Source organism: Mustela nigripes, chromosome 10 (genome assembly GCF_022355385.1).
Source record: "Mustela nigripes isolate SB6536 chromosome 10, MUSNIG.SB6536, whole genome shotgun sequence".
In the NCBI taxonomy this organism is placed as follows: domain Eukaryota; kingdom Metazoa; phylum Chordata; class Mammalia; order Carnivora; family Mustelidae; genus Mustela; species Mustela nigripes.
The window spans coordinates 58,075,838-58,196,101 of NC_081566.1; the positions used below are offsets into that span (position 1 = coordinate 58,075,838).

The window sequence follows — 120,264 nt, forward strand, 5'->3', positions numbered from 1 at the left end:
CGCCACACAGAGCAGAGATAAGCCATCCCCGCCAGCCCTCTTAGACTAGCCAGCCCCAGGCAGCTCTGCAGATTCTCACATATGTATGAGACACCCGGTATATAAATATATAAATGGGTTATGACATGGGGGAGAAATGCACATTTATGATGTGAAGCTACTGAGATGTTCATGTTTTTACAGCTGTTACACCACAGAGACACCGTGCCATAGTATGAATCAAGGCCAGTTTGACAACAAGCCTGTAGTCCCAAAGGGCGCAGAGCATGATTGAAAACAGATCCTACCTCCTAGCCCAGATTCCCCAAATTTCACCTGGCTGCAGAGAAAACCATCCCTAAAATCCCATCACACACGATTCAGTACTAGACTCCAGGAGAACTCTTAGGAAAATATCGTGGAGCTTTTGCTACATAACAAAGCACTTCAACACCAAGTGGTTTACAGAAACAATGAAAAGAAAAAAACAAAGAAATACGTAACGGCAGCTCACAGTTTGGAGAGTGTGCAGTGTGGGGCCTCTCACAGCTGAATGGTTCTTCCAATCTGGGCCAGACTCTGTTAATATCGGCTGGGCACGCATGCGTCTGTCTTCAGCTGCAGAGTGGCGCTGCAGCTGGCAAGTCCGTCGTGGCTTGGGCAAAATGGCTTACCTCTCCTCCATGCAGTGTCTCTTCCTCCAGCAGGCTAACCTGAGCTCAACGAGGTGGTGGCAGCAGCCAAGGTCACAAGAGCAGCAAGAGGAGAAACCTCAGCACACAGGTATTTCCAGTCAAATCAGGACACGTGGCTATGCCAACAGTGGCGTGGGAGAGCATTAGCTAATGCTTGGATACAGGAAGTGGGAGCTAATGTGGTCATCGTCACCATTGATCTACCCCAAGAGCCAAGGATCACTGTTTGGGGACCAGAGCACAAAACAACTGTGTCACCGACTCTCCAGCCCTGACCTCCAAACCTCCACCAATAGTAATACAATCTGGGTGAGGGGGAGGGGGCAGGCAACAACATCAGTTGGCTTTTTTTTTTGGAGTTTACTGGAAACCAAGCTTGGGAGGAAATGACCAAGTCATTGTTCCTGTGGTTGATTTGGCAGAATTCTGGAAGCAGAGAGTCGTCTCCATCTGACAGAAGGATGGTTCCACTGGGTGTGAGATATCTTCTTCCTGTAAAAAGTGAGTCATGGTAAGAATAGAGTGCCAGACCTCCCTCGTACTCGTCAGCGTGGCAAAGGAGAATGTGACCAAATCCATGACGAGTGCGCTCCCTTTCCTGGGAGGCAAGGAATACAAGAACCTGGCAGGAGAAAGAAGTGCTCCTGGGGCGGCTGCCCCAATCTGCTCTCTGCTAGCGTTTCCTTTTGTCTTGATTTCTATGTTCCAAATCTTCTCCTTGTGCCTTGCTGTTGTTTCTCTAAAAATGTCTTTTACTTGGCAACATCCTAACCAAGAAAAGGAAAATATCTAACAAGAAAAAAACACAGCTTGCCTGTCATTTCAGGGACTTAGGGACAGAACAATAATTCGTTATTGAGTTATTACGGGTTGAATTGTGGCCCCTCAAAATTCACGTGTTCAAGTTTGAACTCCCAGGACCTCAGAATGTGACCAATTTGCAAATAGGGTCATTGCAAATGCCATTACTGAAGATGGGGTCATGCACACAGAAAGAACAGACTTGAGATGATGAAGCAGAGATCGTGGTGATGCAGCAGGAGCTAAGGACCCCAACGATTGCCAGGCCACCATCAGTAGTTAGAAGAGGGGCATGGAACAGCCTTCTGAAGAGCAAACTCCACCAATGCCTTGATCTCAGACTTCTGACCTCCAGAACCAAGATGATACATTTCTGTTGCCTAAGCCACTCAGTCTGTGTGCTAATTTTTGTTACAGTAGCCCTAGCAAAACAACACAGGTGTGAGTAACTACCTATGTCATGGGCCATTTCCACTCATTTTCTGTCCCACTTCCTTGCCCCCAAGACTGTTGGCTCCACTTCCAGATGAGAACACTGAGGCTGAGCCAGCATGGTCAAAAGCCAGGCTCAAGCCCGGGGGTCCTGACCCTGTCCATGCATTTTCTTTTACACAATGTTGCTGCCTACTGGTTGCTGGCAAAAGGCCGATGGCAAGCAATTCTAAAGGTAGCTAACACCCCCATTGTGCCACAGAATGGTTGCTGAAAAAATTAGTTCTTAATTGATTCTTCATAAACTTGATGATATTTTAAGTATTTCCAGGAGTTCCCTATTGAAAGGAGCCCTATGGGAGAACCTTTTGTATTGCAAAGGGTCCTTCTGGGTTGTGAATGATAACTTTGCTTCCCTCTTGATTCATTTGCTTTGCAAGTGTAATTCGTTCTCATAAGAGAGGTTTTTGAGAAAGCAAGACTGCCTTCGGTTCTGCACCTCTGCCTTGGCTGGCGGGGGCTCAGTATATGCTTGCATTTGCCATTGTGGTGATAGCAGTGACGGGCATCCACCGGTGGCACTGCCTTTTAAATACAGGGCCTGTCTGCAGTGATTTCCTCCCATTTCAAGCCGTTTTCAGCATCCTCAACTTAAAATCATTGCTTGGGTAGAAAAAGGAAAAAACATCATTTTGCTAAATGCCAACATTTACCTATTAATTACTCCCTAACTATTAGTGAGCTTTGTGTTAATTACTATTCCAAATTCCTAGGTGCTGGTAAATTAACAGGTGCTTCATTTCCTTTCCTGGGTCTGTCTTCAGGCTGCCAGGGCAGAAAGATTCCCCTCAGGAGATGCATATGACCCATCGGAGAGGGGCTGGTGGTCGCTAGAGTGGCTACAATCCTCCTACTTTAATGACAACCTCTATTTGGGAAATATAGTTTGCCAATGTTTTAGATAACTTTCAAGGTTCTTTCCTGCAATCACTTTCATTATTAGTTAGTTAATTCACAAGCATCAAGGGAGTATCTACTAAGTGCCAGGCACTGTCCTTGGCCCTGAAGATGCAGAGTTGAGCAGAGGAACTCCAGCCCTGCCGCTCACTCCTCACCATCTAGCAGGAAGCCACGTGGGTAAGTCAGAACCACAGCAATGTGGTGAGTGCTCTGTCAGAAGGCTAGAGAGCACAGAAAAGAAGCGCTACACGTTGCTGGAAATGGCAAAAACCATTTCCCAAAGTTGGCGGCATCCTCACTAAATCCGAAGGCTCAGTAGGAGTATGCCCAACGCATAATGTGACAAAGGACATTTCAAGAAGAGAGAGGAGCGCGTGTCAGAGGCAGCTCTGAGCACCTGGTGTTTGGAGACTGGTGGGTGGCTAGACACAGGAGCTGATGAGGGAGGAGCAGGAAGTGAGTTTAAACCAGTTTCCCAGGGGGCAAGATCGCAAGGGAGCTTGGACGTTAGTCCACTAGTCATAAGGAGCCACCGAAGGGTTTTATCCTAGAAGGGGGGACTTGATTAAATTTGGTGGCATGGAAGGTGGTCTGCAAAGTGAAGGGGCTGGAGGCAGGGAACTGAATGGGGAGACAAATACAGTAGACAAAGGTCCAATCCAGGGGAGCAGCGGGACAGACGGAAAGAAGTGCTTTTGAAGGTCTAATTAGCCTTATTAAGCAATTCATCAACAGGGCAGCATCCCACCCAAAAGGCAGAGAGATACTCCAAGGAGTTGTATGAAATGGAAGGTGTTAATAGGCAGGAAGGTGAGGCAGGGAAGTTATTAGGGGAAAAAAAGACAAAACAAAATGAGAGAGAGAGAGAGAAAGGTTTGTTTCAGATCATGACATCTTCTTTTCAGGGAAGGAAACAGTTTCCTTTTTTTCTTTTTCTTTCTTTCTTTCTTTTTTTTTTTTTTTGCTATGGATAAAAATATGATTTTTAAAATATGTATTTTTTTTATTGAAGTATAGTTGACACACAACAGTGGGGGTTTTCTATTTTTTTTTTCATGCAGGTTACCTCACGAGTGCTGATTGGGAAATTTCTGATTAACTTTTAAAAGGTCACAATTAAAACTGTAATTAAGTCTTAGTTTGCTACTATCGGGGCAAACAACACCATTCTGAGCTTGTTTCTTTTTCTTTCTTTCCATTCTTCTTCCCTCTCTTCCTCTTTCTCTTTCTTTCTTTCTTTTCTTTCCATCAAATGTACTCAGCTGCATTTTGTTTTTAACAGTATGTTTAGAGTGCAGATGTCACAAGGAAGCTTCCAGAAATGACATTTGTGCTCACTGCTTGCAGGGCGGGTTAGGGTCTGCTCACTCATTCTGACCCAGCCACCGTGAGGAAGTCACACCTGAGTCACAGAACAAGTGAGTCCCGTTTGCGTTCGCATGAGCAGGAAACGCTGGCCCGAGGTTTTTCAGTCAGGTTTCCAGGCACACATCACGGAACCCCCTTGGGCCACCATAAGCAGGAAACGAATTTATTAAAGGATACTGGGTAACTCAGAAAATGTCCAGGAGTGCGGGAGGGTTAGGCCTGGGAGCCACAAGACTGGGGTGGGCCTGGGACCACACTCCGGATGGCTTCTGAGGAGACCCCATTGGGTGGGGGGCTGACAGCACACAGTTCACACTCCTGACCCTGGAAGCCCCAAATTCTCCTGCCTCCAGCAGCCCAGTGCTCCCTAGTTTCCCTCAGCAGAATGCAGTTTCCAGCACCTGCTTCCTCAGTCCATTGTTTTCCTAATCGAAGTCTCCAGGCAGCATATCTGACCATCGGAACTTGGGTCTGTGAGTAAACCCCAGCTATAAGGAAGGCTGGAAGCCTTTCTCCTTGAGGAGGGGAGGCTTGTGTTGCACAAAATACCCCAAACATAAGAGGGGTTTTAGAGCACGTGATTAGGAAACAAATATTAGCTCCAGGAGGCAGCATGTGAAGAAGACGCTGGAATTAAGTGGTCTCTTCCTCCTGGGCTTCGTGAATCACTGCTTTTGTAGATATTGCAACTTTTTACTTTATAGGATAGTTCTTTTCCCCAGACTGGGAAACTCCCCGTGGCAGGTGCGGTGTCATTTTTGGCTTTGTGTGCCACTTTGCTGATGCCGTACCCCAGGAGCAGCTCCTAAATGCATGTCTCCAAGCCCACGACGACCATAGAGCCTCAGGGCTTGCTCATTCAGGGAGGCCCCACCACGTACCTTCCGTGTCCTGACCTGTGTGGGTCACCGCAGCTGACTCAGCACCTGGACGGGGCACAGGTGGGCTCGCACCCTGCAGTCACCTTCTGAGCAAGTGCACAGGGATGGCACCCGGCATGGGTCATCACAGTGATCACCCGTCATCCTTATAGGAATAATGAGTTTGCACTGGGAGAGCGGCCTTCCTTCATCATTCAGGGAGGTCAGAGACACCTTTGGCAGGCCACCCCAGCAGCCCCTACTTGGCACTACTTTCCAAGGATGCTGTCTCAATAAAAAGAAACCCAGAAGGAAGAAGTACTGAATTCCAAGGCCATGTAAGGAAAGGACCTCATAGGCCATCTTGTCTTTGAAATGAGGACTCTAGGCCTGGGGGAGAGGCTTAACCCACTGGTAACTCTGTTCCCATCTGTCTTTCTGAGAGGGAATGCTCAGGGATGCTCAGCGTCCATGCCACTGATTCTCCTGCAGCCCAGGGTGTTGCCCAACTCTTACTCCTCCTCCCAGCAGAGCCGCTGCCCCCAGGAGATCGGAGTCACTGCAGGGAAAGAAAGCCATTCATCACAACTCTGCCACAGACTTAATCATGATCCCAGAGGGGAGAAGTGAGGCCTTGGGCAGATGGCTTCACTTCGCAGTCTTGAGTTTTAGTGTTGAGGGTTAGGACTCCCCATGGGGTTCTGACCAGTTTCCCTGGAAACACAGGCAGAAAGAGTCTTCGAGGAAGCCAAGCAAATCTACTGCAACCAGGAACCCAGGCCCAACACCACCCGCAGACTTCAGCAACTTCCAGCGGATTGAGGTAAGTGGGTTCACTAGAATTCAGGGTGAGTCAATGCCCCAGGTCCCAGTGATAATGGGGGCTTCTATGTCTTGCTTTAGTTAAGCTTTCAGAAGAGTACAGTGTGGACTTCTGATCTGCCTCAGTGTAGAACCGAAGACACAGATTTTAGGCATATTGAGATTAGTCTCTTGCTCCTTACCCCAATCCCGGTGTCCATGCTCTAGGTTTTCCTGATCATGGCCCCATTCTTTTGAATCTGAGGTTTCTTAAAAACCAAGCCTTTAAGCAATCTCATTTTAAGTTATTTTATGTCTACTTCCACCCAAACAAGATGAGGTCCACTCATCTTGAAGTTACTCTCCCTCCTTAAACAGCTGAAAAGCTGGACAAAAGGTATGAACAATGGGTTTCAGACACCGGACAACAGGCAGTAAAGGACAAAGCTCCCTGAGAAAGGAAGAACAAGGGAAGCCCAGCGGTGTCCCAAAATGATGTCAGGGAAGAGTTTCCAGGACACAGAACAGGGAGGAGGAGACCCAGGCAAAGTCTCCCAGAGTTGGGAGATGCCGTTGGAAGATTCAGGAACCCAAGGCAGCTCCAGTTCACAGAGCCAGATGTCAGTGAACACAGACCTGTGCAGAGAGAGAAAACTGCAGACGTCTTCAGAGGGTTCCCTTGGAATCTTTGGCCGAATACCGATTAGTGATTGCGTGTGAGGAAACTAGCTGAGACAAGAGAAAGACCCACCAGAAAAGAGCAGGAGAAACAACTTCCAAAGCCCACACAGAGCTGGGTATCATCTGCAACAGTTAGAGTGGAGAAACCTGAAGTATGTAGGGTATTAGAAAGACATCTGAAAGACTACTGTGGGATGAGATTGTCTGGTATCACTCAACAAAGGTCAACAGCAAGCCTCAAAAGGGCCCCACTGTTTTTTTCTTAACTGCATCCCAGGACAAAGCACAAAAGCATGTAAAGGAGTACCAAACATTCAGCACCCAAAAACAGAGAATGTAAAGTGCTTAGCATCCAATGAAAAACGGTCAGGCATACGAACAAGAAAATATGTATGATCTCTTGTGAGGAGTCATACATATGTGTAATCGGTGGTCCTCGTGTAAGAAGAAGGAAATAATGCTAACAGTTGAAATCAATAAAATCTTAGAAAGAATAGCAATAGAAAAAGGAAACCAAAAGCCAATTCTTTGAGAATGTCGATGAAATCTATAAACCACTACACACACTGATCATGAATAAAAAAGAGAGAACCCAAATGGCCCACATCAGAATGAGAAAGTGGACATCACAATAGATCCTATAGAATTAAAAGGATAACAAGGGGTATGATAAACAACTTTATGACAGTAAGTTCAGTGATTTCAATGACATGGTACAAATTTCTTAAAAGGCATAATCTACAATACTCTACCAAAAAGAAGTAGTAACCTGAATTGTCTTAAAGCTATGAAAGACTTTTTTTTTTTTTTTTTTTTTTTTTTTTTTTACTAAAAATTTTTGGATGAAGAAATTGCAGGCCAAGAAAACTTCTCTGGCAAGTTCTACCAAACATTTAAGGAAGAAATGATACCAAATCTACACAAACTCTCCCCTCAAATTGAAGAAGAGTATGGTAGGCAGAATAGTGGTTTCTACAGATGTCCATGTCCTAATCCCTGAAACCAATGGATGAGTTGCCTCACATGCCAAAAGGGGCTTTATAGATGTGACCAAACTATGGATCTTGAGATGGAGAGATTACCCTGCATTATCCTGGTGGGCCCAGGGTAAGCACAGGAGCACTTGCAAGTGAAAGACAGAGGCAGGAGAATTGAAATTAGAGATCAGATGATGCTACACTGTTAGCTTTGAAGAAGGAAGACAGGGCTGTGAGCCAAGGAATGCAACAGTCTCTGGAAGCCAGAAAAGGCAAGGAAATTGACTCTCCTAGAGCCCCAAGAAGGAAGTCAGCCCTGCCAACACCTTGATTTTAGCCCAGTAAGATTCACTGTGGACTTCTGACCTCCAGGACTGTGAGATAATAAATTTTGTTGTTTCAAGCCACTAAATCTGTGTTCATTAGTTCAGCAGCAATAGAAAAATAATACAAAGAGGGAACACTTCCAACTCTTCCTATGAAGCCTGCATTATCTTGATACCAAAACCAGACAATGGCATTACAATAAACCACAGAAGAACAACATTAGATGTCATCAGCAAATTTAAGCAAATCTACTCTACCAATATATAACAAAGATAATTCCTCATGCCCAGATAGGGTGTAACCCAGGAAAGCTATTATGATTCAATATTCCATTGCTTTTCCAACCTGCTCCAAATCCCTTTAATAGCCCTGGCCTCCAGCAACCCACCCTATCCCATCTTCCACCTTTCCCATTCCACTCTTCACTCAGAATTTATCTGCCTCAGCCTTCTCAGCATTTCCTAAATATATAACATATCTCTGTATGCTCATGCCTTTGCTCATGCTCTTCCCCCGCAAACAGTGTCCTCTCTAGCTTTCTCACTAGGGACACTTATTCACTCTTCATATCCTAGAACAGATCTCTTCTGGTGCTCTGAGAAGCCTTCTGCTTTTAGTCTCAGGCTCTTCCTCCCCATCTTCTGTCTCTCTCCACAGCACTCCAATGGGACCCATCTTATAGGACTTCACCTTCTGTTACAATTCTTTCTTCCCAGACTGTGAGTTCCATCAGAGCAAGAATGGTGTCGAATTCATCTCGGAATCCTCAATGCCTAGTACAGTGCCTGTCACGTGGGAGACTCTTCATAAATTACTGATCAATAGATACTGCACTAGAGAATAGTTGACAGTCACTTGAGATAGAGTCTAGTGTTCTGTGGCACAGAGGGAACTAATCCACAAGGAAGAAATGAGCCTCAGAGACTGGAAGGGTTCCAAAAAGAAACACATCATCTTTCCACTCAAAATTACATCATCTAATTGACATGCGTTTGAAGCCCCACCACGCTGAACCATTTATACATATGATATACCTTTTGAGGGTAATAAGGAGGATGTAATTAATACCATTTTTTAAGGAGGAAACTGGAGCTGAGGAAGGATAAAGTGTTCACCCAAGATTGTGGAATGAGATAATGGCAGAGCAGTGATATCCGCTCCCAGGTGGCTCACGGTACCCTCCGCTGCCTGTTCCTCTCAGCATATGCCACAATTTCCCACCTCGACCTGAAGGAAGTGAAAATTAGATGCAGGCATCCCCTTTGCAGTTCTGAACCACATGCCCTCTCGATGATTTTCACTGTAGGCTAAGGTACTGGAGGTCTCCCCAGCCTGGTAGAAACCCTGGCTGCCCTTTGACCACTACATCTTCTGGCTAGCAGAAGGTCTTATCTCTGGCAAAGCACTTAGAACACTAATAAAAATGAAAAAGAGAACATGTTTGAATGGAAGACAAGTAGGTACAGCCAATAGCCCAGTGAGCCTTCCCATTTTACATCTTAGAAATCATGGACTCACCCAGACACAGTCAGCCATCCCCACAGTCATGGCATCTTCACCTTGGGGTGTTGGGGGTCACTGGCCAGTCTGACACACCTGAGATTGGTCCCTTTATTCTTGTTTGACAGGTATCTTCTCACGCTAATCTCTCTAGTTGGTCTTTTGGTTTTTACCATGTCTGCTCATCTATCTTCAACTTCACCTATTCTGCCCAGCTGTGTCCCCATCCCTGCGAAACTTGGGTAACGTAGATAAAATCTCTTACTTTTGTCTCTACTCCTTCCTCACCTTGGGAATTTCTTTTCCATTCCCCCTTTTCAGATCCCATCACTCTTTATGTAGAAAAGGAGCTGAATTCTTTCCCCTTGATCATTTTTTTCATCTGTATAATGTAGTATTTTAATCTCTTCCTGTATGGGAAGAACATGCTTAGTCTCCTTTTACCTCTCCAGAATTATTTCGTTTGCATTCATTTTATTTTTTTAAGATTTTATTTATTTATTTATTTATGGGAGAGAGGGAGTGCAAACACAAGCATGAGCTGGGGGAGAAGGAAGAGACGAAGAGAAGTAGACTCCCCACTGAGTTGGGAACCCAATGCAGGACTCAATCCCAGGACCTTAAGACCATGATCTGAGCCGAAGGCAGATGCTTAACCAACTGAGCCACCCAGGTGCCCCTGTTTTGCATTCATTTTAGCTACTACCATAGCATGCTTAGAAAGATGTTCTTCCTAAGGGGGTGGCTCTTGATCTTTGACAACCAAGAAGAACAGACAATAATCCTTGTGTAATGCTTTCTAGATTGAACACTGAGGTGCAAAGTTCAGGGACACAAGCAGAGACAGATTTAGGTCCCTATGACAGTAGTAGTGGTAACAATACCTGACATTGGTAAAGCTTTTCACCTGATGAAAAATGAAAAAACATTTCTCTGATGGCATTCCTCAACCCTTAACAACCATTTAAGGTGAGCAGGGCAGGGCAGTTTCCATCAGTAATAAAAACAGTTGCTTATTCCAGGGGTAAATACTCACAAAGACTTCTGCCCTTGTGTTGTGTTTTTGCATGTGACCTGGCTTTCTCAGGTCCTCCTTCTTGAGAAAGAAAGACTGGATTAGCTCAAATGCTTAACCCATACCCTCAGAAAGCTCATTTGCTTTTGCAAGATTTCTGCAGTTCCAAGAGGCTGATGTCCTCAAAGCATCCTCTGACTCTGACTTCATGCCACTTTTCAGCTCCTGCTCTCATCCAGTTGTCTTATGGAACTCAGCATTACTTTTTAATTTACATAGACACCACACACACACACACATACACACACACACACACAGAGAGAGAGAGAGAGAGAGAGAGAGTCTTCATAAATAAGAAAGACTCTGTTAAAGGTTTGGGGACAAGAAGAGTGAGTCTTTTACATGAAAAAAAAATTAATACAGACCTTTTAAAACTGGACATCAGATTTCCCTGATGTCTCCCTACCCATCTTAGCAGGCCATCCACTCTTTCCTTCCCTGTCTTCTCTTTATCCCTCAAATTCACGTTCATTTCTGTGGGAGAACCAAGAACCCACCAACATCTTTCTACCAGGTCTCAAGTTCCTTGTCATGGAATTCTCACCTTCTGCCCCAAACATTTTATCAAGGTGTTTCCCAGAACAAATAGGAAATCTGAAGATATCCACGAAGATCATCTTTTTGAATTCCTAATATAAGCAAGGAAGCTGAGTCTCAAAGGCTTTATGTGACCTGCCCACGGTCAGGGAGTTGGTATCACTTCTAATCTTCCATTAACTTCAGGACACAAAGCCTGAGACATAACTTTCCAATAAAACTCCCTGTGCAAGGCTGTGAGCTTATTTTAAGATACAGCCAATTGTACTTTGAACATTTTAAGTTAACAGTATGGTCCTCTTCACCCAGCTTCATGGAGCAGGGGCAGGGGGCTGTGAAATGAAATTGTGATGTGTGGCCTGCTGGATGCTTGTCTCGTGTTGCTACAGTATTGTGGGTGTTGCCAGCTGCCTCAGGAAGTGTAAACACTAATGTTACTTCTTCCACTGCGAGTGGTACTAACTGAGTGATACAGATAGAGTTAGTTTCTATTCCAGTAAACACAATGCCCAATTTAAAGAGATTCTCAGGTTTTCTCCTTCCTTTCTGTATTGTTTTCCTCCTATATTGCTCATTCCCTTTATTATAATGTGATCTGGACTCGCTTCCATTCATAAATCAATATGTTCCAGCAGTAGTAAATGTAAGTACTCATTCCAGGGGTAAATGCTCTGAGAGATTTGTACCCTCGTGTGTGTGTGTGTGTGTGTGTTTATTTAGCCTGGACTGAGGCTCAGGCTGAATTTTCCGAGTAAAGACCACACACACTAGAGTTCCTGCCACAGTCAGTCCCTGGGGACCCTCACACCAGCGCCTCAGGTGCTCCTGCTTTATCTCAGATACATGCCCGCACCACAGATCGGATGCGGCAATCCAGGAAGGGTGCGACATGGAGCTTGACAGGAAAATCCCAAAGCAGGTACTGAGAGAAACGCGTCTGGTCCCCCAGGTACAGCATGATGTCAGGAAAGCCAGACCTCGGCGCCAGAGCTGCTTCTGGAGTGACACATGCGTCCTGGCGGGGGAAAAAAAGCCAGGGCAACTCCAGGAGCAGTGACAAGGCAGGCAGCAAGATGGAAGTCAGTGAGCGAGGGTCGGATCCATTCTCTCTCCCACCGCGGGACCGAGGGACTGCTCAGGGGAGAGAGGGCAGCAACTCTAGAAGGACGGGGAGAGTGGGCAGCTTAGCAAGATGAGACCCCCCACTCACTCCGCAGAGATCTGTGTACAAACATATATGTATGGGACATTGCTCTGACGCCTAGGGAAACAGCCATAAAAAAATTAAACATAGTTCCCACACTTGTGCAGCTTATCATGCAAAGGAAGAGAGATCATAATTAAATAATCACAGAAGTGGTTAAGTAATTCCTATGGTGATAAGGGCTGTGAGGAAGAGGTAGAGGGGCTGTGTAAATGCGCGCTAGTGAACCCGCGCTGGGTCCGGGTGGTCAAAAGCACCGCCAAGGGGGTTGAACATGTAGGTGGAGCCCCAAGTTGCCTACGTGAATGGCACCCATGAGAGAGAAAAGGTAAGTGCTGAGCACTTATGCATTCGATAAATATTTATTAGGTGCCTACTGTATACCGGGCACACGCAAAAGCATTTGGGATGCATTAGTGAACAAAAAGGCAAAGCTCCCCGCCCTCACGGAGCTGGCGTGCCTGTGGAATGAGAAGATGAAAAGCCAAAATTGTGCGGGCCTCAGTGTGGCTTCTGCGAGTGAGGGGGAGAGCCGGAGATGATGCTATGCAGTAGGAAAGGGCCAGATGACAAAGTCGTCTTCATCGCCGGGAGGGGCATAAGATCCTGGTACTTTGTATCTCCCGTGTATATATGTCACCACCACGATATGGGAACATTCATTAATACCAGATACATCAAAATAGAAATTTGGGGGCACCTGGGTGGCTCACTGGTTTGAGCGTCCAACCTTTGACTTCAGCTCAGGTCTTGACCTCAGAGTCGTGAGATCGATCCCCACATCTGCTCTGCACCCAGAGCAGAGTCTGCTTGTCCCTTTCCCTCTGCTCCTCCCCCACTCCTACTTTCTCTTTCTCAAATAAACGAATAAATAAGATCTTTTTGAAATATAGAAAGGGGTCCTCCCACTTGGGGATGCTATGAAGCCAATACACAGCCTATCCCCTCCAGTAATGACACCAAAACAGAAACTGGAGAGGCTATGGCCAGGAGCCCATCCACACCGATGACCCTTCCACTCTGGAAGCCCCCGCAGGCAGGGATCGAGATTTACCCTGTGCCCAGGTTGATGCTGGCATCCTCTAGAATGGGGCAAATGCTCACCAGCATTTACTGAACACCTACCATGCCCTAGGCATTGCAGGAGGAGATGGACATTTAATGAATGGTCGCGGCAGCCCCACAAAGTAGACGTCGTGTTCTCCCTATTCCTATTTGATAGAGAAAAGGAAGCTAAGGACCACCGAAATTGCACAGCTCGTTCTTGTCTAAACTGAGATCAGAACCCAGGTATGTCCGAATTCAACAGCGTTAATGTTTCACTCTGTCTCCCTCTGCCTCATGGAGACCCAGGGAGCTGCAGGCCCTGGTCCCAGCTCCTTGTTTTGGCTTCCTTGATCCCCACGCCTCCTTCCCCACATGCTATGTCCAGCCGCCTCCTACACACCAACCTCTCCACCAGGCATCGTGAACTTGGATCCAATGCTGAGGGTCATCAGATCCCATTCTGAGGACAGAGCTCACAAGGACTTAGAGACTCACCACAGAAGCAGAGCCTCAGGCCCACCCAGACCTACAGAATCAGAATCTGCATTATATCAAGCTCATCAGGGGTTCTATATGTATAATTTGAGGAGCACAGGTCTCAGCCCAAAATGCCCTTTCTCCTGCTCCTCACCAGGCTATGCTTGACTCAACATCACCTGAGTATTCACAACACACAAGACTGTGCTTACAACTGAGGACACAAAGTTGAATTAAATATGAGACACAAACTCAAGATGATGATCATGTAGTCCTGAGAGAGACATGTAAATAAATGATATTTTTTAAAGTATGAGTGCTAGGAACAAAGTAAGAACAGGAGAGAGTATTTCATATGCCTCACTGTCTCTAAGCAGCATCATAATACCAGGCACGAAGAAAAGGCTTGGTGATATTTCTGGAAGAAAGTGGAGAGAAGGTAATGCAGAGAAAGGGCAGGAGGGAGAAATGAGAGGAGGAAGGAATAGCACTAAGCTGTCGTTTCTAAAATGACAGCTCAAGCAAGATGGGTCCATCAGTGATTTCCCCAGTCAAACTCTTGGATGCCCTGATATCAAGGTCACTATAGTCCCTAACCCACCAGCCTCTCCCCTTCACCTCTGCTCATGTGATTTACTTGGAAAGAGGCCTTATCATTCTCAGCAATTAGTCTAAACATCTTAGATTTGTCTTTGAATCTTCCTTCTCCTTTGGTCTTTCTCAAAGCTATTATAAAATCTTCCTCTTCTGCTCATTCATGTGTGAGTTACTCAGCGTCCAGTGTGTGTTCTGTGCAGGAGTTCAGGGGTAAAAAAGATCATTTCTGGCTGAAATGCTCACAGTTTCTAGGAGTCAGAGGGTCACAGTGTGGGGGCAGACAGGGAACTGAATCTTGGCCCAGCCACTTACCAGTTTGACCTGGGGCAGTCCTTTCCTTGCTTTGCACCGTTATCCATAACGGAGGATAACTGTACCACCTCACGGACTCACATAAAGACTCAGTGAGACACACACGGTCGCCATCATTATCATCGTCAGGGAGCAGGGTGGGCTTTGAACATGCAGCCGGGGACTGAGCTTACAGAAGGACAGAGAAGTGGAAAGGCTGGAGCCCTGTGGAGGGGATGGCGGGTCGTCTGCTCAGGGTGAGGCCCAGGGTATGCCGGAAGCAGAGGCTAAGAAGGCTCAAAAGCCTGCTTGGGGCCCCGTCCTGGAGCACTGCAACAACCCATGAGCTCTGTGGCGAATCTGCGACAAGAAGACACTGCAAGTTTCTACAAAAAGAAGGATCGTGACCAAAACTTGTTTTCACTGGATGTGTTGGCGGACAGTGGCAAAGATGGGGAGGGAAGAGCCTCCGGCCAGAAGTGGGATAGTCAGGAGGAGACACTGCCTTGCAGCGAGAGAGGTGCCAGTTCACTGACAGGAAGAAGACGGCAGGACCTCTGAATGGTAACATCTAGAAGGCAGGTGAACGTGCTAGCCTTGAACTGAGGAAATGTTTGGGCTGGAGGGACCAACTTGGAAGACATCCATGGAAAATAATAATTAAAACCAGTAGCATGGGGACATGCCCTGAAGGAGTTCAGGTAGGGAGGAGAGATCCTTGGGCACACTCTGCGGGAGACGGGGAAGCAAAAGGAGTCAGAGAAGCCAGGAGGAGAATAGTGATTTGCAGAATCATGGGTTTAAAAGAAGAGAATTAAACCCTATGGAGAAGGACCTAGAAAAGGACTCGAATATGGCAGAGACAGGCATGAGTGACCTTCAACAGGACAGCTGAGCAACTAGGGCATCCTTTTTCACAGTCTCTGCAGCCTAAGGTAATATGAGGCTGGTGGGAAAGGCTTGATACATACAGGCTACGTGAAGCAGCTGCCACATCTTGGGCCAAATGCCTTCTGCGAAGAGTCCATGGCCACGGTCCACTTCCTATTGAGCTTAGCCTGATTACTCTGACTTGACGTGGTGGGAGGGGAGTTCACACCAAAAAGTCAAGTTGTTTCTTTAACCCTGAACTCTTGGACCTTGAGGATTCATTTGCTCTCTTGCTTGTCTTCAGGACATCCAAGCTAGGTAGAAATCCATCTCCGTTTTTAACAGCTCCAGAGGCAAAAAACTCATGGTAATCTGTTCTCCAGTTTCTGAATACCCTTGCCAAGGTTAACTAGAAAATAGGCCCTTGTAACCGAGAGTTTCTAAAAAGCACACTTGACAAATTGAGTAATGAGTCAACCAGTAGGAAAAATAAAGTCAGAGATCACCCTGCTTCTGGAAAGACTGAGCATGGGGTCATCGGAGGCTGAGGGAGTGGACTGTAAAGGAGGTGCAAAGGCCAGAATCCCGGAGAGTGTGCTCTGGGGCTCTACTTGGGGAACTGAGGGTCTCTGTCATGCCCAAGACCATCAAAAGCACGACATACAAAGGAACATTTGTGCTGTGCCCTGAGAATAAACTCGAATGAGGTTATTCACAAGGAATGATTGTCATCAATGTCTCGTCATTGAAGTCTTTCCCTTTCTTGGTGCCTAGAGTGGATGACCCTTGAGATGGCATATGGTGCTCAGAGACAAAGGGCATCACTTACCATCAAGAAGGCATGTCGTGAGGGAAGAGTGGGAGGACAAAGAAGTACCGTGCAGAAAGAACTAGAATAAAAATATAGTCTTGCTGTAGGTAAGGAGACAAAGCTTCTAGTTAGGCTATGGGAAATAATATTTTATCATATTAAAAAATAACTTTAATCATTTTAACATTTACTGAGCAGCTCCTAGGCGGGGAGCCCAGCTCAGGGCAACAAGACACGATGCCACATTCCCTGGAGGTGTGAACAGCTCACTGAAGGAGACCCGCGTGAGCATTCTACGGTGACACAGCACGAAAGGCGCTAAGAGAGGTGAGTAGGTGAGGCTCACGGGGCAGGGACACTTACTACTCCAAGAGAGAAAGAGGAGCTTATAGAAGAACAGCACAGAGAGATCGTGCCACGTCTGAGGACTTTCATGCGTGCTACATGGATTTAGCAGTCCACTGGCATTTGCAGACTGAATATTCATGGATGAACACCGTCTCCATTGCATGATCTGAAAGGTCTCCGCCATGAGGTAATTGCTGAGACACAAATCTGAATGGCTTGCCAGGATGCTAGAGCGGACTCACCAGCTACTTAGCTGGTGAATGGACCACACCCGATAGCTAGCATTCATGTCCCCCCACGGCTCAGCTCTTCTCTTTGACATCTATGAAGTCACGCTCCTACTGTAGCTAAGATTTTTTTTTTTTAATTTGATTTGCAGAGCCAGGGAAACATGGAGTTAATAAGGTACAGATGTCATGAAGTAAGGAGTTTATTTTAGTGGAAAAATTTATTTAAGTCACTTTATAAACCACCTTGGTAAAAAAAAAAAAAAAAAAAAGAAAAAAAAAAAGAAATCACCTTGGTCCCCTCTTTATAGAACCATTAAGAGTTTAAAAGGATCCCTTACATTTTTCACACTTTACTGCTTTTTATAGTGGAAATGATATGTCATGGTGACATTCATGATTTTGGAGGCTCATGAAGGTCATGGATGAACCCTCTGAGAATGTCAAGGGTCCAGGTCTGTGAATAATGAGTTATATTTCATTGGTACTCTACTAGATATAACGAGGCCTCATTTTAATTTTGGAAAGTAGGTATATTCTCCTTTATATGCTTTATCTATCGCTTGGAGAAGGCTGCCATTGCTCTGCCTGGTTTACCAAGGCTTAATATGTGCTACCAGAAGCTCAAGGATGATATTTATCCCTGACACTGAAGCCTGACAACAATTAACTACATTCCGCCCCTTGAGTGCTTTTCTCTCCATCTACTTCCTGGAACCTCATAACCGCTGGGACTCAAACTCTGGCCCCGCCCCCCAAATACCCTCCCCGTACTTCAAACTTAGCATGACAACCCACAATCTCAATCTGCTTCCAATTCTGTCTCTTTGTTTTGACTATTACTAAATCAAATGTATTTATTGCTGAAGCCAGGAAATTCAGAGTTGGCCAGACTCTTTCCCCAACATCTAATCAGTTACCAAGTAAATCGATTTTACCTCTTAAATGACTCTCAAATGCAGCCAGGCCTCTCCAGCTCCATGGCACTGCCCTAGCTCTGGGCCAAATCATCTATCATCACAATACCCTGAGCCCCTGCATTGAAACCATCCTTGCTCTATCCTCCAAAAGGATACTAGGTAATTTTTCTCAAACTGCAAACCTTGCACTCATTGGCTTCCAGTGAAGATCAAGATAGCGTCCTATCGATAACTGGTTCCTGGCCAGTGACTCAGATGCCCTCGGTCTGCATCCAACACTGAGGAGCGCCTTGGCTGTGAGCTCTTTATCTCCCTGAGCACGCTGTATTCTTGCAGACCTCCATGCACTCTGCATTTGCCCAGCTCTTGTCCTACACTGCCTGAAAACTCTCGTGTTCTCCGAGAGCCTCTCACAGTACCTTCAGGATCCAATTCAAATGTCACTACTCCAAGAGAGCCACGGTTCTATCTCGTAGGGGCTGGCCCATCTGGCCCCCCACAGTACTGGACACACACCACTATTGTGTATATGTCACAGCACACGCTAACATCTTGTTAACACGTCTATCTCCAGTGATCCGTGAGCCCCCGTTCATCTCTGAATCCTAGCGTGTAGCACAATGCTCGGCCCCTGCCAGGAAGTCCGTGAGCATCTCCTGAATGAAAGGACTGAATGATTGAGATCTGGAGCAAGGCGGTAAAATGACCGAAGCGTGTTATCAAAAGGCAAAAACGGCTTTTTTTTAACTACAAAGTGAATCAAGGTGCCAGAAAAGTTAAAACAAGGATGAAGAATGCTTTTATCTCAACCGACTTTTAAATTACTCATCGCATCTGTCCTAGCTAAAGACTAACCGTAGTCAACCCCCTGCCGCCTGGGAGTCACTGTTTCACACTTGGGCACCAGATCCTGCAACATGTTCAACGATCAGAGAAGAAATACTTAAAGAAATGCTATTGGGCTTTTAAATGTAAAAAGATGCCCAGAAAGAGCCTTTGCTAAATATCATTTCCCATCTGGTACCTGGGACCACAATATCCCAGGCATGGCTTGGGTCATACTGCACACAACGTCCAACACCTACAGCGGCAGTTACTGTAGGGCCATGACAGTGAGGTTGCTCTTTCTTTAGTCCCTCATTCATTCACAGACGACAAGCGGGTCAGCCCCTACGTGCTGTGCTCTGGAGAAGCTAGGACAAGGGTGGGCCCCTGAGATTCCAGCCTTACTACAGACCCGTGTCCTGGACTCGTATCATTAAGCCGTTGCTATTTAAATCCAGCCTGGTTCCAAAAATGTTAAGTTCCCCTTGTTCTTAGCAAGTCACAGGCTACCCTGGGTAACCTCAAGAAGGCTGCTCAGCGTTCTAATCCAGCTAGATGGCCCTGCGGGGCACGACCCGGCTCCAGGACACAGGGACGATCAAAACGCCGTGTTTAGGGTGAGTCCACCGCTGTTCTAATGCCCCAGTGTGGGGGGGGTTGTTGAAAGAGCATTTTCGGAGAAAGAAAAGATTTCGATGAAGGCAGGAGATGAGTAAAAGCTGAGCTCATGCTAGAACCCAAACTCTTGGCATCTGGGTGACGGGGTGTTAGGGCTCGGGGGTGGGGGAGGCGGATCCCTGGGTGCCCTCCCCACGTCTGGTGGCGGAGAGAAAAGCTTCCAGAGCAAATCCAGTCGGGGAAAGGCGTAAACCCACCGCAGTCGGAGCCGCTCCCGGAGGCTTCCTCAAGGTAGGGTACTGGGGAGCTCAAGCCCAACTCCAACCTGACAAACCACATGACAATAACCCACCCGCCGAAGACGGCCGCTCCCCCAGCCCCCGCGGCCCCAGACGGGCTCCCACCGGACTCGGGAGCGCCGCGCCCACCGCGACCCCACCCGGGCCCGGCCGGGGACCCCCGCCCCAACCCGCACGCCCACCCCGGCACCACCCACCGCAGCCCCGCCCCGCGCCGGCCCCACGTGCAGGGCCCCCCCCCCCCCCCCCCGGCCCCCTTTACCCCCCCCCCCCCCCCCCCGTGTACACCACCACCCCCCGCCTGCCACCCGGACGGCAGCCGGAGAGGGACAAAACTCGTGGCGTACAGCCAGGCTCCTCCGCGGATCACGTCCCGGGCAGCCCGGGCAGCCCGGCCCGAGGGGCCCTCCACCCCCGGCCGCAGCCCCCCGGCGCCCCCCAGCCCCCAGCGGCCGGGCCGGGGAGTGCGGGGCGGGGCCGGCGCCCGCGCGGGTCTCCGCCGCCGCCCTCGCCGCCGCCGCCTCCGCCTGCCGCTCGGGCCGCCCGCTCGCCCGCCGCTGGGTGCGCTGCACGCGGGGGGCAGCCGCGGTGCAGAGGTTCATGCAGCGGCGGCGGCGGCGGCGGCTGCTGCTGCTGCTGCTGCTGCCGCCGCGGAGGCAGACAGACCGGGCGCTGCCGCCGCCGCCGCCCTTCCCCCGGCTCCATGCCGCCGCCGCCGCCGCCTCCTCCTCCTCCTCCTCCTCTCCGGCGAGGGGCGGGGGGCTCCGGCCCCGGGTGGGCACCGCTCCGCGCAGCGCCGCTCCCCCCTCTGCCCTCGGCGGGGGCGCCCGCCGCCTCCTAGGAGCGCACGCTCCGCGCGCCCTGCCGGAGAGAGGGGGCGGGCGTGGGCGGGGGCCGGCGGGCGGGCGTCGGGGCGGCGGGGACCCCGCGCGGCGGCCGGAGGAGGGGGCTTCCCCGGAGGATGCCCGGCGGCGGCTACCCGCTCCCGGGCGCGAGCTGAGCCGGACCCGGAGCGGGCGGCGCGTCGCCATGCCGGCGTGACGGGCGCCCCCGGCTGCCCGCGCGGGCCCCCGCGCTGCCCCACGCCGCGCCGCGCCGGCGCCGGGCGGCAGGATGGGCTGTATCCAAAGCATCACCTGCAAGGCGCGGATCCGGCGCGAGAACATCGTGGTGTACGATGTGTGCGCCACCATCGACCAGTGCCCCACGCGCATCGAGGAGACCTCGCCCATCGTCCTGCGCTACAAGACCCCCTACTTCAAAGCCTCGGCCCGCGTGGTCATGCCCCCCATCCCCCGCCACGAGACCTGGGTGGTGGGCTGGATCCAGGCGTGCAACCAGATGGAGTTCTTCAACACCTACAGCGACCTGGGCATGTAAGCGACCGGCGGCGCGGAGCCGGAGCGGGGTCCCTGGCCCCGTCTCTGCTCCCCACCCCGACCCTCCTCAGCTCCTTCTTAACGCTCTCCCCATCCTCTTTCTAAACCTTCCTCCCGCCTCCTCTCCCACCTCCCTCCTCCCTGCGCTTTTGTTTCAGTGACAGGGCGGGTGTAGGGAGGCTCCTCGCGAAGGCATTTTCTCGTGGTTTGCTTCTGACTCCCCGTGAACGCCAGGAGGACGGTGCGGGGTGGCGAGAACGCGACGAGGAGGGTTCGAGAGACGGGCGTGGGGGTGGCTGGCGAGTGCCCTGGGAGTTTCGGGCCGCCGTCTCGGCTTGATGGGGCTTCCCGGGAAGAGTTTGGGGGGAACCTGTGGAGAGAGGAGTGGCGTGGAGTGCCGGGGGCGCACGGGCTGTGCCGCGCGCCCTTCGGAAAAGCCCGAGAGGGCTTGGAGGAGAAGGTCCCGGGCGTCCGAACCGGACTCGCTGGTTGTGCCCTTGTTCCCTCGGCTGTTGAAGTCGAGCCCTTGTGGCCCAGGCCGGGAAGCCTGCAGGCGTCTCCCTTCGGAGCCGCAAACCCGGCAGAGCCTCCTGTCTGGCTCGGCGCCCTCTGGACGAGTTGTGCGGCGGTGGGGAGCGGGAAGGCACCTTGTGCGAGCAGCCTGGGGCTGGCGCGGCGCAGGGTTTTCCTTGGGCTCCGGAAAGTACACGTCTGCTGGCTGTCCAGGGTCCTTACTTGCTCCAGAACTTTGCTAATTGCGGCGCCGGGAAGGATTTCCCAGCGCCCACCGGCGAATCCAGTCGGCGAGCTGGGAGCTCTCCAACTTCGTTCAGCAGCGCCGCTCGGTGCGCGCCGAAGTGGGCGGCTGCGGGCGGACCCCGCACGGCGGCGACTCCGCGGCCGCCGCCGGGAGCCCGCAGCCTGCCCCAGAACCGCAGGCTGCGGGCTGTCGCATCCAGGACTTGTTAGTTACTCACTTGCTGAACTCCCTGCGGGTCTCCTTGCGGAAGCCGGCTCTGAGCAGTTGGCGACCACAGTGGCTAAAAGCTTTGGGGCCTGCATTGTACCTGTGTTAACGGTGTTGGTCTAGAGCACGCTAATTAGCCTGCAGCCTCTAGAGAAACCCTTTTCTGGAAACCCAGCCTCATTTCATGTATTAGCCGAAGACTCTGGAGCTCCCAAGGTTCATGCGTTGAATATATGGGGCAAGAGAGTTTCTATGTTGAAACACCAAACTATCTTTTGTAATGGCATTTCGTAGGCTTTGTACTGCACTCTGAGAGCCTGGAAGTTAACACTAGTCATAGGTGCTGAAAGAAATTTTGGCGGGTTGTTTTGTTCCCCCTGCCTTCCCCACAAAGAGTTTGAACTTTTCTCTTTAAGCATAAAATCTCAGTGCTGGAGGAAGCGCATTCCCTGTGAAGATGGGCGAGAGCCTGGTTTCTTCCTATATGCCTCTGTTCACTCTGTTCTTATCTTTCTGGAAGACAGCCGGATGTAAGCAATGGGGGACATATTATTTTGGGTGATTCATGCCATTTAAAAACAGACACACCCTCCAAAGGATGATTATATCAAAACACAGGGGTCTCTTAAAGCTGTTCTTTTAGAAACCCATTATTTCCAGCCAAGCCAGAGAAAGGCCTTCCCTTTTGTCCTGGCCCTGATGGCAGTGTGCACCTTGCGGGGGCGGGGGGGGGGGGGGGGGGGGGGGGGAGCAGTCAGTAATTGCAGTCTGGGGCCCCTGCAGAGAAGGCCAGGAAGGACTGAGCCAAAACAGCCTCACTTTTCCCCAAACTGCACAGCAAGGCCTCTCTGCTGCTTTGTATCTGTTGTGAATCAGTAAAGCAAAAGCAAACAAATGAATAATTTCTTTCCGTAAAAGAAAATATATTTTACCTCAGGAAAAGCAGAGCTGAGTTATAAACACAGTAGTTGAACTTCTTGAATCTGGGGGAGCGTGTATCCACAGGGGAACCAGCTTTATCGGGGATGAACCGGTGTTAGGTCTGAGGGGCACTTACTCCCTGACCTTCCCTTGCTGAATTCTTGCCTCTGGGGCTAGGAAAAGAGCTTTGCTTTTAAACTGCCACTGCCGGTATTTTAAGAATCTTGGTGTTCATATCGATGGAAGCAAAACAAAACCCAAGAAATTGTGAAGCATATTATTGGAGATCCGGATCCAGAGCCCACCTATTTTCACACTTGCAATAATTGCTCTGCTTAAGCATACTTTACAGGCCAAATTTGACTGAACCCACAAAATATTTATGCCCTGAAAACTTAGCCAGTGCAGACTCTTTCATAGGATCTCATACTGCATGAAAGTCTGCACAGTCTGTTATTACACACTTTAGCCGGTATCTTGAGTGGGGGAAAAAAACACCAGAGGCTGAATTTTCACCTCGTGCAATGCTCTTGTTACATGAAGCATGATATGATCAGAGGGTATAGGTTAGAAAGCTGCCTTTTCAACATTTTAAAAGGCACTGCCAGAGGAAATCCAAAATTTAAAATGGCAAGAAACTTCTGGGGACAGACTTAAAAGAAAACATGAGCTTTTGTGGTTTAAAGTTTCTGCATTTCCAAGAAGGAGTAGGTTTCTGAAGGAGCATTTGAAATAGTTGATGATCATGATGCTGGAGCTTAATTTGAACTTGAACTCAAGTGATTTGGAACTTCCTCGCATGATTGCATAGAAGCCAGGCTGGTGGATACTCACGTCCTCTTATCCAGCTCTCCTTTGGCCCTGGTGAACCCCGCAAGTGCAGCCCTGATCCAAGGCTTCATCTTTTGGGAAGGAGGGGCTCTGGTTTTTTGTCAATCGTCCCATCAATAAACAAATATCCATCAGGCACCTCTCAGAAAGCAAAGGACGGAGGAGGCAGCTTCATCGTTCCTCATGCAGGAGGGAGGGAGGGGCACGTGCAGAACAAGGCTTTGCTCCCAAGTGCTGTAGCAGAAATGCTGGGAAGAGGGGCAGGAGGCCAGGCAAGGTCTTCTAGAGGCAGAAGGACTGGAGCTGGGTGTGCGCAATGGTTAAGATTCAGCTGGACAAGGAGGGGCTCGTTCTAGAAGGGAGGAACAGCAAATACATGGGGACAGGAAAGTCTCAGGTGTCTTAGGAGAGCATAAGGAGGCCAGGGTGGGGCTTTCGAGTAGGAGAGCAGTGGGAGGTGAGGTCCGGAGGCAGGCCAGGGTCTGCTGGGAAAGGCCAGGGTCTGCTGGGAAAGGCAGGCCAGGGTCTGCTGGGAATGACCTGGAAGAGAGAAGGCTGAGGTGCAGTGCAGAGAGGCTCTTCATACTTTCTTCCTACCTCCACAGCATGCAGGGACTTTCAACAGAGACGTAAAACCTTTGTGATGAAACAATTTAGAAAGCTAAAGTATGCCACCTAAGAGGTTTCCAGAGTGAGGTGTGGACAGAGAATGGGGTTCATGTGTCAAGGATGAAGGAGGTGAATCTGAGGTCAAGGGGAGAACAGACAATGGCTAAAGGCGCTCCCCACTCTGAGCCCATGTGCGTCATCTTCTAGAGCGGTAAAGGAATTGTGGTCAGCCTGGGGCTGGGAGACCCTTGGCCTGGGTGAAACCTGCAGAGCTCGTAACTTACTCCTGCCCATCTCTACTCCTCCGTCAGAGCCAATGTTGATGAGACTTGGACTCGACCTGCCCATCTTTGCTGCCAAACCAGTCCAAACCAAGCTGGTTTCTATCCATTCCAGAATCGTTTGGGTGCAGTTTGTGATTTCCGTGTTACCAAGCCAGCAGGTGGTTTTGAGAGACTCACTTTTTCAGCAATATTCTGCATAGTTGACAGATCCCTCCATCTTGAATCACTCCCATCTGTTAGCTTTATGCTGTTCTTCTAGCATTTTCTCTGTCTTACCTCAGAGTACAACTCATGAGGATATTCCCCATCTGATCCTTTCCCAGGGGAATTGTATCCATCCCAATGGCGGTAGATGGCCTGTGTAATACGCGGTCACCTGCAGTACAGGTGTGTGTGTCGATGGACCTTTTCCACTTGTCTGTCTCCAAGGCATCTCAGGCTTCATGTATCCAAACCGGAACTCTTGATTGCCGCCATCGCTCCCCCCCAGATCTGCCTCTCCACTGATCTACCCCCAGCTTGGTATAAAGAACACCTCCAGGGCGCCTGGGTGGCTCAGTGGGTTAAGAACACCTCCAGCCCCTGAGCTGCTCAGGCTAAAACCTCTGTGTGTCATCCTAGAATATTTTCCCACACATCCAGTCTGTCATCAAAGCCCGCTGGTCCCGTCTGTGGCGTAGCTCTGTAATCCGGCCACCGCTCAAATATCCTCACAGGGCAGGTCACCTGCTTCCGCAGACGATTTCCCACCTTCATTCTTGCCCTCCCTCCAAGTGAGATTTTCAAAATGTAAATGTCATCACTTTCCTGCTTTAACTCGTTTACTGACTTTCCATTGTAATCGGGAGGCTCTGTGAAGGCCTCTTCCCAGTCCCTGAATTTCTGTTCTTAAGCTATGTCAGTCTGCTTCCGTTTCCAAAATAAATCACTACTTCATCCCAGTTCAGAACTTCTCCTTGTGTTGATCTCTGTCTGAAATGCTCTTCTTGCCCACCTTTTTCGAGCACATTCCTACTTCTCATTCAGGTCTGAAACCTGACCTCGTCAGAGGCCACCCAGATTTCACAGTTTAAATGAAGATTCTTCTGTTCTCTTGAATGAGACACTCTTCTTTTACTTGTTACAGTTTGTAAGAACGTAACTGTACGTTTACTTAACACCTGACCCTTCTGCTAGAATGTAAGCCCCGTGAGAGCAGGTATCACATCCGTTTTATGCTCTCTGAATGGTGTTGAGCTCCTAGCAGATACTCCATAAACATTTGAAAAATAAATGAGCCATTTTTTCCCACCTCAAGTACTCTGTGTCATCTTCAACAAATTGTCTCTCTCTTCAAAATCAGCTTTTTTTTTTTAAGCCTTATTATTTTTTTTAATTAGAGAGAGCGAGAACACAGCAGGGAGGGGCAGGCCAGAGGGAGAACCCAGAGCAAACTCAGCGCTGAGCGCAGAGCCCAACGCAGGGCTCGATCTCATGACCCTGAGATCACAACCTGAGCTGAAACCAAGAGTCAGATGCTTAACTGAGGCCCCTGGGCCCCCCTCAGAATCAGCTTTCCCGGTCACACCCAAGGCTAACCCGATCAAGCTCTTGAACTCTAGACACCCCAGCCGTGGCTTAGCGTACACACAGTTTCACGCCTCTCTGCTTTCGTGTCGTTGCGTTCTGCGTCGTCCCCAGCAGGTCCGCTGCTGCTCAGCATGGGTTTCCCTCTGTCACGTCCTCTGCCTCCATGCAGATCTGTGCACCAGGAGTGGGGAGCACCAAACACCGAAGCCTCACTTTCACGTCACCTGTGATCAAGTGGCATTCGGTGTCTGCCCACAGAGACGTAACCTGGAGACGGTGTCATAGCACCGTTCGCCCGCGTCACTGCCTCGTGGCCGGAATCGCAGGACTCTGGGTGCTTTAGTACCTCACCCCTTTGGGTCATTTCCCTCAAAGCTAACACTTCCCTTCTTGTCCGTGGCTGCACGCGGCCTGCGCGTGCGGTGTGGCTTTGAGTTTGGCCCGCGCCAGTCATAGAGATGGCTCCTTCGGGCATCTGATGAGCCCCCCAGGCCACTTGCACCAATACCCACCCTGTCCCATTCCTGTTACATCCGCAGAGGGCAGAGCTCATGACCTGGAAGGGGCTAGAGCTGCTCTTCCCCAGAAATGTCAGGGGCTCCCAGTCTAGAGCATCAGATGGGAAACAGGATCCCATTCCCTTCTGAGAGTCCTGAGTGCCCTTGAAGGGGAGCTGGCCTCACCCTTTGCCTCTAATCTTCTCCATCTCGCAGAAGAGGAGCAGGGAGGATTAGCAGGTCTGATGAGGAAGCATTAAGCTCACTGGAGATAAAGCAGGACTCCGGGGCTGGAGGGGGTGGGAGGGACCGGAGGAGACGTCGGACTTGGGTTAGGAGGGGAGGTGAAAATGAAATATGGCTGGTGTCACCCAGATGCTACAGCGCAGCCAGGCACTGGGTGGGCAGGGACAGCAGGGCGTCGGTGACCTTCTGCCGGGCAGCAAAGACAAGGGCTGTCTTTGGGGCCATGTCTGCAGATGCTCCATGTTCCAGGCGAAGAGAAAGGTGGGCGATAGGATAGGGAACTGCAGATGCCGGTGTGGGGCACAAGATGCCAAATACCCCTTACCCCCCGATTTGTACAGTGCTCTGATCTCGGCTGCCCCTCCTGGAGCTCGATGCTGTCAGTGTGCCCATCTTTCTGAGGGGAAGACTGAGGCCCAGGGAGGTTAGAGGACTCAAGGGCACAAGCCTAGCAAGTGGCGGCACGGCAACTGACTTCTGACCCTGTACCCTGCCTATCTGTTTGCTGCCATGCTTGGCCCGGCGAGGTGGGGACCAGCCAGCACCCCGTCCCCGTCAGCGCTAGGAAGCCTGGCGGTTACGGCTGCTAAGGCCTGGGGCCTCACTCCTGCTTCATCGCTCCTCGAGGAGAGGCTCTGGTTTCCCAGAGGCCCCGGTTGAGTGATTCTGTAGTTCCCTTTTCATGCGGCCACTTGGGTCACGGATTCCAGAGGCGCCGCCGTTTCTGACGTGTTCACATACCCAGGCCATGGGAAGTGGCCACCGTTTATGAATGGCTGTCCTGAGAAGAGCCAGAACAGGAAGTGAGCAGCAGCAGGGCATTCTGGTAGCTACTCCCAGACAGGCAGGGCCCGCGTGGTGCCGGGGTCCCTGGGAGGGGTTGGGGCGCACACACCAGCCGCAGAGAAACCCCCACAAGGTATTGGGGGAGCTGCCTGCTATTCTCACTGGGTCTCCCAAATCAGCGAGATACCCTGGAGTCGTTGCAGTGGGTTTTAGAAAGAAGGGCGCGTGTGTCCAGGTGGCGGGAGACTCGTTTGCACCCAGGAAAGCCTCCCGAGAATGGGAGATGCGCTACTGAAAGGCCGCGAAGGGAGAGGGAGAAGCCACGGAAGGTCTCTGTGCCGAGCGCTTTCCGCGCACGGCCCCCACCCGGGAAATCTCAGCAGCCAGGGGTCCCTCCTGTGGCAGCGAGGTTCAGTAGCTGATCCAAGCGGCCCCGCCAGGAGCCCAGGCCCCAGCCACCACTGGCCCCCCTCTCTTTCTAACCCACTGCCTTCACTGCTACGAAGGAGGCGCTCAGAGCTCGCTCTGCAAAATATCGTTGTCCTGCTACAGTTCCCTAGTCTCTTCCAAAAGCGTCCTGCTGTAGTACATTTCTCTGAATTGTGGGTTTTCTCACCTTTGGAAAAGGAGAGAATTGTTTTGAGGTCAGGGGTGCGGACATCTCAGAGCTCCCGCTGAGGGGGGCAGTAGATATTAGGAGTGAGAGCCAGTGCTTTCTGGGGGTGCAGGGGGCACAGAAGGCAGCCCCTAGCTCTCAGGGACCCTAAGCCGGCTAGTCTGGGCCGCAGATTGTGGCTCTGGGCTGCCTTATCAGGACCTTCCTTGATGGTCCCGTGTCAGCCCCGATGGGCAGCATGGCAGTCACCAGCCGACGACTGTCTCCCAGACCACTCAGTTCCTGGGCTTCAGAGTCTGCTTGTCCCCTAGACTCTCCAGATCATCGCTGTTTGGACAGATGATCAGGAAGAGAAAGAAGACCCCCTTCTGGTGGCAAAAGGACCCTTGGCTCACCGGGCCGGCATCCCCTTGGCTCCTGGGAATTGTGGTACTACTGTTCCCCTCCCCAGGCCCCCTCAGGCTGCCATGTTAGCCCTGGGGACCCTTCTCCCTCGTTAGGTTCCAGGATGCTAGCCGGGGGGAACCAACAGCTCCCTGTACCCGCTGAGGATGGCGACTCCCCAGTGCCAGGGTTCGGGTCAGAAGGCCTGGGTTCGAGTGCCCGTCACGTGATCTGTGGCAGATGCCTTAACAATTCAGTGTCTGCTCTGCACACATGTCACTGGGCGATAAGATCTGCCCTGTCGCCGTCACTGGGGGTAAAACCATGAAAGAGCTCTCCAAACTGAAATGGGCTGTGCTTGCTTTACTGTTATCATTATGGAGCGTGACCCTTGTCACTAGAGGATGACTCTCAATCAGCCTCAAGGACCAGGGAGGTTGTGGCTGTGGCCCTTTGGCTTCCGGGCAGGAAAGCGTCCTGACTCTGAAGATGGGGGGTCCCAGACAGCTCAGCGGCTACTCCCGGGCCCCGCTCAGAGCCAGGGATTGGGGGAGGCTGCTGGCTTTGCTGGCTTCCCCTCATCCCACCCAGAAATCACCCGCTCAGAGAGGAACCTAGGACTTGGGGACGATTCTAGAGTGTATGAGCCATGCTGTTGCAGCTCCAAAAGGAGCTGTCACTGCAGATGTCCTAGCCCAGGTGAGCAGGTAGGACCAACACCTGAAATGATTCGCATCCAAATTATCATTAGTGTGTCTGCTGTCATTAATACACTTTATTCTCTCCATATAAAATGACTTTGTCTCTTTGTAAGACGACCTCCCATAATTAACCTGATGATAAACACGAAACATATTTAGGGCAACCATAATTCCCATTTCACACGTGGAAGAGGAAGCCCAGAGATGACAGAGTGCACTCAAGGTCACCCTGGCAGACATTGGGTGGGGCAGGCCCGGGGCCCAGGCCTCTCAGCTCCAGCCCTAGTGCCTCCCGGTGCCAAGTGCACAGTCAGCCAACCCTGGACAGGAGCTGGGAACAAAAGAAGTCACCCTTAGAGCCGTGCACATTGGGCACCTCTGGGCCAGTCTGCATTTGTGGCCTCTGAAGACAAGAGGGCAGAGAGAACACTTCAATGTATTCAACAGAAGGAAAGAGAAACGTGCGGGCTGTCAGATTAAAGTGAAATAAATTTAAGACCGTGGTGTCTGATGGCACCTTACTGGGGTTTCTGGGACAGGCCTGCCTCAGAAAGCCTCTGGCTGGTGCTCTCCTGGGGCCTGACCTTTCCAAGCTGGCTTTGGGCCTGTGTCAGGTGGGGGCACTCAGAAGCTGTCAGAGGCCCGGCGAATGGGAAGTAATAAACCAGCATCCGAGGTCAGCGTCTTGAAGGGCAGGTGGGCTGAGGAGGTCGGGGCTTCCGGGCATGAGTGGGGGCCTAGACACACCTTGGCAAGTTGGGAATGGCCAGAAATAGGCCAATGAGATGTTGCTTTGCTCTAGCCATGGGTAGGGGACCGGGGTCGGGCGCTGGGGTATGTGGGGACCATGAGGCTGGAGGGGACTCAGGCTGGTCTGGGACAGGATGCTGCCTTACTTCCTCCTCCTAAGGGCCACCAGCCAGGCCTCCATTCCCAATGGCAGCCTTCACACCAGAGGCTGGGGGGACTCCATTCAAGACCAGATTTTTCTTTCTTTCTTTCTTTCTTTTTTTTTTTTTTTACAGATTTTATTTATTTATTTGAGAGAGAGAGAGGGAGAGCAGAGAGGGAGAAGCAGAACCCCCCCACCGAGCAGACAGTCCAACGTGGGACTCGATCCCAGGACCCTCTGTCCACGACCCAAGCCGAAGGCAGGCGCCCAATTGACTGAGCCACCCAGGAACCCCTCAAGACCAGATTTTTTTAAAGCAACTCAGATAATTGAGACTCTGTTTCAAACGTTCATAAATAACCTTCACATTTTTTTAAGTAATTTGTGTCAGAAAACTAAGCCCACACTCCCAAAATTTCTTCGTGGCCTTTAGAGCCAGGGAGGCTGTCTAGTGCTGGGCCACACGTGGACTTTAAGGAAGGAGCCGGCGTTTGCCTATTGTCCGTCTCCCCGCGAGGCCATAAGCAGCTTACTCAACGACAGTCAGCCGCTTGTTGAAGACGTGTCTCTCGCTCAGGGCACCACGTGCGCATCTGTGAGTGAGGCTGTTACTTTCCCTGTATCAGAGATGAAGAAACCGAGGCCCAGAGAGGTTGACTAACTTGCCTGGCGTTACGCAGCTAATCAGTGACAGCCGGCATTAGAAACCAGGTTTCCAGAGACTCTGTGACAAGAGGCTGCCTCTATGAAGAACGAACTAATGAACGGATCGGGGGCATTCCGGAGACTGCCTGAGTGCTTGCCTTGGTCCTTCCTGAGCAAACCTGGGGAACAAAGGGTTTCATCATATCGGAAATAGCCAGCCTCCTCGCCTCCCAGCTGGCCTGCTCAGCTGGTCAGGACGTGACATTAATGAGGCTGGGGTCTGGGGGTTGGACCCAAGGGACCCGCTCAGCACCTGAGTTCACATTCTTTACCCTGCCAGCCACCTGGCAGGTGACCGCAACCTCCTACCAGTCAGAGCAGAGTCTAGATTCAAGGGAAACACCCCGAAGACTGCAGGTAGCAGGCCAGCAGAATCAGCCACGGGTCGGGAGTGTCAGGGCAACGTGGGGACTCCTCTCGCCCCCGGCTCATCTTCACAAATGGGGACCCTGAAGCCCAGAGACAGGTCGTGACACAGCCAGTGACCCGAGTCCTTCTGACCCTGGGCACCCCTAGTCCGTGAAGGAGGAACTGGGTCCCCACCCCCTATGATTTCATCCCTGCCCTCATCACCCTGCTCCCTGTTTGCTGAGGGTCCAAGTTTCTGGGCAGAGATCGCCAAGGGAGGGAGCAGCCCAGAGTTCAGGAAGGGCCTGGCCCTCGGCAGCCCAGGGAGGAACCCTCATCAGCCCAAGGGATGTGTGCACAGTTGCCGGAGTGGACAGACCAGCCGACTCCCACACTCCATAGACGGTCGTTAGCAAGCAGGAAAGGAGAGGGTCTCCCCAGAGATGCCCATCACAGATGGCAGGAAGGAGGAGGGTCTGGCAGCCTGAGCGGGGAGGGGTGTGTGGAGCATGCGGGATTCTGCCTGGGCGCCCAGCGACCCAGAATCCCTTTCCCCCACCTCCCACCCCCTCGCGCCCAGGGGCCGATGCCGTACATGGGCCCCCCGGCCCGCTGCCCACACGCAGGCAAGGTAGCTTCGTGGCCCCTGGCAGGTCCAGAAGAAACAAGATCCAAGTGGTGTCAAAGGTGACAGATTGGGGGGGGGGGGGCTCTCCCCTGACATCAGGGCTCAGCTGGGAGGCTCCTGGGGGTCAGAACAGCTGGGGCAGATTTGAGAGGAAAATCCTAGCAGCCGGGAGACTCTGTTCCTGTTGTGGCTCTTAGCTGGGTTTCTCTCCCCCCTTTTTTTTCCTCTTATTTTTGATCACTTGAGGCCTTTTAGCACGGGGGCATGATCTAAGCATGCAGCCGCTTACTCTCAAGAAGGGAAGGGTGGAGGGGAACGGAAGCCAGCCGGTCAAGGTCAGCACACCTTGCCCTTGGTGGGATCTAAGGGGGCATCTAGAGGAAGGCCGGCAGAGGGGGCCACGGGTGCCTCCAAGCAGCCTACCCCCTCGGCCCACCTGGTGGCTCCAAAGTTCTGTCTTCGTGCCACCGCAGCCTGGCCCTCATGATGCCTCGGGAAGGTCTGAGCCACTGTCAAGCGGTCTGCTTCCCCCTGGCACGCTCCTGTCCAGCCTGGACTTCCCTCTCAAAACTTGCACGGGGACCCACCTCCGGCCCTCCCTGGAGGACGAGGCAACCTCAGATCTCCTGGCCTCGTTGGGCCCCTCACGGTGGTCCTGTTGGCCTGCATGGCCTTTTCAAGTCCCGGTCCCTGTCCACCTCGTGCACCGTCTCTGTGTCCACGTCAGCATCTCCCTGCCTGGTTTCTGGCCCTCTTCTCCTCTCGGGCCAGTCACCCTGTCAGCCGGGCCTTAGCCAGGTGCCTGCCCCGGACCCCTGTCCTCCTGGGCCCTCTCTGTCAGACTCCCTTTCTCTCTCTGAGGTAGGACAGCTCAGAGGAGCCGTGCTGTCCTCTGCCCTGGGAGGCTGAGAGCCACCCCGTCCCCCTCCACGTGCCCTCTAAGCCGGCACTCTTCCTCTCTTGAGGATGGGTGTCAGGGTTTCAAAAGCCACGTAACAATCTTTTTGAAGAAAATTGTTTGTGCCCTACAGGGGCAGAACTAGAGTTCTGGAAGTCTGGCAAGGCAGCTGAAACTCAGGTCAGACCAGCAGGCCAGGGACATCGCAGAGAGGGTTGAGTAGGGAGGCGACGGACCGATGCTCCAGGCTCCAGGGCCAGGCCCCTCACAGAAATCTGCTGCAGAGGGAGGGGGTATGAAGGAAGTTGGAGAACATGGCTCACTGCCCTTGTCCTCTTAGTGGCCATCAGAAAGGCCTGGGTGTCGGGAGTAGACCCTAAGATGTAGGAAAGAGGACAACGGATGGGTGCGGACAGGGCCGAGGGAAGCCAGAGCCCAACTGCTCCTGCCCAGTGAGGCCCAGCTCCTGACCTTTTGTCCGGCCCTGCCTTCCTGGGGGTGAACTTGGGAGACCCAAGCCAGGCTTCCACTGATCTCAACCCACCCCAAGGCCAAAGACCAGCCCCCCACACTCTTCTCTGCTGAAAGGCCCTAGGGTAACTGTCTCCGGTCAGGTAGCTGAGCCGACCCTCCCGGACTAAGGGGTGCGTGAGATGGATGGGAAGGTTGGGGCTGGGCACCCCGAGAGGCACCTCCCTCCACAGCAAAGGTGCGTTCCTCCTGCACCGGCTGCCGTCTCTTTCAAATGACCCTGAGAGAGGACATCTTGTCAGAGCCCTGGTCCCCCAGAGCATCACAACACCAGGGGACCCCCATGGGGTTGCAGAAGACTCAGAGAGGGAACTGTTGCATGGAGAAACCAAGGGTCAGACCTGAAGGTTGCTGAGAAGGGGTCACTGTGCAGACTTGGAGCTAAGGGCCCCTCTCTCCTGCAGGAGCCTCCAGGCCCTCAGCCTAGAATGGAAGGGGAGATGCGGCATGGGTCCACCGGATAAGGTTTTTGCAGAAGACTTAGCTGTCAGCTTTTGACCTTGGGATCTGTGCAGACTGTTCCATTTAGCAGCCAATTCTCCTTAGCCAAATGGTCAAAGGGTCACACGGGCCCAGGACCTGAAGCCCGGACGCTTGGGCACAGCACCCTCGGGGATGGATGTGAGCACTTGGGGCCTCAGATGGTTTTCCCTCCGCTCACATCGCACCACCGTTTCTGTCGTGTGTGGTGGTGGCTTCAGACTCAGAATGGAGGAGTCCCAGGCCAGGGACCCCCACCCTGGAGAAACCATCACCCCTGAGCCGAGAAGACCTGGGATGCTTCTGGATCAGCGGACAGATGTGCTTAGGGCTTCAGGGCTTCACGAGGGAAATCCATCCTCCCTTGGTTGCCGATAGGGGTTATTCTAAGATTTACTCTCAGCATCTGGTGCTTCCTGAAACGTCTGGGCATCAGAATTAGGATATAGAATGTCACCTTAGTGTTTATGACTTGCCACACACAAAAAAAGGAAAAGTATCTTGGAATGCTTTCATGCTATTCCAAAAGAACAAATACATTGAAAAAATATTCTATTAGAAACATCTCTGATTAAATGGAAGCAGAGTGGCCGGAGAGACGGAAGTGGGTAGATGGTGAGGCTGTCTTCACTGAGACAGGTCAAGCACTAAGTAGAGCTAGAGTTCAAGAGCGCGGACCTGTTTACAGGGACGCATCGAACTCCTGAGCTGTTACGGCTCTCCCTGCAACCATTTCCAATCTCAGTGGTTCGGTTTCTTCTGTCCTGCCATCCCTGATTGTCAACATTTTGACGTATGCATGACCCAGGACGGAACTGAGATGGAGCGCCCTGACCCTGAGCTCCTTGGCGAAAATCAGCTCCCAGACAAGCTCAGAACCTCGGCTCTGGGTCCCTCCAACCGGCTTCTGAATATGCACTGTTTATGCCCCTGATATCAGACTTGTTCGTTGTGTTGTGCAGATGTTCTGTGTTCCCACCGAGTTTTATCTGCTCCCTCGGTTCGCTACCGAGAAGGTCCGTTGAAACTCCTCTCCAGGCGTGTTCACCCTGCGGGCTGCCCAAGTTTGCTTCATACACTTCAAGGCTGAGCCTGTTTGTTTCTTTGCTTTTGCTTCCTCTTCGTGTTGGAGCTCCGGGGAATCAGTTTTGTAAGTTCAGCCACAGATTCCATGAGAGATTTGCGATGGCGGGGTTTTCGAGATATTTACTTAACTACATTATGACTTCCCCACTAGGCTCTTCCATTCCTCAACTATAGGCAAAAGTAAGGCAAAAAAAAAAAAAAAAATACACTTTTAGAGGCTCCTTTTTCTGGTGGGAAGGAATATCTTTCAGAGCAAGCTGGTAGTCGAGGTGAGGCCCTTCAGTAAGAAGAGCTGAGGTTTCTCAGCTCCCCCAGCATTGGGAGCGGAGAAAGGAACCACGGCACGGTGAGGATCTTGGACTGAGGGAGTCTGGCAAGACCCGTACTGGGCACCGGCCTCAGCCGCCGGAGGCATACTGCTGCCTCAGTGACTCAGTTTCTCTGTGGTGCTGAGGTGACTCTGCCCAGTGGCTGTGGCATTGGTCCCCATCTGTACACACTTCAGGGTCCTAAGTCTACCTTGATGAGCCAGAATGTTCTTCTGGAGAGGAAGCTCTCAAGGCCCTGTCTGAGCACAGCCATCCCCAGGGTCCCTCCAGGGGATCAGAGACTCAGAAGGGTTTGCTGCTGCTTTCTTTGCTCTTCTTCCCTGGGCCTGACCCCGAGGCTCATTGTGCTCTGGCATTCGGCCCTTGGCAGGTGGTGAGCTTGTGTGCCTCCTTCTCTTCCAGATGGCTCCGAGAAGGACCAGCAGGAGGAGGGAGGGGGTAGGGAGGCAATGCTCTCTGCTGTTTGGAAGGCGTAACCAGGGGACCCCGAGAAGGCACCCGTGTCTGGTGCAGCCCAGGCACTCCTCGGGCTGACTCGCCCGGACGTGGGGACAGAGGTGTGGACTCCTGCACCGAGCTGCTCTGGGGTTGGGGGATCCCAAGGCAGTCGGGGGTCACATAAAACTAGAATCTGGTGACGCAAGGCTAGGCTGGAACTTTAGCATCTACCGAAGTGCTTTTCTCTAGGTACTTCCGCTGAGGCTCAGACTTACTCTTCGAGCTCGTGCTGTCATTGTCCCTATAACAAGGGAGAACACCCAGGCTCAGGAAACCTGAGCGATCTGGCAGGTTCACGCGGTTAGGAACGGGCCACACTTGCCACCTGATTCAAAATTGGTGGCTCCCTCTCAGTAGCTGATGGTAGAAAAAGAAAAGGCGATAGAACTTGAGAAGCTGGAAAGGAATCCCCAACCCGGAACTCCCCAACCCGACTGCCTTCTCGCGCGGGCCCAGCAACAGCACAGGTGCGAGAAGAGGTCAAGGCAATCATCCCAGGTTGTACAAACGGCTGAGCGGCAGATCGGCTGAGATCCTCCAAGGATGCAGTTTCTTGTAAAACATGTTGGTTTTTTTATAACAATTCAGTGAGTTTAATTTTTTTAAATATTTTATTTATTTATTTGACAGAGATCACAAGTAGGCAGAGGCAGGCAGAGAGAGAGGAGGAAGCAGGCTCCTTGCTGAGCAGAGAGCCTGATGTAGGACTCGATCCCAGGACCCTGAGATCACGACCTGAGCCAAAGACAAAGGCTTAACCCACTGAAGCACCCAAGCGCCCCGAGTTTAATTTTTTATACGGGCCTTGACCCTCCTCTGAGAAACACACAACAGTCTGCAGGAATGACCTCGCCCAGGTGGGCGCTGCACCGGGAACGCAGAGATGGTGCCTCCCCTCTCAGCTGGGTCTCCCGGCGGCTCCAAGGGGCAGAATGAGTCACCTCCTCCCTCAGGTGCAGGTGGTGCCCGTTGGAGAGCTGAGCTGCACCTCCTCCATCTGACTGGCATGCTGGCATCCGTTCGTTGCTGCCCGATAGACACCGGACGAACAGGGTATGCCAGAAGTTTCACCCAAATGTGTCTCGTTAATACTCGCTGAATTTCACATTGCCTCCGTTACACACACAAAGAAACCGAAGTTCTTCAAAGATCATCTGATTCGCCCAAACTTGTGGTGCCAGAGCCCTTGGCACTATGTGGGGTCCACTGTGGGCTTTGTAATCAGGGAGGCCTGCCTGGAGGAGGCAGAACCCGATAGACCGGTAGAGACCACTGAAAGACTGCCATAAGTTGCCTTTTCTCCAGGCAGAATTATACCAGTTCCTAAAGGGTCCTTACCAGGTTCTAACTTGCTCATCCTTGGGACTCTGTTCCCAGAGAAGGTCTTCACGAACGAGCAGCAGCCACGGGAGGACTTTCCATGTGGACCTTGTTATCCTGGCCTGTGCCTGCTTTGAGTCTCCAGAACCCCAGCATTCCAGTAAAAGAAGCCCCTAGGACTTTTCTGGCCATCCTCACTTCATACTAAGACCGTCTTCCCCATCCCGGCTGTCAGCAAATTTCCCTTACCTGTGTCCATTGCTGTACTGACTAGGCTGCACTCGGTTCTTTCCTGACCGCCTCTCCCAGGACTGATTTCCCTCTGCTCATCGCCTCCTGGATCTGCTCTCTCCTGAACCCCAGACCCAGAGCCCAAAGCCCCTGGATTTAATTATGAGCTCAGAATTTTTAGGAACCTTGATGGTTTTGTGCACGTGCTTGGCTGGGGACGAGACCCACAAAGACAGAGTCGAGGGTCCTTATCCAAAGTCATCAGCTGAGCCTGAGCACTGAATACAGAGGAAGGCAAAGGACCTACAGCTTCCAAGGGGAAGCTGAGGGTAACTGCAGGCCCTGTGAGCCAGAATGAAACACATGCTCACACTCACGAGCCTGTTTACCTGTGCCCAGGTGGACGGAGATGCCCCGAGACTCATTCTCCACCATTTGTCCAGTTTTCCGTCGTCCTGGCTTTCTGGGTTCTGAACTAAAATATCAGTTTAATGTGCCACCCTGAGCCAACAATCAGTAAGTTTAATTCAGACATAAAAAAGTGATTCAGACAGGGTCCTAAACAAACATAATGCTCTGTGGCCCCAGATGTCATAAAACCCACAGTGGAGAAGGTAGACATTGGCCCTTGAGGCCTCTTTAACAAAGTGGCCGTTGCAGTAGCTGTGAAATATCCGTCCGTTGAGCTCAAGGCCCAGAGCACTCCCATGAATTGTCCTCAGGGAAGATTCTGGGCCTTCCAGACCATGTTAATAATAACCATCCTTCATCTCGGTAACAGAAATTTACAAAGAGCTTTGGCTCGTAACATTTCCTCTGCTCCTCACCGTAGCTGTGAGGAAGGCGGGGAGGTATCATCTCTTTTTTGCAAATGAAGAAACCAAGACTCAGCAGAGTTATGTGATATGTCCAAGGCCTGAAGGCAAGGGATGCGACTAACAAGCTTCTTCTAACCCATGATACAACCTTCGCCCATTCTGCCCCCCCTTCCAGCCCTCGGGTTCTGCCTTTGCACGTCAGCTTGGTGAGCAGCCAACCAAGGAGAGCCAGTCACCTTTCATTTGGAAAACTTGCAGAGATGGGCTCGTTTTAGTGCCAGGAATGTGTCTGACTTGTGCTTGTCTTTGACAATATGCAGATCCATGGCGGGCATTTCGCTGACTTCTGCTAAGATCATGCTTTGTGGCCTCTCTGGAAGTCACAAAGCAGCTGAAAGGGAATTTGAGAAAACATCAGACTCATCTATCCCTCTCCCCCAGGAAACCCAGCAACAGGTGGGTGTCCGGTACGACATGGGCCCCTCTACACACACCCCACCACCACCGGCCTTTGCCCATTGAAAACACTCCTTTCCCTTTGAAAACCTGAGCGAAGTGCTGATGGCGTGATGGCCTCTGGACCCGACCTGCACAACGCCCTGGAAGGCAGGATGCCATACGCTCTCAGGGACAGTTGTTTGCCATTCAGACAGGTTAGTGAGACAGATGGAAATACATCCAAAATGTCAAGTCTCACCTCGGTTTAGTAGGAGGCGACCCCGATTTGGAAAAAAGAACATGCTGGAAACAGTCTTGATCCAAAATTTGAGAGTCTGAGGCAGGAATGGCAATTGCTGTGGTCCTTGGCCTCCTGAGTCTGGGGCCGTCAGACAGGGGTCACCTGTCCCTTTGTCCCAGGGCCCTCCAGGTGTCACCTCCTTTACCTCGATTAACAGATTTCCCCCCGGAGGGCCGCCTTCCACCTGTCTTCTCTGGCATCACTTGAGAATTGAGGAGCTGAAGTCTGCCAGGGGCCTTGGAAATGACAGTCCGGTGTCGCAGGTGGTTTTGAGTCCCCCCACTGCTCTCCCCATATCTGGCCTTTTCAAAGAAACTCAGAACTACTCCTTTTCATAGGTAGGGGGTTGGAAGAGAGGGTTGCTTTTTTTGGCGGGGGGCAGATGAATGAGTCACAGAGAAGCCCCTGGTTGAGGCCCCGTGGGGGAGAACACAGAGGAAGTTTCTTCCATAAGGAAATGGCAGACCCCGCCTTCGCCTGTGGGCTATCTTTGATAGATACCTTCAAGGGGTCTCTCCCCTTGAAGCTGAAGATTCCGCCTGGAGGAAAGTTAGTTTACACCTTGTTACTGAAGAAAATAGCTGAGGTTTGAGAGATAAACCTTTGCCCACTCCTGTCTGTCAAGAGCCTACACAATGGGGCGCCTGGGTGGCTCAGTGGGTTAAGCCTCTGCCTTCGGCTCAGGTCATGATTCCACGGTCCTGGGATCGAGCCCCGCATCAGGCTCTCTGCTCAGCAGGGAGCCTGCTTCCCTCTCTCTCTCTGTCTACTTGTGATCTCTCTCTCTCTCTGTTAGATAAATAAATAAAATCAAAATTTTAAATAAATAAATAAATAGATAAATAAATAAATAAAGAGCCTGCACGAGCTCTGAGGAATGGGAGTCCTCTCTCTGCTCCCCTCTTCTTGCCACTTCTGCTTGGTGCTGAGGACAGCCAGCTTCCTCCTCCCCAGGCCTGCCTCCCCGCTCTGGGAGCTGAGCTAATCCTTTAGGAGATATTTAATGTTCATAGGCCTCTCTTGCCTAGAAGCAGTTGAAGGGTTCTTGGGATCCCAAATTTAAATCCATCTCTTTCGTTTGCTACAAATTTATTGCCATCTGTTGATTTCATTCCTGTGACACCCACATCACGATCATTCATAAAGAGGAGCAGAACCGTTCCTAGACCCTTCCCTTACTCAGCACATTCCCGCATCGAAATGCCTGAGCCTGCCTGGGTCCGTGAAAACACCTTCACGCCCCGCCTTGGGGCTCTGGGTCGCTCTCTCCATGCACGCACACACGCACACACACGCACAGTGTGCACACCACACCTCTGAGGGACTGTCAGGCAGTTCTGAGTTTTGGTATTCGTTTCTTGAGTAAGGAGAAGTTGGCACTTGCCTGTCCCTTTACCTCGGGAAGCCTGGTTGCCGGCCCCACTAATTTGGGTTCAGGATGTCTCTGCTGCCTTTTGCCAGCTGTTTTGCCTCGTCCTTCTCGTTCCTTACTCTCATCCAAGGTAAGTTAGCAGATTGTGTCTTAGCTCCCGCAGCCCCTCCTCCCACCCACCGTACCCGTGGGAGGCTTGGAGGGTTTGGGGAGAGACGAATGAGGTGGCCCGAGCCCAGGGCTCAGCCCAGGGCCTGACTCCGGTTAAGGGCTCCCCACGAATTATCGTGGGTGTTGTTTTAGCGTCTGCCAGTCCTGTCCTTTAGCCTAAGCTCTGTCAGATCGGCTCACCCTCTTCTCCCCCCTTACAAGGCAGTGAGGTACTCTGGGCTTTTGTGTCCAGAGACCAGAGAGTAACAAAAGAGCCTGGACGAGCTGGGAAAATTTTGGTTATCCTGCTTGCTTTGTGATTCTGGAGCACCTTCAGAGGACATCCCGAGGTGGCAAAGGGTCTGGATATTCTTTAGGTAGTGTTCAAGGGACTGTAAAAGTTCAGCCGCAGGCAGAAGAGGGCACAGGTGTCTTGGATTATTTGAGGCACCATCCTACAGAAGGCAAAGTTGTAAACTCTTTTGAAAGACCTCAGAGGCTAGAAATAAAGCCAATTATTAATTCATTCAACAAGTATTTGTTGAGCACGGCCAGATAGCAAGAACTATTCTAGGCAAGGGGATGCAGTAATGAATAAAACAGACCAAAAATCCCCACCCTCACGGAGTTCATATTCTAGCAAGTGGAGACAATCGACAAATAAACGTGGTGGGTAGGTAGGAGCTTCTTGGAACCGCACAGCGGGCTGCCCGGAAGCCAGGAAGGCCTCTGCGTTCAGGGATACTTTTGGGACTTCTGTGGCTGCTGGTTAGACAAGATGACCTTGTGAGTACCTTCCAGCCCTACAATCCTGTAAGTCTCAAGCTAGTTAAGATGAGTGGCCTCTCTCTATTCCAGACCAAATGTGCCCTCCACCCTCCAGCAACTCCCACTCTATGAGCCATGTGGTGGATACAGTGACTGGTTTTACGTGTGGTACCGAAACCCACTGCTGAAACGTGTCGGGGGAGGGGCGGTGGTTGCCTTTCCTTGAGGTTGCTGTGCTACTGAGGCCGAAGAAAGAGGACCCCAGAGGGTGGGCGATGTGGTTGGACCGCGAGGGTGTCGGGAGGAGGGAGAGACGGGATTGCGAGCAACAAAAGGAAGGATGGAGGCTTCGACGGGGAGCGAGCAGCAGCAGGAGACAAAGGGGAGCTCCCAACTCAAAACACAGACCACACCCCCCCTGCCAGCCTCCCTCTCCACAGCCCCTACGGCCATCATCCTCTTCTCCAAGCAGCAGTGTCCCAGGTTGCAAGGGTGGGAGGGATACGAGAGCACACGGCTTCTGCCCCCAGCCATGTGCTCTCTCCTGCCACAGCCCTGGAACAAGCTGCCCCCCCCCCCGCCGGGAAGGGCTGGGGCTGCCTCCGTTGCCAGCCTGGGTTGTCTTCCATTCTCATTCTTCCTGAGCTCCTGCACGTGGGGCTGAGCGAGAAAGCCGGCAGGTGCGGAGCGGATGCAAGTGAAGCAGAATCTTGGGCTTCAGATGCTTCGTTTCCGTTCCACTGCGCTGCGCTCTCTGTGTCTTCACGTCTGTTGATAGCATCACGGTGCAGCAGCAGGAACACCGGCCTGCGAGCTCCGAGTTCTAGGATTCTGACATTTCATTTGATTGCCAGTAATTCCTTGAGATAGAGAAAACAGGAATGAGCCCTTTTAACCTGCAAAGTGAAAAAACGGAATCCGGGTAGAACTCATTCATCATCTGTGTTCGTGGAGCCATGACTGGTAGTAGGGCCAGGAGAGCATGACATAGTGAAAAAAGTCCTGGACTTGGGAGTTCAGAGTCCTGGATCCAAATTTCAGTTCTGCTATGGTCCGGCTGTGTCACATAGAATGAATTAATTTTCTAATAAACTTTATTAGCTACAAAATAAACAAGTACTATTATGCAAAATTAATAAGTTCTTGAAGAAGAAAATGTAGCCAATAGGTGACATCATGGTGACATCGTGGTCCCATTAGCCCTTTCTGTGCCTGGGGCAGACATAGCTAATCGATCATAGCACACTCTCCCACCGAGCAGCCCCAGGGACCCCCCGGCTCCTGGAGCCGGCAGCAGCTGCTGAAAATCGGAGCTGGCGCATAAAATGAAATTGTTTGCCATCCCTCCGCTAAATCTCCGCTAGGTTCTCTTCTCATCATCCTGAGCATAGAAATCTGTTCTCTTTTAGCCAGGTCAGCCTAGAACCTCCCTTTCCTGGACATACTAGAGTAACAGAATGAGAAGTTCCGGTTCCGGGGCCCTTCTCTTGCCCTTCGTTGCCTGTGTTGCTCTGGAGTGTAAGGGCCCCTCCCGTGTGCTGGTTGGGAGGAGTGAAGGGGAGAGAGTAAGCAAACACTTTTCTAAACCGTGGAATGCAGGACTAGTGTGTTCAAGGAGCTGACTCTCGGAGCATCTGCTCTGCGCCAGGCACTTCATTAACACGCAGGCGCCAGCCGTGTCTGTATTTGGGTAGGTAAGCATTGCGAGCCCTCCACCACCAGACATCCAGGTTCTCTTCCCATGTGGAAGCCGAGGGGGGAGCCAGGCCTCTGGATCTGGGGCAGACGTACTGCCCCAATTATAGGCAGGGTAGCCTGGAGCCCGGGATAGATGCTTCCTGACCTCATTCTTTTCTTCTCTTCAGCAGATCTGCCAGTGGCCCCTTTCCTCGCTTATCTGCTCTTTGAGACTTTTATGTGGGATTATTGCTTATCAGTAAAGCTAGGCTGCTGGGAAGAGAGAGAAGGAAGGGTCACGGTTGGTAGTAACACTGGCAGGGAGAGTTGGCAACAAGGGCGGCGGCAGCCAGAGCAGAAGGACGAGGCGCTGGGTTGCAGCTGTCCTGTCCCCCGCACCAGGATCAGCACAGGGGGAGCCGTCTGCCTCCTAGCCCCATGCCCGGCCCCACCTGGGCCTCGGCTTCCCACTCCTGGGCTCTGGCAGATTAACGTGCCCTCTGGAAAGCACGTGGGGCTTCTTGGAAAAGGCCACGCTGTGAACTCCGACAGTGGTAGAAGATTGAAGTTTCCTCAGATCTCTGCCTCCTTCCGAGCCTTAGGATCCTCACAGCCTCGTTCTGTTACACCCTCCCTGTTCTTTGCTAGTTCCCAGTGGGTCCCGTAGACAAAAGCCCATCAGTGGCAGAGTTTGTCGAAGACACGGTACTTTTCCTACCTAAAAATACTGGTGAATGGCAGGTCTCCCTCGGAGGGGCTGTTCGGGAAGACTGAGTGCTGATGCTTGCCCTGTTGCTGCGTTTTTCCTGCTCCGTCTTGTGAATGCAGGAACCCCTGCAGATTTCCATGGTGTGGGGGAGATGACATCTCTCCCTAAAGTATCAAAACCAACTTTTAGAAAATGAGTTTCGTATGTATTGAGTCTAAAATACCCCGGATGACTAACCTTTGCCTTACCTTTGCAGAAGGCACACAGAATGGGACCCTTCAGGGGAAAGAGAAACTCATTTAAGCACTGACCCCTCCCAGCCCCTAAGTGACAGCTGGCACGGCGTTAAGCGCCGTGTCAGGGCCTTGCTAGAGCTGATCCCAGAAGCCTGGGGCCATGATGGAAATTGTTCCCTTTGGAATTCTCCCTGGCTTGGGTGCCTCTCCATCTCTCTCCTCGCCTGCCACAGGAGACTCCGTGCCATCCATCTGCCCTTTCTTTGACTCTTCAAGGAGAATGGCCTCACCCAGCATGTCTCGTACGATTGGACTGAATAGAAAAGCAATGAAAGCTTATCCCTTATTGAGAGTGAAACAGACAAGGGCTGGTGCAGGCTTTCATTATAAATGAGGATCCAGAAGGATTCAGGTAATGTAACCCGAATCTCCATCAGGATGGTGTTTCCTGCTAGCCCATCTCCCAGCCTGAGCTGCTAGGCTCATTCCCAAGATACCCTTCGTTCAGAAAGGAATTGTCCTCAGAGTTTTGGACTTTGAGAACAAAAGAATGTATTTTGGAGATTTCATTGCTGTTACGCTGTCATTTAGAGATGATACATTCCTGCCCCACAAGGGACTTTTTGTGTGTGTTTCTTCTGGGGCAGCCCTCAATCGTGTCCACACGGGTGTCGAAAGAAAAATCCTACAACAAGTAGGTTCTACCTGGAAATCTTCTGGAAAGATAAGCCCCTGCACATGGACTGAACTCCTTCAGGGCGCTTGTAGGAACCTCAAAATTGGCCTAATTAATGTTTTTGCATAGTAATATACCTGTTTTCATTGTAGACTTAATTAGCTTCTTTAAAAATAATTCTTCAGGTGAAAGATGTTAATGACTTCTCGTCCTGCCCTGCTGAGCCAAGCCGGAGAGCTTGATAGTTTTAGGCCAAATAAAAGGAAGTAGTACTTTGCGCTGTAGGTAGTAAATGTGCAAAAATCGTTACTCCGAGAAACAGTATGGGCTGAAATTATAAATAGATTCCAGGAATGAACTCTCAGAGAGTCGTGGATGACAGATATAAATGGGGTTATTAAATGGAAGTTAGGGGACATTTCCAAAATACTTAAAGTTAACATTCTAGATGCATCTCCCATATTCTCCCATGACCCTCTGGGATTCCCCGGTCAGGGGTGCCTTGGAAGGTGGGGTGAATGCTGGTCTGACCTACTAAGGTGTTTTAAATTCTCAGTCTCCACTCTTGCTAAGCCCATTTCATCACTTTAATCTCTATTATTATGGTTATTTTTTGATGTTCTGGTCTCTTTCAATTGGCCGCTTCTCTAGAACTCTCTGATACGATTTCGAGAACGTCGGGCGGGGGGGGGGTGGTCCTACAGCCCTACCCTAAGAGGGAAAACCCCTGAGCTCAGCTCCAGCCTCTACCAACTCAGTGCCCCACCCTGGGCTGTCCCTGAACGTCTCTTGCCTTGTTTTTTCGTATCACAAAGAGAGGGAGTTGGATGAAAGCTCCGCTGAGGTCCATGAGTGGGAAAATTCTGGGAACCTATAAATAAATACAATCTGCACACTCATGTGGAGAGCGCCTGGAGTGGAAGAATGGGAGGGGGCCGGGGACTGCTTTGTCTTGGTTTTTTTTTTTTCCACTTTTTACTTAAATTCAATTAATTAGCATATAATGTATTATTGGTTTCAGAGATGGAGGTACATTAATATAATGTAAAATAATACAGTATATTCTTATGTATTAATAATACATAATGTTTCAATTAATACATGATTACAATATATTGATTAGTATTATTAATATTATATTAGTTAATACATACTTACAATATTATTATTAATACATAATAATATAATGTAGTATTGGTTTCAGGGATTCACCAGTCTTCTATAACACCCGGTGCTGGTTCCCTCACGTGCCCTCCCCAGTGTCCATCACGCACGTACCCCTCCCTCCATCTCCCTCCCTTCTAACAACCCTGTTTGTTTTCTGTCATTAAGTCTCTTATGGTTTTTCTCCCTTTCTGTTTTCGTCTTTTTTATTTTTTTCCTCTCTTCCCCTATGAACCTCTGTTTCATTTCTTAAATTCCGTAGGTCAATGAGATCATATAAATTGTCTTTCTCTGATGGACTTATTTTGCTCAGCATAATACTGTCTGGTTCCATCCAGGTCATTGCAAACGGCATGATTTCAATTATTTGGTGTCTGAGTAATACTCCATTGTATATAAACACCACATTTCCTCTATCCAGTCATCTGTCGATGGACATCTGGGCTCTTTCCATAGTTTGGCTGTTGTGGACGTTGCTGCTATAAACACTGGGGTGCATGTGCCCCTTCGGATCACTACATTGGTATCTTTGGGGTAAATACCCAGTAGTGCGATTGCTGGGTTGTAGGGTAGCTCTATTTTCAACTTTCTGAGGAACCTCCATGCTGTTTTCCAGAGTGGGTGCACGAACTTGCATTCCCACCAACAGTGTAGGAGGGTTCCCCTTCCTCCGCATCCTCGCCAGCATCTGTCGTTTCCTGACTTGTTGATTTTAGCCATTCTGACTGGTATGGGGTGGATCTCGTTGTGGTTTTGATTTGTATTTCCCTGATGCCGAGTGACGCTGAGCACTTTTTCATGTGTCCATTGGCCATTTGTGTATCTTGTTTGGAGAAATGTCTGTTCAAGTCTTCTGCCCATTTCTTAACTGATTTATGTGTTCTTTTGCTTTGCCTTATTTTTTCAGGAAGGATAAAGTAGAAGACTTCTCCCATCAGACAGGAAATGAACATTGTAGGGACATGTCAGGAAAGAACTGTCAGCATCAGGGGAAACCCCGGTATATTCCTTTTCTTCTAATCTGGCAAAGGCAGTGAGGGACATGCAGGATAGAGCCCATGTGTAAGGGTCTGGCAAGTCTGGGTTTGGATGTGGCTCTGTCACCAGCTGAGTCTGTCCCTCATTGGTAAGACAGGGATGATGATGCGGAGCCGTGGGACTGTGATGCGGTGGCAGTGAGCAGCGGGAAGTCTTGTCTGGTTCCTGGTATAAAGTGAGTACTCAGTACATCGTAGTGTTCACAGGAGGGAGGCAGCGGTTCCAAACCAGTGTGATTACGGTGGCAAGTTTCTCCTCGCCAGTGCCAGCAGAGAGAGAGCTGCCTGCAGCTGTACAAAACCCACTCCAGTTAGATAGGCGTGAGGTTTGCATCGGGAACCATCTCTAACCAGTAAAAATCAGATTCGGTGTTCCTTGTTACACCCAGGGTTCTTTTTGTTTGTTTGTTTGTTTGTTTAAGATTTCTCAGTTTGGCAGATTCATATTGCTTTCAAGTTATATTCTACTAAATCGACGTTCTACTAAATCCGCGGAAATAGTCGCACACCTGCGGAGTTTGGGGAACCATCCAGCAGGAGGAGGAAGGCGTCTGGGTCACATGGCTGCCACCTGCTGTCAGAACACACAAATTGCAGGTTCTTTTGTTTCATTAACAAAGTTCCTCTAAGGTGCATCTTTGGGAAAGTTCAGAAATCTCTAAACCTAGAATTCCAAAATAACAGGTATTCTCTCCCTAGAGTTCTCATAACCTGCCCTTGTGGAAAACCAAAGGGGGCCTTATTAGGGGTTTCAGGCACTGTGTGCAGCTTCTGGATCAGCAGAACTCTGCCCTTGCTCCCCGTGCATGAAGCCAAGAGAAGAGCACAGGTGCAGCCTCTAGCAGCTATCTACTCCCAAAGAGAAGAGGGCCACTTGGCCATCCCCAGAGTCAGCAATGCCTCCTGTCCTGCCAAGATCCCACCAGTTTAGCAAACGAACCATCTGTACCTTCCCTCCTTGTTGCAAGTGCAAGATCTCCAACAAATTCCTGGCAACGCTGGTGACCTGACCTGGCCCCAGAGATCGTTTCCATATCCCAGAAGGCTCAAGGAGTACTGTGGACAACCCACGAACTGCTCTTACAGCTTTCATCGTGGGTCGTGTTGGGAAGCCGGCAGATACCACGACGCACTGTTTGATCGCACTAATGAGCTGGCGTTGTGACTCAGGCCACTGCTTATCTCATGACACTTCTGGGCAGTTAGCAACAAAGCTGACGTTACGGGGTCATGTCGTTGATACAATACGTGTGTGTGTGTGTGTGTGTGTATACACACATATGTGTATATATATAATATGTATAATATGTAAAATAATATATATTGATATATATATATATTGATATATATTATTTTACATATTATACATATTATATATATACACATATGTGTGTATACACACACACACACACGTATTGTATCAACGACATGATATATCTATATATTGTATCAACGACATGTATATCTATATATTGATATACATATCAATATATATCAATATATATCCATATATTGGATGCTGACGTTACAGAGTCATGTCGTTGATGCACATGTGTGTGTGTGTGTGTATATATATAATATGTATAATAGGTAATATAATATATATTGATATGTATATCTATATATTGATATATATTATATTACCTGTTATTGATATGTATATCTATATATTGATATATAGATATACATATCAATATATATCCATATATTATAGTGGTTCTTTTATGGAAAGCGACTGGAAGCAAGACCTTGATGCCTTCATCCTAACAGGAGAGTCTCTGCCTAATTAGGGAGAATGGTTTGGCAAGGGGGCACAATGGTTGGGTGGAGAACCAGGCACCGGAGGGGTGGGGGAGCCTCCCGCAGCTGCTCCTTATGGTGGTACGAGGGGAAAGAGATGACATGTGGGAAAGCCCTTGTCATGAGGGCTGGCGTTCACCAGCCGCTCACCGTGCACATTCCCTGTTCCGTGCGCATTACAGATACCTCATTTCATCCGCAACGATTACCCTGTGACGGTAAGTAGTGGTGGTGGTAGTACTAGTAGTAGTACTGGTAGTACTAGTAGTAGTAGTAGTACTACTAGTAGTAGTAGTTATCCCCATTTGACCAATAAGGGAGCCGCAATGTTCAATTTCAATGACTTGGCCAAGGTCACACTTCAGTGGCAGTGCGAGATTTTGAATGTCGGTCAATGCCGGTGTCCCTGTCCTCACCCTATGTCGGGGGGAGAGGGGAGGTCTGGAATCTCCCCTCTAAGTAGCAAAGTGGGAACAGAAAAGCCAGGCCCTCCCCAGTTCGGTGTGTGAACTGCGCCCACCCCGCCATGTAACACGGTAGGAACGGTACCACCCAACGTACCGTATTCGTTTTGTGAGTTTTGTTTCCTGGCGACCGCTACTCCGTGCCCCGTCTTCATGGCCTGTTGCTCTCGCTGTAGAGACATCTGCTAACAAATTTTTAAAAATTGGAGAAACCCATACTTAGAGGATTTTTTTGGGCCTTCCTGACTTTCAGCCTTGGATCAAGCAGAAACCTTCTAAACTGCAGGCAACGGCTCTGATCCGAGCAAAAGCGATGCCTGTGTGTCCCTGTCACTGTTGAGACGGAGGTCTTCTGCGTCCCGCTGAGCATCTCCTGCTATGCAGGGCTGGGCTTTTTCAGGTCACGTCTCCCGCCCGGGGCAGCTGTGCTGCCGAGGCCCCGGGCTCAGAACCTACAGTTAACACCTAGCCGCCCCACTGTGTTCTCCTTCAGCAAACATTCAGGATTTGGGGGGCATCCCGTTCGGAGCTCCCTCAACACACCCAGACCACGCCACTTACCCTGGGTCCCGGTGACTTGGAACTTTATGTTATTTTATACAGTTGTCCCTTTTCTTCCTCACAATGTGCCCAAATCTGCCAACTGTCGCCTTCTCCATGAATCTCAGTTCCACCCCAGAGCCCCCGAGAGCATCTTTTCGCATGGCCGCCCCATACACACTAGCGGAAGTGCCCGCCCCCCCCCCCCCCCCCAATGCCCTCTGCCCGTCCGTCTTCTTCAGGCTTTTTCTCTCCCGCAGATGGCAGGTTCCAGGACATGGGCCCAGATACTCCAAAGTGGCCTCTGCGTCTCTCGGGCCCCTCCCCACTCTGTGCCAGCCAGCTGCCCTCCTGCTCTCTGGAGTCCAGGAATCCAGTAACCGAGGCGCCCTGTCGGGTTTCCCAGCACGGCTCACCTTGGGCTGCTTCCCAAGCTGCTTCAGGGCACTTGGAGCTGAAAAAACCAGCCTTGTACTCTGGGGCCTCAGCAAAGCCACCATGTCCCCGAGGGCTTAGTTATCCATGGACGGGAGGGGGACGTGTTTTCCTTTCCCTGCATGGCCCCGGGGCATTGCTGGACCCGCCAAAGGGGATGAGGGTTCCCTGGTTTTGCTTCCCGCTGGCTTGTTTAATTTGGAGGGACTCTAGGAAAGCATCCCAGCTCAGGAGAGTGGCCGGAAGACCAAATTATTTTACCTTGGCCCACGCCCTTGTGGTCACGTGAACGTCCACCAGGCTTGTTAACAACGATCTCGGCCGGTCTGCTGTTTTGAATTTCTGCCATGCTGGGCGTCTATGCAGGTGGACAGGCACGCTAGGAGAAGGGACGCAGCTGGGAACCAGGGAACCTGGGGGTTGGCCTGTTCCTGCCACAGACGTAGCTGTGCTGTCTGGGGAGAGTCACCCGACTTGTCGGTGCCTTGGTTTTCTCTGGCTCAGTCACAGGGTTAATTGTGCCGATTTTACAGTAATTCGGGGCTTCTCTGCAGGAGAATTATTGACACTTTGGCTTGAACAATTCTTTGTGGTGGGGGCTGTCCTGTGAATTGTAAGACGGTTAGCAGCACCCCAGGCCTCTACCCACTAAGAGCTAGCAGCACCTCCCCATCACAACTGAAAGTGTCTCCAAACATTGCCAAGTGTTCCCTGGGGGGCAAAATTGCCCCCCAGCTGGGAGCCACGGCATCAATCCCCAGGATGACAAGGAAACACAGGATTACCATGTGAGCCCCTGCAGAACACGCCATGGGTGCCACCATCAGCATCCTTCAGCATTTTGGTCTTTTCCAATCTGACCAGAATTATGCCGAAGCAGAAAGAAGGAACAGCATATTCTAAGCCAGAGCCCTCTGAGATACAGCAGGAACCGTGATATGTCTGTGCTTTCCTTTCGCGCCATTCAAGTGTCTTTCTTCTAAGGTTTAATATCTACTGTGTGTAAGGGAGAGCCAGAAAGATGAGTAGCAGTACCTGTTTTCATGGGTGATAACCTCTAGTGGGAGGAATTTTCCATCACCGAAAGGACTGGAATGCAGAGCGTGCATGCCTGAGACCGCCAGGAGGTGGTCAGATGGCCATTGGCCAGGAGGAAACTTCCTGGAAAAGCGGATGTTGGGGAGGGGCTCCAAAGGTTGAGGAGGGTTTCAGCCATGGGAGCTAGACAGCAGGGCCTGCACCGGTCTGAGCAGAGGGAGCAGTGTGATGGCGGGCAGGGGTACCCACAGCTTGAGAGGACAAGGTAGCCGGACATAAGACCCGATGGCCAGTCTCTGAAAGGCTGGGCCAGTCGTTCTCAAGGTTGGCAATGGGGAGCCATGGGAGGTGTGTGAGCAGGAGAGTGCATGGTCAGAGCTGTGTTTAAAGGGTTGTTTGGTGGCAGTGTCTGGAGTGGACTGGAGTGAGGGACACAAGGTGTGTGGGGGCCTGAAGGAGAGTGGTGGCCGCGGGACCGGGGAGCACAGGGCGAATGAAGAGGGGCCAAGAGGCAGCAGGACTGGTGAGGGGTGAGGGGGGCGGGGAGGAGGCGGAGGGACAAAAATGTGGAATCTGGATTCCTGAAAAAGACACGGCCATTAATGGAACAGGAGGAGCCGAGGAGAGTCTGGGAATCAGAAACCCTGGGCCCTGGAGGGGGACCCAGGAAAAGCATTAAACGTGCGGGTTTCCCAGAGGCGGCCGCGCCCATGCCTGGACAGGCCTCCCACACTTCCTGTGGGAAAAGACACCCGCGTGTTTGCTCAATGCTTTGTTTTTCCAGAGCGGACGGGCTTCTCAGATCTATTTACAATTTTTTTTAGGCATGATGTATGTGACCCTCAAAAAAATAACATTCAGTGAGCAAAGAGAGAAGCAGCTCAGTCTGGGGCCTTGGTCCCTGGGCAAAGCACTTTTTTATAAGCAGAGAGAATCCGAGTTTGGAATGAACTAAGTTAACAGCAGGAGCAGAACCGCACACGGCGCATAGGCCATATGCTATTTTTTCTGAATATTCTAACAATACACCAGGACGCTTTGAGTCTATGTACACTGGCGTGTATGCGCGGCGGGAGCTCTGAGCCTGCTCTGGTACCGCTGGGCTTCCTGCCGTGGCTCACACCCCCAGCAGGAAAACAGAGCCGGGACGCTGGGAGCGGGAGCCGGTATCCCCTCCAAAGGCTTCTGCCCTCCCAGGGCCGCCAGTCACATTGGCCTCGTGTCCTCTCAGCAGACGACCCAGTGGCTTTCTTTTTCCTCCTTGGACCTTGCTTTACCTCCCCCCAGGCTTTTTATTCTTTCGTTCCAGCTCTCTGCAATTATCACGTTGAGATCCTTAAATGCATCCAAGAAGGGACAATGAAAGCAATGGCTCCCGGGACACCCATCCATCGTCCGTCCTACGTACATATTAAGTCATCAGTATTTATCTGCTAACCAGCCAGAGGGATGCTGCGTGCCTCTGTGGGGCCACCGCAGGACAAAGGAGGCGGTCCTGCCTCGGCCACTCTGGCTGACAGCCCCGTGCCTGGTTTGCTCCCGGTGGAACAGCGGGAGGAGAGGCCCAGGGACCAGGCCCCCCAGGCTCTGGCTTGTGGGTGTGGACAGTGAGATCCAGCTTGAAACCTTGTCCGCTCTCTTCTCCAGCTGATGCCTGAAAATAGCGGCTTCCGGGTGTAGAGCTTTTCACAAACGATCCGGCTGGGTCACGCATAGTAGCCCCAGCAGTGGCCATGACTGGAAACTACGTGTTTCTATAGAAGTAGGAAGTTTCCAGTAGGAATATTAAGCCCATATTACAGGGAAGATTGGGCTGCACAGCGGGGCATGACTTGTCCAATACATTCTTGGTGGCAGCAAATGCCATTGTACTGTTAGTCACAACAGGGCTAACTGTTTATCGAGCCCCTAATGTGTGTCTAATGCTTTAAGTGGAGCTCTGAGCCCCTCCAGTGGGGCCCCAGCCATTGAAAGAGGAACTGTAGAGCCTCAAGGTTGGGGATGCCCGGGGTACCAGATCCTGGCCCCCTGCATGGAAAGTGGACTTGCCGTGTGTGGGGACAGATGAGGGAGTGATGCTCTACAGTCCCGGGAAAATCCCCAGTCTCCCCCAGATTGGTGGTGATCAGGGGCAACGTACTGATCCGCATCCGGTGCCCATCATGGGGCAGGACTGAGCTCAGAGAGGCTTGTCAGTGACTGTGGCTCCAAGAAGCTGGGGAAGGAGGCAGGACAGGAAAGAGGAACTGTCAGTACTTGTCGGGAATTTCTGAGTCTTGGTCCCATCAGATCTAACTTGGTTGACATGGGCGGATATCAGGAAGCTTTGGTGTGGAGCTCCTGGGGGGGCTCAGTCGGTTAAGTGTCCGACTCTTGATTTCAGCTCAGTCATGATCTCAGGGTCATCAGGCTCCGTGCTCAGGAAGGAGACAGATGAGGATTCTCTCCCTCCGCACCACCCCCCACTCAAGTGCACACTCACGCACTCTCTTTCTCAAATAAATAAATCTTAAAAAAAAAAAAAAAAAGGTGACAGCTTTGGTTTGCCGTGTGTAGGGGGAGGGGCATCCAACCTCAGGATGTACACCTGGGCTCTGCTGTAGACCCCCTGGGCTCAGTCCCGGCTCTGATACTTCCTACCTGCAGGTCATGTCACCGTGGGTATCACCTTGCTCTGCCTCAGTTTCCTCTTCTGTAAAGTGATTTGTATCGTGACCTGCAAGGGCCTGTGAGATATTAGCCCCTCACTGCCCCCTCACTGCCTCTCCCGCTCGTCTTCTCTGGCCTCACACCAGCCTCTCGTGCCTCCTCACCGTTCCCCGAGCACCCCTGGCACGGTCCCACCTTGAGGTCGGTCCCACTGGCCATTCCCTCTGCCTAGAATGATCTTCTCCTGGATATCCCGAGGGCCGACTCCCTCATTTCTGACACATTTTTGCTCAAATAGCATCTTCTCGACGGGGCCCACCTAGACCAGGCCCCCAGCGCTCGCAGCCACTCTCCACTGCTCTACTGTTCGGTCCGTCTTGTCCCTAGCCTGCTCTGTAGTTAACCTCGTGGTGTGCTTGTGTGTTACGTCTGCTGCTTGCTGTCTGTAGACAAGTCAAAGATCTCGGTCTTTGACTCTGTCCACTGCCGCGTCCCAGGGACCCACTCCAGAAAGAGTCTGCCGTAAACAGGTGCTCGTCACACCGTCAAAAGGATTGGCACAGATTTATGAGGATTAAATTAGATAGGAGTTGTTAATAGTGTAGCTCAAAGGCTGACCCATAGGAAGGACTCAGTAAAAGGCTGTCTCATCGTATCTGAGTTTAACATTGATTAATTCGCTGCTGGGGTGTAATTTGGGTTCAGGTCCCTACTGGAAGGAAACTTGGGCCATGTTTAACTTGCCTTCCTTCTAGAAACAAGTAGTCCCTTCTGTTGAGCTCCGTGGCCCACTGAGGCCGGTTGTTGAAGTCAGCTTCAATACACAGCGAGAGAAATCAAGTCAGGGGACGTGTGATAGCTTCTTTAGGAAAGCCGCTGGGTCAGAGGCCTGCCCGTTGCTGGGCCAGCAGCCGAGGGAAAGCAAAGCTAGACCGAGGAATGCCACAACTCTAGGTGAAATGCGTCCCAGCGCTGCACACCCCAACGCTGGCTGTATCACGTTATGCTGACAAAAACTGCGTCTCAGCTCAGTGTAGAAGCCTCCTCTTGTGCCACGAGGCAAGACGTCGTTACCCACAGAGAAAGCCAAGTACACTTCAAGGATACGGAGACAAGTTGCAGAGGAAAAAGTGTGGCTGAGTCAGCCAGAGGCATTTCGCAGAAAGGGCTGGTGGGCAGCAGAGCTCTGGCCGGCTCATGTGATCTGCCAGGGCCCCGGCAGCTCGGCCTCGGACCCACAGGTCTGCAAAGTCCAGCTCAAGGAGCCTTTTCTCCTGCCCTCTCCTCCTGCCGCCCCTGGAGAAAGTTCGATTCGATTCTGTCAGACAGTATTTGGTGAGTGCGGGCTCTGTCATCGCCTGGAGTGTGAGGGTGACTGTCACTGTCCCCGCCGTTGACGGCTCACAGCCCAGCAGGGCAGACTGCGGCCCTTCGAGCCGGCTCTAGACACAGGGGTTAGGACCACAGACTCAGAGCCGTGAGTGCAGGGTTTGAACGCGGCTCTGCTGATTGCTAGCTCTGGGGTCTGGCTTCTGTACCTCGGCTTCTTTGCTTCGTAAAATGGGGACTAGTAATACACCTACACTAGTAATACCCCTGGTAATACACCTAGGGTCGGGGTGAGAGGCAAATGACTTCAGGTGGGGCTGCTGCCTAGAACAGTGCCTGGCACACGGTAAACGTTGTATGTGTTTGTCTTCATTGCCGTCATTACGACTTGTGGGGGGACGTCGTTCCTGGGAAGTACTGTAAAGATGCCCAGGCGGGCTTGGTGCCAGAAAGGGACATCCGATCTGATCCAAAGCTCTAGGAAGCGTTCCTGGAAGAGGGAACAAGAACTGAATCTAGCAGGATGGGCAGGCCTGACCCAAGCAACTAAGGTATAGACGTCCCAGGAAACGGGTATTGAAGATATGAGCAAGACAAAATGGCATGTGCTGGGAAGTGCAAGGGGACTGGGGCTCCTGGGAGGGAAGGTTCCAGGCAGGACACCGAGTAGTGAGGTGCTAAGTGGACTATGAAATCAGATCATGGGGGGCTTTTGTGTTTACCCTTCTGACTTTAACCCCAATCCCACTTGTCTCCCCACTTTAGTATGCCCTGCGGTGGAGCTCAAGGACCAGTCACCTCCCCCCATTCCACGGGCCACAGAGTGAGCGAGGAATGGGCATGTGACCCACGCCAGCCAATCACATGAGCCCTGGGATCCCCACTGAGCTGGGAGAAGCCAGCTCACCACCCCCCCCCCCCCCCCCCCCCCCTCCCCGTGCTTTGTGTGGCGGAGACATGTGGTTCCGGGAGCCTGAAGGACCCACCCTGTGGAGGGGTCCTCAGTCCTGGCCCGAGATCCCAGGAACTGCCCAGGTTACTGTAGTTCCTGCTTCTGCATTGTGAACTTCCCAGGGTGCTGCCAGTAAAAAAAAAAAACAAGCTTTCTCAAGCTGGTCTGTGACATTTGCAAATGAAACGGGCCTAATAGGCCCTGCTAAAGAGCTGGGATTTCAGCGAGGGAGCCATTGGAGGTGTTAAAGTGGGGTTGGCTATGCATTTGAGACACACAGACACGCTGTGGAAGACAGCTTAGAAAGAGTAGAGAGGGGACACCCGTTAGGAGCCGCCAGAGTTCAGGAGAGAAGCCCGGGGCCTGGCTGGCTCAGTCAGAAGAGCACGTGGCTCTTGACCTTGGGGTCATGAGTTCGAGTCCCACATTGGACATAGAGATGTCTTGAAGTAGGAACAGAGAAGGCAGACTGATGCCAGAAATACTGAGGTGACCGAGAGCAGCCTGTCCATTGTGTCTCTGCACGGAGAGACAGAGGTCTCCTGGGGTCCCTGGACCAGCCTGGGTTATGTGAGAGGCCCGGCCTCGAATGTCAAGGCCTGAAAGTAGGAAGTGGGCAGCCAGCAGAGACAGTGAGAGGCCCTGTGTCCCGCCCCTCCCCCTCCCTGTGCAGCAGACCCTTTGGGCTGTGCTCGCTGTCCCCGTGGTGCTGGGCACCATCCCTGCGGCTCTGCCGTCATGGCCATGGAGGGATTTCTTTTCAGAGTGTCTGTCTGGTCTCCAACCTTCCTTTAGAGCGGCTCCTGTGGAAAGCAGACCCGGGCCTCTGCTACTTCTGTCTGTGCCCCAGAATCCTGCACGTAGCAGGGGACAGAGGCACCCAGGATGGCCTCAAGGGGGAAATGGCATTTTGCCCAAGTACCTTCTATGTCCCAGAGGCCTTACCCGTCCGTGTTAGTTCACTGTGTTCTCACAGTAATCCCGGAAAGTCCTTTGTCACCGTTTTACAGAGGGGAGAATGCCAGGGTTCAGGCAGACGACACACACGACAGCACATAGCCACTACGGGAGAGAAGGAGGATTTGAGCCCAGATCCGTGATGATTCTCTCTTCTGGATTGATATTTTGACCATCCGTCAGTGGGTCCCAGCTGTGTCTGTTCTGCTGTCCGTTACCGCCTCAGACAGGAGCCTGCCGACATCATGCGGGACAACACGCTTTACAAACATCTGTAAATACCACACTCCTGGGTTTTTCCTTCCCCTTCATTAACCGACTCGGGTAGAGGTGAGTTGGGCTTCTAAGATGCAGTACAGTAGCTTCCTCTCTGGACCTCCCCCAGTACAAGGGCAGCTGCCGTCACCGCGCGTCAACCTCGCTCATGCACGAGCCTCTCTGGCGCTTCAGGTAGATCTGGGTCCCCGGCCCAGCGGCCTTCTGCCAGTTATCAGCTACGGCATCAGCCCACACGTGCCCTCGGACTGGGCTTCTCCTCTCCCTCAGGGAGGATTTCTTTCCTTCTTCCTGGCTGAGGCGCACACACAAACCCAGCCCCTAACTCACTTCCCGTGTTTCGCAATGACGCCTCAGCAAACCTACCCCCCAGGTCTGGGGATGAATCTGTGATTCAGCAAAGCGGTCAGAGAGAAGAGGTTGCGATAGAGTCGTCCCAAATATTGTGGCTGGGAGCATATAGCAGGCTCTCTATCGTGCCCGACTGGGAGTTGCCTTGAGGGCTCTGGGTCTCTCTAGGGGGCTGCCGTGTGAGCCTTACGTGTGCCACAGGTGAACTCGGCCACGCGAGGGCAGCCATACAGCCTGGCTCCATCCATCACTTGTCACCTCGGGCCCGTGGCTTCCGGCCCTGGGTCGCAGGTTCCTCAGTTGTGGAATGATGACAAGAAGCACCGGAGCAGAGGATTAAATAAATTAGCCCGTGCAAAATGCTTGGGACACCTGTTAGGAGATGGCACTCAGGGAGGGTCAGTGGAGATCATTACCACCCTGGGCCCCATGCTTTAAGAGGGCCCCGCGTGCCATGAAGCAGGAGTTCTGAATGGCCAAAGAGACATCTATGTCTGAACTCCTCCTTCTAGGCCATACTTCAGGGACCCAGGACCCCTGAATTCCCTGCTGAAACAGCCTCGAAAGGCTCCCAGGGCCCATGGGGAGCTTTTTGCCCCAGGTCAGCCTCCTGGGGGGGCCTCCACAGCCTTGGGAATCCTCAGAGGCCGCCGGTGCATCAAGGCAGAGCCTGGACCGTGGACTTCACTGTCCCACCACGTGGGTCTGGCCCCTCCCTGACCTTGAGGTACATGTCCATGGGTGTGTCACCCTTCGCCACCATGGGCCAACACAGAGCTCTGTGGAGTCTGAAAATTCTGGGTTGGAGTCTAATCTTCCAGATGGGAAGGTGTCCGGTAGCTGCGGTAGCAGAACAGCATCTTTCTTACCTAGCAGTTGGTGGGCTTGATTTATAACTTTCAAATATTTACTCCTGTGGCGTGTGGGCTTTTTTAAATTCTTGCCCAGATCCTGAACGTTTTTGCGGTGGGCCTCGTGGTGATGATTGTGGTGAGGCGTGAGACTGAGAGCAGTTACTCTGAGCTGAAGCTCTGGGATGTGTCTGTCTCGCTGTATTGATTTCTGTCCACGATCGCTCCCTCCGCTAACTGTGCCCAAATGGATGGAAGGTAGAGGTACTGGGGACTTAGTTGTAAGGAACAAGATCAGAGATGTTTGCCGATGCGACCGGGGGGTCCGGAGCCAGGCTGACCCCTCTGCCTGGAGCGGGCATCCAGGTTACCTACTTGCTCCTGGGGGAGGCCCTCCACTCACCGCCCACCCCTCCTCTTGGAAACAGCCATCAGCCCCTGTTTTCACCTGCCTGCCTCACTCCAGGGGCTGCTGGAGTGTTACGCTTTCGCTGTCTTCAGCCACCCTTGCTGTGGCCCTCGGGGACGTCCCCTATTCATCCGGAGCCCCTGGGGCCTCAGCGAGCACAGTTGTCAGTATGTCAGGCACTTTGGCCAGCCAAGATCAATCGCAATAATTCACAGCAACATACACAATTGGATTTCCACACAAATCCCGTTAGTTGTTCCCTCGTTCCCCTCATCTGCCTCTCCTCTCCCAGTGACCTTCGCCAGTCCAGCCTCTCCTTGCTTCCACTCGATATGCAGCCTACCCAAGGCACCTGCGGGTTCCTGCAGCCGCTGGGCTCAGTTGAGGCACCGTGGGCCAGCAGCCGCCGTGAAAGGCAGCCCCCAGACTGGGGAGGTGGCTCGGTGTGATGGAGGACACCGGGACACACGTGAGTTCAGAGCCCAGCTCTCTCACTTCCTTCCCGTGCGTGTCTGGACCAGTTGCTTAGCTTCCCGGAGCTGGGGATGCTGCGTGTGTACAACGCAGATAAGAATGGTGACCTTTTCATTTGGGTGAGGATTTAAATAGGCGGCACAGGCAAAGCCCCAGCACAGTTCTCAAAACATGTAGAGACGAGGACCTTCTCCGTCTCTGATTGCCAGCCCCACCCCTGCTGTCTGACATGGTACATGTCAGCTGTGGTCTTCGGTAAGCGGGGAGGAGCTGAGGCCACTGAGAAGGGCAGGCTGAGCTCGGAGCCAGGAGTAACAGGGTTAGCCCCACGCAAAGCTGCCTCTGGTCCCGGGCTTTCCTCCCTTGGCTGGGAAAAGTCACCCTTGAAATTCAAGCTTGTGTCTGCGCTAGCCAGGAGCTCTTGGGTCCAGGGAACCATGCCCGTGTGAAATGTATGGCCTTGGCCAGGCCTGGGGGGGGGGTGGGGGGGGGGAGTCTCTCAGGGACCCAGCATGCACTTTAGTCTCTTAACCACTTGCGTTGGGAATGCTGATGCTCTTTAATCTCTCCCGTGAATATTCATCGCTCTCTGTCCAGGAGAGATGTGTGATAGAAGCGGCAATGCAGAAACCGTAAAGGCTTGTACATGGTAGGGAGGAGGAAAGCAGCCCTCTGAGGGGCCGCAGTGGGGAGAAGGGAGATGGGGAGGGTCTGCTTCCAACGGATACTCTCCTACACTAACGTAGATCCTTCGGGCCGTCTATTGATCTCGTAGGTCTGAGAAATCTCCCGCGCAGAACACAGAGGCCCAACGTGAGCCTCGGGCTGGCTGTCTGTTCTTTTAAATATGACTGTGAGCAGATAGGGTGGTTTTCCCCCGTGCATTCTCTCGTTTGGAATCTCTTATTTCAAAAGAAGGTAAATATCAGGTACTCGTGTGTTTTGCTATTCGTAGCCAATGCCACGGAAGGAACTGAAGGCAACTGGGTGTGTTAAAAATCATTTGAACCCATCAGGGCCTCTTGGAGTAATTTCCCTGGAAACCTGAGGAAAGGGTTTTCAAGTTGAACTCGAGACCGTTGTAAATGTGTCCTTTTGTTGGCTAACGGAAGGTGAATGCTAATGCTGAGAGGGGATCCAGGAGCCAGAGGAGTTCTTGTCTTAGAAGCTCTCTCTGCCCGCCAAGGCCTCTGCCTTCTTGGAACAGCCCCGTGAGATCAGAACTCAGGGTGTCAGCCCCGTCCCGCAGCCGGCTGGTGGGAGTGGCCCTGGGCCCATCCGTTCACCTCCGCCCTCGGCCTTGTGTCTGTGAAGCGAGCACATGGCTTGATGTCATGGTTCTTGTCCCCTCTCAGCCACCAGTGCGTTCAGCCTGAAGGAGGTCCCCAGACTCTGTCAGCCTCCGTCTTCCTACCTCTCAACGGGGGGATGGGACTAGAGAGAAGGGTAGCACACTTCTTCTCTAACGAGCCAGATCATAAATACGTTGAGCTCCACAGGCCATATGGTTGCCATCATAACTAGTCAAGTCGACCGCTGCGGCACGACAACAGCCAAAGAGGATGTGTAAGTAAATAGGTGTGGCTGTTCCAATAAAACTTTATTTGTAAAAACAGGCCACAGGCCCTAGGTCTCCTGGATGAGAGAACTAATAAGGTTCTTCTTTTTCTTTTTTTAAATTCACAATATTTTTTTTCTTAAACTAACAGCTTTATTGAGATATAACTGATAATGTGAATAACTGCACACGTTCAATCTTTCATTCGACGAGTCTGGGCATCTGCAGGCCCTCATGAAAACAAACCACCGCCACAGTCAAGGCAGTACACAGATCCAATAAGCTTTTTCCTAACTTAATAAAGTTATGTGTTTTATCTAATGAAGGCATAAAACCCATTAGGAGATGAAATTGTTGCTTCTTTTACTTGCTGTGTGATTAACTGAAATTATATATTAGATGACTATCTTGGGATATACTTGATAAAAATTTCATAGAATGTCAGACTCCTAGAGTTCCAAGGGATGTTCGGGATTACGGAGTGCCCCCGCCCCGCATGCTGGAAGCACCTCTCCCCCTTCCTGAAGCCCTGGTGATCCGCAGCCTGCCAAGGGCCTGTCACCGCAGACAGCAGCCCCCTCTACCCAGGCCCCTCCAGTGGTGAAGGCAGACTCCACATCCTCGAGGCTTCACCCACTAGTCCCACTGGTGTGTGCTCCCTCCTTCTGCCTCCTCTTTCTCCCCTCCTCCCCAAGATGAGCTGCAGAGCCCAGCACACTTACCTCGGAGAACCCAGTCAGCTCTGCCTCCTTCCCTCCAGTGCATTCCTGGCCTGGCATCCCTGGGCCCCACAGCCCTCCCTAGCTGTCTCGGTCCAGTCTGCTCAGCCCGGCCAACCTTTGGGAGTAAGTGCTCCCCAGCCTTTAGGAGTGAGTGCTCCCCAGCTTTTGGGAGTGAGTGCTCCCCAGCCTTTGGGAGTGGGTGCTCCCCAGCTTTTGGGAGTGAATGCTCCCCAGCTTTTGGGAGTGGGTGCTCCCCAGCTTTGGGGAGTGAGTGCTCCCCAGCCTTTGGGAGTGGGTGCTCCCGTGGGCTGTCTGCCTAGCTTTCTAAGCCGGCTGCAGTCCCGACTCTCTCAACCCCTGTGCCCTTCCCAGACATCCAGAAACCCTGCCCCCATCCAGCCCTTAGGCCCCCATTCATCGAGGAAGAAGCTTTAGAACATAGGAGAACCCTTGAGGTATTTAAAATTCTTTTCCAGACCAGTCAGACCCCCAGAGCCTTCGACCTACCTATTTCCCTACAGTTCAGCCATAAAACCACTAACCACCTTCTCAACAGAAATCTGGGCTCACGAAAGCAGGTATCCACAGAAAAATCAGTGCCATTAAGACTGGGAGGAAACAGGCCCTCGGAACTACGCTTCTCAGGTGGGAGTAAATGGCCACCTCTGTTATTAGTACACGGGACAAGCCCCCACTTGACCGACCAGGACATGTGGTGCCGGGGGTGCTGAGACCACAGGGGCCGACCATCTAAAGGAACGAGGGCCAACTTGAGGTTCAGAGTCTGTCATTGTGCTTGTACTAGGGGCCCCAGGAGCAAGCTGCAAGCTTCAGAAAATGCAAAATTAGGCAGTAATCCTACCCAGGGACATGCGTCTTCCCCTAAACTGGAGAGGGAAGCAGAAGGAGACATGGAAAGGCAGAAGTCAAGATACAATCCAAGGGACACAGTAGAGCCTCGGCCAGGAGCGATGACAGGGCGAGTCCCTTAGAAACGAAGGGTCATGGGACCTTGGGGTCCACTGTTCTCACCCCCCCTTCCTCGAGATAGTCTTAAGGCTCAAGGGGTGCTCAGGGTAATAGAACAAAAGCAGTATTGGACTCCGAAGTCAGGTGTGGGTGAGCCGGAGAGGAGGGAGCTTCCCGGAGGACAACTCGGCAGAAACACACACCGGGGATGACGGACATCCAGCTGTGGGCTTAGTGAAAGGGCACTCCTCTTCCTCAAGGGACCTGGACACGAGGAGCTCTTTAACTGGGGAACAGGGCATGTGGCATGCACTTCATTCTGCCTTCATTGACGGTTTTCCAAGCATGTCCGCAGTTGGGACCATGTTTTCTCTGTAGAGGAGGGGTATTGTTTCCGCTTTCTGCCTGAGGAAGTGGAGGCTTGGAGAGGTCAGGGGACCTGACTGAGGTGGGGCGGGGACACAGCTGCTCCCGCTATAGCTCTGGCGTCCTCTCCTCTGGAAGGCGTCCGTGTCCCCACTGCCCCCCTCTCCCCAGCACTGACCGCAGGGTCCTGGGCTCCTCTCTCTCCCCACCCGCACCCTGTTGTAATGCAGGATGGACTAGGTTTTTTCCAAGTCCTGCTGGAAATCTCCTGGCTGGACAGCTTCCCAGATACCCAATTTTCTTGCTTGAAGTGCATTTCTTTTCTCCTTGAAAATTAGTGCAGGAGAATTTGTCTCTGTTAGAAACCCCATCCTGGTGGGAAGTGCAGAGGGCTCCCGCTGCACACAGAGACTGGCCGAGGCTTGGTGTGTGCAGAGCACCAGCTGGAGCTGGGGGCTCCGAGGCAGGGCGTGTGAGGGACTGGGGGGAGGGGCACTTCATAGAGAACTTTCCGGGGACGCTGCACTCAGAGGACACATGAACTGACTCCTGTCTGTCAAGAGGTTCTCCTCAGGGAACAGAGGGGCCGGAGCTGCCTCCCATTCCGTGATACCCTCCTCTTCTCCCCCTCACTGACCAAGATTACAGGGAGCTCGGGCCCTTCCTGCCATGAGACCCAAGGGAAAGCAGAATGGGCCCTCTCTCTGGGGACAGTGACTCAGATCTCAGAAATGATTCTTTCTGTTATAATAAATTCCTCAGGCACCTCTTACAGGCCATGGATTTGAAGAACTGAGCTGGACACAGGCCCACCTTCTGGGTGCTTCCATCATGGAGGAGACAGGTGTATATGTAGGCAGAGTGGAAGAACTTTGTGGGCCTCCCGAGGAGCCCGTGCTTCCTTCTGTCAGTGATAGGAGCCGCCGAAAGATTTGGGGAAGAGGAGTGGTTTGGTTGCATTTCCATCTTCAAAAGGGGGTCATTAGGACGTCGCTTGGCTTGAACTTGTCACGGAGGTCCCGAGCCTCCCTCGACCCCCGTGCACCATGACCCCCTCCTCCCCCAGCTGGGCCAGGTGCGTCTCCCATGCGCTCACGCGCGTGAGGCACTCACACCCTACGGGGTGGGGATGCCCGCCCTCCTGTCCTGGTCCTCCCCTGCATGCCAGGCTCTGTGTCACACTCGTCATTCTTCCCCAGGGCCCAGCACAGAGCCCGGGTCACTGCTGGTGCCCATGAAATATACACATAGACGCATGTATTTTTAACAAATGTTGAAGGGAATGACGGCCGTATTGCATGAGAGAGAAAACTGGGGTCTCGGTGAGCCAGAGCACTGCCAGCAGGAACGTGAGCGGGAGGCAGAGGCTGGACGGTGGGCAGCCCCCGGAGATGGTGGGCAGAGCAATGGACACAGCAGGACCCAGCAGCCTCCTGTTCCTCTTCTGCTTTTGCCTTCCATGAGGTGGGAGGTGTCGGTGCCTATATGAGACTATAACACGGCAGCTCGCTGCCAGGGGGACTGACAGCTGCCAGGCTGCCTCAGTTTCCCTGGGGCCCTTGTGGTCAGGCCCCAGACTACTAGCTGCAGAGCAGAAGGGAGCAGAACCATTGGAAGGAGGTGAAAGTCCCCTTTTCTACCTTCTGCATCTCCTCCTGTCGAAGGAGCCACTTTCCTGGGGGGCCCACACCTCTCTCAGGCCCTAGACCCTCTGGCCTCAAGGGCCAGACTTTTCTGAAAGGTGGCAGATCTATACCAAAATCAGTTCCAAAAAGTCCCAACCACTGTGTGACTGACTGACCGACCGACCGACGGACCAGAGGCTCGTCACCCTTGCTGGGCCGTCGACACCTTTCCTCCCCGAACTTCACGTTCCCGAGCACTGGTGGGCACGAGACCATGTTTGGTACAGGTCCGTTTCACGAATCCGGTTCAATCGTGCTGCTGGGAGCGCCTCTCAAATTCTGCTGTGCAACAGAAATGCCCTTTTGTCAGCATACGTGGTCCCCCCAAAGATGCCCAGCGTAGAATGTGCACAGAGGAGGCCTGTGGCTAACGTGGAAAGGACGAAAGGGGTCTGTCTGATTTCGTCATCGTCCCATAGCTTGTTCTAGAAAGAATTCGTGTGCCAGCAGGTACGCATGGGTTGGTGGATCCCATCGTGGGCACCGTGTGGCCAGCTCCGCTCATGACCCCCTTTTGGCCACCATTTGGCCTTCGTGGTTTCACCCCAGTTTGGATCCAGACGCTGCTTCTGCTGGAGATGGCGCGTTCCTCCAGCTTCCCCAGCTCGCATGGCAGAGCTGACAGAGGCCTGGCGTGAGGTTTCAGACCTGTGCCCACCTGTACACCGGCCCATCTCCACATCCCCCATGCAGCAGCCCCCTGTGCCAGGAAACAGCCCCTTCCCATGTCAGGCTATTGAGGGGAAAGCGCCCAAGCGAGCGTGCCAGGGAGACCAGCTAGAAAGGCAAGACAGGGCCAGAGCCTCTGGGGGCTGGGGTGGGGGCTGAGTCCAGTCCCCCACCTGCTGGAAGGAGTTTCTGATGCCACATCAACAAGCCACTCATTTGAGTGCCATTTGTTTTGATCAAATTCCTCTTTTATAAAATGCAGGAGGTGGGGCACCTGCGTGGCTCAGTGGGTTAAAGCCTCTGCCTTCAGCTCAGGTCATGATCCCAGGGTCCTGGGATCGAGCCCCGCATCGGGCTCTGCTCAGAAGGGAGCCTGCTTCCTCCTCACTCTCTGCCTGCCTCTCTGCCTCCTTGTGATCCCTGTCTGTCAAATAAATAAATAAAATCTAAAAAAAAAAAAGAAAGAAAGAAAGAAAATGCAGGAGGGTAGGGACGCCTGGTTGGCTCAGTCGGTTAGGTGTCTGACTCTTTGGCTCAGGTCATGATCTCAGGGTCTCGGGATGGAGCCCGGCCCACACTCATTGGGGCGTCTGAGACTCCCTCTCCCTCTCCCCTGGCCCCCACTCAAGCTCTCACTGTCTCTTTCTCAGATAAATATGTAAATTTTTTTCTTTTTTAATGCAGAAGAGTAAATCCTAATGGTCCTTCACACCCTGATGAAAATAAATTTAGTTACATACTTAATTGCCAGTGTGTATAAAGCTTGAACACAGCTTTTGTCATCACACATTTAATTTCATCTTCATAACTCTGCGATGTGGTTTCTAGGCCTGTCTCACACTGTGTCGTCATTGGACGTACAGTGACAATATGGAGGTCTGTTCCCTTGCAGACCAGGTCTCCCTTGGCTGCCCCACATGGTCTCCCGGGAAGGCTGTGGGGGCAGGACCCTGCTGGGGGAGGACTGTGAACTCAGGGCCCACGGTGGGGGCATCCCGCAGCCAAGAGCAAAGCAGGGGGAGGGCTACGGTGACAGCCAGCCTGCTCCCCGTGGCTCCCACGCCTGCACCTTCCTCCCGACCGTGGCGGGGACAAGGCACTCAGGTCTGGGGCCGCAGACTGGGCACAGCTGAGCCTGGTTCGCTACAGGTCGTTTCTGTAGTGTTACTTTTTTAACTAGGAAACATTTTTTTTAAATCTCTCATCTCTGTAACTTAGCCAGGTTAACAATGCACTTTAAATGGATTTCCAAGGGGCGCCTGGGTGACTCCGTCGGTTGAGTGTCTGACTCTTGGTTTCAGCTCAGGTCAGGATCTCAGGGTCCTGGGATCGAGCCCCGCATCGGGCTCCCTGCTCAGTGGGGAGTCTGCTTGAGATTCTCTCCCCCTTCTTCTGCCCCTCCCCACGCTTGCATGCACTCTTTCTCTTTTTCAAATAAATAAATCTTAAAGTAAATAAATGAGTGATTAAATAAATAAATGTATTTCCCAAGAATACAGACGTGGAGTGCAGTGACTTGGGTTCGTATCTGAGCTCTGGCGCCTCCTAGTGATAGGACTGTGGGCCAACAACAGAGCCGCTCTTGGCCTCATCTGTGAAGTGGGAGTAACCCCAGTACTTCTTGATAGGGTCGCTGCGAAGGGAAGCGAGCTTGGCGCCTGGCGTGTGGAAAGCACTCGCGGAACCGAGGGCAGGCCAGGGCCTCCGTGCCGCGTCCCTATCCTACTGGGTTTGAGGGCAGGAGCTGGGGGACGCCCGCCTCTTCGGGGACAGGGAAGCTGGTCTCTTGTAGCCACCCTCGAGGAGGGGGGCATCTGCGGCAGGCAGTGCAGACTAGGGGGTTAGCCGGCACCCTGCTCTGCATCAGCGAGCTCCAGGGCGTACGGTCCCCCTCACAGTCCTTTCTCAGCTCCCTCAGAGGAGGCGATGCCATGAGGGCCCCGAGATGGGTCCCGCAGCAGCGGGAGAGCTCTCAGGGAAAAGGGCCCCTTCCAGCTCCATAGTTTCTCTCCTCGGCTAATTCAGACCCTGGGCCAGGAAAACCAGATTCATGCTTTTTAAAAAACCGGGTGAAGTGAGGTGAGGAGGAGAAGCCGAGCCAGAACGCGGCTCTGGGCTCTTGCCTGTATTTTTTCCCTCGTCCTGCCTCTGTTTTGTGTCTGTCTGGGGCCCAGGGTTGTCAATGCCATTATAATAGAAACGTGATCCGTGACTAAGAAAACCAGTCCCTTGTAAATGCATTCTGAAGATGGGAATGACTCAGCTCAAAGGGGATTGCAGAGGCAGTGGAGAGAGTCACCCAAGAAGTGAGACAGAAGGAACAGAGCCAGGACGGCCCGGCCACCTCCAGAGACGGAATGGCAGACTTACAGCCGGGGAAGGCCAGGCCGCTGAGCCCTGGCTCTCGATGTTAATCAAGTCCATGAGAACCTGGATTGTGCAACTTCCCAAACTCAATTTATATTCTCTTAGGCAAGATCTCTAGAACCTGAGTGGAAATTTAGCCAGAGAGCAATAAAGAACGGTAAGCCACAGGTAATGAACCAGCCTCTGGCGGGCCAGGAGCCCTACTCTCTCGGTTCTATTTTAAATATAAGAGGAAATTAGATAATATTGAACATCCACCGAGTACAGATTAGGTGGGCTCCAAACTTGAATGACGTGCATTCACAGGGCACACCCCAAAGCTCTGTGCAGGAGGTTTCCCAGACCAGTGCAGACCAGTACAGGCATCGTCCTAGACCTTGTGAATATGAATTTTCCCCCAACGTAGGTGGCCAAAAAGAAGTGAGAGTCCCCGTTACCCGTAAGGAAAGCAAGAGACTTTGTACTTTTCCAGAACAGACGATGGGTACCGCAGGCACCCTGCACATGACTCACGAACCTCCCAGTCAGCCGCCCTTGCTGGCCACCAGCCATTCGGGCCTCTGTCGCAGGGAGCCCTGGACACGTCTGAGACTTCTGGCCTTCTCGCTGCATGGGTGAGACCATTCTCATCAGTGTCTTGATGACAGCCAATGTCTAAAAGCAGATGCCCATGTATTGGGGTGCAGAGAGCAAATGTGAGCCTATTATAAACCTCTCCTTCCTATCCCTGCCCATCCGTCGTGGAGAGAGTCCTACTTCTGACAACTTTATAAATGTGCGACCACCTTGGTGCAGAGAACAGCAGGTGCCCCAAGCAGGGCCCTCCTTGGACAGATCCCAGCCACCTGGACCTCGCAGTTGCTTGATCCAAGGGACGTATGAAAGAGAAGGCTCAGGTCCAGGCCAGCGTCTTGTGGATGGTCAGGAGAACCCTGTCAACAACAACCTATAACAGGTCTTCCCACCTTTAACCTTCTGCCCTCCAGGTGTGGTCGTCAAAGAGCTCATGCCGGTCACTTTGTTTCTCTCCACTGCCGGAGAGACCTCTCCATTGCTCAGGGGGGTCCTTGCGGGTTTCTCTGTCATTCCTCACGTTTCAGGGGCACCGGACCTCCCAAAGCATGACTGCGTGGTGTCAGCGACACTCACCTTACAACCAACGCCCAGTGCTGCGCACAGAGGCCCTCCGACCTTGCGCCTGTCCCAGGATCGTGTCCCCCCGGCGGGTCGTCTCCGTGTTCCCGAGCCCTGCTCCGAGAGGTGCCCGAAGCCATGTCTCCCATAGTTGGGTCCCCAAACTTGCTTTTCCTGTGGGACTCGGTTCCAAGTACCATGGAGTCTGCGGTGACCGAGGCCCAGCCAGCCAGCGGCCCATGTGCTTGTGACATCCGCTGACGGCGTGAGTGACTGGCCACCCACAAGGGTGGGGACATTAATGCTGGCCCGACCTGCGAGTGCTCACCACTCGCCCCGGCCTCGGCCACAGGAAGAGAGAAAATGTGCAGAGTCCAGAGCAGCAGCAGGAAGAGAGCAGTCCCGACCCCCCCACCCCCGACTCTTCAGAGAGGCCCCGCTGTGCCGAAGGAGGAGGCGCAGTCAGGATTTCACAACCCCCGGGACCAGGGCCGGTGACCGAGCCCCGCTCGCTTCCTCTTGAAGACCGCTCTTCGTCTCCTCTGGATCCCAGGACGCTGGCCCGGTTTCCCCGGCAACTGGGCTGACCTCCCGTGGCACAGGTCGGCGTGCAGTGGGGTGCAGGCAGACCGCGCACGGTGGTCCTGGGGGGGCCCCGGGGCGAGGACAGGAGCGGGAGAACATGAAAGCGGGCCTCTCGGGCGACGTCAGGCTGGTCGGAAATATTCTCCTGAGTCCACATCTGAGATGAGGGAACGGGCCTAAAGCAGGGAAGTGAGCGCCCTGGGTCACGTGGTGCGGACACCTTAGAGCCAGGACTTAGGTCTGTGGTGGGGCGTGTCTCCTTCCTTCCAGAAACACTGCTGCCACTGACTAAGCATGGGGAAAGGTAGTGCTTGGAGCTCTTTTCCCTGGAGAGGGGACAGGTGCGCCGTGACCCGCGCGCAGGCCATTGGGGCCTCTGGCCCACAGGTGGGAGCAGGTGAGCCCGCCGCCCCTTCCAGAGACACTGCCCGTGTTCCGATGGTGGCCACCTGTCCCCAGCAGTGGCTCTGGGGTCACCTCGGAGACTCAGAGGCCCAAAGGGCGGCTGGAAGTCCGCACATGTGCTCCTTCCTACCGGGCGGAGCAACTCGGGAGGAAACCTTGCTGAGAGCAGCAGAGGCTCCCAGGACGACTGGCAATTTGAGCTTCTTAAGAGACAGACAATATGTTGGTACCAGATGTCATCTCAAGCTAAAAACCTATGGTTATGTTACTTAGATGATCTTCTTTATTTACTCTAACCCACAATCCAGAAGCCAGTCTCGGCTGAACGTGGGCCGCTGAGCATTCCGGCGAGAAGCGCGGCTCCGTATTTTTGGGTGTTGCCATTCCCAGCGGGGGACTCTCGTTCCGGTCTGCAGCCTCCTGCACTGAGGGTCTGACCATCTCTGTGGTCACTCTGTCACTGGTCCTCAGGAGTTCGTATCTTACTCCTCCCTGCTGGGGGAGTGTCACCCCCCAAAACGGTTCCTAACGTGCTCCCCTGCTCCGTCCCCAGAAACCGTCTCCTACCTGGGAGGGTCTGTGCGTCACTGACTGGGTCCCTCACTTGGGCACTTCCCTGCTCATTTCCCCATGCCCCCTTCTCAGCAGGTGAGGAGAGGCATGACTGAGGTGGGCGGAGCCGGGGGGTTTGTCCCTGGGTGTTCAGGAGTATGGGGCCAGGGGCAGGGCAGCCGAGACTGGGTGCCTGGGAGTCCAAGCTGTAGAGCTCTGCTGGAAGGCTGTGCAGTCCCTCTTCCTGGTGCAGCCCCTCCCACCCCTCCCCTGCTGGCTCCGGCAGCCCAGGCCGTAGCCCTAGGAAGCTAAGAAGAGTGCCCACACCCCCAGATGTGCCCACATCGCAGGCCAGCACCAGCCCCTGTGATGTCTGGGCATGCCTCTACCCATGTCCTTCCGGCTTGGTCACCCCAGCTGCCCTGGTGTGCCACCTCTTGTGGGACTGGGATAGTCGCAGTGCCTATCATGGAGTTGTTTGTGATCAAAGGAAAGGAAGCTGTCCCCGCCCCAGGAAGCCTCCCTGCCCATAGGGCCCGGGCAAGCACTTTGGGAAGGGGGCAGCGTGGCCGTCTTCAGCAGTGCGGGCCTGCCAGCTAGCTCCTGCAGGCCCCCAACGGCAGGTGCGTGAGGATGGAGAGTGCCGTGCCTAATGAGGATGGAGAGGAGGGTCTGGGGGGTCCGAGTGGCCTACCAGTGTGACCTCCTCTGAGCCGTCACGTCAGACAGGTAGTTTTAGCACTCACATTCTTATATATTAAACGGTTCTAATAATATCCACTGTGCAGAAAGGTGACTATGGGATTAAGAGTATCCAATGCCCTATACCCTAGGGCACGTCACAGCAGCTAGTACTGCTGCAGTCACTGCAACAGAAGCTTTGTCTCTCCCTGCACCCGCCGGCCTCTGCCGGCCTCGCCTGGCCTCTGCGACCCTCAGGGTTCCCTCCAGAACACGGAGCCACTTTGATTCACAGCAGCTTCCGTACGGAGCCAACACGTTCCGGGCACATTCTGTCCCCACGTCTACAGGACATGCCTGCACTGTCAGCCTTCTAAGGAAGGTACGGGCTGGAGCAGAGGGACATCTGTCCCAAGCGAACGGGCCAGCGTGGGGCCAGGCTCTAGCCCGGTGCAGCACCTCCGAGGGTTCCGCTGGGTCCACCTTGCCCAGAAGATGCCCAGCGCCACACTCTGTCAGGGAGCAGAAGCCCACAGCCACACGATCCTCCAGGTGGAGAGGCTCCCCCCGCCAAGAGCAGGATGGGGGACTTCTGCTTCTGTCCCCCAGCTCCTGGCTCCCATTGGGGCCCACATAACCCTAATTCCCAGCACTCCTGTTTCTGGCCTTCAGCGGCCACCGTTCTTCTCTTGGCAATGACCACGGGCAGCATCTTGGCACCGTCCCCCACTCTCAAAAGCAACCTCTCTGGGGCTGCATTCAGAGCCTTCTATGTGAGGTCAGCCCTGATCCCAACCTGCTCCTGTTCCCCAACCTCCACCTGAAGGTGAAGTGTGGCGTCAAGACAAACACACACACACACACACACCCCGAGGACCTCTCTTCCCAGGTCCCCTGCGCCCCCTCCTCTATTCCCTGCCCCCCCCCCGGAGCTGCCATTGTCCTCAGGACCAGGTGGTTTCCCTTCCCAGCAGCCCTGTCCTGGTAGCATCCCAGCCAATCAGGATGCACCCATTCTTCCCCAACAATCAATGCCCACCTCACCTCCAGCACCTCATCTAGTCAGCTAATTTCGTTGCTTTCTTTAACAAAATAATAAAGAACTCTTTCCTTGTGATCCTCTTGCCTGCCGACTCCCGGCCCCTGCAAAGTTTCTGCTGAGCAGGAGCAGGATCGCTCATTTCACAAAGAATTGCTCTGACGCACTCTCCTCTCCTCCTTGTCCTCCGCTCATTCAGCATAGGCTGGAGGTCTTAGAGCCTTTGCAAGTGACAAGGGACAGAAAGACATTTTATATAAAAGGAAGCAAGCCCTTTGCTTGAAAGTGGGGGGGTCTCATAGGGCCTGGCATCTCGTGATATTTTGGTCCCGAACAAAAGGGAACAATTGCACCACTTTTTTCCTAGGTAAAAGGAAAGGGAAGGGCGGGTGCTTGGAATCAATGCATGAAAATTAGAATTTGCGACCACCCGCATGTTTGCGCGGCCGTGCACGACAACCATGTACAACTAGACTTGAGCCGCCACCTGGCTGTGTGTTCCTACCAACCCTGTCCCACCCAATACCTCTTCTGGATCTTTCTTTATAAACTGACATGTCCCACTTTAAAAAAAAAACGGAGTATCTATTTTTTTTTTTAAGATTTTAAATGAAACAAGATGGGAATGGGAGGGAGACAAACCATAAGTGACTCTTAATCTCACAAAACAAACTGAGGGTTGCTGGGGGGAGGGGGTTTGGGAGAAGGTGGTGGGATTGTGGACATTGGGGAGGGTATGTGCTTTGGTGAGTGCTGTGAAGTGTGTAAACCTGGTGATTCGCAGACCTGTACCCCTGTTCCCCAACCCCTTGTTTATAAAAAATTTAAAAAAAAAAGATTTTATTTATTTTTTTGTCAGAGAGATGGAGAGAGAGAACACACAAACAGGCAGAGAGGCAGAGAGAGAAGCAGGTTCCCTGCTGAGCAAGGAGACCAATGCGGGACTCGATCCTAGGACTCTGGGATCATCACCTGAACCAAAAGCAGTGGCTTAACCCACTGAGCCACCCAGGCATCCCTTTGGAGTATCTATTTTTAAAGAAACTTGTAAAATAGGAAAAATGCATTGGTCCTCATGTATATGTCACAGCAAGAGTTTTTGGTTCCAAAATGCTTCTCTGCAAGACTCCTTTAGTGAGTATCTGCCCCCGTGTATTTGTTCCTCATCATACCCTTAACTCAGGCTGAAGTTTGCAAGTGGACTTGAAGAAGGATAGGTTTGAGGCTCGGAGAGGCCTGGCTTTAATCCTAGCCTGGATGCTTAGCGGCAGGTCTGAGATCCAGTGTACTCCTCCGTGACCTGGGCATCGTTGGAAGATTAAAGTTACTTGTTCCTTCATTAGTCAAAATGACGGATTAGAATGACATTTCTTGGGGCCTCTTCACTCTCACTTTAGCACGCAAGTCATCAGACAGACGCACCACATTTACGGGAGCATGTTCGGGACGGTTGAGCCTATCATCAAAGCTAGTCTGCAGACACAAAACTCCCTTTGGGGAGCCCGCTCCCCAGGGGCTCCAAGGGCCAGGACTGGATGTCTAGAGGAGCAAGGCTGGCTTGCAGCCGAGGAGCACGGAGTAAAGGAACACTGAGGCCTGTGTCCTGGATGAGAGGCTTAAGGAAGCTTGAAGCTCGAAGACCAGCAGGAAGCAAATGGGCAGAGAACCACACCTGAATCCATGACGGACGGTCTCCGGGAGGGCCAGAGCAGGACTCCCTGGGTGCAGGGACAAGGAGTAGGGGTGGTGGAGAGCACAGGCGACCCCAAGGGTCCCAGCCAGCCTGGGGTCCCCTCCTGGAGGAGGAGCGAGGCCGTGCCCACCATCAGAGGGACAATTTCCCAAAGCTCTGTATTCTCCACACCAGTGCTCGCCTCCACTGGCACAGATAATTAGCACTGATGGCAGCTTATTACCCAATTATTTCTGGCTCATGTTTACTAAGTGTATTACAGGCAGTTTGGACAGAGAGTCTCCCCGAGAGCCAGTTCTGGAAAATTCATCAGAAAAATAGAATCTTGGTACAGAGGCTCCCATCCTCTTTGCATTTCAGAAAAAAAAATGGCAGCTCAGCCATGTGGACCCCAGTGTCTGGGCTCTCCGGCTATCCTGCCTCCGTGAGAGCAGGGGGAGCATGGCAGACGACACACACAGACGGCAGGTGGGGGTCCAAGACCGGTCTCCGTGACCTCCTCACTGTTAGACCTTAAGAAAAACCACCTGACCTTTCTGGGCTTTGGCTTCCTTGGCTCTCACATGGAGGACATACCATCAACCCGAGGGGGTTACTGTGAGAGTTAAGTGGGGTCGTTGAGGAGTACCTTGTGGACTGTGACGTGCTAAGCCGGTCTTGGGCGCTGCTGATTTTCCCACTGGCTCGGTCAGCGAACGTTTGCAGAGCATCTCTGTGGCAGCGAGACGTGGGGGATCCACGAGGAACCGTGTCTGAGAGCCCACCCGCTTGCATCGACCTGACCGCCCCGTCATGGGGGCACGGACGAGGCCACCCGCTCCCCTCCCCCCGTGTCTGCCCTCACTCTTTTCTTTTATGGTTGATTTATTTTCTTTTATAGAGAGCGAGAGCGCAAGTTGGTGAAGGGGCCGAGGAAGAGGGAAAGAGAGAATCCCAGGCAGACTCCCCGCTGAAGGCAGAGCCTAGCTCGGGCCTCCATCCCAGGACCCTGAGATCATGATCTGAGCTAAAAGCAGAGTCCAACGCTTAACCGACTAAGCCACCCAGGCGCCCCGGTCTTCCCTCACTCTTGGCCCAACCCTACGTTCAAGTCATTCAGAAGCTATCCTGTGGCTTCCCTGCCCGGGGCCACGCGGCTCCCTCCTCCGCCACTCAGTCTTCATCCGGGATTCCGCATGGGACATGTTCAGACCCCACATTACCCCAGGCTAGGTCATTCACCCCTGCACCGCGGTCCCCTTTAAAGCGGACAGTGCTACTTGCAGCCTCCCTGGGCAGTTGTGAGATTAACCAGTGAATGTGTGCAAAGCCCGGGTGAGGATGCCCGTGCAGGGCAGGGCCTCGATCAGCGCTGTCGTCACCACCTGTTCCTCTCCCCAGCTGGCCTCCAGCTTCTCCTGCCTCCCCTAGGATGACTTGGCTTTGTCCCCGGATATCCCACACCGCAGTGAAGTGATCTGCCACGAAGCCCGTCCTCCCCAAATACCGTCAACATTGCCTGGGATGTCAACAGCCCTGTCTCGAGTCTTGGTGTCCCCTACACCGAGGACAGTGCCAGGCACAGGGCAAGGGCTTGAGACATCATGGAGTTAAATTTAAAATGAGCCGTATCTTTGATGCAGTTTTTCTTTATTATTGATTTTGATAAGGGTGACGTTCCCTTCGGTGAGGCTAGGTGGAGCCGTAGAAAGATGGACTTGACCTATGGTGTCGGGAGGTTCTTCTCCTGTCGTCTTCATCGCCACGGCCGCCTCCTTTGGCTCATGGCACTTCCTTCCCGGAGACTTACTTTTCAGCCCATTCTTCCTGTTGTATGGGGTCCATTTCTGCGACTGGGCACTGATGTGGGGGGCTGGGCTAGTTCCTGTATCCGTGAATGTTTTGTGGGGTCCTGGCCTGGAAAACGGAGTGTCCTCTCCAGGGCTGTGTGCTCAGGAGCCCCAAGCAGTAGCACATGCAGGATAGGATTTTCGGTGCCTCGGGTTTGCACACGGACCTCTTCCAACCCACAGGAATGCACAGGGTCAGAAGGAAGGCACTGGGAACGGGAGGGTCTGGAAGGGACAGGAGGAGCCTTGGATAACTGACCTTGGTAGGAACCTTTGTATTTAAAAAGAGCTCCTTCTGCAAGGCTGCTAGCAGCTTCCTGTTTGGCTTCCCACCGCAGCCTTTACTGTTTGGCTTTATACTTGCTGCCCCGGGGACCCAGAGCCCCAGTGTGACTCAGGACCATGTGGGCCAAGCCTTGCTAAGTCCACGCAGTGCTGCTGACCACAGGGCTCCAGCCCAGGAGGAAAAGCTGCTGTTCAATCCCCACCAAAGTTATGGGCAAGAGCCCCGTGCCTCCCAGGGAGCTCCCTCTCACAGAATTCAAGGGATCCCGGTGAAATTCCAAGTACCCCTCAGACGCCTGCAGGGCAGGGCCACCCCCACCACAGGGACGTGCGCAACACGGGCCCCTCCACGGAGCCCTGTCCTCCTGCTGGGTCCATTTCCTAGCTCCCTGGGCACTTGGATACCCAGGAGGCAACCCCTACCCCTTCCGGGAGCCCTAAAACAGACCACCCTTCCCACCGCTCTTCTAAAATCTTACATTCCACCAGCCACTCTCAGGGGTTCCTTCATGTCTTGAGCCCTCCGCCTTCCCCCTGTCCACCCCACCAGGCTCCTCCTCCACCCTGCACAGGCCAGCAGCCGGACCACCTCCCCAAGACTCTCCACCCTCTCACCTCCTGCAGACGCTCACTACCCCACCTCACGTGCTTCTGCAATCCCACCACGGGCCCACCTGTGGTGCTTGGTACTTGGTACTTGGTCTGTGGGGGTAACCAGAGTCCGCGTGTTCTAGCCCGCATGAAGACACGGACGTTAAAGCACAAACACACTCGTGCCTATGTAATTGCCAACGGTGATACAGTGAACGGTGATATGTTCTGTGAATCAGAAAAGGCACAGGTTCTGGAAGAGAAACCTAGTTTAGTTCAGCGTGGCAGGAGGGAGGGCGTGGGCAGTTCGGGGAAGGTTCCAGAGAAAGCACCACTGGCACTGGGAGCTAAGGGTTATTCCGAGTTACCCACATCAATAGCAGGGCACAGTGCTTTCCGGATGGCATGTGACAAGGTCCTGGTGCAGGGCAGAGACTGGCATGTTTCAGGACTACAAGGGGAGAGGGTGGGGGCAGAACACTGAGCGCACCGGGCAGCGTGGTCTGAGATGAGGCCCAGGGGCAGGGTCCCAGAGGCCGGATTGGCAGGGTGAGTGGAGAAAGTGAGGGGTTTGGGATCTATTCTACCTGCAGTAGGAAAAGTCGCAAGCTGGGGAGGAGCTGGGGAGGCTGCCCCTCCATCTGGGTGGCTGGGTGCTGTGGGCAAAGGTGACACAGCCTTCCAGAAGTCAGGGGAGCTGGGATGGCCAAGAAGCTCTTCCCAGAGGACCACGGGGTGGAAATGGCTTGGCCACAGCTGGATGTCACTCAGTGAACCCAGGAAATTCTAATGGGCACAAAACCTAGCGTTCCGCAGACTTCCCATGTAAAGTGCACGGTGGCTCCTGGCTCTGAGGGGGCGTTATTGTCTGCATTTTACAGCTCAGCAGCTCAGGCCGAGGGGAGCCGGGGTGCAGCGCAGGGGCTTGTGCGGCTGAGGGACAGGCCGGGATGCAGGCCCAGATCTTCTGACGTCGAGACCGACGCATCTGCTCACTGCCAAGGGGCCTGCGGAGGAGAGGGAAGCTCCCCCGGGAAGAGAGAGCAGCCAGAGAGGAGCACGGAGTGCAGAGGGTTCCATGGCTCCTTCCGGTCACACAGCTGGGACAGGCTCCCAAAGACAGAAAAAGCATGATGCTCCGGATTTCAGCTTAACATCTGAAGAGAGTGAGGTGCCGGAGGGTTCCGTCGTGAGCCAGCACCCCAGCCAGCCGTTCTCAGGCGGGTGCCGGCATCTTCAGAGCAGAGATGATCCATCCAGGGGCAAAAGCCAGTCCTCCGGGGGTTGGACGAGATGCCCCACAGCTTGAGCACCATTGGCTCAAAGCGTCTGCAGCCTGGACCCCGCGCTGGGGGAGGCGGACTGCAGAGCCGCCTTCCCCAGAGCGCAGACACAACGGCAGACACACTTTCCCTGTCAGCTGCGTTTCTTTGTACACAAGAGTATCGAAGGCTCTCGAAAGGAAATTAGGAAAACGGTCCATTTTACAAGAGCATCCAAAAGACCGAAGTACGGAGGAGCAGGTGCCCTCCCGCATCCCCCGCGCCCCGGAACGTTCTCTGGCCTGAGCGCACCCCTCACCTTCTTCCTTGCACTGAGGTCATGGTCTACAGCTGACACCCGCCAGGAGCCAGACCACAGCCAGTGGTGTGCCACCCCCCCCCACACACACACACATGGCCATGGATGCAGAACTTCACAAATTAGGCATCAAAGGAGTTAGTCGATTAACAAGGAAAGCAGATGCGGGGGTGGTGGGGGACAGATAAATAACGTAACTTTTTATTTTTTTTTTGTTTTTGTTAATAACGTAACTTTTTAAAATCGAAAACACAACATGGTCAAGTGGGAGGCACCCAGGGCAGGGGAAAGAGTGTGGGGTCTCTCCTGGGTTTAAACCCCGGCTTTGCCACTTCCCAACTGGGAGAATCCACAGAAGCTTCTTCTCTGTCTGGGTTGCAGCCTTGGTGAGCCAGGGCTTACCGACGCCTCCTTCACGAGGACGTTATGAGGATTGAATGAGCTGACCCGTAGAGAGTACCGGGCACGGTAGACAGAGCAGGAGCTTGAGAAATGGTAGCTTCCTTCCGTCTCTGGAGAGCAGAGTGCTTTAATATGGGCCTTCGAGGTGACCAGGGTGTGAATCCTGGCTCCACGGTTTACCAGCTGCCTTATCCCGGCGTGACTCCCTCTCCCTGTGGCTCAGTTTCCTTCTTTGCAAAATGGGGTGGTGATAACAGAAGCCCTCTGGGAGCATTGTTCCCGATTAAGTGAGAGCAGTTGTGTGCAGCACCTCCCTCGCCGAGAGCTCCGGGCCATCCTGCCTGGACCAAGCGCCGGGGGAATGCGTTTTTGGAATCTCTCTGCCCCTCTAGGTCGGTGATACCTCTGCAAATTCCTCTCTGCTCACACATGTGTCCACCTCCACTTCCCTGCAACAGGCAGCCCTTCTGTGTGCTAAGAAGGACCTGTCTAGAAATCCATTTTCATGGCCCTATCGCCAGGACACACAAGGAGCCGTCCACAGCCACATATCGTCTGCCCCCAGCGCCACTGGTGCTGGTGACCCCCCCATCTGCCGCCCGGCTCAGCGTGCGGCGAAATGCGGTGTGTGAAGAACGTACAGTGGAAAGTTAATGAAAACGATAAACTCCGATTTGAAGAATCGGTGCCGCTAGCCCACACCGCTTCCGTCCTCAGCCTCGTCCCTTCTGTGTTCCTCTGTCTGCCCTGCCCAGTGCCGGTGCTGGGGAGAGATGCGTGCTCCCAGCAGCCAGCCGGTGGCACCCGGCAGAGCCAAGTCCCTCGGCCACCATGCCTCCCCTGGGGACACGCCTGCGCTGGAGTGTCACCCGTACAGAGAACCAGGACTTTGGGAGGGTGGGGGTGAGGGGAGCAGGGTAGGGTGCTCAGGTCAGCACTGGCTGCCAAACAGCCTCTGGTTCTGAGCCACAAGTGGGCACAGCTGCTGGGGAGTCAGGCTCATATCAGGTCAGCTGCCTACTTGCTTTGTGACTTTACCAAATGATTTAACCTGAGCCTCAGTGCCCTATTTGGGGGGGGGGGTATGGAAGGGAGTAACGTGTGCATACTTTGGGGCTTCTGTATCAAGTATCCAGTAGAATGTTCAGCATCCAGGAGGCCCCCAGTTAACCTCAGCCTTTCTTGTGGGCAACAGCGGTATTACGAACACTGGACTTTTTGGAGTCCCCTCTGTCTGCCTTGATTTCTACTTTGTCACCATAGACACTGTGCTCAGTCTGGTTCCTCTGGTCTTGTTCTTGCTCCAATAAATAGATCTTTGATTTCATTTTCTAGTTTCTATCCTGTAAGCCCCCCTAACCACTGAGGCCAAGGAGCCCATGCCCCAGACCCTGCCTGGACACTCCCCATCCCTGGTACGCAGACCCTCAGGTCACTCCTGAGTCCCATCCTTGGCTTGGTGGCCCAGAGCAGGTCTTTCAGCCTCTCCCCTGGTCTGTTGGCCTTTCTATGTACCTCCCCAGTTCTGGTTCCCCGAAGCAGTCTGAGCCCTGTGGGCTGTTCTGTTGGACTGGCTGATACGGTGGGCAGGAGGGGGAAGAGGCAACTTCTCCTCTCCAGGCTGGGATCAGAGAGGCTCAGGCACCTCTGGATGCCTCTCAGACACCTGGGCCTGGGAGCCCTGCTCTGGTTCGTTCATTCATTCACTCGTTCAGTTGTAAATATCTAGTGACTTCCTGTTCATCTTGGAGAAATTTAGCAATCACGTCATTACCAGTATGTCCTTGACCTTGAGGAGCTGTCCCCCAAAATGATTCCCAAACCAGATGGGAAGAAACCACAACTACGATCTAGGCCAACAAATACTAAGACTTCGGAGTTCTGGCCCCAGCCTCCGTCTGCAGCGGGTCCAGATGTCAGCGTGGGATGGCAGAGAGGCGGCCTGCTCTGGGGGCTGCCTGGGGCCCCCCACCAGCCATCCTCAGGATTCCCCATCTCTGTCTGCATGTGTCATCATCAGATTCAGCCCCCAGAAAACCAGTTGTGTCTTTGTAAACAACAGTAAAAGCTGCAGATGTTCTGTGCTAAGAGTCAATGAGACCACAGGGCGTGTGGGGCCAAGCTGGCAGCTCCCCGGACTGGGGAAGTGGGAGGGCCCCAAGGTATCCTCCTGCAGGGACCCACCTGGAGGACCCAGAAGATTCCACACTAGGAATCTCACTTGACTAACACAAAAAGAAGTAAGCCTCCTCCCAGTCAGTGATGGAACGAAGGAAAAAATGCAAAGAAAATGTTTGGGTGCTGCAAGGGTCAGAGGCCTGTCATCATCACGGGAGCTGGATTCTGGGGTGTAGGAGCTCCCAGGAAGGCTGGCTTGGGGCTGGGACCAGGTGGAGTGATGGAAGCCATGTCTCTTTCTGCCCCAAATGCACAGGCTGGAAAGCATGACAAACAGGGGCTTAGAACCACTCATGGGGAGCCGCACTGGCTCCCCAGCATCAGGTGGTGCCGGAGACTCAATCAGGAGGCTGCCAGTGTCCTAGAGAGGAGACCAAATGAGGGTCCTAGAGGGGAGATCTCAGGCCCAGCTGAGATCCAGGGCAGCAGCCAGAGTTCCCAGTGTCCTTGGAGTCCTGGGAAAACTAGGTGGGTGGGGTCCTATGTCCTGGGAGGAGCAGCTCATCCCAAGAGAACGTCCACAGCGTTTCTTTCCTCTGAAATCAGATTTCTTCCCCTTGAGGCCCTGACAACCCCATTGGCCATCGGCATGTGTGCCTCCATGTGCCAGCACCACCCTTGAGCACCGCTCCAAGGCACTGGAAGGCGCTGGAAGAGCCTGGAGGGGCCGGGTGGGGCGGTGGGGGAGGCTGCCCACTGCGGCCATGGCAGTCAGCTGGACTGTCTGTTTTCATCCCTAGACGCCCAGCAAATGATGGACGAGAGGAGAGGGAAGGTGGACCTGTGTTTTCTTCCTCTCATTTTGGGATTTTACTACTACAGATAGATGCTTTGTTAAAACTGAGAAATTCTGTCCATCCATATTGCATGGATACACCAGGATGTTAAAAGTAGTTACCTATGATCATAAGATTATGGGTCTTTCCTTTTATTTTTATTTTGTTCTTGTTTTTAAAAATAAGTAGTTTGGGGGCACCTGGCTGGCTCAGTTGGAAAAGCATGCAATTCTTGACCTCGGGGCGTGAGTTCAAACCCACTGTACACCCACACAGGGTGTAGAGATGACTTTAAAAAAAAAAAATGTCTTTATTCTGTAATAGGAAGCGATGGGTGGACCTAACAGGATTGCAGACCTTGAGTGTGAAGCATTTGGGACCAGAGCTGAGCAGGCTGAGGGCTGGCTGGCGTTGACCTGGGGAGGCAGTGCAAGGGCGGGGGGCTCACACTGACCTTTGTGCAGCTCTGGACATTGGCACCTGTGAACCAGCCAGATGGCCTTAGCGCCACAGCACAACTCAGGGCTGTGTCCTTGGAGCCACCTTTGGGTGGGGGAGGCGGAACCCTCATTCCAAGGACAGGAGCAGGGGAGGAGTCTCTGAGTGCAGGCTGAGCCCCTGGAGGTTGGGCATGGACCCTCGCCATGCCCAGCACAGCGCCTGTGCCAGGACAGCAGACACTGTGCTCCCTTGGGACACGGCCTGGGCCCGCATACCTGCCCCACAAGCATGAGTGAGGACACTCATTCTTTCAGCTGCCCTGGCCTGCAGCTGTCTGTAGGGAAGGGTGCTTTGCTCCAAGAAGCTCAGAATTGGAGGCAGAGGTGTCCATGTCCTTAGACATGACCCAGAAAACTGGCTACTGACCCGAAACCTCAGGCATGTCAAATATAAACAAGCCAGCAGAGGCCTCTGAGAAATCTACTGGGCGAGGGGGTCCGCTGGAGAAAGTAGTGAAGGATAAACGTGTAATAAGAAGGTGTCTCTCATGCTAGTGAAACCCAGTCTAGACAGAACATGAGTGTGGCTGCAAGGGAAGCCTTTCAGTGAAACATGGAGCCTCTCCCAACATGGAGGGCTCTTTAAAAACACTGGAAATTGTTTTTTCTGCTGTGGGAAAAAATACCTCCCTGTGTGCCAAGAAAAAAGGATGTGGTCAGAAAGGAAGGGGCGGAGGAGGAGGTGGGAGGCTTCTTGGAGTCTGACATAAACAGTGCAGAATGAGGAAAAACCTAATTTTAAAAACTTACTCTGTAATCATGGTGCAAACCATCTGAGAACCGGGAGCCCTGCCAGGGCCGGGCTGGGGACTGGTGTCTAAACAGGCTGAGAGGCTGCCTAGAGGTGGTGGGCGTCTGGACTCACCAGGTGACACAGGGCAGCGGCCTTGAACTCCTGCTTCCCCCACCTCCCACTGCAGCCCTCTCCCCAGCCCTGAGCCCTGCCCCCACATGCTCCTTGAAAGGGGCTTCTCTTCCTCCTCTCTTCTCCCTTCACCCACCAGCCATGGGCTGTTACTTCCAGCAACTCATGTTGGTCCTGCCTTTGCCAAGTCAGAAGTGATCCTAAGCCACGGACTCTCTGGGATGTGGCACTGACTCCTTGTCCCTGCAGTAGATGGAGAAAAGCCTGAATCCTCAGAAAACACGACGTTCTCTTTAATTTTCCACACGCCTGAGTGGTAATGCCATAGGTTTGAGCCCTGAAGATGAAGAGAGAAGCCAGGAGCCCCTTCCCACCATCAGAGTGCAGTGAAGTTAACACAGCAGCCAAATTCCTGTAGGAGCAGGTCAGAGGGTGGACGGACCACAGACTCTCAGAGCAGTGCCTGTGGTATGATCAGGCCTAATATCGGCCTTGGAGCTGGAGCGGGGTTTCCGAGGTCCCCTGTCCTGCCTGAATTAACTCTTTGGTTGGTAGACTTTGGAGAGATCTGGAGCCCTGGGAGTATCTGGGGAGAGTGGAAAGTGTCTGTTTAGCAGTTGTTTAAAAAAAAAGTTTCAATATTTTAACAACTGATGTGGTGATAGCAAGTATCTATTGGCTAATATCACCCATGACTATTATCATTATTTTTTCAGAGCCTTTGGACCACTAATTTAGTACCAGGGAGTCAGTGTGAGGAAAGCATGTGATTTTGAATCAGATCCTAGATTCGCAACTCAGCTCTGCCCATCACTAGCCGTATGACCTTGAGCAAGTTCCCTATTGTGTAATGGAAAGTAGAATGATACCCACTTCATGAGATTGATCTAAGAAGTGTGTGCAAAGCTATTTCTGAGAGTACTCTGTAAATGTTAAGACTGAACAGATGTGAGTGAGTAAAAAAGCACACAAAGCAAAAGGAAGTACTGATTTGGAGCTGTCCAGGGTTCTGAAGCTATGGGGCTTGAGATCTCCACCTGTCCCCAACATTTGTAGGGCCCAAGGAAAGAACACAAATGAAGGCCCACATATTAATTTTAATTATTTTCTAAATTTTCTAAATACTAAATTTAATTCTGAGTCAACTAATGGAAAGCTACGGGTGTAAGTCACACTTAAGTGCTAAATCGCATCAGTTCTGTCCTCCTACCCCGATAGACACAATTTTATAACAACCTAGGAAACAAGGTTCAGATTTAGAATCCTTGGACTCCTCAGAATTCTGTGCTAGAGTGTAGCAGCGCAGGAAGAGCCGACCCCAACTGGCCCCACTCGTCTTCCCACCCTGGCTCATGACCATATTGAGAGATATGGACCATCACACATATGCATGTGGATGTCCAACACACGTGTCCAAACTCCATGTGCACCCCCCAACAAACAGCCAAGCTTTGGCACCTACAGGTAGAGTAGGCTGCCCTTAGGAAGACAGAATGGGAAAAAGGCCTGCATTGACCATGGAGGCACATTTGGAGCCCTAAGGGCTGGGAATACTGAGATCCCAGATACCCAGACTGTGGTCTAGAAGGAGGGCAACAGGCTTCAGGTGGGCATGTATTCTTAGCCCCACAGGCCTCTTGCTCAGTGTGGACTGGCAAAGCTACAAGATACCAGAGTGGGTCCCTTACAGCGTAAGGCCAGGCAGGGACTCCTCTCACCTGGGCTGAGGGGCCATGTCATCTTGGATCCCAAAGCCTCCCTTGGAGCTTGAAACAGGCTTGAAACTACACATCCATCAGGGGACATCAGTGTCAGCAGTGCTGCTTCTCCCTGCCCTTGAGAATGCTGCTGCTGGCCTCCATCCCCGTGGTGACCACAAGGCTTCATGGGGAGCAAAGGCTTCTTCAGAGAGGTTGCACTGTCCCTCGTGGGCACTGGGAGAACTGGCTGGAACCTGGACCTCAACCCAGGGACCCCTTATTTGAATGAAATGTTTCACATGAGCTTGTTTAAATGAGATTTGCCTTTTTCTTCTAAAAATGGGATGCAGAAAGCATGAAGGTTGCAATAATCGATGTTTTCATTATTAGCTCCATTGGTGAGTCCATTAGCTGTGAGCTTTGGGTCAACGACTGGTTGTCTAAAATGAAAACTCTGTGTTTATCACCATGAGGAGAGGGTTGTAGGAGGAGGGGAAACAGATACTAAGGTCTACCCAGAATGTTACAGTTTATGAAGTGCTCACGTTCCATCACTCCAGCTGATCCTTGTAATAGCTCTGAGACGTAAGGAGCCTGTGAGGAGTTAGTCTCCTTCCATTTTACACAAGAAGAGCCTGAGGCTGACAGGAGCAGCTTGTCTGAGACCACCCTGCTGTTACCTTGGGACTGACACCCAAACCACCAAACCATTCAGCACGGCGAAAACTTCAAAGAGAAAAAATGAGATGAAGAACTCATTTACAGTTAAGGTTAAGATTAAGGCACTTTCCCACAAGTGTGGTAAAGGAGAGAGAGCAGGGTTTGGGGTCAGAGAGACCTGACTTCAGATCCTGGGGCTGCCCTTCCCATTGGAAGGACTTTGCACAGTTCGTTCTGAGCTTCTTTTCCTTGTATGATCAGCATACCAACATCCCTGCCTCACACGGCTGCTGTCAGCTGCTTGCCCATGGAAGGATCAGTGGCTGTTAGTTTCCTTCCTTCCCAGCCCTCCCCCCATCGCTCTTCTCAATACTGACTAATACCTCAAGTCAGATCTCACTTGTACCACATGCAGTGCTACATACTTTGCATTCATTACCTCATTTAATGCTCACACCAAGTACATCAAGTAAATCCTATTACGGTGTCCTATTTTGTAGGTGGGGAAGCTGGCACAGAGAGGGCAAGTGACTTGCCTAACTGACACAGCCAGTAGGTGGTAGCACTTGGTTCACAAGCCGAGGCACCTGGGCTCCAAATATCCTGCTCTCGGCCCCTCTGCTCAACCTTCTCCCCACCTCGCTCTCCCGTTTCCTTTGCTGCCCAACTTCTTGAAGGAATTACCTGAACTCCAAGTGTTTTCTTGCGCTTTCTCATTCTCTCTGTAACCCCTTGAAGGACGGCCTCTACCACATATCCTGACTGCTGTCTTGATAATTAATAATTCTCAAGGTCTTTTCCTTAACCCCACTCTCTTCGGTTCATGTGGCTTTTGGCAATAATGGCTTCCTGAAATTCTCTTGACTTTGGAAGTGAGTTGTTCCCGTTTGCTGACTCTTCTGCTTCTGAGGCTCCTCTTGTCTCCTGGCCATCTGAACGAACCTCCTAAGGTATCTCTTTTATCCCCAGTCATCTCACCATCACCAATCAGCCAATCCTCTCCATGCAGACAGTTGACAAATTTACACCTCTAGCCCTGACTTTCTCCTAAGCTCTCTCTCCAGCTGTGCAATTCCACAAAAGCAGGTAGTTCTGAACTCCTTCTTTGTGCCAGGCACTGTTCTAGGTACTGGAGATTTGGCAGTGAATAAAACAGGGAATCCCTACCTTCTTGAGGGTTACCGTTGAGGACCCGGGTGAGGGGAGAGAGACCATAAACAAAGTAAGTAATACAGTGTATTCGACAGTGGAGAAAAGTAAAGGAGAGTCAGGAGATGGGAAGTGCTGGGGCAGGAAGCTGTGGTCTTAAATACAGTTGGCAAGAAAATTTGCACAGAGAACACGATGCTTGAGCCAGCAATAATGGAACCAAGAGAGCAAGCCTTGAAGATCCTGAGGGAAGAATGCTTAAGATAAAATGAAGAGTCTGTGCAAAGGCCCTAAGGTGGGAGTCTTCCTGGCATGCTCAGCTGAATGGGCAAGAAGGAAAGGAAAGTTGATAATGGCCAAAAGGAAATGGGGAGCCAGATCCTGTGGGGCCACATAGGTTCTTTCAAGAACTTGGGCTTTTCCTGAGTGGCTTAGGAGCCATGGAATCATTTTGGGTAGAGGAATAATATAATTTCACATTTGTTTCACAAGATCACTGTGACTACCATGTTGAAAATAGACCAGGGCAGCAGAGCAGAGGTTTTAGCAAGGAGGAGACTGGTCAGGAGGCTAGGGCAGCAGTCCAGGAGGAACAGCTCTAGCGTGGATCAGGGTAGGGCAATGGATTTGATAGATGGACAGGAGTTAAATCCTGGATAGATTTTGCTGACATCAACAGGATTTGCTGATAGTACATGGAATGTGAGAGTGTGGTCGAGAGTGACTCCTAAGTTGTTGGCAAGTGGACAGTTGGGTCTTTGGATCTAGAGCTCAGGGAAGCAATCCAGATTGGAGATAGACCTTTGGAAGTTGTCAGGATGTAGATGGTACTTAGCTGTGGGGCTGGATTCACCAAGGGAACGTGAGTAGATAGAAAGGAGAAGAGAACCAAAAACTGAGACCTGGCACTTTCCAAGGGTAAAAGGTTGAGAGATGAAGCAGAATCAGCAAGGGATGGCGAGGAAGAGCTCATGAGACACACAGGGAAACAGGAGTCATGCATGTGCTCGATGTGCCGACCACTGTGTTCCAGGCAAAGATGCAAAGACAAACGTGACTCCATCCTCACTCCCTCATGGAGGAGTCAGGACTTTGTGCCCTGAAATATGACTGTGGGTGGGTCCAGGGATGGGTGTGGGATATCAGAGGCAGTGAGACCACACCTTGTTACTTCTGAGAATGACTTCACACACACACACACACACACACATGTGTCAACTGTGTGTGGCTCCTCTGAGTGTTTTACTTTATCCCTTCTTTTTGTCTGTGACAAGCAATCAGTTACCTCCCCTCCATTCCTTCCAGCCTAGATGGAAGGCTCATTAAAGATCACCTACAATGTTGCAAAAGCTCCTAAACATCCAGGCTCTCTCCTGTTGGCCCTCTAATTCTCCTTCTTACATTACCCTACTTCCTGGCACATTATCCCCTGCTCAAAAATCCTACCACCTCTGGAATGAAGCCCAGTGCCTAAGCCCATTACTAAAGGCTACTTCATAGACTGACTCTGCACTGTCCACTCAGCATTGTCTCTACTCTTCCTAGATGGTCCTTCTGTTTCCTGGACACTCCATGTTCATGCTTAAGGCCACATGTTTGCCCAGGGTGGAACCTCCCACTGGGGTGTGCCTTTCTTTGATCCCATATTTCATACCCATTTCCTCTGCAAAGCTCTCCCCCTATAGCCTGCATGGATGTCCATGTCTCCAACATCCTGTATCACTCTGAGTCTGTGTCATTCACTTTTGTATGTAGGTATATAATGGCCATTATATACCATTATACATATAATGGTATATAATTTTACCATTTATATGGTATACATATGGTATAATTATATGCCATATTATATGGTGTGTATATATATATATATGGCATATATATGATACACAATTTAGTATATATATGTATATAATTTAGTGACTGTCACTAAATACATTTATATTCACCAGTTCATTCATTTTTTTAAAGATTTTATCTATTTATTTGACAGACAGAGATCACAAGTAGGCAGAGAGGCAGGCAGAGAGAGAGGAGAAGCAGGCTCCCCGCTGAGCAGAGAGCCCGATACGGGGCTCGATTCCAGGACCCTGGGATCATGACCTGAGCCAAAGGCAGAGGCCTTAACCCACTGAGCCACCCAGGTGCCCCAAGTTCATTCATTTTTATTTGTGTGTGTGCCTTGTCTGCCTCCCCCTCAAGGATAAATAACTTTTAGTGCTAAGCATGGTGCTAATTCTAATAATAGAATACATGAATGGTAGATCTTAGTCTTTTTTTTAAAGGTAAAGGAATATATAAAGGGTAAAACTGTGATAAAGCATTTTGTTGTATACAAGCTCTACCAAGCTCCAGGTAGATAGGCATGAAAGTGATTCAAATAAGATATATATTCCTTCAACAAAAATGTATTAAGATCTACTATAAGCCAAAAATGTGCTTGATACTAATGATTCAAAAATAAATCACAATCCCAGGTCTCAAGGAAATCAAAATTGAAATAAATCACAACCCCAGGTCTCAAGGAAAACAGACACATAAACAAATAATTATAATATAACCTGAGACCTGTAAAGAACTACATACATCCATGAGAGCATGGAAGAAAAGGCTTCCTGGAGGAGGTGATGAAGGTGATAGTTCTCAAAGGATGAGTGATTAGATCCAGTGAGACCTTAGCGGGGGAGAGAGTGCTGGAGGCAGCAGGCATGGCATGAGGAAAAAGGAAGAGGTGAAACAGCATGGTGTGTGGAGGTGGGGAGGCCAGACCACGGAGGGCATTATATTAAGAAACTTGATTCTTATCATGTGGGTGATGCCAGTATTGTCTTGGAAGGGCTCAAGATTTAGAAAGGACAGACTCATGTCTGTGTGTTTGAACACCAGTGCAGCTAAAAGATCAGTTTGGAAGAGATCAGGATTAGATGCAGAGGGGCTAGTTATGGACCATTACCTGTAGCCCAGGTGGAAGATGCTAAGGGCTTGGATTTAAATGAGGGCAGTGATAGTTGGATGGAGAAAAGGAAATAAATTCAAACATCACTCGTGGAGCAAAATTCAGGGGCACAGTGGTGCAACAGCTGAGACAGTCTAGGGGAGGGCATAGGAAGAGCCAAAGAGGACCCTTACTTCCAGTCTAGAAGACGGGGTGAGCAGTGGATCACCCCTGGCAGAGACGGGGGCAAGGGCCAAGTGCATGCTGGAGGCAGCATGTTCACTTTGGGCAACGTGGAATTTGAAGTGCCTCCAGCACTTCAAAGCAGTCCTCTTAAATGGTCAGAGAGCGACTCCAGGGTCCTATCACCCTTGGAGTTTATCAGGGACTTCTTTGAAAACCATTACCAGGGCACCTGGGTGGCTCAGTGTTTAAGCATCTGCCTTCATCACAGATCATAATCCCAGGGTCTTGGGATTGAGTTCCACATCAGGCTTCCCCTGCTCTGTGGGGAGCCTGCTTCTCCCTCTCCCTCTGCCTGCCTTCCCCCTGCTTATGCTCTCTCGCTCTCTCTCTGTCTCTTTCTCTGTCAGATAAATAAATCTAGAAAAGAAAAGAATACTATTACCAAAGCCAGCTTATCAGCTACATAAACCAGTCATGTACTGTATAGGCATAACTCTTTTGGAGGAAAAAAAAAAGCACCACCACTACCTTAGAATGTATATTAGTACCTATTTTTCATAAAAGAAATAAAAATATGATATTTTTGCAAAAAAGAAACCTATTCACTAGACTTACATCATAATGAATTTTGGCTACTTCCAAAATCAAACCTTCCCTTAATGATGGAGCCCTTCAGTCCCTGGGGCTGTAGGAGAGAACATGCCTCAGACCCAAAGGATTTCCGATAGAGCAGTGTCAGAAGTCACAGCAATGTGAATGGACTGAAAACACAGCCTCCCAAGGTCACCTTGCCCACTGGCTACTCTCAGCCAGGTACCTTTGTTTTGATGTGATGAATAAGAAACTTGTTTTATTTCTCTATTCCACAGAATCGTCTAAGAAAAGGGTATCTTCCTTCTCCCCCAAGAAAGGCACAAGAGTGCAACTTTACTGTATTATCTCTGTTTGCAGAAAATCTGGAACCAAACTAAGCTTTGTAAATTTCCCACATGACTGACGTCTAGAACCCTGGGCTTAAGTCTGCTCACATAGCTCTAGGCAGGAAGGTAAGGCCAAAAATAGGAACTGTAAAGACTCAATAGACAAAGTTTCTTAATCGACTAGCAAGATAGCCAGTCCTGAGAAGGACAGTGTTATACCAGAATCAAAAACCAAGAACACACCAGAATGAAAATTCCCCAACCAATATGCCACAGTTGGCACAGTGTCCAAGACGGAAGAACAAGTACAATTTGGTACTGCCAAGAATGCTTGCCCCCCCCCATCCCCGTCCCACAAAGGAACCAAAGGAACCCAAAGCAGGCCTGGTTACTGCCACCTAAATGGAGAACAGAGTTGAGGCAACACAGAAAGTAAATGCCTGGTGACTTAATTATCATCCCCACACTTCAGCTGGGGGCAAGAAGCTGATTTCATAAACCCTACAAGCAGATTGGGTCTCACCTGACCTCTGATGCGTATATGGTCTCATCCCACTCAAACAACACTGACGTCCCTCTGTACAGTGAGACACAGCTGTAGTATTATTGGGGAGCTACTCATCGGCGCAGCTACAGTGAGCGTGTACAGCAAAGTGGGCTCCCTCTGACTTTCTACTTGAGGTCATTTCCTCTTCTTCATTTCTGCCAGTCATGACATACTGCAGCTATTCCCAGCAGTTACCAGGGGCATGGAGACAAGAGAAAAAGTTCTTGCAACGGTGGGCCCACCACCTCCCCAGGCAGCCCTGCCTTCCCTTCTCTTCAGATTGGGGCTGACTAGTACAGGGGTGCTGTGGGGACCAGCCAGTGGCAGCAATTAGTGTCGCTCAGTCTCTGTGTGACGGTAAAGGATGCTGAGGCATTTTAGCCTCAACTTGACAAGGGAACTCTCTCTTAAGCCATTCGTATAAAGCCCTGTAGGATCTTCTGTCACTTCATAAGAGGAAGACCTTTCTATCAAACAAGGCAGCCACGTCTTAGCTGATGAGTGGAGCATCTCATTTTTTTTTTAATTATTAAATTCTTCTGCAATGTCACTGAGAATCACTCCCAGTGCCAGCAGTGGGTATATGGAGAATGCATAGGCAGCCTCTGCTGACTAAACTTCTGCTTCTATTTGGGTTCAGTCCAGCTCCCTGGGGCTGTTCTGGGACCTGTAATCACACGAGACAGACTGGGTCCTCTCCACTCTGGCTCTCTCCAGAACCAGGAGGTGGTAAAATGGAGTGGTCAAAAGCATGGACTCTGGAGACAGATAATTCCCAGCCCCACCTTTTACAATCTGTAGAACCCTTGGTGTGGACTTTAACATATTTAAACCTCCATCCTCTTGTGTACAAGATAGAAATAGAAATTCATGTATCTTTTGGGATATTTTGAATGTTAACTGAGAAATAACATAGTTAAAGTACTTAGCACAGTGGTTGGAATAGAGCAAGTGTTCAATGAGTATCGGCTGTGATGATGATGATGATGATGATGATGATGATGATGTTGTTGATGATGATGGCGGCAATGATGGCAGTGGTAGTGATGATGAGCAGAGGGGAGAGACATGGGTATGATCAGGAGCAGCCACGAAGAGTAGCGAAGTATCCAGAATGACAAGTTTGCTAAGTTAAAAAATTGGACTTCCAGGCTGGACCTGAAGTCAGTGGGATAACATAGTCAGAGACTATGTATGCCAGCCTAAGGCACAACATTTGCATTGAGGTGGTTTTCAAGGTGACCATGATTTCCTTTTGGTATCAGTTTCTACATCTGTTTGCCAAGTGCTAGATTGGCCAACGACTGGAATTTTAGCAACCTTCTTTGTTGAGTAGAAATTCTACTACTATGATTTCTTGGGAAATCGGTGTAACCCTTAACTCTGCTCCTTTTGCCCTCATTTCCACCTGATACTTCCTTCCAAGGACATCAGACTTCACCACCTCTTCCCAACAAACAAACCTTACACACACGCATACTTCCCAAGAAAGTGGTTCTTGCAATGGAATACCTCTAATCAGCTGATGACAGTTCCACCATCTGATTACAATTCCACCATCCCAACGAGTTGATGCCTCCATGGGGCTCACAAATGCCTCTCTGAGCTTTCTATGTCCAGTTGGACCAGCTATGACTTTATTTAACTTGTTTAGTATAGCTTTTTAATCTTTGTGTTGTTCTGATTTGTCCCTATTTAATACCAAAGCATCACAGCATAGAATTTTTCTGACCAGAATTCCCCTCTGAACTTCCCATTTTGCCCAAGTTGACCATGTTAGTAAGTGGTGAACATCTCCTCAGTTTTTAAAAAATTCATTCAGCCTCTTCTTTTCTTGTGCATCTCTTCTGCTTTGCCAGGTCAAGCTGGGAACTACCTGACTTGAGGGAAGGGAGAGTAAAAGCCATCAGTGACTCAGATGGGGTGAGCTACCCTTGGTACGGGAACACCACGGAAACTGTGACCCTGGTTGGTCCCACGAACAAGATCTCCAGGTTCTCCGTCAGCATGAATGACAACTTCTACCCAAGTGTGACGTGGGCAGTGCCAGTGAGTGACAGCAATGTACCACTGCTCACAAGGATCAAGAGGGACCAAAGTTTCACTACCTGGCTGGTGGCCATGAATACCACCACGAAGGAGAAGATCATTCTACAGACCATCAAGTGGAGGATGAGGGTGGACATTGAGGTGGACCCTCTTCAGCTCTTGGGGCAACGGGCTCGGCTGGTGGGCAGGACTCAGCAGGAGCAGCCCCGGATCCTGAGCCGGATGGAACCCATCCCCCCTAATGCACTAGTGAAACCCAATGCCAACGATGCCCAGGTCCTCATGTGGAGGCCCAAGCGAGGACCACCTCTGGTTGTGATCCCTCCTAAGTAGACGCAGACTGGCCTGACTGTGTGTGGAACACATGGCGCTATGACACGCAGTGAGGTTGCCAGGGGTGGCAGGAGCCAAACTGAGTTTCTGAGCCAAAGCAGACCTCTTGGTTTGCCAGCCTTTGCAGCCACTTAATGAAGAGCAGGCCTGCTTCTGGGGCGGCAGAACCATAATCCTTAGGAAAAGTCCCTTCCTTTTAGGAATAAAGAAATCACTGATTTGACAGACTTGCTGTGATTACCATGCAAGTAGCCATATTTCGGAGCTGACCAGGATGATTCTTTTACCTGAACTATTGACCATTTCTTTCCTGTGAGATGCAGGGGATGGAAACAAAATTAAACAGTGCCTGTGGCAAATGCTGCTTTCCAACCAATTAGAAGTGGGAGTGAAAACATCCACACCAGGTGTTTGTAAGACAGACAGTCCCGCTGTCTGACTAGAGGGTGCTTGGGGAAGGGGGTGGGATGGAAGTCGGGCGGTGAAGAGAATGGGGAGAAGGAGGAACGAGTTGCTACTACAAAGTAATACCTATGAATTCATTAGTAGACAATCAGATCTTCAACATACTCAGTGGAATGAAAGATGCACCTAGAGAATTAGAGATACATTGATATTCGCTCCATTCTGAAGGGGTGGGGGGCACCTCCTGGGAACTGTCCAGAGTTCTGATATGAATAGACAGATGGTGCCTCGATGGTTCCATCTACCTACCTCTTTCCAAAATTTGATTTTTCTGAATATCTTTTTTTTTTTAAGATTTTAGTTCCGAATATCCTTAATCACAGTATTTGGATAGACAGTTCCTGTATTCTGCACAAGCTATGATAATTGGGGGCTTCACCATGTTCTTTGGTGAAACGTTAATTGTGACTTTGTTTACAGCTGCTTATCCTGTTCCCATTACCAACTCTAAATTTACAAAAAGATAATTGCTTATAAACCATGGAATCCACATAGGATTTTGAGAACATTTTAACAAATAAGAAGACTATTTTCATTCTTTCAGGGTCTTTTTAGCTTCTGGATGATGTGAACATACAGAATGCATATGCCTATGTACATGCCCACATGCAAGCATACACGCCAGGATGCTGATAGCCTGACCAACACAGGTGCCAGCAGTCCCTACACATGACCTTGTAGCCTAGGACATACACTTTATATATGTTTATTTTAGCTCGAGTTCACAGAAGCTCAACTTCAACTGCATGAGCTTTTGTGAGGAAGTGCCTCATAATGCTTAACTTCAAAGCTCTTTAATGAAAATCTGAGCTTCTCACGTTGTACAATGGCTGAGATCCAACTAACAAGGATGAGAGACCATATTTCCTTTAGTCAGGCCACCAGCAAACATTTTAAGAGTTTCTAGTCTTTTTTTTATCTTTTTTTTTCTTAGATTTTATTTATTTATTTGACAGAGATCACAAGTAGGCAGAGAGGCAGGCAGAGAGAGAAGGAAGCAGGCTCCATGCTGACCAGAGAGCCCGATGTGGGGCTCAATCCCAGGACCCTGGGATCATGACCTGAGCCAAAGGCAGAGGCTTTAACACACTAAGCCACCCAGGGGCCCCAAAGAGTTTCCAGTCTTTGCCATTAGGATTCTTTCAGCTGTTCTAGTGTACGTCACCCAGAAAAGAGCCTTTCTTTTTATTCTCAGTCATGCAAATTGTGGTACACACACACACACACACACACGCATACTCATACACACACAAGGTTTCTTCATTTAAAATCCCCCAAGCAAAATAATTGTAAAACTGTCACAATGTCATTGTAGATTTTATGGATAGATACTGGCAGCCTAATTTCAGAGGCGAAAGAGTTGAAGTTCAGAGTAATTATTACAATTATTACAATCCTATGATTGTAACCCTTCACTGCTCCAATGATATCTTCTACCAGAGTTTCAGAATGAAGAGGAAAAAACAGGAGGACTTTTTCATTACTTTTATTAAAAATACAACCAAATCTAATTTCTTTCAGGTTCTAGTCCCAGGGAATGGTGCTTATTTGCAAGAAAGGGTTAACAGATCCACTCGAAATCCTGTAGTGTTAACCTCACACCCCAACCACCAACCACTCTCTTATAGATGAGTTATTGATGGCAAGCTGAGCTGTTTGTAACAGCACATTAATGACACATCAGTGACTCACAGAAGACCTAGAGACATTCCATTTAAAAATAATTCAGTTGTTACATTTGGATTCCACTGTCCTTCCCATGCTTCCTTGTTTTTTTATGGGCGCTCCAAAGAGCTCCATGGCTGAAATAAACTGCCTATTTTACACGCTGATGTCTGAAACAACAAACTGTCTCTCTGATTGAATTAGACGCCACCTTTATAGAATGCCTGGACACCAATCCTGGAATCCAACCCATGCGGCCCTATGCTAAGAAAACCTGATATTTAAAAATCCAGAATTGCAACAAACAGCTGGTTAATGAGAAATGACCATTGTACAAAATCCTGTACAAGATTTCTCTTTTTAAATTCCCCTTGCCCCTCCATTAAAACAAGACATGACTTCCACAATCACATTTACATTTAGTGTAACTTTTTCAAAGGCAGATCTGTAGAATGCAAGGGGCAGCATACACGGCTAGATTTGTTCCTGCTGAAAATTTGCACTTTGCAGAGTTTGAAAAGAAACGACCTGGCCAGTTTTCTGGAAAATTATATAATAACAAAATGAGAAAAATAGAGAGGAGAGTGCTTATCAAAGTTAAAAGCCCTTGGGCAAATATACATTATGATTATTATTGTAATACTATTGTGAGCTATGCAGTGGGTCTCTCGGTCTGGGAATGCGCCGGCAGAATGCTCTATTACCCTGCAGCCGATAGTGTTCAAGTTGAAGTCGCTTTGCATGGAGACAATCCTTTTTCTTTTCTGAGATCCTTCCATCATTACCTTTCAGCTTAGTCAAGGTACTGCCAAACGAAAGCTTTCCAGCAAGAGAGAAGTCACTTTGAAATCTCTATTGGGGTCACCCCATCATCCCATCTGGCATTTCTTCCCCTGAGAGTCCCTTGAGGTCTGATGCCAGGGGCCATCAGATGATGGCCAGGGGCCATCAGGCCATCATCAAGGCACTGAATGGCCAGCAGGCCATTCAGTACCTTGATCAGGTTTTAGTTGGGTGGTCTCAGGGCTATACTTGGATTCTGAACACACACATAATTGACTGGTGGTACAAGAGCTTTTAATTCCATGTAGGAAACAGCATTTTGTCAGGTAATAGATCTTAAATGTAGTCGCCTTTGAGATCTTTTCTTCCACAATCTCAAGGAAATTGAGGTCCAATTGAAATAGCTCATCTATTCAGGGTCACAGACCTAATTAGCAACAGAGCCAAGAGAGAAGAGCCTGGGTCTCCCAAATTTCATACCACAGCATGCGCAAACTTACATGAGACCCAGAGTCCCCTCCAGTGTCTGCCCCTGGGCAATTCACCCTCCCGGCACTAGAGACAACTGAATTCTCCCTTTAAAAAATAGGGTGAAATCTTCATTACCATTATGTCAAAAAAAAAAAAAAAAGAATATTCCAGACTCCCTCTTATCCATGACAGCTGTTTTGAGATTGAACTCTTAATCTGGACCTTTTGCAGCATGGATTTTGAATTCCTGGCTCAGTGCTTTGGTCCACAGTGCACGGGAAGGTTGGAGGCTAGTCCTCTCGCCACCTCCCATCCCATGGGCTTTTTACAACCCCTTGTCTCCTGCTGCTAGGGATGATAGCTCATAGGGCAAAATCACATTCTAAGCAGCAATTCTGTGCAGTAAAGTAAGAGAACTGTGATTTATAGAGTATTTTACTAAAGGCTTATTCTATATGCCTCTTCTCGTCCCCAGACAGTCTTGCAGGGAGTAATTTTGTTGTTGATATTACTGTCCCCATTTTAGAGACAATAAATTGAGATCCAGAGGGGCTAAGTGACTTACCATGGGCGCACAAATGGGAAATGTCAGGAGCTAGGATTCACACTGGGCCATTTGGCTCCAAATCCCACGTTAAGACACTGTACTGCACGCCCCCTCCCCCCAGGCATTCCCTGCCTGGAGGGCACCAAAGAGAAGGAAGCAAGGGCGAAAGCAAGTCACTTTCCTCTCCACAGCCATGTAGTCCCTACCAGCTACTGAGTGGACATATTAAAATTAAGAGGACAAACCCTATTTTCTTAGGCAGAGAACCTTGCAATCCCCAGGGAGACTGTCCCCAAAAATGCCTCTTAAGGACTGCAGGCTGGGGACCTGCTGTTACTTGGCAGCTCTCAGCACAGTCCTGGTCATTAGTAGAAGAGGAAATCTGCTCTCCTGGTCTCAGAGCCCCTTCAATAGCCCATAAGCATGAAAAGAGAAGGAAAGCGTGCATCCCACAGCTGGGGTCCCAGCTGAGCGAGACCCTGCCAGCCACCCTCCCTCGATGTGGCAGAAGCAGCCCCCGGGGCAGAGGCAGTGCACACACAATGGCTCTCTGAGCTCCGGGTGGCACCTCAAACATTCTTGTTAGAATGGAGGGCACAATTAGGCATTACCAGAGCCAGCTCCCAACTGAGCTGCAAAGAAAGATGTAAACACACACACGCGCGCGCGCGCACACACACACGGACCCACTACACTCTCACACTCCTCAAACTGAAAAGAAAATTAATCAAAAACCCAATGAACGCCTGAACTCTGTAATTAAGCCTAAATGATCCTCAGATAGAAGGGAGCTGAGTGAGCAAGCTCAGTGCACACGGATATTTTTACCCCAGAGTCTTGTTGCCATTAATTTCTTTTGAGATCTTGAGTACATCTGGTTCCAGTTTCCCAGTAGGACATCTGCCTCTAGAAGGCCTGCAGGGGACTTGCCAGCTCAGAGGCCAGAGGACAGCCAAGGTTATCTGGCCATCCTCAAACACTTTTATGGGAATGCGTCTGGGTTGCTGAGGACCATGACCGTGCTCTCCCACCACACTTCACCCCTGCCCATGGATCCCACTGCTAACCTCAGCCCTGCTAACCATTCCCTCCGGCCATACCATGCTTCACAGTTAATAAGAGGTTTTTACTGTCCTTTATGTAGAGCTCTGTGGAAGACAGGAAATCTTAGTACTGGCCTAATCTTTCTATCCTTTGTATGAACAACAACTCCCCTTTGGTTAGTATGTCATACTTGATACTGCACAGTTACAGAGATTATGTCATTTTGTTCTCAACGATCCTGGAAGAGCTGCCCCCTATGTCCCCATTTTACTGCTGAAGGATTGGAGGAGAAAGGTCAAGTGACCCGTCCAAGGTCACCCTAATGTTAGTCGTGCGCGGAGGATTTGAGCTTCCGTCGTCTGCCTGCATGCCTGAACTCCATTCTCACGGAACATTCTCTCCTTGTTCTGTGAGAGTATTGCTGTCTGTCCATCCGGCCACTGCTCTTCCCCGGGTGGGGCTGACTGACTAGGAGAGGGCGTCCGCAGGAATGCAGGCTTTCATCCTTTGTGATTGGTCCCTGGATGCGGTTTGACAAGACAGAGCGCTCCTGAAGAGTTTGGGTTCAACTGTCCCAGGCTCCACGCCTTCAGGTGATTTCTCTCCTACTCCTCACTGGAAGGGAGGCCCATTTGGGGGCTCTGAAGTTGGAGGCCAGAGCCCAGGCCCTCAGCATGACTCGAGATCCAGCTGGTGAACTAGACCTTCAGCAGATCATTTAATTCACCCGGCCTTCCATTTCCTCTGCTGTTAACTGAGCCACTAATACAACCCAGCCAACATCACAGTCGTTCTGAGGCACTGTCACATTGGTAGAATCACAGGGCCCAGAGCTAAATGCACGATCTCAAGTTCCACCTCCTGGGAAGCCCAAAACCATTTCAGGGAGACCGACTCTGCCTGCCAAGCCTGCCGGCCTTCAGTGGAGGATGGTGGGCTTTTACCACCCCTCACCCCACCCCCAAACACCTTGCTGGAGAGGCTGGACCCTGCCAGTCAGGAAAAGAAAGGAGACTACTATGTAACCCTATAGAAAGCAACAGTGAGCAGAAGTCGTAGCTGCAACTCCAACAAGCCTTTTGGAAAGGAAAGGGGGCTGAACATCAGATCTGGGCCAGACTTGAAATCCCAGCACACTTTGCCTGGGTTAAGCCACCTAGAAGAGCCAGCCAGGGACAGAGGCACTTTTCCTGTTGTGAGCTCAGGCAAGAGATATAGAGGTGGAAAATTATGATAATAATAATTTTACACACACACATACCCCTACCTTTTTGTGGGTTTCCACTGATACAGAGGTAGAAAATAATTATATATATACTGTTGGGAGTGAGGCTTTCCCACCGCCCTGTCTCTACACAGTTTCCGATGCCCCAGATCTTGGCTAGGACTCCACAGTTTGGAGGTCGCACTATAGATCGGGTTCTGAGGGTACGCATGAAAGAGGATATACTTCTTCAAATGTTCCACCCCTCAGGCTGCCCCACTGCATGGCAGCCATATTTGGTTATGGCCCCTCTCTCTGCCCACCGTGCCCGCGGTGGCACCATTCCACATGGCCCCACCTGGGCCGGCCACACAGCTTGCCTCAGGACAGCTTCCCAAGGTCCCCTGGCCCCACTGGGAGCCAGCACCACAGGCCCTCTGAGGAGAGAGGTACTCTTGCCCAACTGGAGAGTGGTCCTGAAGAGAACTGACCCGCTTTTCTCACCAGGAGAAGTATGAAGCCAGGCCTCTGGGCAGCAGGCCACAGGGCCACACGCAGGAGCATGTCCTCTGCCTCCAGGCTCCGAGTGGTCCTCAGCTAACCCAGAACATGTGGCGCAGTCCTTCACGCGACTGAGTGTGGGTCAGAAATGCCTGAGAGAAGGGAAAATGGACGCTAGCACGACAGCCCTGAGGGGAGAAGGCCTAGACCCAGAGCAGTGGCCCAGCTGCTCTCGGGCATCCCTGGGGACCATGGGCGGCTCGGGCGGTGCATGTGAAGCATTCGAACAGCAAGACGGCTGCATGGGCGGCGGGTCTCAGGCTGGTCCAGGAGCCCCCAGGGCTCTGGGAACAGGGAGGAGACAGGAAGGAAGACAGAGTAGTTGGCCTCAGGCCAGGCCCAGGAAGAGGCTGAGTCAACCAAGGCACTCAGGGTGCAAAATCTTCAGAAGGCCCTAGATGCGGGTTTGTGCAAACACCGACTCTGCCTTGCTGAGAGGGAGGACCTGCCGGTGTCTGCCCGGGACGCCTGGCTTCCCTCAGCCCACTCCCAGCCCTGCGCTGGCGTCGTCTACGCGCTGCCTTCTTCACAGGAAGGGAGGCTGGGGGGCGGCTGCCGTGAGATCCCCCGGGATACTCATTCTTCCAGCAAGTGTTTATTCGGAGCCGCTACTATGTGCCAGACCAAACAGAGGCCCTGCCCAGGGGGAGACACGGGGCTCACAGGAAGCTCTGGGCACCACTCGTCTGCTCTGGCGCCATGCATCACGAGTCACCCCCGTTTAGCGAGCGCTCCCTCGGTCTGCCTGGAAGACGCCTGTCCGGCCCGAGGACTTGCTGAGGACAGGTGAGGTGACAAGCTGCATTCTGTTGTCACACTGTGTGATCTCTTCCAAGGAAAGGCACCAGGGACAGCCGACAGCCGCATGCATACCTCCCGGGCTCTGGCGACGGGAGAAACAGCTGGTTCTCTCTCCGTCTGCTCCTGTCCCTCACCCCACCCTCCAAACCAATTAGGATATTCCACACAGACATGATCCAATGAAATGTTAATTGGAAAAATAACAGGAAAGATAATACATGCACTTCAGGCTGAGAACTATTTCATTAAACTGAGCTTTGAAAGCAAGACAGCCAATTAAATTATTTCCCACTTCACTCCCTCACGTACCAGAAACTATAGAAAGCGATTACTTCTAATTAATTAGGAAAGAAAGAAGGGCCCTGCGTAGGCATATCAGATGAACGGGGACCGAGGCTCTACGCCACCCCGCCCTCCCTGTGCAGTGCGCGTGTGCATACACACGCACACGTAGGTGCACACGCATGCACACACACACACGCCTCCGGGAGGAAGACTCGTCTGCTGTCTGACCTGAAGAATTCCATGGGTCTTCCGAAAACAGCACAAAAAACACCTGCTCCCAAGAGTCACTCACAAAATCAAACAAAGGAAAACGCCTTCTTTGGGCACATTCATCAGAAGGGAGAGAGGGCCTTTGTTGTGAGAGAACACACAGCTCGAAACTCAGCTGGAGTCCAGACTTTTCACAGCACAGAACGATCTTGTCTCTGGGAAAGAAGTAGGCACTTCCCAAGCCAGCTCCCTCTTTCTAATGCTCAGGAAGATGCCAGGCACCGGGAGACCGCTCCTTTTGAATGGACGGTAACGTGCAGTCTCATGCGAGGCATCTTCATGTTTCCACCTGTGAAGCGGGAAGAAGGCCTGTTCTCAGGGCCGCAGTCACCACCCCTCTCAAAGTTTTTAAAGCTGTGAGAACATACTGGCAGTTTCCTTGGGGGAAACCATGCAGTTAGAATATTTCCTGTACGAAAATTACACGAACCCAAAGTCACCCTTATTGTAGAGCAAGTCAAACATGTTAACACATGTAACATAACATGAACATTGTAATAATGAATGGAATGGTCCTATAAAGCAGTCGTCACCAGGATGTGACTTTTGCACACAGGCTTTTCTCCAGTACGGTCTATGAGCAGCCACAGCTCTGAGGTTGTCTCAAGGCTTCTGCCCATGTGTGCCTGCCTCATGTCCCATCTTCGGCCATCATCCCCCACGTCTGTCATTGTGCGCCATGCAAGATATCAAGGGCCGGCAGAGCCTAGCCCCATCGGTGCCCCTCACTTACTGCAGGACGAGGAACGGGCATTGTAGACGGTAGAGCACAGCAGCTAGTCTAGAGTCTAGGAACGGTTTCTAGAAAGGCTTATCGGCTATTAATGGCTTATCGGCTATTGTACATATAATGAGGTTGTTTGCAAACTTCAAACAACTACAAGTTGATTTGACAACCTCTGTAAAAACTGGGGTTTTGTTTTCTTCCTAAAATTGAAACCATGCATACATTCTGAAAATGCAGCCGTGTTCATTTGTTCTCAGAAAAACTTGCTCTGACGTTACAGCTTCGCATCCCTGTGAGCAAAGGCAGTGTATCAAAAATCCAAAGACACAAAGCAGAAGAAATGATCAGGGAAGAAAGAGGAGGAGGCCTGGTGCTTGGATTTGCCTCGGGGCAACTCCTCCTTCCATGCATTCAAAAATATTCTTTTTATTTGAAAGATGCAGCTCGCCCCCTTCGTCAGGACCACAGTGATTATATAGAGGGTTACATACAAATACCCTCCCCCACACAAAGATAGTGGTAGCCAATTGTCTTCAAAAGGAAAATGGACTGACAACTTCAACTGAGTAGTGTAGGCCTACACTCAACAAATTTTAGTGCATTTGGAGCGTGCATCCAGGCACAGGAATATGGGGTAAGCCACAGGGTTTTGGTAAGTCAGCAAGTCTTGCAAATCTCCTTGTGCCTTGATGCTGAGAATCAAGGCCATGGGGCTGGGTTGGAGATGAGGGTTCTGGAATCCCCACCCATTTCTTTATCCCTTTGTGGCTTGCTGGTGGGTTATACCTAGGTGTCATCTGGAATCCCTTAATATTCTTTTAGTTTTTAATCATTTTTTAAGACCCACATAGAAGCTATAGACCATCTTTACTGAGAAATGCATATGTAAAGAAGTTCCAGTAACTTTGCATAAAATCGCAGGGTCTTCGTCCCCTTGACCTCTATTTATAAAGCCCAGATTATAAACACCTGCTTTTAAGGAATGACACTCTTTGGTCACTGTCTTAATGCCCATCTTATTTACATGTTTCCATGTCCACATACAGGTCCCCTGGTAGGACAAGGCACGTCCAGCAAGCAGAACCACATGGCAGAGACTAAAGAGGAGGAAGGAGCCATGGCTGGTGGTTCTAGAAGCGGAAGACCTGGACAGCTGATTTCCCATGAAAACGAGTGCCATTCTGTCTCCTCGCCGTCCTGCCACCCCATGACCTGTAGCCTCTCCTACCCCACGACGGGTCATGCAGCACTCCCCATGGACTGGCTGGGCTGGCTGCTCGGCCCTTGGTGGGCTGCGCTGAAGTGGGAGCTGTGCCTGCCGTATCTTTGTGTGTGAAAAGATTGGGTCCACCCAGATCTCAAGTCCGTCCCTGACCCTCTAAGTGAAGCTGCCCAGGGAGAAAGAGCTGGTCAACCTGGACTTCAGACACCTAACATGGCCCAGCCCTGGTTTCCAGACTCGTGCCTTCCTTCCCTACGCTTTTGGGTGGGAAACAGCGGGAAGGCGTGTCTCACCTTTTCCTCCCTCCTCCATGTCAGGGGGCCAATGTGGATACTCTTCTCGAGATTTCTCTGATCCGTGGAGCCAGGGCCAAAGCAGTCCTGTTCCCCTGGCATGCCCAGGCTGGGTGTCTTCAGGGGACCAAGGGCAAAGTGCATGTCAGCAGGATTGATGGGGAAAGGGGAGAGCCACCCTAAGAGGGCAAAAACGGTGTGCATTGTTTTATTTATTGGGTTATTGATTGGCTTGCTTTCTGGTTGATTCGTTTAGGAAATCTGTATTTATTATACAGCAGAAAACCCACTTCCATCTTTGAGGCATTCATCCCCAGAATCTGTCTTCTTGGCCCCGTAGAGCACAGTGAGTGACTCCTCTCTGAAGCCACAGATAAAAGGGGGGGGGGATTCTCTCTCTGTACCCAAACACTTCCACCCCAACCTGATTTTCAGCCAGAAGTAGGGTTAGAAACCACCAATTCTAGTCATGATAAAGCCACACAAATCAGCAAACAGAGGGTCAGCTGTCCAAGTAGAAGCTCCCAGCAGCCCGTCCCTCTCCCCAGCCTCTATGCATTGTGGGGGGGCATCTCGGACCTAGACTTCTCCTTCTGCTCTGGGGCTGCCTTCCAAAGGCCACATGCACATGAGAGATGCCTGAGGAGTTTAAAAACCATTCATACCTGGTCCTCTCCCCAAACTCATTACAGCAGAATCTGGGGCTACAGCCTGGACGTGGGCGTTTTTAAAAGTACCCGTATGATCCCAATGTGAAGCTAGGCTTGGGAAGCGCTTCTAGTGTGTTTTTCCCTCCATCCCTCCAGTCCATTCACATCCTTTATCCTCTACTTCCGAAGCTTTCTGCCTTGCCAAGAATGGGAGCGGCCACTGGGGAATGAGAACTCTCTTCCCACTTCTCCAGCCCCTCCTCCTCACTCTACCCATCTGGTCAACCAGCCTGGGTAGATCCCCAGAGAGTTGGCAGGTCTCAGCATTTTGCACCCCCAAGGCTGGTGCCTGCACCCAGCCCGGGGGCTCTCAAACCGTGTCCAGCTTTCCTAGGAACAGAAACCTACTCCCCGCCAGATTCTCTCTCCACCTGCCCTGGACTCCCCAACTCCAGAGGTTTAAAGGGCACTGTGGTGACTCCGAATCCCAATCCTGATGGGAAGGCCTGTGCTGAGTGCTGTTGACGCCGGCCGTTTCTGCAGAGCCGCCTGAAGTGAATGAGGGTGACCGTGACAGAGGAAGGAGTCTCACCCCCCCTCCGCCTGAGCCAATCCTTCCCCCAACAACTGCGCGGCATCCAAATCCCAAAGGGCTGAGAAGCGACATCTCCCCCTTTGCACCTACAAGCTCTCCATTGCTGAGTGTGAGTGAATGCGTGTGTGAATGTGTGCATGTGTGTGATGTTCATGTGCTGCACAAAACCATCGCGATCTATAGAGATGTGCCATGCTCACAGTGGGCCCAGGTGAATTCTGTATTAGATATATACACCAGAATTCTGTATTAGGTATAAACAAACTGTTTTACACACACACACACACACACACACACACACAGCCTAGGGAAACCTGGGATGTGGGAAGAGGTGTTTTTTAGTACTCCATCTCCCTCATCGGGTAATTTCCTGGGGCGAGTACTAGGCCACACACACCCTCCGCTGCCCAGCCTGTCCCCTCCTGCATCCCACCAAGCCTTCGTTCCCCCGTTCCCCATTAGACAGAATGTCCCTGCCCTACGTCCCATCACTCAGGGTCCTCCTCTCTGACAGGTGACAGACGGTTCAGTCGGTGGGTGCTGAAGAGTTGAGTGTTATCCCTTCCAGGTGACATGTGTGTTTTAATTGGGGCTACAGATAATGCCTTAATCTGAAGGAGAGGCTCTCACGGTGAGCATCTCAGGCACAGCAGTGGGCCAGTAAGGGAGATTATTTTTTATCAGGGGAGCTTTTCAGAGCACCCCCCAACCCTACCTATCTCTAAGATCAACCCTTCATAAGTACATGAGCACAAGAAAGGACACGGACCTACGTACAATTTCCAGAATGTTGACACACCTCCCTTGTGTTGGCCCGAACTTTGCAAATGAAAAAAATTAGAAGAAGGAACAGCTAGATTAATTGAAACCTCAGTGGGAAATGTAGCCTGTATTTCACCGGGCACCAGCCCCCTGGCCCACCCCCACCTTTGTTCCCTCTCCCTTCTGCTCCTTCTCTTTTCTATGACCAACCCCATCCGTTAATTTACTCGAAAGTTTCCTCTCTGTGTCCCCCTCCCCTTCTCCCTCCAACAAATGTATTTCCTTCCCTCACTGTTTCCCGTTTGGAATTGTGCTGTTTTTCGGTGTTGTCTGGACAAAGAGCAGGTGAAAAGCATGAGCATGTGTGTATCGCTTGGAAGAAAGAGAAACCAGGTATTCTGCTGCAGTTTGGAGAAAAAGCCACCGGAGGAAGAGACGAAAGTTGGCTCTGCAGAGTGCCTTAAAAATGACTTTAATTAGGAAATTCTGAATCGTCAGTCTTTGGATGTTACATAAACTCAAACAGATGTTGCATTTCACTTCTCTGGGATTAAAAAAAGTTAAATACAGTATGTATTCAACAACAAAGTATCTTCTCTCTTTAATTTGGTCATTAAAGATGCAGTGGCTGGGTTTTTTTTAAAAGCCTCAGGGAGGCCTCAGAACAAGTAGCTCTGGGACGTGGGGAGGACAGATGCCAGGGTCCTGCCCACTGGGACGACTGGTGGGCTAAGGCCAACTGAGTGCTGTGAAACTGGGGAAAAGAGAACATTCTAGAAATCCAGAGGGAAACCTTGCCTTTCATCCCCTCCCCACCACTACTCCTCTCTAGGGCACCCTTTGGCCAGTTTCTGCTTTGCCTTTGCTAAATGATTTTCCCTTAGTTCAACACTTGCCTCCTAGGATTCTACTAAAACAAGGTAACGTGAAGAGTCTGAGCTCCCAAAGGCAGTTAAGGCTTCTGGGGTATTGCCTCCTCTCCCTTGAGTCGCGTTTTTTTAATAGTCAGACCTCAGCGACAGTAGGAAGTGTAGTTGGAATGGAGATCGTGGCGTGCATGTGGGCTGAGAACACTCTGCCGGCAGGAAGGAACAGAGGAGCATAGATCTCCGGCCCGGGGCCGGCCACTCCACCTCCCCAGCCCACTTCTCCCGCCTCCTCTTTGCCCTGCTCTTCTGCCAGAAGCCAGCACCTGGCTGGCAAGTGCTTGGTGTCACTGGGCTGACAGCCGTTCTTTCTACTGGACCTACAGCTATCATGGCTGTTTGCCACAAAAGATGGGACCCTTCTGGGGGTGCCTGGGTGGCGCAGTCGTTAAGCATCTGCCTTTGGTTCTGGTCATGATCCCAGGGTTCTGGGATTGAGCCCCACATCAGGCTGTCTGCTCAGCGGGAAGCCTGCTTCTCCTTCTCCCGCTCCCCTGCTTGTGTTCCCTCTCTCGCTGTATGTCTCTCTGTGTCAAATAAATAATTACTTTAAAAAAGAGAGAGAGATGGGATCCTCCTGAGGGACCAACAGTTTTGAGAGGGCTAGGAGTCAAAATTCATATTTGTTCTCTCTTTCATTCTCTCTCTCTCTCTCTCTCTCTCTCACACACACACACACACACACACACACATATTCAAAAGAGGAAAAGCAAGGAGACCTGGATACTCAAAGAATGGTAAATAGTGGTTACCACTAGTGAAAAAAAAATTTTTGTCTATCATGCATCTCCTGGGGCAATGGGGGGGGTACATTTTTAAACATAGGTATTTATAACTAGGACACTCCCCCCAAGTGAGCCACACAGGACATGAGCGATTCCATGGGAAGCAACCTTAAAGGCACATTTCAGAAAAGGGATTCCCGCATCTTCTCCATTAAGAAGCATAATCCCCCTAAATAAATAAATAAATAAATAAATCAAATAAATAAATAAATAAATGATGGCATAGTCTGAAGTACATCCTGTGAGAAAGGGCAGTTAGCACATTTTTCCTAATTCATTTAAGAAATAAACAATGCCTGGCAATGGCTGAACACACTGTGTGTGTGTGTGTGTGTGTGTGTGTGTACACGTATAAAGCTCAAATATACGAATGAGGGTTGGGAACATAGTGACAGTTGAGGCAAACTTGAAAATAAGTGGCATTTCTTTTTCACTAAAAGAAACTGTAAAATTCTATATTAAAATATAATGGTTTAGAAAAAGAAACAATGATGTATTTGGTTTAATACACACACACACACACACAGAAACAGACACACACTTAGAGAAGAAATGTGGAAGAACAAAGACAATATTCCAACAATATTTATTGTCAACTATGTGAAGAAATGGTACAACCTGCCTAATCAACTTATGGCACAAATAGGGTCACATTTCTTTTGTTTTTCAAATTAATTCCCTAAATTATCTTTGACCCTGTTAGCAGAGGGTTCAATGACCCCTTCTTGAGGCTCCTCAGCCCACCCACTCCTAATTTCTCAGGAACCCTCTGTCCCAAACTCATCCCAAAGAGAGCCGAAACTCCGAACAGGAAGAACACGGCCATGTTGACCCATTCCTGTCTTCCCTTGCCACCCCACTAAGCTGACGGAAGGTGCCCAGGACACAAGTTCTCACCCTGGTACGGCTTTGGACACCGTACTTTGCTCATTGTTCTCAAAGAAAAGCAATGCCAAGAGTGCTGGGACCAGAGGCGCTTCTAAAATCCATCTCATGTTGAGCTGAAACCACCTTCCTTGCAAATTTCTCAGCCTCTATGTTGCACCCAGTTCAACAACCTAACGTCCTGCCCCACCCCTGCCAAGCACTCTTTCTGCTCTGAGCCCAGGTATGGGTCCCTTGGAGATCCCCACGGGTGTCCCAACTTCAAACCTGGGGAAGGGGAATTGGCTCTCCTTCCCTGTCTTACAGAAAGGCCCGGGTTTCCTCGGCCGGCCGATCAACTTCCAGCCATGCCCCCTCCCTGAAGCCCCTACTTGTGTAAGTAAGGAGACCACCAGTACGATCTGAAGAGCAAGAGATTTATTATTTCAGCCAATACTCATTAAGTGGCCAGCACAAACCAGACACTATTCTAGATGCTGAGAAATCCTCAGGATCACACCACCCTCCCGGAACTGCCATCCTAGACGAGGGAGAGAGATGCAATAGACATAATGAATAAGGAAATTACATGTTATGGGGTGCAAGGTTCAATGGGAGGGGAAAAGAACAGAGAAGGGGGATCAAGAGCTCAGGAAGAGCAGCCTCCGGGTGCTTTTCTGTCTGGGCCACGTGCCATGAAGCAGCTGCCAATCACATTTACTAATAACAATAGTAATTATGACCTCTCCCACTCTCCTATGCGTCAGGAGGTGTCCCAGGCCAGGGAAGGCTTGAGATCTACACTTCACACATTCCAGCGCAGTCTCAGGTTGACTGTCTCCTATCTCAGCAACTCATGGGGCCTTCACTGACTGCTGCTGAGAAAGCTGAAGTGACTCCTGAGGGTCACATGGGTTCTAAGCGTCAGGGTGAAGATTCCAAGGACACTGTCCTCATGCCTTGTGTGATGTTCCTGACGCACGCAGAAATAGCACAAGACATGAAGCTGGAAGATTCAAAACTGAGACCCAGCACTACCTCTTACTAGGTGTATGGAACCTCGGAATGTTCCCTGCAAACAGAAGATAAGACTGGATGTGAAATTACATCATAAATCAGAAGGCCTGGGACAAATGACGCTTTTGGGCAACTCCGCGGGCTGCCTCAACACTCCATGTACCTACTATCGGTGTGATTCATTAAGTAAATAAATATAATTAAAAGGAGTTATTTTTACAGCATGCTGTGCACAGCTCCCAAAGCAATCCTTACTCAAGTTGGAAAAATTAAAACAGTATATATTTTCTGTCTGTAAACTAATTATCTGATTCCAGTTGGATTCAGAGCAAGCCCACCTGTAGGTGTTCCATGAAAGCATGCAAGTGACTACACAGAATGTGCTGAAGCAGCGCCGGGACACGGTCCCTGCCGGGAGCTTCTGAGTACCCTGTGTGGAGGAAAGGACATTCGTGTGACAGATCCCAGGGGTGTGTGTGTGGCGATGAACAGCCAGTTGGATGTACTGCCCCATCGCAGGCCTCTGGCTTCCCTCTGTTATCTCAGCCACTGGAGAATGTCCACCACAGAGATGAAAGCAAAGGTCACACTGGCCTGAAAGGCAGCTGGTCCTGAGCCTATCACTCTGAGCTAGGAAGGAAGACTGAATTCACCTTCTGGGAAAGCACAGAAGATAAAAACCATTGGCAGGAAGGCGTTACGTACTGAGCGTGTCCCCCAGAATGCATATGTTGAATGCATATCACCCAAAGAGATGGTATTTGGAGACTGGGAGGTAAGTAGGTTGGGGGGGTATTTTAGTCTTGGAGATGAGATCAGGTCATGGATGAAGTCATGGGGAAGGAGCTTCCATGGCAGGCGTGGTGCCCTTATAAAGGGATGGAAAGACCCCAGCTCACTCTCTTGTACATGCTCTCTTGCGTGCTCTCTCTCTCTCTTCCTCCCCCATATGAGAATACCAGGAAGAACTCCCTCACTAGAATCATACCATCTGACCTCCCTGATCTTGGACTTCCAGCATCTAGAACTGTGAGAAGGAAATGCCTGTTGGTGAAGCAAGCCAGTTTATGGTGTTCTCCTAGCGGTCCAAACTAACTAAGACAAGAGGCATACTCTCTTTTCTGAAATGGTTCATAGAGCTGCCAGATGTGGCCTGCTCTTCTCTCCCCACGGTCAGGGTCAGAGACTTTAGAACAATGGGGGAAGACAGCAGGTGGCCTTTTCAGCCATCCTCCAGCCATACCTCCCAGCAGAAGTATCCCTTCCCTGCTTCTGCAGTTCCTCACTGTCAAGATTCCGAGGAAATGGGACAAAACCACCCAAAGCACAAAGATGCTCGATAAGCCCAGGGTCAACATGAAGGAAGCCGCAAGTCTCATTCTCATGAGGAAGGACAGAGAATTAACTGAGATAGAAGACAAAAGAAACTCCAAAAGAAGCGAGAAGCGGGTGGGAGATGCTAGAATCTTGATGCTCGTAGTTTCTAAACGAAAAAATCAAGTGCACAGCCTGGCAAAGACACAAAACAGTTTAATAGACTCTAACCGCAAATCCTGGAGCTTGTCTGTGTCTGCACCCGGCAGCGTGGTCTGAACGCAGCAACTGCTCAGTCCGGCGAGATTATCTACATTGAGGATGATGGGAACCAATTATTTTCCTATCACCGAGCAAAGACAGAGAGAAATGGGTTCCAGCCGAAGCTGTAGGGATCTTTTGTTAAGATTCTGAGAGAGTGAAAAATGGTCTTCAGTGGGGGCTGTTCTTCCCTTCCTAACAGCACCCCCCCCCCGACCACCAAACAGAGGGTCCACAAGGCAGCAGCAAACGCAGCAGGCAGGAGAATCTGTCCCTGGGCACTTCTGAGTTGACCTGGGCTATTTCTTCTGACTCTCCATGTGGTCAACAGATGGTTATAAAGACCCCCCAAGTCCCATGGAGGAGCAGTGCCCCTTAGTAGGAAACAGAACTTGGGGGCGGTGGGTCTGGGGTGGTGAGTCGCTCAGCAACCACACAGCCTGGGACCCCAGGGCGGGGGGGCCACCGCCAAAGCAGCGGGAGAAAGCAACCAAGCTGACTGGGGACCCCGACCCCGCACCGCCTCCTTCCCTTGGAGAGATCTCCCTGCTGGTGTGTGCGCAGAGACAGAACGCAGGGCCCGAGAACAAGGACATTCTTATATTCCGTTTAACACCCTGTTGCCAAGTCATGCTAGGGAAATGCTGCCTGTGATGAGCAGGCCCCTCACAGAACAGGGCATGGGGGGCCCACTCAGTTGGACACACCTCCCAGGAGCACCTACTATGTGGGGGATGGGAAGAGGAATAGAACACTGCCCGTTAGTACCAAGCCCCCAGAGGAGCCCCAGAGGAAGCCTGTGACCGGAGCCTGGTAGCGCGATATGAATCCTCCATGAACGAGGACAGGGGCCCCAGAGTCAACGGAGCAGAGGAGCTGCCCAGCGATTTCTTCTGCAGCCCCCAACCACTATGCAGAGTCCCTCAGTGGAGGTGTAAGAGGAACCTCCCTTCGGCCCCAATTTTCAGCCCCCAGAAATACCCAATCCTTCATTATTTATTCAACGTACACGTTGGGCACACCTGCTTTGTGCCAGGCACTGTTTTAGGGGTAGGAGACCCAGTGGTGAACAAGGCAGGCAAAACTCTGCCTTCGGGAGCTGATGTTCTAGTTGGAGGTTGCAGAGTGATAGATAATAAAGAAAAATCGGTAAGCAAAATAGAGGCTATGTTAGAGAAAAGTGCTTTGGGGAAGAATAAGCAGGAAATGGAAATAAAGACTGATGGGCTTAAAATAGGATGGTCAGGGAAGGTTCACGGAGAAGGTAGCATTTTTTTTTTTTAAAGATTTTATTTATTTATTTATTTATTTATTTATTTATTTGACAGACAGAGATCACAAGCAGGCAGAGAAGCAGGCAAAGAGAGAGGGGGAAGCAGGCTCCTTGCTGAGCAGAGAGCCCAATGTGGGGCTCAATCCCAGGACCCTGGGATCATGACCTGGGCCGAAGGCAGAGGCTTAACCCACCGAGCCACCCAGGCACCCTGAAAGTAGCATTTAAATACAGACTTGAAAGAAGCAGGTTTCGAGCCAATACCTGGAGAAGGAGCTTATCAGGAAGAGGAACCTGGCAGTGCAAAGGCCCTGAGGCCAGAGCCAGCCGGAAGTGGACATGAGGAACTACAGAAGCCCAGTGGGTTAGAGTGGAATGAGCCTTGTCTTTCAGACCCAACTTGCCAGGAGCTCATCTGAGTGCCTTACTGAGTTTGAACTGGCCCTGCCCACTGGTCTTCATCAGAGGTGAGGATACCCTGGCTGGGCAGCCATTTTCCCATGAAAATTCTTCAGAAGTTCCTGGGTCTTTGATGGAGGTGAGTTCATAATGGGAAAAGGAAAGAAGGAAATAGTAAGGAGAAGCAGGTATAAGACACGTAGGGTTGTGCATGACCATGGACAGAACTGTGAACAGGTCCTGCTAATTTCTCGGTGACTCTGCACAAGCTGCCCCTAGGCAAATGCTGACCCTCCCTTGCCCCAGTCCTGCTACAGGGCGTAGTCGTTCCAGCGGCTGGCACACACCTCTACACTCACGTCGGCAGCTCGGCAGTTCACTTATTATGAGTTTCTTGAGGTCAGGAAGCAATACCATAGCTCTGGGACCTCAGAATAGAGGGTCATGGGCCGAACGGATAGGAGATTCTAGGAACACTGCTTCCCTTAGAACCAAGTGCTCCGGCGCACTTACTGCAGCCTTGTGGAGGGAGGCTCCAACCAAGCAAAGCCGATCTTCCTCCTCAGAGTGAGTTTCCCACTGCATCTGGGAGCTGGGCCTGGTGCACAGGCCTGCAGAGCCCATTCCCCCATGGACCTGGGACATGAGCTCCTTGGGGCGGGGCAGAGTCTCCCCGGAGCTCGAATCCTCGGGACAAAGCCCAGCGCCCAGTCTTCGCGAGGACCCAGCAGGAATCCCAGGGCTTGGCCTTTCCTTGTGGGGGAGGGGGGAGGGGAGGGGTGGGGAGGCTGGAGGGGTCTCGTAACTCGGCCTCAGTGCCTGCGGATAAACCCAGGCAGCAATCGACACCGATGGCATCTTTAGGGGACCCAGAGAGTGAGAGGTCATTTTCGCGGCTTTGCTCGCCTATCTTTTGCCAGAATGAGACTTCAGCCATGGTAGTTGCTGCTTCAAAAGCCCAGGGTTTACTCATAAACATCCCCATCACAACAGGTTGCTTCCCAGGGGCCAATGGAGTGAGAAGGGGTAGTGGCCAGGGGTGCAGACACAGCCTCCTGCCGGCCCCCCGCCTCCACGGGGCATTCGTCCACGCCTCGTGCACTGGCTCCTGCCTCTTGGCCATCACAGAGAAACACGCCAGCAGCCATTCAAGGAGCCAGCAAGGCGGAGGTATTTGTCTGGGGCACCAGGGTGTGAGAAAACAAATCCTTCGTCGAACAAATGTGGGGAACGCTTATGTCTGTGTTAGACATTTCAAATCCTGTGTTCTGCAAAACTGGCTCCCGGGCAAGCGAAGCTGCCTTGATCTTGGAGGCTGCGATGGTTGGCCCACAAGGGGGGAGCCAGGGCTCTGAAACATAGCCCTCTCGGCAAGAGGGTGAGCCCTGATCATCCCTTGGGAGAAGGAACCTGGGAACTAAGAAGAGGGAAAGAGGGGAACCTCTTTTGAGCAACATATCCTTCTGCCCTATTTTGTTTCTATGCATGTGTAGTAGCCTTTCAGAAAGTTTTTAATTCATCATATTTAGTACATAGAGACTTACCCACATTTTACAGTGATATTCATCCCGTCGCTATGTATTTGGTTTTCAAGAAGCCCTGAAAATTACACTCACCGACTCACCACGTGCGAAGTGCTGAAACAGCCCTCATTTCGCCTTCACGACAACCACGCCAAGTAATGGAATGACTGCTTTACCGGCGAGGAAGCTGGGGCTTGCTGGTCCAGGGACAGCACCCCAGACTCCCAGCCACCTGACCACGGGGCTGGGCTGGGCTGGGCTGGGCCGCCTTCCTGCCTATTGTCCACGTCCTGAAGGACAGCGGAGAAGGCTCCGGAGGAAGGGTGCTCTGTTGAACCCTGGCTGAGAGGCATGATGAGGAAATGGACCATCTCCTCCGTCCTCTGGCCTGGAAACATGTTTTCTTTCCCCACTTGCCTTTTCTGGGGTGTTGGCCTCTCCTGAGTCTCAGCAATAGCTAGCTCAGGTCCCAGACTGCGTGGGCAAGACAGCAATGAGCTGTTCTCACCTCCTATGAACACTTTGGTGCTCAAGTGTCTCTTAATTCACACAACAGCCACAATTCCTTTCTCTCTCTCTCTCTCTCACACACACACACACACAGTTCTATACCCCCTTTGAAATCAACACTCTCACACCTGAATATTGGCTCTACACGGAGATGTAGAGACTGGCATTGGCCCTTGGTCCAATAAGCAGCATGAAGGAACTCGACCACCAGTAAAGCCCTCTATCCCTTCAGCTGTGTCCTTGTGTTGGGGGGACACCTGGTGACACTCATGGTCTTCTTTAGGGGCCTCAGGGAACCCCACTGTTAGCATATACACCCACCACAACCCCCCAATTCCTCCTCTATAGATTGAATGTATCTCCCCAAAATTCCTATGCAGAAACCGTAACTCCCAGTTGGATGGTATTAAGAGGGAGAGCCAGGGCACCTGGGTGGCCCAGTTGGTTCAGTGTCTGACTTTTGGTTTAGGCTCAGGTGGTGATCTCAGGGTCATGAGATCGAATCCCAAGTGGGGCTCTGTGCTCGGCAGGGAGTCTGCTTGAGATTCTCTCTCTCTCCCTCTGGCCCTCCCACTTGTGCTCTCTCTCTCTAAAATTAATAAATAAAAAAATCTTTAAAAAAAAAAAAAAAGAGGTGAGGCCTTTGGGAGGTCATTAGGTCATGAGGGTGGTCATGTTGTCTTATGAAAGAGCCACGCAGAGCTCCTTGGTCTCTTCCACCATGGGAGGACACAGCAAGATGGCTGTCTATAAAGTAGGAATCAGCCCTCATCAGCTGCCGAGTCTGCCAGCGCCCTGATCTGGGACTTTTCAGTGAAACAAAAGCAAAAATGGGACTTTTCGGCTGCCTGTGAGAAATGAGTCCCATCATTTGTAAGCCACCCAGTCTGCGGCAATCTGTCAGAGCAACCCAAACAGACTAAGAGACCCCCTAAAAAAATACTTAGTCCCTACTCCCAGCACGGAAAACCATGACGTCCTTTTGCAGGAGGCTGTGATCCTATTCAAACACACTTTCCCCTGGAAGGGCAGCCTGTGGCAGAAGCCATGAGCCCCCTGCCCACGGCCCCCCAGGCCGCTGCACACTCTATGCTACAGAGCCCTAGGGCTGCGATTTACATCATAATACTCAGGGATCCTTCATATTTTTGTGACAGCTGGCCAGCAGATAGTAGTCAGATGTCTAGTACTAATGTTTCCCACCTCCCCGCACCAGGATAGAACCCAGTTTATCCAGACCACCTTGCTGCCTTGAGTCATGGGCGGGGGCGGGGCGCAGGCTCATGGACCTGTCTGTCCTGGTCTCTCCTTCCCACCAAGGCTTGTGCTCTCTCATCATTTCAGTCTGCCTCCATGCCACGACCTCTTCCTGCATCTTTTTTATTTTCTATTTTCTTTGAGAAAGAGAGAACATGTGCGTACACACACGTGTGCATTGGGGGAGGGGCAGAGGGACAGGGAGAGAGAGAATCTCAAGCAGGCTCCATGCCCAGTGTGGAGCCCAGTGTGGGGCTCGATCCCATGACCCTGAGACCATGACCTGAGCTGAAATCAAGTGTCAGATGCTTACCTGACCGAGCCACCCAGACGCCCCTCTTTCTGCATCTTGTGGGAACCAGTGTCCTACCCTCCATGGGAGACTAGCCTGGAGACTCTAACCCGGGACTCCGCGGTCAGTCACAGAATGCAGAAGGGGAAGAAGAGCGCGGCCGGACCTGGAGCTCTCCACGGAGAGCTCATGCCATCTTTGTGTTGACCACTGTGATCTCCAGCCCTCAAGGTGCTCCCACTCTCCGGCCTGAATGCCTTCAACTGCTTCTTCCATGTCCCCAGTGTCCCTTGGCTCTTCTCATCACCACCAGATCCGGATCCGTAGTTGGATGATTGCAGCTGTCCACTCTGACAGGGCTGAGATTCTGAAGGGCTCTGTCCCCACCCATTACAACTCCCTCCACTGTTCCGGTGATCTCTCTCAGCAAACTGGGGACATGGCCCAAGCCCTAAGTCAAAGACATTGGCAGGGTCTCCCCATTCCCACCCCAAAACCGTCCCACCTCCAACAATCACTCTATCCCAGGACAGACCGAAAGCGCCTCAGCTCCCTGTTGTCCCAGGGTGAATTCCCAGCCCATCCAGCTCAACCTCGAGGAGGGAAGCTGGGGGCTCCCCTAAGTCAGGACACCCAGTGCCTGGAACTTCACGACCAGCATCCTCTTCATCCATGCAATTTCTTCTCCTTATAAGGTTGGTTTGTTTCTTTTTACTTTAAAAGCCATGAAGCTGCCCACTTCCACTCTCCCCCAGTTTTTCCTGTGCCTGTGTAGACAGCGATGTATTCAGGCAGTCCTTTGGACTTGCCGGAAGATAGGGTCCCTGGCAGGTGCCTAGACTCCCTAGGTAGGATGCTAAGCCAAGCCCCACCTCCAGCTCCTTCTCTGGGGCTTCCACCTTTGTTTCACACACACATACACCCCTCCCCTGGGAAGGCAGAGCCCCTGGCACACCGGGGCACATGCCTCCAGGGTACCTCTTCATGCAGGCTCCAGGGGATAATTATTTATAGCTCCTTAATGTCTGCTTTTCACGCCTGGCTTCCTAGGAAGCAATAAAATGAGACACACTTGCACCTGCTCTAAACTCTCACCTTGCTACCAACAATGGCTTCTGGTGATTTAGGTCTTAGCCTCTCTGCGGCCAGGGCAGGGGTTGCCACAGTCCTGTAATCATGCTTCTTGTTCCAAAGGGATCTGAGGCGGCCCTTTCCAACCGCCTAAAACAAGGTGGTATATTTACGTGTAAGCAAGCCAGCCAGCAAGCAAGGGCAGACCCCCCAGCCTGGGAGGGTCGTGGGCCCAAGCACAGGAGCTAATCCCAGAGCCTGGCAGCACTCAGGGCCGGGGAGCCATCAATAAAACATCAAAGGCCGGTGCCATTAGAGGAGGCAAAGCGGGATATTTTATTCATGACCGTATTTTGAAGGGGCTTGCTCACGACTCACAAATTATTCATGAGCTTCTTTCTATTTTTAAATGCAAATGACAAACATGTTTAAAGGGGCAGAAATGCCAGGCTCTCCCCCAGTACCCCTCTAGGCTATTTTGGGGGAAAGACTGTCCCACTTCAGGCGGGGGGCCCCTTGCGTTTCCGGGTCATCATGGCTTCCCGCGGAGGGTCTCTCCCAACCAGCTGGAAGGCTGCCAGAGCACCCGCCCCCCAGGCCCACCTGCTGCCTCTCATTGCACCAACAGCTCCTGGCCAGCCAGCGCCGGAGGCCAGCCGCTCCAGCGGGGACCTCAGCAATCAGCTCCTGCCCCAGGGATGAACCGAACACATGATCCGGAGCGGGGTCCCCAGTCTCCCAGGGTGCACACTCCCGGGTTTCTCTGACTTCCTGCATCACAGCTTCTGCGATGGGGTCCAGGGATCTTCATCCTAGGTAAGTTCCCCAAGTGATACTTTTTTTTTTTTTTTTTAAAGATTTTATTTACTTGACAGAGAGAGATCACAAGTAGGCAGAGAGGCAGGCAGAGAGAGAGACAGAGAGGAGGAAGCCAGCTCCCTGCCGAGCAGAGAGCCCGATGTGGGACTCGATCCCAGGAACCCGAGATCATGACCTGAGCCGAAGGCAGAGGCCTAAGCCACTGAGCCACCCAGGTGCCCCCCTCCCCAAGTGATTCTTATACGGAGTGCAGTTTAAGGAGCACTGGGCTAGGCCAGAGGTTTTCAGACTTCAGCACATCTCAGCCACCCAGACGACTTGTTAAAACATGGATGGCTGAGCCCCCGCCCCAGTGTTTCTGACCCAGTAGCTCTGGGGTAGGGCTGAGAATCTGCATTTCCAAGCAGTTGCCGGGTGATACTAATGGAGTCTGGGGACTCCACTTGGAGAACCACTGATCTTCTGAAGACTATCAAGGCCGTGCATCTGGGTAAGAGTCTCACCCGGAAGGTCTCCCGTCAGCCAGGTCCACAGGCCACATAGGACACCACCTCCCGTCGCATCCCATAAGATTTTCCCACTTCTGAGTCCAGTTCCTGGTCTTCGTGGCTTGCCAGAATACGGCCACAGCAGAGACATAATTTCAATATCATGACAGCTTTAGGAAAAATGGGCAAAGTCCTTTTCTTCAATCCCCATTCATTGCAGAGGCATCTGCTTTACAGAGTCTGCATTTCTTGATCCAACAAACACCAATTAAGCACTCACTATGTAGGCACTGGTGATGGAAACACAGAGTTCCTGACCGCAGAGAACCAACTGTACCAGATTCAAATACAGACCTTCTGAGCAACGGTGGCATTGATGGGAATGCCAAGAGGGTCCCGAGGGAGAGGCAGCACTGGAGCTGAGTCTAGAAGGATATAAGGAGTCAGCCCTGGGAGGAGGGAGAAGGAGGGAAGATCAGCCTAAGCCAAGGAACAAAGGGGAGGAAGTTAGCCAGGAGTGGCGGGTCTGGGAATAGGTGTGTTTCTCAGGCCTCCAGTCTGTGGGGGCAGCATCTCTGATACTTAGAGTGATTCATCCAGACCCTGGAGAGGGCCCAGTGGGGAGCACGGAGGTTGCAGAAGTTGGAAGTGGGGAAGTTCCTCAGCTTCCGTGAGATGAGCCAGAAAGAAGACTGTGGAGCCATAAGCCTATGACATTTCATGAACATGACCTTGAACGTCATTTGCAGAGGATCTCTGCTCTGGTTGGGAGGGGGTGAGGATGGGAGGCCAGCAAGCTTTCTGTAGAGACTTTGCTGCTGGCCTCGAGGAAGCTGGGGTCCCCTGATGGGCCTTCAGGAGAAAGTCCTCCAGACTCCCCCACACAATGGGCTGCTTCTAGTCTCTGCCTCCCAAGAGCCAAATTAAACCCATCTTCTAAGTCCAGCTTAAACATATCCTTCCCCAGACGACCTCCCTGTCCCCTCATTGAAAGTGCTTTTCCCCTCTGTCATGTGAACTCCTGTGGCATTCGATCTGCGCCTCCCTCGGCACATATAAGACTCTCCTATGTGCTTGTCATCTCCTTGACTAGACCAAGTTTCTTGAAAGCAAAGGCCATATCTTATTCATTCACCAGATACAGAGCACCCGGCATAATGTCTACCATGTCGTAGGGTCTCAAAAGATGTTGAATAGATGACGGAATGAACTAAGTAATTGAATGAAATGATTTCCCATGGTGGCCTCATTCCCAGAAGGCAGGCTGGCCACCATGTGGTCAGAATGAATATACAGGCAAAGCGTCCTCTTGATTACTGGGTGTGACTCACTGCCAGCCAGCCCCCGGAAGGAATGGGGCCCTTACTTAACCTCCCACATGCCAAAACCCTGAATGGGAAGTTCAAAGCTGTCCAGCCAAAGCACCCAGTATTCAACCAACAGGCGAGGGCTGCAGAGCCCCAGACCCCTCAGAAGCTGAGAGATCACTCGGCGCGTGTTCTGCAGATCATTAGCTCTGTGCACTGGGGACTGCAGGCACTTTGGGAAAATAATTATAATAGGTCAAGGGCTCAGCCAAAACCAAATCAAAATGCAATCATACGGACGGCTGAGGTCAGGAAAGGGATGCCCTAAGCTTTGAAACTCATCAGAGTCATTACAAAAGGAAGGTGGCAGTGAGGAGGGGGAAGGATGAGAGAAGGCCAGCGGCAGCAGGACTCCTGCCCGCTTAGAGCAGAGGATTCTGGGTGGGCGCAGACCAGCGGGGTCAGAGCACATCCCGGCTCCGCCTTCTCCCACAGCCAGGGTGGCGGGCGTGAAGGGTTCTCAACCCTTGTGCTTCCCTCTTCCTTCACACACACACACACACACACACACACACGAACGCCTGCTCACTCCAGTCTCTCTCCTCCTTGAGGCTGCTCAGAAGGGATGGTTCCAAGGGAGATGAGAACCGCAGTGCACCGCTGTGGGTGCTGGGAATGGGGAACCTCTCCTGTTATTCACTCATGAAATTGGGCTACTTCTTTTTTTTTTTTTAAGATTTTATTTATTTATTTGACAGAGATCACAAG

General features: G+C 51.5%; 1 protein-coding gene across 1 annotated transcript; it reads left to right on the forward strand.

Moving 5' to 3' along the window:
* Positions 1-20,592: 20,592 nt before the first annotated feature.
* On the forward strand, positions 20,593-93,272 carry FAM78B (family with sequence similarity 78 member B). The gene is made up of 2 exons (XM_059413388.1): positions 20,593-20,903; positions 92,523-93,272. The coding sequence occupies exons 1-2, from the start codon at positions 20,641-20,643 to the stop codon at positions 93,043-93,045; spliced, it is 786 nt and encodes a 261-aa protein (XP_059269371.1). The 5' UTR covers positions 20,593-20,640; the 3' UTR covers positions 93,046-93,272.
* Positions 93,273-120,264: the final 26,992 nt, after the last annotated feature.

Excerpts from the sequence above, each read along its gene's own strand:
- FAM78B (XM_059413388.1), top strand. The coding sequence starts at position 20,641 with ATGGGCTGTATCCAAAGCATCACCTGCAAGGCGCGGATCCGGCGCGAG. Across the intron at positions 20,904-92,522 it reads ACCTACAGCGACCTGGGCAT|GTCAAGCTGGGAACTACCTG; the intron begins GTAAGCGACCGG and ends CTGCTTTGCCAG.